The sequence below is a fragment of the Acomys minous genome, assembly GCF_964271855.1.
Source record: "Acomys minous genome assembly, chromosome: 12".
Classification (NCBI taxonomy): Eukaryota; Metazoa; Chordata; class Mammalia; order Rodentia; family Muridae; genus Acomys; species Acomys minous.
This window is the reverse complement of record NC_140493.1, coordinates 15277085-15421263: the sequence shown is the minus strand read 5'-3', so window position 1 is coordinate 15421263 and position 144179 is coordinate 15277085.

Below are 144179 nucleotides of genomic sequence, written 5' to 3'. Positions count from 1 at the left end.
TGATTTTTCTCTCATCTTCTCTGTCCAATCTGCAGATTACACAGACCTTTAGCCATGCTATTTTAATCCCAGCCATTGAAAAAAAACTCATTGAGTGCTTCCCTGGCCCCTCTAAATCCCTCTCATTTTGGTTCTGTAGGCTTAGTCGAGGGGCCTGCTCTTAGCCTTGTAACTGCCTCTGTTCAGAACTGTACATGGCCATGGGTTTGCCTTAGCACCTTGGAGAGATGAAGAGCGGGATGAGGACCAGGGGAGGCTCACATCAGAACTCTTCGAGGGACAGACTGTCAATCTCTGTGCTTCCTGCTCCCATTGGGATAAATGAAATTGCCACTGCAAGAACTGAACATCCCAGCATTGTGCCCTCTATAGAGCAGACTTCAACCCACCCCATCTTACATGACTGATCCAGTGTAAAGCCTTCTAGTGCAAAGCTTGCAGAAAACTACATGTGGGGAAACTACTGGGATCTAGTGTGAAACAGAGATCATTTTAGACTCAATGGCAAAAAGCACAAGTAAATGGTAAGATGAATTGGACCAATATTATATTAATCTCAACACAAACATACGTACACACACACACACACACGTCTGGTTTGCTCTGTGAAGTATTGCCATACTGATGGCTCTCTGTTCATAAGGAATGTCATACTCATTTTTTGTACTGCCTAAGATGTCCCAGGACTGTAGATCTTATTGGCCATGGAGAATCTCTTCTCTATTTTCTGTAAAATGTTCTTTCAAGAATTTCAGAGAAAGCTGAGGACCTGTGGAAGGTGAGGGCTTTGGGAACTTCCCAGAGTCTCCACAGCTAATCCTCAAAGACATATGCTGGTAGAGACTCTTCCACTGACACACTTTCATGTGGGTGAATAGGTTGGTGGATGGAGACCATCCCTTATCTCTGACGGGGATCTTGTAGAGCCCTCTGTCTGAAAATGGAGTGTGCAAATGAAACAAGAGTAACCTTGTTTTCTAAATGGGGATAACAATTTGAACAGGAACATAAGAACTGGAGGACTTTGGAAGTGTCAGGATGTGAATCGAGAGAGCTGGGGCGCATTCCAGCCCCGATCATCAGCAGGCTTCACAGTGTCTAGCCAAGAGGTTGCAGGTGTTAGAGCCCTATGCTCTTGGAAGGCTTTGGGTGCCAAGGATGGCACTGCAAATGTTACAGCTAGAAAGCTCTCGGAGGGCTTTGAAGTGCTAGCTGTGTGCTGTCCCCTGCAGAGTAAGCCTGTTGGTCTCTTGTCTCCCACAGGTCTCAGTGGCTGAGTTGCAGGTTGCTGGTGGCTGAGGCAGGAACAAGCACCCTCGCTTGTAATCATCAGTTATGCCCTGGAGTCAAGTGTCTGGGGCAGAAACCTCAGAGGAGGAGAGCTTTTGGGACACTTATCTCCAGGGAATGTCCTGGCAGGGCAGAAACCAGAATGTCACTGAGTCCTTCTCTAGCAGTGGCTTTCTTCCTTCTCCATGGAACTATTGCCCTGTCTTCCATTCTTGTAGACCTGGAATAGTTGAATTTATGGGGTGTCATTTTGACATTGATTGAATGGATATGAGTATGCAAATAAGGTCAGAAGTGAAATCAATCAAGGAAAAAAATTGTCAAAAGTTTCTATTGGCTTCAATTCTATGGTGGTCCATAAGACCTTTGCCTCCTGCATTCTTGGCCTGGTCTAACTCATCTGGGGCTGATCTTAGTAACATTTTTATTGCTGTGATAAGACACCATGACCAAGGAAACTTATTAAGAAATGCATTTTATTGGGGCTTATGGTTCCACAGGGTTAGAGTACATGACCATCATGGTGGGAAGCATGGCAGCAGGCAGGCAGGCAGGGTGCTGGAAAGTAGTTGAGAGTTTACATTTAGAGAAGCAATTATGAGAGAGAGAGAGAGAGAGAGAGAGAGAGAGAGAGAGAGAGAGGGAGAGAGGGAGAGAGAGAGAGCTCTAACTGAAACTTCAAAGCCTACCTCCAGTAACATACCCTCTCTAATAAGGCCACACCTCTAATCCTTCCCAAATAGTTCCACCAACTGGGACCCAAACATTCAAATACATGAGCCTGTGGGTACTGTTCACATTCTTATCATCACAGGGCCTTGAGTTTTTGTGTCGCTGGAGTCTTTGTCCCCTCTACAGATCCTTTCCCCACAGTCCTTGAGTTTCCTGCTCAGCTGAGCCTCACATAAGTTCCACGTTGAGTGGGGAAAATCTGTATCCAGTCAGAAGCTCTTGGGCTGGGAGGCTGTATGGTACCTTTATCATGGATGCACTTTCCAAAGGAGCTTACGTGATGATGGTACAGCTGCTGGGAAAGTCCCAGCTCCATCCTCTTTGTTTTACAGTGGTCATGTTTTGGTAGTTTATAGCATTCCAAGGGATGGTACTCTCTCTCTCTCTCTCTCTCTCTCTCTCTCTCTCTCTCTCTCTCTCTCTCTCTCTCTCTCTCTCTGTGTGTGTGTGTGTGTGTGTGTGTGTGTGTGTGTGTGTGTGTATGTATGTGTATATCTCTGTTTGTGTATTTCTCTGTGTGTGTATGCATGTGTGTGTGTGTCTCTGTGTATTCATGTGTGTGTATGTGTGTGTGTGTGTGTGTGTGTGTGTGTGCGTGTGCCAAGTCCTTTGCTCTGTGTTCTTCATTCTAGATTTCATACCTCATATCCTATTTCTTACTTATTTTCTTGTCTAGGTTTAGGGTTATCAATTTCATTATCCTTTTCAAATAACAAAGGCTGCTTCACTGCTTTTATCTGTGGGTTTGTGGTTTGGGTTTCATTAATTTCTGCCCATCTTTGTGACTGCCTCTTCTCTTCACTTGGGGTTCTGTTTGCAGGTTTCCCCTGTTAACATGGGAGAGAGTGGGATGACAGACGTCAGGCCTCGTTTTTCTTTAGCGTGAGCTCTGAGGCTAAGCTCTCCACTCGGAGCATGGCTGCAGCTGCTCCCACAAGACTGCCTCACTTCCATTTCACTCATAGTGTTTTGAATGGCTGCTAGTCTTTGCAACCATAGCTTCCGTAGTGGGGTGTGGCTTTGTGGCCAGGCCTCTGAGGAATCTCTCTACCTACCTTCCTGGTTTCCTCTTCCAGTCTAATTCCATTATGGTGACAAAACACACTGTGTGGCATTGTGATCCATTTCCATTTGTTTTGCTCCACCACCCGGGAGACCACTGCACCACACTGCGTGGTGTCCATGCTCTGCACAGCCTGGCTGCATTCCATTGTCGGCTGCACTTTTCTGTTCCCAGAGATGCTGGCTTGTGGTGTTTCCTAGCCCTGTCTATTCTAGAAGACAAGTGTGACCACCTCCAGCTGCAGGTGTGAGTCGGTCGGAGTCTTCAGCTTCTCCCGGAAGTCACTCACTCCTGCCAGGTACATTTCCATCTACGCCACAGCTTCCTGTTGTGTTGACCTTGGGTCGCTACGTTGTGTCCTCCATTGTGTGGTACCGTCTGATCTCTGTGCAATTAAGCCAGTCACGAAGTGGAGTGGGAACCATCCCTGTGGCTCTGTCCCTCTGCTATGGCCCCTTTGTGTTGTAATCTTCTCATTATCTCTGTGCTTACACTGAGAGCCCCGTGGCTGGTGGTATCTTTTCACTTTCCGTTGTCAAGCCTGGTATGAAGCACTCAATAGGAGAACAACACTTACACCATCCCCATCGTTTACCTGCACATTCTTGTTTCTTCACTCATTTCCCTTCTGTGTGAAGAAACGCCTCATGTGTTATTTTGGATGAGACCTGCTAGAATAATGTCCCAGCTTCTTTCCTTCATCTGGGAAGAGCTGTGTTTTTACCAAAGATATCTTCACTGTATTTAAATTGTGGTCCTGAAGTTACTTCCTCCTCTCCTTCTCTCTCTCTCTCTCTCTCTCTCTCTCTCTCTCTCTCTCTCTCTCTCTCTGCAATTTGATGTCGCCTTCCTTCATCTGGGCATTCATAGCTGTTCATAAGAAATCCACAGTGAGACCCTAGGATGCTCTGAGCAATGCAGGCACTTTGTCTATGAGCTGTCGGATTCTTTCTTGCCCTTCAGCATGCTGCTGCAGTACATTCGCTCATGTGATTTTTTGCTTTAGGAAATTTTTTCCTCTTTTTTTTTTTTTGTTCACATTGGATGGCTTCTATTACTAGTCCCAAGGCCACAGTTGAACTTATGTGGTGGCTGCCAGATTTAAGTCTTCTACTTGTTGGCTGAGGGTGTTTGTCTTCCCGCTTGCTTCAAGAATGTTTGTCCTTGCTCGATGGGGCACATTCACAGCAGCTGATCCACTGTCTTGTTACTATGCAAGATTCCTGCCTCTGTCACCTTTGGTCATTGTTCCCATGTCAATGACAACCCTTTTCTTGTGTTGCCATTGATCCTTGGTGACTTTTTTTATATGTTGGATCAGGTTCTTGTATGTTCCATTGTGATAGCCTGGCTCTTGCTTAAGCCCTTCGAAGAATATTGGTTTGCTTGTTTCTGTTAGGGATTGGCCATCTGAGCTGGGCCCTGCAGTTCCAAACAGTTCCTTGGTGAGTATGGCTCTAGAATCAGTTAAAAGGGTATGGTGTAGCTCAGTGCCTGATTAGCAGGCACAAGCCTCTCCGTCAAATCCCTACCACCTAAAATAACAGTCTCATTCTTGAAACATTCTGCAGAGCTGTCAGGTGCACCCCACATGTAGAATGTCAGGGTGAGTTTGTGTTTAGAGGGTCATTATTGTATACATCAGCTCTAAATGTGTTTGTTACTACCTAAGGACAGCATTCATGTGTTGCACGTGGTCTTGGGGTGAATCCCAGAGTTCTCCCATAGCTCTTTGAGGTCACCCTCCCAAGATTGGTTAGTCATGCTTCCTCCCTGGCTTGTTGTCTCTTTCTGCCATGCATCACAGTAATAATACCCATCCCTAAAGGCAAGTGTGAGAGCCACACAGATGGGACCAGACCACAAGGATCTCCCATACTCAGGAAGCTGCCCATCCTCCATTAAGAAAGGAAGGTTTCAGGCAGCCCTTGATTATCGATTGTAATTTAGGCCTGTGTGCGCTCCCGAAGATGCTGCTGAGCTGCCTTTATGAATAGCTTTGGTTTGCTCTTGAAGCCTGAGAAGAGAGAAAGTGGTAGATGAGACAATTCTACCATGCTCTGAAGAGCAGTGGGTGCTGGGGCCATTTCTGTTTGTCTCCGGAAAGCTTATCCTGGAGCCTGGCTCTGGGTACCACGGAATGCAGGCTGCTGAATCCCTGACAATGACTGACTCTGCTGGCCTGTCAGTAATTCCTCCATCAATCTCTCCACCGCAGTCTGCCCACTGTATGCATTTCTAGTTTGATGTATTCTTCCAAAACATTGACCTCCCAAGTAAGGGAAAGATGTATTGACTCCATTCTAGCTGGGCCTGAAGCTACCAAATTTGCTTCTATGATTATGAAACATGGTACAAATGCCCAAATATACATCTGCACAGGTGATACATGTGTACCCAAGACATGCACATGCACTTATGTGCACATACACACACACACACACACACACACACACACACACACACACACACAGGCACACACACACACACACACACACACACACACACACACACACACACACACACACGCATTCACACTGAAGCCAAAGCTTAATCTGAGTCCATGATCACTCTCCCACAGCAGGAACACATGAACTTGGAATAAATGGCTACAGTAGTACCTTGCAGGCTACTGAGAATGCAGTGTTGAGGGCTCTTAAGAGAAAGCTTTCCTCCTGGTCAAAACTAAGGACTCTACCTCCAGTGCTGGGTGGAAACATGACAATTCAATCTGCTCCAAAGATTTGAATATTTGAATATTACATACTGTTGTCTCCTCATTTACAAGTTAATCCTGCCAGACCTGTCAATCACCTGACCGGAATACCACCCCTTATGAAGGCTGCTTCACTTAAAAATCACTCCAAGGAGATGGGAGGAGTAATTGTCCTCTTTAAAAGGTGACGTACTTTTCTTACACCATTGAACCAGCCTACCTTCTCAAAGATGTGGCCTTCTCTCTTCCTCATCTCATCGCCCTCTTTCTGGATGCATCTAAGATTTGCAATTTGCCTGCCCTTCTGTTTTCCTCTTATATTCTGGTAAAGTTGTCTTTGAACTTCCTTCTGAGTCCGCTTTCAAATTGTTTTGATTATACCAAGATTTCTGTAGTAACAATGTCTAGAACAGGGGTTCTCAACCTTTGGGTCACAACCTTTTGGGGGTTAGAATAATTTTTTCACTGGGGTCACATATCAAATATCCTGCATACCAAATATTTACATTATGATTAACAACAGTAGCAAAATTACAGTTATGAAGTAGCAATGAAAATAAGTTTATGGTTGGGGGTCACCACAACATGAAGGATTGTTTTAAGGGGTTGTAGCATTACGAAGTTTGAGAAACAGTGGTCTAGAACAATCTCTCATTATTTCCTTTTAACACTACATCAATTCACTAGAACTCTGAGTCTAAGACACTGTTACCAGGCACACCTTCACTGGATATATTCCACCGGCTGGCTGAGGAATGCCACCTCTCCTTGCAATGGGGTGACTCTGAGGCAAGTAATGACCCAACACCTAGTGTTCAACCATGAGGACAGATGGAAGGTCTGAGGGCAGAGCTTCAGTGGCAGAGTGTTCACAGTGGCTCTGTCCCCTGCAAAGGTTCTTTGGGTTTGGCTGTCTTCTCCCCGAAGTGCCAGCAACTCCTTTAGACAGAGAAGCTTCTAGAGCCCAGCAGGCCAACACCATGCTGTCTCCTCAGGTTACCTTGTAGTGCATGGGTTCCAGCACAAGCTTTGTAATTAAATCCCAATGGCTCCCACCAGGTCATGTGTAGCCCAGGCACTTGGCAGACAGTGTTTTCACACATGGCAAGTACAGTGTAGCTATGAGGCTGACACTTCTTGGTACAAGAAGGTGATGTTTACAAAGTGATCTGAAATTCTGGTTTGTCAGCGAACAGGGAGGAAGGCATTGGATAATGTGTATGAGTTCTTTCATTTGAGGTTGTGTCAAGCATTCACCTATCATTGCAGTGTTCCCAGGTCTTGGGCCCCTGTTCATTACATTCTCACCAGCTGTGGCATAATTGGGCACAGCACAGCTGCCATATCTTAACCCAAATTAGCTTAACATATGCATTGTTTTAGGCTGACTCCTCACCACGTGCATAGATACCATAGTCCTTCCAATTTAACGTATCTGTCAAATTAGTATTCCTCCATAATTTCAACAGGAAATCACTCCTCTCTCCTCCTTGGCAAACTATCCCCCCCCAAAGAGGCAGGCACTCATTGGTAGAATAGTTTGATGGGTGGGGAGGGTCACCCTAGCCCTAGTTTCCTTCTTTCCCTGCTGACAGTCATGAGTGGAGGTCAGTCAGTTGCCCCTTCCCCTTGGTGAAGGCTGCTGATAACAACTGTCCTCCAGACCAGCAGCTAACAGGCATCTTGCCATCCTGTCCTGACACACTGACACTGCAATGGACTCTGCCAGGATTTTTTCCCCAAGAGAAACGCCACTGAATCCACTTGGCCTGAGTACCACCATCCACAGTTTATACCTGCAGCCACGAGCATGTTCTTCAGACCCTCTGCGCTGCAGTTCTCACTGCAGGTAGACCTCACCTACAACACAAGGTGACAGCTCTGTCACTCCACATTCCACCCTGGGGCTGCTCTTACTGATCCACCAGCCCATGACTTCTGTTCCTGGGGTCTGTCTTGGGGTCCCACATCAGGGACCAGACCCTGTTGTTAAAGTACTCCACCTAGAAAGAAGCTGATCACCATCCACCCTCTAGAGCAGCCACTCATGTGCAGCTGTTGAGTTCAGTCACCATGCATTCAGGCTATGAGACTTGTGGGACCCTAGATACCTTTCTGCAATTTTAAAATGAACTTTTTTCTTGCTGGCAGCATGACATTCAAGATTGGTGTGTCTATTCTGTATTTCAAGAATATTTTTCTGGCATAGAAAAAAGTCAGAATGAGACTTCTGTTTCTATAAACAACCAACTTCTGATGCAAAAAATAATCATGGGAGAAAGGCTACTGGAGTAAGGTTAGAGATGCTGCAAAGTTCTGTTAACGAACACTTCAAGACAAGATGGATGCCTGAGCCATGGTCCACTGATGGCTAACTGGCTAGACTGAGCTGTGAACAGTGGACCCCAGTAGGTTCAGCAGCTTAGAGCTTAGATGATAGCAGAGGTAAGACCACTGTCAGTTCTGAGCCTCTGTGCTGTCCCACAGGAGGGTCCCTTAGTGACCCTGGATGACACAGTCCAGCTTGTATAGTGTCATTAGTCATAAAAGAAGAAAAGAGTGTTGCGCCTATAGAGAGACTGTTCTAGCCAGGGCTGCTCTCCTGGCTGCTGGCCAGTCATGCAGCCATCTCTGACTGGACAGGGAGTTGGGGACACAGGATTGCTGTGCACCCAAGAGAAGGCAGGAATAGAACTGGGTGAATAACCCTGCCATAGTTAGACTTTCCAGTCACCAAAGATTCTCTTACTGCTACTGTGTGGATGCAATGTGCCAAGGAAGCCACCAAAGTATCAAGTGGCCACTGTCCCTGAGATGGTGCAGAGAGGGTGGGGGCACTGGGTAAAGGAGAGAAAGAGAGAGGGGGAGAGCATTTCCTAGGTGATTCCAAATTGACCACCAATATGAAACATAACATGAGGTGTGGGTAGCAAGGTGCCTAAGGACCACAGTGACTCTTCATGCACTTTTTCTGGAGTTCTCAGACTTAGGCACCAAGGATCCTCTGAATGTTCATCCAGCAATAAGTTCACAGCCAGGTTTGGCTTTGTGAGCAAGTCACATTTGATAGACTTAGTGAAACTGCGGAGTATAATTTCCATGAGCCAGTGACCAGACCAGCTGCTGTCAGTTTCTCTCTATATATAGCTTACAAACATCCACGGTGTCTTTGTTTCTCCGTCCTTGTTCGCTGTGTCATATTTTAAAGACAGCTCCCTTGATATTCAACATGAGTGGGCAGTCTGGGAAGTAGGCAGTGTCCCAAGTTCACCCTTTGCATCCTGGTCAGTTTCCTTTCCTCAGGGAAGAATCTGTGAAAGATTTAGAGATTCACCCACCTTCTCACTCTTACCTTCTACTCAGGCTCTACAATCTACTTTAAAACCCAATATTTGAATTCTCTGTGTTGCTTTTAATGTCCATTTGCAGCCTATGAAATTTTTGGCTTAGCTTGACTTTTTCTTGTCAGTTCTCCTCTTAGTGACAGGAGAGGAGGTCCTCACTGGAGTTGGCACCTCTCTGGTACCACACACTCTAGGTGACAATGGCATCAGATCTCAACACACCAATTTTTATAAATGTAAAGGGTGGCATTTGCCAGAAGAGGTATGGGACAGAACCCAGTTCTCAGTGGCTTAAAAATAATTAAGACACTGGGACTTTGTCAGCTAGGACTTACCAGTATCAGGGTAGCTAGAGAGTCAGCTCTGTAGTCTCTGGGAACCTGAAAACACATTCCTCTCCCTTTCACCCTGTGGTCTTCCATGGCTCCTCGTAACCCATGAGGATGAGGATGCCAAGAAGGGCACATGCAGGTGTTTGCTGGTCAGGGAAGGACGTCAGTGTTTCTACACAAAGGGTAAGAGCAAGAAATGTGAACACGATCACATGAAAAGGACTCTACCCTGAGGAAATATAAGAGTAGAGGAGGCATTGGCAGGGCCACGGGAGTGACAAGAGTCAAAGAGATCGGAACTTCTCAGACAGCAGATATCAGAGGGTAAAAGTGAATGAATGATAAGGGCTGATTCTGAGGCCAGGGTGGTGGTACTCATAAGGAAAAGGGTGAAGCAGACCTGGGATGGATAGGAATAGACCTACAGAGGCTGATGGTGTGACTTGCAGGGGGTAATAGTAGGTCTGAAGAAGATGAGGTTGGTTCTAGAGAGAACAGGCATTGACCTGAAGAGGTTAAGGGTGGGGTAGAGCTGCAGAGGATGAGGTGGGACCTGCAGAGGAGAGGGGCAGACCTGTGGAGAACAGGGTTGGACATGGAGAGGGTGTGGGTGTGGTACATAGAGCTACAGAGTATGAAGATGTGAGCAGATGTCCTGATTTGAGTGAGAAATGTCCTTCATAGGCTCAGGTATTTGAACACTTGGTCCCCAGTTGGTTACAGTCTGTAGGAGGTTATGAAAGCTTCAGGAGGTGGAGCCTTGCTGGAGGAAGTGCATTGTTGAGTATGACTTCTGAGTATTTATCACCTTGCCCCATTTCCTGTTCAGTTTTCTCTGGTCCCTGTGTGTGGGGATGAAAAGCAATCAGCGAGCTTCCTTCTGCTGATGTGTGCTGCCATGCCCTCCGCATCATGATGGACTCTATCTCTCTGGAACAATAAACTAAAATAAACAGTTTGCTTCACATGTTGCTTTGGTCAGTGTATTCTGTCACAGCGATGGGAAAGTAACTGGTACAGCAGTGTGGGTAGGCATGCAGAGGATGGGGGCCAGGTATCCCTGGGGAACATAGTGAAGTTGGGCCCAGGAAAATCTTCATGGAAGCAGATAATGTAGATTGTCTCAGATTAGCAATCACCCATCCTCCAACTATACAGAATACGACCTCCATCAGACTGTGTGTGGCCATGTCTAGAGGACACTCTCTTGATTAATAATTGATGTGGGATGGCCACACTGTGATCACTAGCATCCTTAGTGTGGCGGTTGGATTAGGTATGGCCGCCACAGGACTCATGTGTTTGAGTGCTTGGCTTTGTTGGTATAGGGGTGGCCTTGTTGGAGTAGGTGTGGCCTTGTTGGAAGAAGTGAGTCACTGTAGGCAGGCTTTGAGGTTTCATATATATCCTCCCAAGCTGTGCTCGGTGTGGAACAGTTTTCTCCTGGCTGCTTGCAAGTCAAGATGTAGAACTCTCAGCTCCTCCTCCAGCACCATGTCTGCCTGGACACTGCCATGCTCCCCACGATGATGATAATGGACTAAACCTCTGAGACTGTAAGCCAGCCCCAAGTAAATGTTTTCCTTTATAAGAATGGCCTTAGTCATGGTGTCTCTTCACAGCAACAAAACCCTGACTAAGACGCCTAGGAAAGTGGTCCTGGGTTATTCAAGAAATGAAGCAGAGCAAGCCATTGGGGAAGAAGCAGGTAAAGAGTAATCCCAAAGGGCCTCTTCTTTAATTCTTGCCTCCAGGTCCCTGCCCTGACTTCTCTCATTGACCAACTGTGTTCTGTAGCATGAAATAGATACTTTCTTCCCCAAGTTGCTTTTGGTTAGTATTTTATCACACCAACAGATAGACAAAAATCAAATACCCATGGGGCTGCTCCTCTCTGTTCCAGTTTAAGCCAGTTCTCCCAAGAGAACATTATGCTGCACTGTTAAGAGGCTTCTTGTTCAGGTGGGGATGCCTGTTCTCTCTGCCCCCGGAGTCCCACTGAATGGTCAGATGTTGTCTTTGTTGGAATACAAAGTCTCCACAGGCCCACATATTGAAAACTCGACTCCCAGTTAGTAGCACTGACTTTGGAAGGTTCTAGTAACTTTAGGAGGTATGGCCTAGCTTGAGGATATTGGTCACCGTTCCTTTAATGGATAAGCCTGTGCTCCAGCCCTGTGCCTGTTCTCTGCTTCCTGTTCACTAGGAGGTGACCAGCCTCATCCGTCACATTCTCGCTGCCATGACAGTCTGCCCAAGTGCAGGGAGACTGGACCGAACCCTCTCAGTCAGTGACCCAACAGCAGTCCTTCCCTAAGTTATTCAATCAGGTGTTTGGTCCCAGTGAGGAGAAGAACAGGTGCTAGAGAGATGATTCAGCAAAGAGGGGCAATGATGCTCCCAGTTTCCTACATCACTGTGACTAGAAAACTCCATTGCAGCCAAGGGTATCACAAGTCCACAGATTACCCATGATTGGCAAAGCGGACAGCATGGAAAGCTGTAGCCACTCAAACTTCAGAACTTATCTACCAAATGTGACAGAGTCACTTTTGAGCCGCTGGTAACGTGACAAAAATGACCACATGCCAGGGACCCTTTTTATTATCAGTTAAGGTATTATCATTAAAAAGTGATTTGGGGCTGGGGGAGGCAATAGAACATACACGATAAGAAAGTGGAAAGAGCAGTAGAAGGAGTTACAACAGAGATATGGAGGACAGGGCACGGATGTAGGCAGTGAGAGGGTACCACTTCATCAAGAATGTGTGGGAAATGCCAGACTGCCTGGGGAGATGGCTCAGTCCGTAAAATGCTTGCCTGCAAGTGTGGGGATTCGAGTTTGATTCCTTGAACCTATGTGGTAGCAGCAGGATAGGGGAACATGCTTGCAACCCCAGATTTGGGCAACAGGGACAGGTGAGTCGCAGGATCTGTATGCCCATCTAGCCAAAAAGCTAGATAAAAGCTGTAGACTCTTCCTTACAAAGCGAGCTGGAGAGTGATGCAGACAGATCCCCCCACTCTGACCTCCACATGCATCCACATATGGATGTGTACCATCAGCCACACACATACATGTTCACACAGAACACAAATCATATAAAGAAATCTGTTACTTAATGGGTTGATTTTTAAAAAAAAAAGAATGTTGAAACAGTTTTAAAACTGACTTTGAAAAATATGATTTCTTAAAACAATAACAGGGTTTACTGAACTAAACCTGTGGTTGCCATGGAAGCCAGATGATAAAATGGGCACTTGCTGCAGGCAAAGGTGTTCTCTACTTACTGCCCAAGGCCCCGTTACCCTTGACAGTGACTTGACTCTCTTGGTCAGACCTGACTTACTCCCATGTGCTACATATGGCTCGTTCCTTGGCATCTTGGATAGCTCAGAGCTCAGGATTGTAGAGCATCCAAGAGCTTTCCAGAAGAGACACCGACACTTGGAAATGTCTTTTTCTATAACAGCCTGTGGGTTTTAGAGGAAAGAAATGGCCAAGAGACAAGTAAAAGACACAGAGAGGGCATGCCTCCCGAGAAAAACTCCCTTAGAGGACTAAAGGGGATTCTCTGATTCAGTGAAGACCGTGGTATGTGACAAAGACATCAAGGAGAACCAGATCTCTCCTGTTAAAAAAAATTACACACAGTGAAGCAAAACTCCTGAAGACACATTATGAGACAAGAGAAAACAATGGAAAACAAATAAAACCTTCCAGAAATAAAAGCTTCATCAGAAGCAGTAAAATTCAAGGATGAGGGAGGGCTGGCAGCAGTCAAAGGAAGGAGAGTTCCATAATGTGGAGAAAAGACAAAGGATGAGAAAGCCTAACTGAGCTTTTAAAATAACCAAACAGAAAACAATGCATAAGCACATAGAAGGGAGCCTTCTTGGGGTGAGGGATTCTTTGAATCAGAAAATCAAAACTGCGGCTTAGCCCATTGGGAAAAACAACACCAAACCTTCTTCTAAGGCTACATGCAGGCAGGAAAATCCCAGGACAGTCTTTAAAAGAGGTAGGGGGAATACTGAGGGTGCCTCATATTTTCCCATAGCCACAGTTGAGAAAAACAGTCACCCAACCACAGTAGGGCAATATCTATAAAGGAAGAGGACTTTTCCTTCCAGTATAGAGATAAGACACACATCACCATGAACAAAAAGCCAGGGATAATGGCACCCTAAGCCCTTCTTGGAAAACAAATATCTGTCTCAGAAAGACAAAGAATCTAACAAAGAAAACCTCAGATAAATAGAAATGGATGCACCAGAGCCAAAGAACTTGGCACGAACAGTGAAACTATCCAAGGCTGAATTGAAACAACAACACAAGCTGTGGGCTGCTGCGATCCCAAACAGGAGAAACAGCCACCAGTGGAAACCAAATGCAAACAAAAGCTGGGAAGAAATGGGCGGCGTGAGTGTTCCTCTTCTTATTGTTTCAGGGAAAACAAGACAAAACAACAAAATAAAATAACAACAACAATAAAACACCAGCCAAAAGCAACTTTACAGTGGCAGGGTTGGTTTGGACTCACAGCTTGAGGGTACAGTCTGTCGCAGTTGGGATGTCATGATGCAGTAGCTTGAGGCTGCTGGTCATATCGCATCCATGGCCAATAGCTAGAAAGACAAATGATGGTGTTTAGTTCACTTTCTCCCTTATATGCAGTCTAAGACACCAGCCTATGAATGGCGCTGTCCACAGTCACAATAAGTCCCCACTTCAATTGGCCCAATCTAGAAAATTCCTCACAGACACCCACAGACATCTGGTCAACCCCGACTGTTCACATTGCATTGTGGGAGACATAGTTACTGTTTGTTGCAAGCATGTATTTAAAGTCCACAAGGTAAGTGTTTTCAGCAGGAATCCCAAAGAATGCTTTCCTAAACTTGTTCTAAGGGCTAGCTATGGAAACAGATGGAGCTGAAGTCTGAGGTGAATTCATAAGAAAAAAAAACATTGTGGGTCTTAGATCAAAATGAAAGACTAAGGTCTGCACAGTTCCTGGAAGAAGCTATAGGAATAAGTCTTTGTGGCCTTGGCTTTTGTAGTGGCTCTCTGCATAGGACACCAAAGAACAAGCAAGGAAAGAAAAAGATGTTGAGCCTAATCAAAATCAAAAGGTTATGCTTTTGTGCTTCAGAAGACACCATCAAGAAAGTGAAGGGCCCACTGGAGGAGAGGAAGTACTTGCAAGCTGCTGGAAGAGAGGCTGCAAGTGTAGACATATAAGGAAGTGCTATGCTGGGGATTTTAAACAGTAACCATTTGACAATAGCCAATGGATTTGACAAACTTCTCCAAAAGAGATGTTACCATATACCATAAAGACAAAAAAAAAAAAAAAAAAAAAAAGACAACAGGTTCAAAATTCAGAGAAATGCAAGCCCGAACCCCAAGATGGCAGTTTATCTGTACTAAGACAGCTGCCCTCAGAAGGACCAAAAAAAAAAAAAAAAAAAAAAGGTTTGTGTGAATGCAGAGGAATTAAATGCCTTATACAGGGCAGGGGAGAGTGCACAGAGGTAAATAACATTCTTTGGAAGGCACATTGGCGAGGAGTAAGCCAAATCTCCTGTGGCCCAGCATCTCATGCACCCACTGAAAGCGTATAGACAGCATCCATCACGGAAACCAAAACACGGGGACCACGGGAATCTTGCTCTGACACATAGATAAATGGAATGTGGTTTATCCACAACATGACATCTTATCGCGCCATTAAAGGGATTAAAAGGAAAGCGCTGATAGAAGCTGCTTGTGAGAACCTAGACTAAGGATGGCGAACTGTGCTCTTACTCCTTTCACAGGAAGAGCTCAGAGTAGACAGAGGCATATACACAGGAAGTAGAACTGTCACCACGCCTTGGAGTTAGAGGAACTGGAGAAATGATGGAAATAGGATATTCCTTTCAAGGAGAAAAAAAATAATCCAGAATTGGGTTGCAGTGATGGCTCCAGTATTTTGTGACTCCACTAAAATCTCCAGATTGTCAGTTTTAAGTGAACGCTTTTACAGGATACCAATTACATCTCGATGGAATTGTCATAAACTCCTCAATAACCGAACATTTCCATGCTTTTCAGAACCATTTAACACTAAATATGTATTCAGCTTAAACTGGTTGCTCTTTAGGAAGAAAGCTTTACTAGAGGTACCTTTGTTTTGCCTGTGACGCTGCCTTTTCTTCAGTTCATTAATCTGCCGCTGGCTGCTCCTCCCTGGCACTAACGGGGCCATCCTGAGTGTCCTTGCTCTTCTACCACCACAAGTGTGAGGAATTTATGATGTTGATGAGTCTATGTACAGAGTTGGAAAGTCAGGGTGGGTAGATTCACCTGCTGGCTGAGGAAACACCATTGGTGAGTAGTAAGTTGGGGTTTGGTGTTGCAGTCCTACTCCAGGAAAGTGCCCTTGGCACCCTCTGTGCTTTGATTCTCCAAGGAAAGCTATGTGGAACTCTTTCATAGAAATAGGGCTAGGCCTGAATCCATTTCTGTTGTCTGAGTGCAGTTTATTTGTTACATGGGGTATCTGCTAGCAGTCAGTGTGTAAGTACACACACCCAGAATGACCTCACAATGTTCTCTGTCACTATTTTTGTGTTTTAAGAACTGGGAGCTCTTCACTTGTCCTCTGTGCCCACTGTGACTCACTGGTCGTCCTATAAAAGGCATGTCAGTATCATGGAAAGCCAAGTCATTACCCTCTTAAAATGTGAGGCCAGTGGGAGACAGTTAAAAGGATGGGCGAAAATTTGTAAAAATTAAAGATAGATGAATACATAGATAGGGTTACAGACAGATGACAGCAATAGAGTTTATAATAAAAGATAAGTGGTGGACAAATAGATGATAGATGATTAGATAGATAAATGATAGATATAGAAAGCGAGAGATAGGTGATAAATAGATGGTAGGTGTTAAATAGAGAAATATAGAGAAATATAGGTTGAGTGTTAAAGATAGATGATTTATAGAAAGAGGAAGATGAGCAGATCATAGAAAGTTGATAGATAAAGATAGATGAATGCTTAGAAATGAATTAGAGATAGCAGAATTATAGGTTGATAATAAAAGATGACAAATTATAACAATATATGATAGATGAATATGAAGCTGTAGGTTATAGACATACATGAAAGAAATAAGTAGATAAAAGCTAGATTATAGAAAGATGATAAGTAATCAGGTGGATAAATAGATGGATAGCTAGGTAATAGATAAATGGATAGATATAGATAGGTAGATAGATAGATAGATAGATAGATAGAGATACATAGATAATGATAGACAGATGATAGATGTATACATAGCTGGCAGAGATAGACAATAGATTATTAGATAGAAGATAATGGAAGTTAGATAGATAGATAGATAGAGACAGACAGACAGACAGACAGACAGAGGCAAATACAGTCATATAAGGCAGGAGAGACGCATGGTGGCTTAGTACAATCCCCATCTCTTGACTCAGAATCTGGCCTGAGCCAGATTCTTCTTACAGCCTAGTCACCATCCACTGAGATCACACACCATCCTGGGGCTGGCTATCTGGAGCCAGTTATAGGCGTCCACCTGAGATGAGACCCTGCTGGGCACAGAAGGGTGTTCTGTCACACCTTGGTACCTAGTCCCCAGCTGGCATGGTTCCCTGCATATTTGAAACAACTCCTTTTCAAGTCGTGTCTTCTCTGCCACAGAGGGCAGCGTGGCTCTCAGAGTTGTGTGTGCCAGCTGTTCTGATTTGCTAATCAGCATCCTTTTCTTCAGCTTCATTACTAATGACTCCATAATTAGTGCTTTCTTTCTGAGCTGCCCCACATGCTTGGTTCCCCTCACCCCACTCATGACTTCACAGTCTGTTGCTCTTTCCTTTCCTTAAATAATAATAATAATAATAATAATAATGATAATAATAATAATAATAATAATAATAATAATAATAATAATAATAATTGTTCTGGTGTCAGGTCCTTGTAAGGGGAGAGGTGTTCCAATGTATTGGGTGGGCCACCATACCCAGAGATCAGACCTCTGGCTTTCTGAGGCATGTACCAGGTGCCCACAGGGCACTTGGGGACAAAGACTTGGCTGATGACCCTGGGCAGGGGGTGGAGGGAGGATGGTGTGAGCAGGGCACATGGTGAACGGCAATCCACCCGCCATTCAGATCACTGAGGGACCTATGTCTAAAGCACAGATGAACACTACATTGCAAGGTGCACAACACAACTGAGCGCTGCAGCAGGAAAAGACATTTGCATCTCCCGTTACGCTCTTGCATTCACTGGACCACACCTCTGTGTGTGACCACCCAGTAGAACCTGCCATCGGCACCTGCCAAGTCATGTGTAGGACAGTTCTGAGCCTAGTGCTCTATTTTTTTTTTAATTATTCTTATCATTATCATTGACTGCTTTGTCACCAGAAACAAACATAACAACCCTTGCCTGCTCCTTTCCCTTTTAAGCTCCCTACTAAAATTAAATGCGAGGACAGCAGTTCAGAAAGAACCACAGAGACAGGATGTACGTGTCACCACTGCTCCCAGCCCACTGGCCTGCGGCTGACCGTGGAGGTTATGCATTTCTGTGGAGTAACCCGGACCTCTGTAGACATCCAGTGGAGTCTGAGCAGAACTGAGCCAGGCTGTCACAGCCCACACTCCATCACAGCCTCTCTGAGTCCTGACTCCAATCCCCCAACATATTATCCCCGAGGCTGCCGTGTAGTGGCAGAAATAGCCATATCCTTGAGAAAGCACCATGTCCTGCCATAAAGCCAGATAAATATGAGATTAAATTAAAAGCTGAGCACCCAGTTTGGTCTTTGTGGCTGATTTGTGAGCCTGGCCTCCGTGGCCCTTTATGATACGTGAGATGTGATTCATGTCTGTGTTCCCAAAGGTGCCTCTTCACTTGCAACTCCTCCGCGCAGTCACTGGCAGAGCCCCCCTCTCCAGCACTGTGACTTATCGGAAGACTGTAACACTGTCCCTCACGCACAGCTGCGCCCTATAACTTAGTCCCAAATGATAGCTTTCTCTCAGGTCCGAGTCCAGCCACTTGGCAGATTGTGCACCTTCAAGAAAGAGGTATCCGATGATTGGGAACTTCCAATGGTTGTGGTTCTGTCCTGACCTCCCTCCATCCCAGGCAGAAGCCAGGAGTCAACAGAGGGGTGTCATTGGGTATCAGCCCCACTTCCATGGGGCCCTGCCTCCCAAAATGAAGGGGCTCTGCCTCCATAAGTCACAGGGTCCGGCTTTCTTCTGAGAGGGATCTGTCTATTATACCAAGCTGCAGAGCCTCCTGAGATTCTGTGAGGATTTTGAGGAAGGCCCCCAGGCCATTGCCTCGTTGCCATTTCCAAATGTGGCTCCTATGTATAATGACCATAGCTGGCCTGGCTCATTGGCAAGTGTAGGCAGCCTCATCAAGGCTTTGGTGTAACCCTGGGTATCAAGCCAGAACACCGGCCAGGAAACTGCCTATGTTGGATGCTATGGCTGCACCCAGGTTCCAGTCCATTCTCCTTGTTGTGATTTCAAATTGGTGTGTTGCATCTACATAGATAGGGATGTTAGCACAAGCCCACTGCTGAACTTGAACTCCACCTGCTCACTACAGCACCATACAGTTATACATCCCATCGCCCATGAGAATTTGTTGTTTCTAGATTTTTCTATGCACTTGTGAAGGTTGACACTAAGAACCTTTAGGTCATGGATCATAGAATGTGCTCCTCTTTCTGATGAGTGGGTTCAAAGTCCTTGTGGAGGTGGGGGAGGGGTGTGCAGTCTTTATCAGTAGGTCGTGCAAGTTTTCACAAGATGCTAGTGGTCTTACCACCTGTTCTCTACCACTGTGCTTAACCTAAGCTATGGGATTCCACCCTGTCTGGGGGAGTGTGGCTGCTCTGACCAGTCTTCCCAGTATTCGCTCACTTCTCCTGCAGATAAACACATCTCGGTAGGAGCAAGGATGTTGCAAATCAGGTGCCGTGGATGTCATCCCTGCTTCAGAATCATCCACCCCCTGAAGCCTCTTCCCTCTCTGTGAATGAATCCCACACTTAGATATGTGCCCTTTTCAAGTGAAGACAAAAATGTCCAATGGTCCAGATGTGGGGGCAGAGCTCTGCCATGCCAACTCAGGTCCACTAAATGGTTGACCACTTTAAGATTTCAGCAGAGCCCCCAAACACAATGGCTAATGGGCCATGAATGGCCCATCACTCACTCGCTGACATAGGTATGGCTTGTTTTACTCCTTTCCTGACCCTTCCTTCCTAGGGTCAAACCCAGTAAGACTTGTGGGTCCAGGTGAATCCCAGATGTGATGATATGGCTGAGTTGGTGGAAGGATTCCTTCTGTACAGGGGAAAGAGGATGGCATGCAGAGGGCAGGATCTGGACCTGTTTCGCCATTTGTGACAACCTTAAACCAAGGTGGGGGGTGAGGGCATATTACTGCTACCCCTGTCCCTTCACTAAAGTATGTCAAGAGGGAGCTATTGTCTGGGGATATAAATTAGACACAGCAGTTGACACACAAGCATGAGGACTGGAGTTCAAATCCCTAGAGCACAGATCAAGGCCAGATGAGTGTGGGAGTGTGCCTGTGATTTCAGCCTTGGAAGGGAGAAATGGGAGTCTCAGAGTAAGCTGATTGTAGCATCCTGAATCCAGCTGAGAGACTATGTCTCAATAAATAAGGTGGAGTGAGATTGATGAAGACTCCTGTCTGCCTCTACCTTCATATATGTGCACTTACACACATACATACATACTACAGAGGGAGGGAGGAGAGAGAGAACGGCAAGTGTGGAGTGGTAGAACGTAGAGGATTCTTTCATCACCGGAAGCCTGAAGGAGCAGGGGCATTCCTGGCTGTGTGAGCAGCCTTCCCCACCACCCTATATGGCTGAGGGTTAGCTCCATAGGCACTGTGCTCACCTAAGAGATGCCAACCCACATCACAAAACAATGACAGTCTTCTCTATAGGGGAAGGTATTCAGAAGAGACAGGACTGAGGGGTCACACATAGGAAGAATATGCTGCCCCAAGTGCCTGGTTGTAGAAGGCCAAGCAGGCTGAGGGAATGCACCTGTTAGGAATCACACACCTCCCTAGGTTTGAATTTCTGCAATGCATTTTCATCCCAGACATCAAAGTTCCTGGCTCACCAGGACTCCCATGGGCCTCAAATGGAAAGTGTCACAGCACAGTTTTCTTTTTTTAACCTAATTAGGAAACCAAATGCAAGAGTTGCCTAGCCTCCGTCTCCCTCTGCCTGCTCCTGAGGGGCACAGCTCCGGGATGCCTAAAGCAGACTGAAGCAAATGCAAGTTCCTGCGTGCTGTTGGTAGAACACCAGAGTGCACATAACCACCAACCCCTTAGACTTCAGGAAAGTTTCTTGGAGAGGTTGTGTGATGCTGTGGCTTGAGGTTGAAGAAGTGAGTGATGACTTGCCCTGAAATGTTGTGGATTCTACAACCTGGTAGACAAGTTTGGATGCCAACCCAAGAAAGATATTCTAACACCAATCTCTGGGCACCACACGTATCCTAATGTATGAAAGCATTCCCACACCCATACACACACACACACACACACACACACACACACACACACACACAGGCACAGAAGCTGAGCTTGGTGGTATGTGTTTATGGTTCCAGTGCTGGGGAGAAAGAGCTAGGAGGGACCCTGTGGTACAATAGGCAAACTCTAGGTTCTATACTAGTGAAAGACTCTGTTTTACAAACAAGATAGATGCCTGAAAAACAACAGCTGAGGTTGACTCCTGACTTCAGTAACACACACACACACACACACACACACACACACACACACACACACACACACCATGCACGCACACCTAAATACAAACAAACAAAACCAGCCCATATATACTGTTTGGCAGCCAGTAGACGTGCTGTAATGGAGCATCTTAAAGGTTGTTGAGTAGGGGGAGACCATCTCTATCTGAACAGAAATACAAACTGAGGTAGAATGACACATGAAGTAAAGTTCTGGGCAAAAAGCAGGATCAGGATATGTGAACCTGGTTAGAACAGCCAGAGGTCTCAGAACAACACAACAACACTGAGTGGACACACACTTCATAATATCAGGCAATTTAAGGTTTCACATCAGGGACCCCAGGTATCTGAAGCAAGCTAAACTCACACCTATAGCGGTGGGGGTGGGGTGGGGTGGGATGGGGTGGGAGCTTCGGTGTCTTTCATTTGTCACTCAGAAACACACAGGTCAAGGTGAATGAAAATTCACATGTCAAAGAGCAGAAATAGGATTAAGAAGCATCCATTTTTTCCTTTCAAAAATGTTTATTGATTTAGATATTTTGTACAGCATAAAGCATTACTGTATGAGTTGAGCATGCCTTCACTCTAGAATAGTCACGCTTCTTTTTTTCTTTTTTATTATGTTTTTTAATGTATACGTTTACATTATGACACATGAATAAAATAAACTGCATACAGCAGGAGAACCACAAGACAATCAGGAACTATATAGCTGTTACATTCATAGTGATTTGGCTCCTCATGTTTGGCAAACTTGAAGTAAACATCTTCCCTGTCTTGTTGAGTCTAAATTTCTGAATGAAAATCAACATCTATCATATCTCATATTTATTAACTTAAAGCATCTGTCTTGATCTAAAAACATCTTAACCCCTAACCAACTAAGCTTAATTGTAAGACTAAACTATCTGGTCTTCAACCCAGTTAGAGACTTGAGAAGGAATAAAACTTAAATATCTGAGTGAACTTGAAGCACAGATTGGCAGCTTCCAAAATGAACAAAATGACTGAGATAGTTTACGGCCTGAGCAGACACCCAATACTCTCTATAACGTTGGAGCATCATCTTCGGCCTTCTAACCTAATATATCTGACAGACATATTTGCGAGGCAGGGAACTATTGAGGACTTGCTTACCCTCTTTTGGCAGGGATCAGCCGCTGACTCTGCCTGCATCTAAGCTTGCCCATTTTTAGGCAGAATTCTGTCTGTGACAGAATGAGGACATTTTGCCAAGTGGCTGGTTTGCCATATTTGAAGTCAACTCCATAAGGAGGTTCTTTGATGGTCATCATCTTTGAGGTAGGCTGGGTGCTGCCAGGAGTTAACTTGTCAAATAATACTTAGAATAATAAAAACATCTTTAAATACCATATTCTGTAGGTCTCTGAGGCTTTTGAAGATGTTATTTATCTATTTTACCCTATATATCTATAGAATTATATCAATCTGTTAGACTTAGGATATATGTTCTTCTGATAAAGTTAGACTAACATTTGACATGACCGTGATTTGATCAACTAACAATTAGCTTATATTACTTAATTATCCTAAATGTGTTGCAGCACCATTTACAAGGTAGTGAAAGTAGACCTTGTATTATAATTGAGTTGGATTGGTATGATGTCTCATATTAGAGTGTGTATATATATATATATATATATATATATATACATATATATATATATATATAGTGTGTGTGTGTGTGTGAACAGTAATCTTAGATTTGAATTCTATACCAATGTATCAGAATTACACTTATTTTGTATCAATATACAAAATTCTATACCAATGAATTAAAAATAACCTTATTTGTGAGTAACAATTAAGGCCTTGAGTTGAGGAGTATATTCAATAATCTACCTTTTGTTCTATCCTCCTTCTATATTTCTATATCCTCCTTTCTTTCTTTTCAGTTCCTATCTCCTTACATACTAAAGAAAGATAAAGGAAAAGAGAGATGTCCCTGAGTCCAACCTAGTTTTTTCTCTGTCTAAGACCAATAATAACTTATAGCCACCTCCCAATGAAAATAAGCATCTGTAGACCAAGAGAGCAATTAGAAACCTACCCAACCCCCTTAGAGGAAATCAGACATCATTCTCTTAAGGTTTCTTCAGGTTGATTTAGGGTAAATAATACCTTTGAAGGGGCCCCCAAAATTTGGGGGAAATGGTTAATCAAGCCAGGGATAGCATTTGTGGTCCATTTCCTAAATGTTGAGAAATTCCAGCCTTAATTTGAGTCCTGTGTGGGACAGTCTGAAATGCTGGACCAATTGGGATCAGAAGTTTTCTACAACGAAGAAGCACCCATTTTAAGAATCAAACTTTACTGAAATAGAGCTATGGTTGTTACTTTATTTGTTCATTTCCTGGGGCTATGGAGAATAGATTTATCCTTACAGAGACCCTATGGCCTGAAAAACAAATGAATCTGCACTCAGACCCTTTTCAGGAGTCAGCTAAGCCCCACATAGAAGGCTGGAGGGCAATGAGGAAGAGTGTGGTTGGACTCACAAACTAGAATCACAAACTGGCCCCACCAGTAGGCAAAGAGCCCCTCCTCAAGGGAACAGAGGAACAAGTGTGAACCTTGACCATGTTCCAAGCCCCTGTGAAGTCGATAGCATACACATCATGTTCTCTGACTGCAATTCAATAAAAATTCATTTCTAAATGATTTGTGGGCAAAAGGAGATATGCGGATGGCAAAGAGAACATATTTGAAACTGAAAAAGTAATGAAAACGCTACTTATCAAAACGCATGCGATGCGGTTAAAGTGGTACTTGGAAGAAAATTTATACCCTCAGAGTGACTGCATTTGACAAGCGAAAAATGATAAAATTAATAACTGAAATGTCCTACTCAGAAAAATTAGAGAAAGAACAAGATAAAGCCAAAGAAAGTAGGAGGAGAAATGATTTTAATAAATAAATGGATGTGGGTAGAGATGGGTGCTGGGAGCAGCTGGGGTGAGCAGAGCTACAGGATGGAGGGGGAGCCCCGGACTGTAATCTCTGCAGACTCAATGGAGAGTGGGTCTGGGCCTTTGCCAACCTTTGGGATTTTAGGATGGAAACTGCCTGTCTCTGGATTTTTGCAGCAGTCTTTGGACTTGAGAAAAGCTGAGTCTACAAGTCCTACCTACTATAAAGGGGTCAAATTCTCTTCTCCCCCACCAGAACTGTGTTAAAGTCTCAACCTCCAATACTGCAGATTGCAACTTTATTTGGAAATACTGTCGTTTAGAAAATACATCAAGCTAAAAATAGCATTTTAGCAGTGGTCCTAAAAAATGTTAAGGCTGGTTGGAATCAGAACATGACTCAGTTGGCAGAGTGCTTGTCTAGGTGAATGAGGCCGAGGGTTTAACTCCTAGCACCACATAAACCAGGATAGCACTCAAGAGGCAAAGGCAGGAAGGTCAAGAGTTCAAGGCCAGCCTCTTGACCTTGAATCCAAGGCATCTGTGGCATTCCTGAGACCCTGGATCAGAAAAATTTTTTAAAAAGGGAAAGTGAAATTGGGACACATGACAGACATGAACAGAAAAAAGATATCTGTGATAGTGAGTTTCATGTCATCTTGACATAAGCTAGAGTCATCAGCTAGGGAGCCTGAACTGAGAAAATGCCTCTGCAAGACTGGGTTATGGAAAACCTGTAGCTTTTTTCCCTTTCTTTCCATTTCTTCATTTCTTCATGATGTGGGAGTGGATAGACCATAATGTGTGGTATTACTCCAGACTGGTGGTCCTGAGTTCTGTAAGAAAACAGACTGAGCAAGCCATGAGGAAAAAACCAGCAAACAGCACTCCCTTCTCTCTTTATCATCCACTGTTCGAGATTCCTGTCCTGTTTAAGTTCCTGTCCTGACTTCCTTTGAAGATGAACACTGGTGTGAAAACATAAGGTAAGTAAACCCTTTCGTTTCCATGTTGCTTTGGTCATGATGTTTGCTCGCAGCAATAGTAACCCTAAGAAATATGGAGTCCATGTAGAGACAGGACCAGCACAGTTAATGCATCTACATTGCTGAGGAACAGGGTCCCTATCATAGACACTCTGAGGCCATGGAAGGTGAGGCCATTCCTGCCCCACAGGTCCTGGAGCAGAGTCAGTTAAAGCCTGCAGAATTGAGGCCTCAGGCACCTGGGTTCCCAGCAGTTTGTTTTTTCAGCTCCCCCCAGCAAACAGGTAAACCTAATAAGGACCTAAGCACATCCTGTTAGAGTCAGGAAGACAGTGGGAAGGGCTTCCATCCCGACTTGAGATGCTATGATTCCACATACCTTTGGACTGGCTTACAGATTGGACCCTATAGGGATGAGCAGCCCATCACTTCACTCCATGAGTCTCTCTAAGTACATCTGTTACCCTGAGATCTCACCCTCTGGCCCCCTGCTACCTCTTCTGCAGTGTAAATCCCTGGAATCAGGATTGGCACCCCACCCCCTCCTCATCCCCATTGTCTCCAGCCATGCCTGAAAGCTAGAGAAAGCTTCAGAAATAAGTGTTGAAAGAAAAATGAAATAAGTGGATCCTTCTTTGTAAACTTTCACGCTTTACAAAAAGATTGCAAAAGAATAGTCATGAAGATATATGTTACGACAAATGTCCAAAAATTGCTAAAATTATTTATCACAAAATGAGAAAGTACTCAATATTCCAGACACTTTCCACAAAGCCATTGTCATTATTAAAATCTGAAATGGCTTAAAAATAGACACACAGAGAAATGAGTCGACTGGAAGAGGCTCAGAAACAGAACTCAATATACTGAGGAATTTAATATAAAGTCAGGGAGCTCCTTTAATCTAGTGTGAAGACAGTGGTTTAGTGCTCAGATGAAAAGAAACCAAGCTGAACCCCATGCCACATGACACACAAAAGTAAATTAAAATGAGAAAAAGATGCTTCTTAAGAAAAAATTAAAACTATGTGTATCCACTCAGATACATTTATAAATTAATTCCAAATAATTTTTCCATCAGCAAACAGAAAATGATCACAATAAAGCTAATTTTCAAAGAGAAGAGAAAGAGAGAGGGGAGAGGAGGAAGTAGGAGAGATGGGAAAGAGAAAAGAATGGAAGGAGGAGGCAAAGGAAGGAAGGAAGCAAGGGGGAAAGGAACAGAGATGCAAGCTTCTCTACCTGCTATGTTGATGAGATATGAACTGATGTCAATGTGTGGGAGAAGATGCAAGGTGCAGGGCTCTGGTGACTGGGGTTATATCCTCCCCACCAGGATCCACTCTCTAGAAGATTCACCCTAGGAGCAGAGCAGGATTGCTCAACACCCCTGGCTCTGTCCATCTGGTCTACCACTTGCTCTTGGTTGAGAGGTGAGATTAGAGCTCTGCACAGGTCTCATGCAATGCCCACAGCTGACCACCATACACCCACCCCACCTCTCTCTCTCTCTCTCTCTCTCTCTCTCTCTCTCTCTCTCTCTCTCTCTCTCTCTCTCTCATCATACACACACACACACACACACACACACACACACATGACACGTCTCACTCTTCCCTGTCTTGTCCCTCTTCATAAGAGAGACAGAGGTGATGTGTTGGTCTGGCGGCTATTTGAGAACTGTGAGAATTTATTTATAATTAGGAACTCTCTTCCTTTTGAGTGGACAAAAAATATTGGCAGTTGTGCTAACTGATGTAATTTTCTTTTCTTAGATTGCATCAAATGGTCTCTGCTTTTATGGAAGGCATAGCACACAGACCCCAGCACATCAACACAACCTCAACTTTGATTTTCTCTATGTAAGCGAACCTGCAATATTCTGCAGAACAAATTGAGCATGTCCAGTCCCAGGAATCCCATTTGCCATGCTCATCTTTCATGGGGCTGTTTAACCATGAACAGAAATTTTAAATTAACACAATTAAATAAGCTATTTCTTAATGTACCTTTAATCTTTTCTTTTCACAGTTAAGTCCTCAAAAACCACTCTAATTTAAAACAGCGTGAAAAAACAAGTCCCTCCATAGAAAAATCATAAACAATTGAACTCAAACTATAGAGCTCTCCTCTCAGGCTCATTTTTTTTTGTTCTGGCTTTATTACAATTCCTTCACATTGAAGAGGATTCATTTCTCTCCATTCAAGTTGTGAGCCCAGTTAGCAAGATTCATGATTCAGACAGCTGTGACATGTGGCAGGAGGTGGGGCTTGTTCAAAGGTTTGCTAGTGTGGCCAGGACTTACTGTGGTACACCCACAAAATGAAATCTGCTTTGGCCACAAAAATCCATGGAGTTCTGACACTTGTCATCAAGAAGGGGACTCTTCAACAGGACCTAGACTGAAAGGGCTTGGCCTTCCGTCTGGGGATCGTGACTGGTAGGACAGTATCCATCAAGCACACACTGAGTTCTGGCTTTCCAGCCCCAGGGCTGCCAAGTAAGTAAGTGAGCAAATTAAAGCTTGTATTTTCTTCATGTGAGATGTTCCTCTATAAAGCCTACATAGTTAGAAATATGGGTGAGTTGTGACCAGGGGTTGGATGTCAGAGTGCAGATAGTGACTATGATTAGGTTTAGGGGTTTTTTGTTGTTGTTGTTTGTTTGTTTGTTTACTGTTTGGAAAATTATTTCAGGCTAGAATGTGGGAATGAATAGACAGTGCTATGAAGCTCAAACTCTACTGGGTTGTACATAGGCAAGGGGTAAATCTTTGGCTGTGGTTAGGTGACTTGAATCTCAATAAACCTTTAAAAAGTGTAACTGGGTGGGGCAACTGGAGAGATGAGTCAAAGGTTAGGATCTCCTGATGCTCTTGTAGGGAATCTGGGTTCAGTTCCTAGTACCCACACAGCAGCTCAAAACTGCCCATAACTTTAGTCCCAGGTGTCCTCCTCTGGCTTCCTCAGTCATTGTGCATGAACACAATAGACTTACATAATGCACACGAGAGACTTACACACCTGCAGGCAAAACACTTGCCCACATAAAGTAAACAACAACAACAACAACAACAAATATTAGATTATTCAAGCTGGATTGTGTATCTCCCCAAAGTGGAAATGTAAATGTGCATAGAAATTAAAAGTTGTATCCTTATGCATACTGATATCTAAAGGCAATTCATACTAAAATAGAAACAGGTGATATGGCTTTGGGATTCTGAAGATAGCAAAGTTCCAGCTGAACTTATTTTTCCTGTGAGTGGAATCATAAACTCCAGCTAAGCCGTGAAGCGGCCAGTTGTCTGAAGGCCCTGTAATGCTGAGATCTTGACCTATGCTGATAAGTGTTACATTAACCAACAATAAGTGGCAGAAGTCGGCATATCTGATACTGGACAAGAAGAGAAAACACATACCATGATGCATGGTGACACAGTGACACAGGGTGACAGGGTGATTTCAGCATTTACTGGTGTAGGTGGGAGAATATATGATACTTTCATTCCTTTTATAAATTCTTTAAGTGGATGTCATGTAAAACAAGCATGACCCATTTTGACCCTTATACCGCAGATGAAGAAAACCACACAAGAGTGCATCAGGCAGGCCTGGTACCATCTAGTGGATTGGTTCCTTTTTCATTGCTTCAACAATAGATCTGACTAAAGTAACTGGGGGAGGGAGGGAGATTTTGACTTACAGCTTGAGGAGATGCAGTCCTTTTTGACAACATGGTAGGAAGATTGATAATAATTGGCCACATTGTCTACACAGCCAGGAACCAGAAAGGTGAATGTTGGTGCACAGCCCCCTTTATCTTTACTTTCCTTTTTATGAAGCCCAGGACCCCAACCCATGGGATGATGACATCTGCATTCAGGTTAAAACTCTCTGAAAACTCCTTCCTATAAATTCCCAGGTATGTGTACCTCTTAAGTGATTCCAAATTTAGTCAAATTGACAAAGAGTAGCCACCATGCAGGGACAGTGAAAGACATGGTGTTCATTCAGAGTGGGTATGATAAACCAAGGGGGTCTTATGAAAATCTCTCCAGAAAGAAATAGAAGACTAGAAATAGGATTCCTGGAAAGCCAGTAAGAGCATAGAATGGGATTTGAGAAATATTTGAGGTGAAACCAAAGAGAAAATAGGGAGATAGAAGATTAAATGTAACATATCAATAACTACATTGGACCAAACGCACTAAATATAAACCAACATTTGCCAGACTAGATCAAAACCAAAGATACAGCTACAAGTTGCCTGTGAGAGGAACGTTTCATCAAATGGGGCAACAGAGATAGGGTGAAATGGGGAGACAGAAGCTGCGTGAAAGCAAGAGGCAAGAATGAGGGTACTCTAACCGCATGGAGTCCAGAGAACGAGGCCATTTCACAGTGAAGACCCAGAGATACCTGGAAGGAGCAAATACCTCAAACCAAGATGTGTGCATGCATAGCTCACTAAAGGCATATGCAATCAAATGAGATCTGACAGGATGGAAGTGGGAGGAGCGATGCCCTCATGATGGTTAGGAAGCAGAATGCCCCTCTTTCAGCAGTTACTAAATAAGACAAAGGACACGGACTCAGAGGAGGTGAAGACATTGTGGACCACATTCCGGGGTCAGCCACTGTGACCTACCCCGCAATAACTACACAGAGGATGTACGTTCATGACTCTGCCATCACTATGACTCCATTCCTCACAGAAACAACCTAAGGGATGGAAAGATCCAGCTTTGTTCATGATTTCAGAGTCTAGCTCTCAGTGGAAAGTGTCTAACAGAGGAGAGCAACTCACACCATGGTGGCCAGAAAGAAGAGAGAAGAAATGCAAGAAGTGAACAAGACAATGTAGAAATTTAAGAATATCCCTACCACTGACCTACTTGCTTTAAAGTGGCCCTATCTTCCACCTCTCAGTGTACATTAATAACACCCATCAAGAGATGAATACATTTAGTAAATTTGAGTCTGTGGGATATAATGGTTTCTGAGAATTCATGTGCCCTGTTAATGATATTGATTGATTTATTGGTTGTCTTTTAATCATGGTCACATGTATCTGAGGCTTTTTGAACTTATAATGTAGCTGAAGAGAACTTTGAACTGGTTTTCTTGTCCACACATCCCATGTGTGTCCAACATACCAAGTTTATGGGGTACTGTGGATGGAATGTAACCCTTCGTGTCTGGTAGGCAAGCACTCTATCAACTGAGTGACATGGGTGGCCTTCTTCTAGGCATCTACTAATCGAATGAAGCCAACAGTCAAATTTAACCACACAGAGCTCACTCTCAGTGCATTTCCCCGGGGTAGGCCCCACTCAGCAGCTGAGAATGATTCACCCAAACCTCAACACATTCAAATCACATCACGTTCTCCTCTGATGAAACAGAATTATAGTAAAATCTGCAATGATTAAGCAACCAAAAAAGTTAGTGGATATTGTTGAGGCAACAAATCTCTCTAATTGATTATATACTGAAAACAATCCCAATCAAAATCTCAGTTTTATTAAGTGAAATTGATAGGTTGGAAAAAAAAACTCATGCAGAAAGTTAAGGGCCTTTCCTGGTTAGCCTTGATTGTCAACTTAACACATACAGACTCAGCTGAGAAGAAAAGCCACAATTCAAGGACTACCTAGATCAGATTGGCCTGCAGACATATCTGTGGGGCACTGTCTTAATTATCAATTGAAGTAGCTGTGTCCAGCTACTGTGAGCAGCAGGTGGTCCTGGCCCCGAACAAGGAAACTAGCTAAGTTTGAGCTGGGGATTGGGTCAGTGAGCTAGTCACTGAACAGACAGCATCCTTTGTGATTCTTTCTATGGGAAATGTTGGGTGGAATAGTAAACAGGCCTGCCTTAAGGGTTCTATCTTGAGTTCCTGCTCTGACTTCCCTGCACGACGGACTGTGGCCTGGAACAACAAACTGAAATGAACACTTTCCTCCTTGAGCTACTTTTGGTCAGAGTATTTCATTATAGCAGCAGAAAGCAAACTAGGGCAGGCCCCTGTATAGCTGACACAACTTTAAGAAGACACAAATTTCCAGTGTCTATTCTTCCATTATGTCAAAATCATGATGACTCTGTCATAATCAAGGCTATCTGAGGCAGCCTCCAGTGGAGACCACAGGCCAAGAAAGCAGAACAAAAAAACAGAAATAGATTACAGGTCCGATATGGGGGAAGGCTTGGGGGCAAAGGTGCTATTTTAAACATTCATTCTCCTAATTAATTCCAGCATTTCTGGGATTAATTATGATGTTTATTGAAAGGTAGGATCATAACTATTTTCCCCTAGTACATTAGCCAATTTTCACAGAGAACCTCATCACAAAATGCAACCTTTCACAAAACTGTAGGCATTTAATTACGATGCACTACATTTTCTCATTAAAGACAAAGTACTCGAATTTAAATTATAAGGCATCTGATGATTAACGATGGTAAAATCATCCATATGGGTGGAATTATGTTCGATGTGGTGGTAAGGCAGACATGCCATCATCTTGCCTTTGATTCTGTGTGATGGTAGAGTAGATGAGAAATTGCTGCTATGCAACTCTCACGGGTCCGGGGCACTTCCGGTGATCTGCCACGCAGTTAGATTATCTTTCCTTGACTGGAAAAAGAAACCTGAGATCCCTGCAGAGTTTCCTGGGGTCCAGCCGAAAACCAGCATCTACCGTTCTGTTCTCTTTCTATTGGCAGATTATATAGTGACATGGCCCAGTCACGGCTAAGGAGGCTGAGAAACCCAAGGTCACCATCTCAGTCCCAGGAATCACAGAGTGAGATAGCTTTGCAGAGGGACTCATTCACGTTGTCCTCATGAGACACTACAAAGCTACCAGGACCAAGAGTACTGGGTTTGGAGGAGGATTGGTAAACGGGGGGTAGAAATGAAGGGGCACCAGGAGGAAGAAGTTCCCAGGGATGTATGGCTTTTACATCTGGAAGCCTGGTGGGATCTCTTTAGAGCCACAGCAGCTGGGAGGGGCTTGTCTATCTCCCTTGACTACGCTCTACAACTCTCCCACTGCCTCCTCCCACCAGACAACTCCAGAAATGAGTAGGTTCTGAAGCCTGTCGCCTGGGCCTGCATCCCCATTGCACTCTTCAGAGCAGGGGACAGTGTGATGCGGGGCTCACCACTTGCACCAGGCTTCAGGTTCCTGTCCGGCACAGTGGGACAGGAATTGTGCCTCATGCTGACTTGAAGGGTACGATCATTACATCGCAGCTATAGCCGTCGCCCATGGTAACCCACCACCTCTATGCCAGATTTCGGTGCCCTCACTTCCGGGGCCGTCTACCCTGTGTCCTCTACCACTCCTCCCCTCCTCTTGCCAGGGTATCTTCCAGCACACAGCCAGTCACAGCAAGCTCTAGGCTGGCTCCTCAGCAGCCTGCCCTGCCTCCCACTTTGGAATCTCCAAATACCATGACTTTGATGTAGACTTGCATGAAGAGACACTAGTTAGATCTAGAGGAAGAAAGCAGGGCTGAGGAGAACTCCCTAGACAGGAGCCTCACCCGCGAACCCAATACCTGACAAGCCTGGCCCTCACGATCGCCTTCTCCTGGCAAGAAGGCAGAGTGGAGAAGTACCAAGGCGCTCAGCCTCTGATGTGTCAAGTAGTATTTGCAAGTGTTCCTGAGAACACCGCATTGCTTTTCCCTGTGAGGCTTCAGTATTCCGAGACAGAACGTGTTGTCCTAAAAGATGGATCTCAAATCTACTCACATGTAAAAATAGCTGGACATTAATGGTTTCTCCCTTGACTCTTTCTCATCTAGTGGGAAATAAAGCTGCAGTTTTAAAAACATGTTTTTTTCATTAGCGACTTTCTTATGCATTAGCAACACTGTGAACAGTGTTTCTCTGAGACAAATCAAAAGATAAATCAAAAGGGTAGCTAAGCTATCTCTAAGGCCTTGAGTTAAATCATGGCAGATCTTGTTTCAAGGCCTTGCTTCAAGGCTTCACGTAATGATTGACACCTGGGCTGGTCCAGTGGATTTAAAGGGGAGCAGGGGGTTAAAACACGAAGCCCAACTCCGGTAATGACAGTCCTCCACCTGAGTGCAAGGGTGGCTCCTCTGGGTGCCTGAAGAGGCACACTGACTGCCTGTGGTTAAAGCTGGTTGCTTTTCTCAGGCCGTGTCACCAATGTGCAGCAGCATCCATCAAAGAAACTGAGAAACCACGCAGGTCAAGTGTAAGAGCCAGTCATGCTCGGCACTGTCACTTTTTATCATCTTTTATATCAGTAAGAATTGCACCAGAGTTTTTTAAAGAAAGGAAGACCTTCACCTAAGACTTGGGAACTGTCACCCACTCAGAAAGTTTTGTGTGGGTCACCACTCGTCAGTGGACTCCCATCACATCCCTGTGGTTGGTTTCCTTTGTAGGGACTTCATTTTATAACAGTCATATCATGGTGTATTTATGTGTGCAAATTTTAAAGGGGCCGTTTAACTTGATTTAATTTTTTCCTCCTTGAATATTAAGGATAGACTCCAATGCCTCAATCAAAACAGGCGCTCCTCCACTCGGCTACATCTGGCAACCAATTTTTATTTGTTTATTACTAATTTGTGTAGACACAAACATAAGCCAGGGCTTGAGTGGGTGCTAGATTCACTACTGGCCGCAGCCATGGCTCGTCGGTGTGGAGTAAGACCAGAAAAATCCAAGTAGTACATCCCATGAGTGTTAGCTGGGATTCACAGCAAGGACCACACAGTGTTTTTTGCCATTGTTACAGCTTGTCTTCCCCCATCCTTTATACCAGCAAGTTGTAGAAATATGTGAGCCCTGGAGGCTGATCTGAACCCTGGTGGCCCAAAGAATAGGAAGACTAGAAGCTTAACATCTCCCTTTGTTCAGTGGATTGTGTCGCCGAGAATCTGAAAAGATGAAATGGGAAAGTGGTTCTGGGGTGACTCTCTCTCTGGGCAGTCCTACAGTGGCCCCAGTGTCTTGACTCATCTCTTGCTAGCCACAGAGAGAATGGACTCAGGAGCTCTTAGCACCACTGCTCTGCCAATCAGACAATGAGCATCCCGACCACTATCAGTGGCCACATGGAAAGGAGACAAGAATACAGTGGGAGAGATAGCTCACTGGTTAAAAGCACTTACTGCTCTTCCAGAGGACTCAAGTTCGGTTCCTGGCGCCCATGTGACAAGTCACATTCACCTGTCACTATATTCCCAAGGGATCTGATTCCTCTTCTATCCTCCACAGGCACTGCATACCTGTGTCACACATACATGCACTCAGTCTCATAAACATATATCTTAAACAAACAGTTAAAAAATAATATGTGGCCGGGCTGTGGTGGCGCACGCCTTTAATCCCAGCACTCGGGAGGCAGAGGCAGGTGGATCACTGTGAGTTCAAGGTCAGCCTGGTCTACAAAATGAGTCCAGGACAGCCAAGGCTACACAGAGAAACCCTGTCTTGAAACACCAAAAAAATTAATAATAATATGTGAAGTTTAAAGACCTTCTGTGGTCCTACTTGGGACTCACTCAGGAGCACCATAGATAGCCTCTGGGTATGGGGTAGGGGCAGTTAGGCTCAGGTACTCCTTACATCTGCTTTAAGGTGGTGCAGAGTTCTTGACTCTGTAACTCAGCCCCAGGTCCCCACTAGAGGCTGTCAGTGTGAAGGCCACACCCAGTGCCAAAGGCTGCACGTGCCTCATGTCGATGCATTTGCTCTGCACAACGGACTGAGCAGTTGCTGCTAGAATGTGCGTCTCAGCCGCTGTCCAGCTTATAGCATCTCTCTGCCCTTGCATCTAACATCACTCAGTGTCACTGTGCCCTTCCATATTGTTCCCTCTACCCAGTAGTCTTGTCTGCTCGGACTTTACATACATCGTCATGTTCCTCTTCCTTGGCTTCTGCCAATAGCATTTCTTCAAAGAAGTCTGCATTGCCACGCCCAGCTGAACTTATGTTCCCATAGCACCCCTGAGTACACCGACCCTCACAAGTAAAGGCAGGCTCAGAGCCACCTGCTATACTCTCTCTCCCTAGGACCCCAGCCTCACGTCTCTGCCACCACCATGGCCACCCATGGCAGACACCCGGCCAAGCTTTGTTCAAGTGATATGAACACATTGATCTGTGGAAATAAGCCTTAAAAACAAGGTATTTATGGTTCCAAATGAATTTCAAGAAGATATAAATCAAAGTAAAATGGGCTTCCAGTATGAGAGTTAACCTCGAAGGGCCACAGCTATAATAGGTTTTTATCTGCATTAAATATAGCTGGTCGGAGGAGACTTCACTTCTAGAAAGGAGACTGGGGACAAATTTGTCTCTAATTTTGGTTCCTGAAAAATAAATTAAGGCAATTATTACCTCAAGATTGCTAAACAGCACCCCGCTATCTCCTTTAAATTCCACATTAATGCAACCCACACTGAGGACTTTGGAAAAAGTCAACAGAGGACAGGTTTTCTTTCCTCACAGGGATCCTTATGATTTATTGAACTTGAAATTGGTCATCAGATCTTCTTTGAAGAGTAGGAAGGGAGTCACAGTCCAGGTGATTTGTAATGCCTGTGTGGACAGGTGCCAGATGGGTGGTCCGAAGGGTCAGCAGTGTTGGGCAGTGAGCTTCAACAGCCCCTGTAGGTGGCATTGAGGAAAGTGGGTAAAGAGTGAGAGCCTGGGGGAAGTGGTGGGCACATTCTCTATACATGGAACCTGCATCTTCGGGTCTCCTAGTAGACACTGAGTCTATGGCTATTGGAAACTCTGTTCAACTAGGAACGTTACCCTGGACTCTTGGAAACAAGAAGGTGACTGCCAGTAAGATCGCAATGATCTTCCTTATTCTTAGAAGAATTGTGTGATTACTTTCTTGTTGTGGGGAAAGGATGTTAGAGACACACAGCACTGAAGCTGCAAAGTAAGGGGAAGGGTCACATGTCCACAGTAGAAGTGCTGACCTAGCCTAGGATGTGGAAGGAGGGTCATAGACAGAAGCTCAGTGGCAGTGCTGACACCTGAGCCACTCATTCTGTCACTGTTCCTTTCAAGATGCCCTGGGCATATGTGTTTTCTCAATTATCTCTTGTACTATTCTTATTCAAAGTGGTCATTACCAGACTCATCATAAGATGAAGGCACGGAAAGATGAGAGAAGCTGAAGGCCAGGCTGAAGCCTCTATCATGATCACAGGGGTTACTGACATGTTACACCAAAGTTGGTGAGTCTGTGCTGCCTGGACTCACATCAACAAAGTAAACACAACAACAGCAGCATGCTGCAGGAACTTCTCTGCACATCCCTCTAGAAAAAAAAAATCCCTGACTTTGGGTGAGTTACAGGGTTTAGAGGTTAATGAGAACTTGGATGTTAGGAGAAGGAGACTTAAGACCATGTTTGACCCAGGTCAGTGGTCAGAGTTTGACCCAAGTGACCAAAAAATAAATAGGGAGGAGCTGCATCCTTGTAGGCAAGGGACGGGAATGTGACATCTAACCACACTCCTGCTGATGGCATAACCATGATATTCATCTGCTTCCCAGCCCATCAAGATAGAATAAAACAGTCTCTTAAGTGTTCCATCTTCCACTGCTTCAACAAATCACCCAAGGCTGAAAACATTAAAGAGTTCTATTTGGTTTGTGATAGATAGGTAAAATATTTTATGGATAGATAGATAGATAGATAGATAGATAGATAGATAGACAGATAATAGATAAATGAATGGGTAGGTAGATGAATAAATAGACAGATGGTAGATAGGGAGGTAAATGGATGGATAGGTAGATAGGTGTCCATCACATGCTGAAAGAAAGCTGTGACATGTCCCAGCTAAATGAACACATAAGGAGAGCCATGAACTGAGTTCTAAGCTGTCTGCACACTGTGCAGAAACCATAGGTTTGTAAAAGCAGACATAAAAGGAAGGAGGAATGTACTCTACTATTGTTTCATAGGGTTATAAGGGGTCAGTAAGCACAGAGTCACAAAGAAGAGTCAAGCCAGCTGATAGCTCCACCAGGGCCCATATTAACCTCTAGGGACCACTTGGCCATCAAAGCACACTCAGTATTCACAGAGGCAAGCCTACCTGAGGGCTATGGTACTGTGGCTGTGCACATCCCATAGCGCCATGGTTCTGGACACAAGGGAGGAGGAGCCTTTAGCATGACCTTGGGCTGGCTTCTCCACTGGCTGCTGGGAGCATAGCTTTCTGCTCCTTCTCTTCAGATCTCTAGCAAGTACACGAGCAAAGCCAAATCCACTGTCAAAAGCAGACTAAAAAAGGTCTGGGCTTCTAAGGAGATAAGCTTACAACTTTCCAGAGAAAAGATGCTTACAACCTAGAGACTGTCAGTAATTAGAGAAGGAAATCCCCAGCTCTCCCCAGATTACCTGGAAAAGCTACTGCTATGATACGCAACCCAAAGATGGCTAGCATGGACAGAGGGATGAAAGTAAATCACCTGCATGCATATAAAGCAAAGGAGACCCTGGCATTGCTAGCACACCCCTTTGCTATCTTTCTCCTTTCCTCCCATCCTAGCCACTCTCTCGTCCCCTCCCTGTATCTTCCATTCCCTTCCTCTCCTTTATGAGACCATATAGAGTTTAAGACAATAACTGTTGACACTTTAACTGTTGTCAATATGATTTACCACATCAAGACACTATAGTAGAAAATTTGTAAACCTGCATAAATAAATTCACCTGAATTGAAATAGTCTGATACCAGTCCTGAACAAATGGGACATCAAACAATAACTCCCCCCCCCCCTTTTTGGTGGTGGGGAGTCAAACCTGAGGTGTTGCATTTGGTAGGCAAGTACTCTTCCATTGAGCAACACCCAAGCACTCCAAAAGAAATAAGAACCATTATTCTATCAGCTACAATGAAGACAGGATATGGAAAGCATGTAAGACATTTTAGTCTATTGAAACTTGGTAACAGGTTGGTTACCAGTGTGGGGGCAAGTATAAGGCAATGTCTTTCTTTTAAATGAGGTAGTTCAGACATAATGCACTCCAATAAATGTGGGGAGAGGATGGCCTCACCTGTATAATACATCTGATGGCAAGCCTGAGTATCTGGGTTCAGTCCCAGATGATGGAAGGAGAAAACCAATTCCTTCAAGTTGTCCACTGACTTACACATGTCCACATGTAGACACCCCTGCACAACAAATAAGTTAATTCCAAAAATCACCCAATGGCAGTTACGCCAATTGGGTTGAAATAGGCCGAACATTAAGGAAGCAGAGATTAAGTCAGATCTAACAGTGCAGAGGAGAAACAATGGAGTTACCAGAACCAGAGACGTATACATGCGTGCACTCTTATGCATATTCAGGTATACACAGGTACACCTACACTCACAAGAACTGGGTCTCCAGGCATGTGGTAGCCATGTATCCGATACTAATCAATGCCTGCAACTCCAGGAAACAGAGTGGCTGGCCTGGGAGTTCAGGAAATGCCTCTGAACTCTCCAGCTTTGCTGTGTAACCAGTTAGGTGCTGGCCAGAGCTGGGTAGAGAAAGGCAGTCTCTCCCAGTCCCAATGTACCTTCTATTCCCTCATCAGATTCCCCTATGAGCAGAATCTAATTTGAAGCCAGCTGGCAAAGGAGCCTAGAAAATTCAATCTACAGACGCTCAACTATAGCCTCTCAAAGCCAGGTGAGGAGCTGTGGGCTCATATGAAAGAGGGGTTACCACTCAGCCTGCTGATCTACCTGAAGCCTGTGAGATTGCTGTAAACACTTTCTTTGCAGTCACGAGTAGGAAGCCATAGTTTTTATGTGCTGTTTAGACACCATGATAAAATAGGGTAAAAATCATAAGAGCATTGGAAAAAATGGTGTTGTCATTATTGGGAGATATGCTGCTGTTGTCTAAACAGTCTGTGGTACACTTCAGAAACCATTATTAAAATTAGTATGCACTTAGAAAGGCTCTGATATTAGTACAATAAAGGTAAAAGCATGCCCTGTTCTTTTTCTATAAATAAGCAATACTCAAAATCTATATTTTAAAGGTATTTATAAAGACAATCTGAAGTAGCTAGGAAGAAATCCAAGTGTACATGCAAAGAAAAGGAGATGTTGTTGACACAAAGCAGGGCACACCAATCGCAAGAGCAACTCAGACTTTCATGATGTCAAAGCTCCCTGAGCTAAGTGTATGGAAATCCTGGCTCTGAGAATGGGGGCCATAGTTCTGACACTGTCAACGCGGAGAGTCAGGAATGGCCACCAGGTTCCTGAAGACATACTCACAACAGGATTTGATACTGTTATGAAGATAGGAAAGGGGTGGATGAAACAGCATGAAGCAGACAACAGAACTCGGGAGTCATGTAGAACCCAGCTCAAGGGAGAGAGGCAGGTATAGAAACCATCACTGTGTGGCTCGGGACAGCTGCTTAACCATGGAAGATGCAAAAGGAAGGAGACCTAAACCCTGCTTCATGATGCAGAAAACATCCTTTTCAGACTACTAAAGAATACGCAGAGGCAAAGCTGTAAGTATTTTAAAGGTTTTTGTTTCTACGTCTATGTGTGTCATTGTTCAGTGTACGTGCATGCAGTATCTGTGGAGGCCAGAAGAGGGAGCTAGAGTTAGAACTGTGAACTGACTGATGTGGATATGGGTGCTTGGAACTGGAATTGGGTCTTTTGGAAGAGCAGCAAGTGCTCTATAAGCATTTTTAAATAAAACATTATGGAAGCCCTTGGACTGCTTAAAGACGGGACAGTAGTAACCATAAAACACTTTAGGAGTAAAACCCTTTGTTTATAAAATGATGCCATTAAAGGTAGGAGAAAAGCCATAAAATGCATACTATATTTACAATGTGCCTGTCCCAAGAAGAAGTACACAGAGTGAACGTGCCTCTAAATCTCCCGAAACCAGTGTGCCAACCAATGGGAAATGGAGCAGCTATCTGAAAACACAGGCAGAAAACAGGAAGCGTTGATAAGTAATGCACATTTACAGTGATGGTCAAATCCATTGTTCACCAGGGAATGCATATTAAAATGTCTGGTTTTTATATTCACCAGACAGATAAAACTTAAGACAGCAGACTTTGGCTAGAGTTCATGGAGCCTGTTATTCCGTGGAGTCATTGCCCCTGTGGGGGGGACACCCAATCACTCTGGTAAGACAAAGAAATCCCAGCGAGTGTGGTGATCAGTATTTGCACACCGGAAGAGCTCCTTGTAGATGCGAGACATGAATGTCCATCAACACTGTAGACTATGTGTTAGTACAACCTGTCACTGTAAAATTCTTATCCCTCCTACCCAAGGCAAAGCCAGTGAGGCCACAGCTCCAGGTCCACTTGAGAAGGGGTCCATATGGGAGGTGACCCAGTCGTTAAAGCACTTAACTCAAAGTGTGAGGACCTGAACTCAGATACTCAGAACAGAGGGCAGGGTGGTCTGTGTGCTGCACCTGGAGGCCGGTCTCCCAGATTTCTATCTGCTCCTCTTTCCTCTTGGGATGGCAGCTGGAGAGCACTCAAGCTGCTTCCCAGAGCACATCTTTCCGAGGCTGCCCCTGGGATGGTGGCTAAGGGCTCATTCTGCCTCCTGCTGTGTGGAATGAGCTTCCCAAGGGGCCTTTGCATTTTTGCTATTGGTGCTGTGGTGTGTGGCCCAGCGTGGATCTCTGGACTCCAGGCAGATCTGCAGGGATTTCACAGCCCTGTTCCAAGCATCATGGATGTTAAGGTGGCTGGTCAGGTCTATATTCTCTTTCTCTCTCTCTCTCTCTCTCTCTCTCTCTCTCTCTCTCTCTCTGTCTCTGTCTCTCTCTCTCTCTCTGTCTCTCTCTCTCTCTCTCTCTCTCTCTCTCTCTCTCTCTCTCTCTCTCTGCTATTACTATGAACTGCTGAGAGCAGAGGGGCTCTTTTCACAAGGGACTCTGCTTCCTCCATTGGGAACAAGGATGGCAAGCCCATATCTAGTGGATGGGTGGAGGAGGGGCTAGGGATAGACAACTATGGAGCCAAGTAGTCCTGACATACGTACCAGTTGGCTGTGGTCATGCTGGGAAGAGGCTGTGCCAGTTCCAGTGTGAGACCCCTGCAAGAGTCGGCAAACCCAGTGTCTCTGCCAAAAGCTCTCAGGAAATACGTGCCATGTGTGGTCCCCTTCCCTCATTATTCCCCCTATGCAAGGAGAGGGGTGCCTTTGTCCCCTAGTCCTTTAATCTGTCAGGCACAGTGCTCAAAACCTGGCTTTCTTTTTTTTCTTTTTTTTTTTTCTTTTTTTTTTTTCTTTTTTTTTTTTGTGCCTTGCCCAAATCCTGTGGCTAGTCAGATCCAATCGGTTCTTTGAACTGGAATATTCTTTCAGTCCTTGGGGCCATATTTGCAGTTCAGCAGTTTCAGAGACAAGTGCAGTGGTGCCTATCTGTAATCTAGACTTGGGCCTTCAGGGTAAAAAAAAAAAAAAGTCACACTTCCAAATCGCATTAATTGAAAACTCTGAAATTCCACACTGTACAAGGAAGAGGTGCCTGGCCTGTAGGAAGGGAGCAGACCTTGGGAAGAACTGAGAGGGAATGGTTTGATGCTGGGGAAGCCCGTCACACAGTCCCGTTGTAGAACAAAGGACAACAGGAACTATTACAGCAGATTCTTATCTATTCGGAGCAGCAGGCCCCGCAGGGCCGCCTGATAAAGAGCAGTGGCTTTTCACGCATTGTGGAGTGTATGCTCAGAGGGGCCGAGCCTGTGTTTCTGCAATAATAGTCTATAATTGAGCACTCCCATTGAGGCAGGCAGCCTCTCCCTCATAATCCAGTTGCACAGTTTCCTTAAACCGTGTGGACAGCAAAGCTGCGAGGCCCCCAAAGACCTGAAGCCACTGGGCTGCTGTGATGTGTTCAGCCTCGTCCATCACACTGTATCTCTACACATCAGTCTGGGGAGCTTGTTGTCAGTGCAGCCCTTTTCAAGGGAAGGGGGTATGACAGTGTCCTCTATACAGACCCAAAAAATGGGTTTTCTTAGAAAAATCATTCTCCATTGGCCAGGAGATATGCCTTCAGAGGCCATGATCAGCTAGCTGTTGATCAGGTCTTATTATTTGGGTACCTCATCCATGAATGGTCATACCACTCATCAAGGTCACAGGGGAACAGTGAGGACCACCAGCAAGCAGAAACTTGGAGTGTCGACTCAACTGTCTTTGGCATAGACTACCGCAGCCATCATCAGAAGCTACCACTAAGACCTTCCCAATAGCCCACTATATCCATTAAGCTTGTGGTGACCCTAGAAGGTCAAAGTTGTCTGCTGTGACTCACCCAAACACACCATGATGCTACGTTGTATGGCCCAGGTAGAACAGCTAAGGTGGCCCCCATTTTTTCTCTGACAGGTAAGGGAGTCAGGCTGTAAAGTGCCCATTGTGCTGGATAGGTGGTGGGTAAGGTCAAAGGTGAAAGGGTAGGGTCCATCCAGTTAATTCCATTCAGGAGGAGAAGCTGAAAGTGTGAGAGTGTGGGTAGCACACGGACACTTTTCCTAGGACACGATCTCAGGTCAGAGAGCAAGCGACAGCCCTGTCACCAGGCCAGGCTAGGAGAAGCAGGCTCCCTCCATGTTGACTTCCCTCCCTTTTCTTTACATTCTACGCGGTCAGTCTCATTGACCCACAGAGGTTATCAGGACATGTGTGCGCCAGCTGAGTAAAGACTCACAACTGAGCCAGCCCAGAGCATTTGAGGGTGGATGGACGAAGGCTCCTCCTGGGGACAGAGAAGTGATGCTGGGTTCTAAGGTTGCAGGAAATCAGGCCCTCCGTCTGGGAGCATCACCAAATAGATGGCCCCTCCTTGGTGGGACCCTTTTTATTTGTGGAAACTTCCCTCTCAGTGAGAGACAACAGGGTGGATCTTAAGAGGAGAAATCTCCATTGGCCACCACTGGGGCCATCTAGCTGTGTGTAGTCCCTAATTACCTCTAGGGCCTCTGTAGGTCAGTTAACCCCTTGCCACCCAGATGTCTGCTCTTCAGCACTGAGACCAGCTCCTTGTTTCTTTCCTAAGCGAGACCAGTTAATGCCCAGGGATCCATCAGCACAGCTAGGATGCAAACTGCATCTTCTAGTAGGTCCTCCAGGACCATTCTGGAGGACCAACATCGAAAACCAATGTTAATTATCATATCTGTCGATTGTCAGAACACAAGTGAAGCAGATGCCATGAGAAGAAAATAGAACCCTTGTGTGTGTAGGACTCTGAGCTCAGCCTTTACTCCAGGAGTTGGCCTATACTGGCCAACAGCCATGGAGATCTGGATATATTCCTGACTATATGCAATAGACCTCCCTAACTCTGGGCTTTATATCTAAGGACTCAACCAACCTCAAGTTGAAAATATACTTTCCTGTTTGTGTGTATGTGTGCGCCTGCATGAGCATATGTGTACCATATGTATGCAGGGTCTCTCGGCCCAGGAAAGGGCTTTGGATCCCATGGAACCAGAGTTGTGAGTCACCATGTGGATGTTAGAAACCAAACCTGGGTCTTCTGAAAGAGCTATAAGAGTCCGTTTCTGCTGAGTCATCTCTCTAGGCCCTGTGCTAGTTAGTTTAAGTCACACTGAGGTGACTCAAAGACTGTGTGAAGAGCCATAAGCTAGGTTCAGACACTGGAGCAGTCACAGCAAAGGTGTGAGGCATCTCATATGTGGAATCTCTGGGTGTCCTGGTGCCTGGGAGGCCATATGCTTCTTACAGACAATCAGCAGTTGCCAAGGGGTAGTACATCATGTGGCTATGGGCATAAAGGGGGAGGGTTGGCTACACTCTACATTTCCAAAACTGTACTCCTGAGCTGCAAAGATCACATAGCAAGAAGTATACAGAAGACAAACTCAAAACCCATTACAGCTGACCTCATCTGGCCTCTCTGGGTGTAGAGCTCCACTCAGCCTCATGCCAAACTTCAGACCTGCCTAAGACCTCACAATGGCCTGGGGCCAGTCTTTGCACTGTTTACCTTTGTTGTTGTTGTTGTTGTTGTTGTTGTATGTTACATGTAGGCTGGTACCTGAGGAGGTCAGAAGGGGGCATCAGAGTTTCTAGAGCTGGACTTAAAGGTGTTTATGAGCCACACCGTGTTAGTGCTGGGGACCAAATTCTGGTTCTCAGAAAAAGGAGTATGTACTCTTAATTGCTATGTCATCTCTTCAACCTTTTTTCCACACATTTATTTGGATGTGTGTGTGTTTGTGTGTGTGTGTGTGTGTGGTGTTTAGGCACTCATACACACATGTGGAGAAGATCGGAGGGCCACTTGCTGGAGTCAATTTTTATCTTCTACCATTTGGAGCCTGTAGATTGAACGCTTCTAGCTAGGGATCAATTGTCTTTGCCTTCTGAGCCATCTCGCTAGATCTACTGTATTGTTTCCTGTGTCCTGCTAGCTTCAGACTTCTGGTCTGCCACAGACCCCTCAGTTTTCCAAGGCTGATCTTTACAACTGTTTCTCTTACCTAGTGTGTATCACTCACCCTACTCCAGCCCACCTACTGTTTCTCTGCTTCCATACAAACTAGCAAGTTTCCCTCTTTGCCGCCATTGTGATCTAGTGAGGGGACCATAGTAGAGAAGGTTCTCCCAGAAAGACTATAAGGAAAGATGGAGTAGGCAGAGGAGAACCAGAGATAAAGAAAAAGAGCTTGTGAGGGAGGCCACACAAGGAGACCTCTCTGCCCAGGAACTTTCAAGGGTGTCTTGCTCATGGTTCCTGGCTTCTTCCATTAAAACTAGTGCTGGGCAATCTTGGGTAATGGTATACCAGTGTTCTGGAAACTTTACCTCATTGTGAAGCCCCAGGATCCTCCAGAAGACCTGGACAGTGTCACAATCAACCAAGAGAAAGAAAGCATCTTATTCCCATTGGTGCAGGAGCTGGGAAAAGATCTGAAAAGGATTGGCACCTTTGCTGCCAATGCAGCCTCTGCATTTTCATCCTATCTCAACAGCAGCTAGGTAATTACACATGCGCGAGTCAGTGCCCTAAAGTCCATGTGAGCCAGACCAGTTTCCAGCTGTGCCTTAGTTGGGAGGCTCACCAAGTGTACACACAATTTCATTAGGACGTTCAGCAATTCAAAGTAAACTAGACCCCAGTCCCTAAGGCCCGATGTAGGGCAAATTCTGCTCCTCCGATGGCAGAAAGCCTGGAGACTGCTTAGAAGTTAAGCATGGCATTTTCAGGTGAATTGTAAGAAGATGTTTTTATTTTTCTATTTAAAACACGAGGAAAGCAGTTTCCCTGCAGGGTGTTTGCATTTCCGAGCCAAAGAACACAAGCAAACCCTGCAAAATATCACTGCAAGTTTCTTCCAGGATGTTCATTAAGACTCATGTTTGTATTATTACAGCCCTATTATGTGTCAGCTCTGGGAGTAAGAAAGCCATGGTCCTAAGTGACAACAAATGTGTGCTTTAGTCTTTCGGTGAGGAGAGAGAAGTATCTTCCAGATCCAAGGTCTCTGGGTCCACGGCTCACACTACTTAGCTTTGTGTGACTTCTGGAGCTTCCAGCTGGTCTTCTTGTCCATCATGTGGGGAAGATTCTAGAATCCTATGCCCCTGGGTAGGATCCTGTGACATTTCCGCAGCCTGGTTAGCACAACTAGCTCTCACCAGTGGGCACATCTTTCATCCTCACCAGGCCAGGGAAGACAGACTTCCCAGTCCCCATGGGACAGATGAATTTAGCCAGCTTCTGGCAGAGGTAGATATTCATTTTCCTGGCTATGTCATTCATTCATTCATTCATTCATTCATTCATCATTCATCATTCATATATTCATTCATTCATTTGAGTTTTTCAAAGTAGCAGTAGCAGGCTTCCTCCTTGTATTTCCTGTTTCTTTCTTTCTCACATCCCCACTTTGTCTAGTTTAACCCAGGGGTTCCTTTTGCCTTACATAACTGTACACAGCATGTATTCTGTTACATTTCTCCTCTCCCCTCAAAGCCTCATCTTGCCATCTCTCAATAGTCTGCTTTCTGGTTCCCTGACCTACACATACTCACTCCCATACCGACACAGCTTCTAAAGGGCAATATGTACCTCATGCTGAGAAACAGGGAGACAGTGTGGATGTGGCCCAAAGGCCTATCCATATGACGTTGGGGATGCCCTAGTTATTTTTAACTCTCAGCTTGACACAACCTAGCATCACTTGAGAGAGGCCTTAGTTTAAGTGTTGTCTCTACCAGTTTGGCCTGTGGCCATGTCTGTAAGTGATTATCTTGACTGACATTGTTGTAGGAGGGCCCAGACCACTGTAGGTGTCACCATCCCTAGGCTTGTGGCCCTGGGCTCTTAAAAAAATTTAGTTAAACATGAACCAGAGAGCAAGTGAGCAAGCAGCCTTCTTCTCTGGTTTTCTGCTTCAGGTACCTGCCTTGAGTTCCTACTATGACTTCCCTCAATTAGGGACTGTGACCTGGCAGTGTAAACCAAACCTTTGCCCTCTCACTACATCCTGAGAGAGAGAGAGGGATGCTCTCCAGCTCATTACATACAGGCAGGTCTGAACCCCAGAGTGGGTATCGGGGGCAGGGGTGGACCAGCGCAGGTATACATTCAGTTAGATGTCAATGGCAGGACCACACAGAGAAGCTGAGGGATGCTCTAGGACATAAGCAATGGAAAAGAGAGTGCATCCCCACTGGACCCTGGGTTGAGTTCCCAGCCAGTATGTGATGGGATAATGAATAGCTTGTGGGTGATACCCTGAAAAACTGCCAGTCTGCAAGGGTGTGTGTGTGTGTGTGTGTGTGTGTGTGTGTGTGTGTATGTGTGTGAGAGAGAGGGGGGGAGAGGGAGGGAGAGAGAGACAGAGATAGAGAGAGACAGAGAGACAGAGACAGAGAGACAGAGACAGAGAGAGACAGAGACAGAGAAGATGCCCCCCCCATGATAGCCCACCTACCCAGAGGAAGGCAGCCACGGCAAGTCTCCTGACTGCTGGGCTCCTCAGACCAAAGGCAGGCTCAGCCAGGTCCCCTTGGCTCAGAACTCATGAAAACCCTCACTGAATGTTACCCCAGTCCCTGGACATCTTTGAAGCACCCTCTTTGACTAATCAAGGAAGACATTGAAACTAGATTAGGTTTCAGAAAGCCTTTCGTGTGTATGGAAGGTCAAGGACAGCTGTGAGAGTGTCAGACCCAAAGTGAGGTCCTCCTCCTGTCCTCTCCCTCCTTCCATCTGTCCTTCCATCTCTCGGTCCCCACCTCCCTTCATCTTCTTCTCAGGCCTCCCTTCTTCCCTTCTTCCCTCCCTTCTCTTTGCCTTTCTTCCTCATAACTCCCTTCCCTGGCTTCCCACCTTCCTCCTTCCTCCCTCCTTATTTTCCTCTTTCTTGCTCCTTCCTAACTGTCCTCATCTCTCTTAACTTTCCTTCTCCCCTGCTTTCTTCCTCCCCTCCCTCCTTCCTCATCCTTCCATCTGTCTCTCCTTCCCTTCCTCCTTTTCTCCCAACCTTCTTCCATCCTGTCCTTTCTACTTATTTTTTTCTTTCTCTTCTTTTTACCTTTGTTTTGCTCATAGGGAAGCCACACAGAAGAATATAGAAACAACACACACAGGCATCTTGTTTGGGAGTCAGGCTCTCTCGACACTTCTCAAGCTGAGGCCTTTAATTATCTGAACTCCAGTTCCTATTCAGGACCAACATGCCCCAAGAGGTCGGGTATATAAGTGAGCCAAGATACAAAATCCACCCTGGGTTTCAGTGACTGTTGTTTCCTGAAGCCCGGATATTGTAGGCAGGATGCCTGTAGAGTGGGGGCCCACTCTCCTATGAAGCAGACAACAATGCAGGCAGGAGTTGAAGCAAACCTTCTGGGCAGAGACAGGACTAGGTTTTCCTGAGACCATGGCTTTCCGCAAGATGAGCTTCCTTCTCAGGGAGCTGTGTCTCTACCCTCTACCGCAGCTGAACAAGCTTGACTCCAAAGCTTCCTTCCGACTTAAGCAAATGGATTTCCGTTTGGCGGCTTGCAAATTCCTCCCTGGATTTAAACTTGGGAGTCACTTGGCACAGTCCTTCTCTTAGAATAGTTTTCAAAGAGAGAAAATGCCTAAAGCAAGAAGTCTCAATTCCACGGTGTCTTCCTTTGCTTGCTTTCCCCTGGCAGGGAAGAACTGAACTTTCTTCCCGGGGCCTGCAGCTTTCTCCTTTAATGGAAAAAAGCCCCACTTCCCACCACTCTTCCCTCCCGTGTCTTCATTTGTCCTACCCAGTAGATGAAAGCGAGTTATTTCCCCAAGGTGTGGACACTAAAGAGGGGAGGCTCATGCCCTGCTCTGTGACTGTAACTGTGGAAGCAGAAGAAGGTGGGGTGAGAAGCTACAGATCCTCCTGGATCTGCCGGAAGTTCTGGGAGGAGCCTCCCAGGCATGTGATGGCTTCTGAGGATGTGTGCCACAGTGGTCGTACACCTGCATGTGGCCGGGTTTTGGCTCAGTCTGAGAAAATTCCTTTATTACACTTAGTGCTGATGTTTAACTCTGGCAAACTGCTGGCATGCTGTGTCACCGTGATCTCTGTCCTAGTCAACAAAGAAAGGGTGTGATGGCCCTGTGCCTCTTCATGTCCTCCCAGTCAGGGACATTTCCAGCCTAAGGACAATGAATAGGAGCAGAGGGAAAAAAAAACATAACAAAAACCAGGGCTCCATCAGCCTCCAGCCCTGGGAGCTGACATCTGCAGAACTCACAAGATCCTTCTCCATCTCTCCACATCACAGGCCTATAACCATGGCCCTTACTCTGACCAGCCTCCTCCTGCTCCAACTACCTAGGGCAGCTTGGTTGGTTGCCATCTTAGCACTGGTGAGACTGAGAGGGGCTGGGCTTGGGACCAAGGGTCTCCAGAAGGAGGTGAGGTCAGGGCAGTCCTCTAGACTACACAGAGAGTAACAGGTTGGCTCCTCCTTGGCTGCTACCGGCTTCTCTGTCTCAGCCAATACCAAGATGGAGTCCTAGACACCCATAATGCTCCCCTTCTATTCTCCACCCTTCTTCGTCCCTTCTTGCTCCTTCTGGGTCGCATCTAGTCATTCCAGCTTGGAAAACAGCCCAAGGTTCAGACCTCTCCTCTTCTCCATATGACAGTTCACATCCCCCCCACCCCAGTGGTTTCCAGGAACATCACCAATCCCTTGCATCCTACCCCACATCCAGATACCAAGATCCAAGGATGCTTTTATCTATACTGAAGAAACAGTCTTCTCACGGAATCTGCATCTGCCCTCCCTCAGACTTTAGACCCTTATCACCTGACATGATGTCACTGCCCTGTAAGCAGGACCTGTGTTGTTTCTGGGAATAATGAAGAGGAAGATAACAAAGTCTGTCCATGCTTAACAGAGGATGCTCTGTTGAAATATTTGGATGTGCGATCAGTTGCCTCCAGAGATGTAGAATGAGAAGGAAGACAGAACTGGACCACTGAACTCAGTTACATGACCGGAACTATTGCCTATCTGCAGAGATTTCCAAATTTGACTATCCCAACCACAGGTCTTTCTTCCCCTCTCCATCTTGTCTCCTTCCTCCCTTCTACCATTATCTCTTTCTTCCTACTCGTTCCCTTCCTTATTCTCTTCCATTCTCCCATCCATCTTCTTTTCTCTTGTCTCTTCTTCCATTCTTCTCTCCATTACCCCCCCCCTCCCTCTCGGGTGTTTTTGAGACAGGGTTTCTCTGTGTAGCCTTGGCTGTCCTGGACTCACTTTGTAGACCAGGCTGGCCTCGAACTCACAGCAATCCACCAGCCTCTGCCTCCCAAGTGCTGGGATTAAAGATGTGCGCCACCATGCCCGGCTTCTTCTCTCTTTCTTGAGAGAAAGTCTTTGGTGGTGTGCGCCTCACCCTCACTTCATTCCTCATTCCCATGGCACTGGTGGTGCCTGCATGGAGTGTGCTCAGTGATGTGGGATATAAGCCCTGTTGGCATGGCCACCCCAAGACACCTCTTCAGAAATCTGCCATATATGGTGGGGGAGGGAACATCTCAGTCTGCAGCATTAAGTGGAAGGAAAGCCTTTGTCCAGAAAGTGTGGTACAAAGGAGGAGAGTACAGAAGGTCCCTGAGGAGTGGGGGGGCGGGCGGCTTCTGTTTTCATCAAATCCTAACCACATACTAACCCACATGCATGCACACACATGTGCACTTATGTACCCTCACTCACATACCTGCATGTATTCACAGTCACATACATGCACACACTCACATACTCATGCAGATACACATGCTCACACATATTCACACATACCCACTCCCTGCTGTACACACACATACACACACACGCTGTCACACATGCACAGATACATACACTCACACATACACAGGCACATATTCACACATGGATACACATCTCAGATATGAATTAACTGGGAAAAGAACTACCCAGGTGGGTGTCCCATGTAGTAATTGCAATCTGGTATTTTTCAACTTTGGTCCCTTAGGGAAACAGGTTGACACCTCAGCTGGCATTCTGTGATTTCTGAGCACTGCCCCAACGTGACCTTGTTCAACACCCACTGTGCTGTGAGTTGCTGCAATTTCCTTCCTTGTTAAAGTGCAATGCAAACCACAGGGTTAGCCAGGGACAAGCCTCTGAAGCATCAGACCCATGGCTCAGGTTGGGATTTACACTGTTGGGGTCAGGGATTGACAGAGCATCTGGCCATAGCCTGAGATATGGTGCCCAGACACAGTCCCTGAGGAAGACTCTCACTCTCAGGGATGTGATGAGTCCATCTTAGGACGACCAAGAGAAGGATAAATGCTACATGAAGTAAATGAGTATATACAAGGCAACATTAAGTGTCAGAATAGCAAAACAAATAAAAGGTAGAGATGTAAATATGTGTACATATATACATGCATACATATATATGCAGATATGTACATATACATACACATATCTATATCTGTATGTATTAAAATCTATATATCTATCTATAGCTATCTATATAGCTATCTCTCATCTGTCTATATCTATATTTATATTCCTTTCCCAGTTAATTCATTTTGGAGATGTGTGTGCATGTGTGAGTATCTGAATGTGGATCTAGAGCTAGATTAAATATAGATATAGATGTAGATGATATAGATATAGAAATATAATCTTATTGAGTATTCCCACCTCCCAGAGTTGCCCAGGGGATCTGGTTTTTCTGACACAGTGGAGTGGCCCTCTGGTTGGTGGCAGTGGTGGTGGAAACTTGTCTGAGCACAGATGGTTATAACATGAAGTTAGTGGAGACTGGGAAGAGTTGGTATCCATTAGAGAAAATCCCATTGAATGTATTACAACATGCTCTACACATGCATACTGGGTTGCTAGACCTGTGACTGGGGACCCTGTAATACTATCATAGCAGGGTACCCCTGCTGCTCCCACAGGGACAATCCACCAGCCTGTGCTAGCCTGCATTGGCATCATAACACACAGAATGAAGATCTGAGGGTGCTGGGATTTGATTTGGCTCTGATGCTTTCCTCTCCCATCATGCTTTGCTTCACTGTCAATGCTTCCCCATTGATGCTACTTGCAGACTGATTTGCTGAAGGCAAGGCATTCCAAGTAAACAATCAAGGTGAATTTACAAACAAGCTTTGGTATGGATTGAGCTTCATGGATCTGCAGGGTTTCTGGTCTGGCTGCAAAACCTTAGAATCTTGCCAGTTGTGTATAGACACACGACGTCTTTGCTGGTGGAGTAATAAAATGGTAGAACCATTTTCTTCCTGTACAATATCTTTGTAACACAGGCCTGCTTTTGTGTTTCTATTCTTTGCCTTCAGACAACAGCTAGTGGCTGGAATTCCAAAAACAAATGCCCCCAAGGACATGACACGGATCTGTCATAGCAGCTCCTCATTTTCAGTAGCATTTTCCTTGCCCCAGCTCCCTTCTGATTTAAGAGACACAGCCTTTGACCAGGGAGGCTTTGGTCTTCCTCATTTTCTCCCACCAGGGAACTTTGCCGTTGTTCTCTGTGGAGCCAAAAAGACAGGAACACTATCAAAAACCACAAGCCTTCCTCTGAGTGGCTATAGCAAGGCAGAACCTGCGTGAGGTTCTGTATACAGGGGTTGAACATGAACCAGGATTTGTGAAGCCACATTTGAAACACCTCGGCAAGTAGTTGTGACCTTGAACCTTCTAGATACTTGAGTTCTGAGAATGAAAGTGAATATACTTGTCCCACCCAGTGGATAAGCCCTTTGCTTCTGTGACAAATATCCAAGGGACATTCCTGGGAGAAGTCCTCAGTCCTGGGGCCAGACAAATCCCAGAGTGCTTCCCCAGTTGATGATAGGAGACCCAGTGAGGGACATGGATACCTCTAATAGCTCAGATCTGAGAACCCAGCAGCAAGGACTGTGTTCTACCATGTGTGCTTGCTTCTGATCCTACAGGTGAATGCTCTGGTCTGGGTGGCCTGCAGAAAGCAAACATGTCTAAGGAAAGAGATACTGGGATCAAAGAGTGGAAGGGTGCATTTGTGGGATGCACTAAAACCATAAAGCAAGTAGCTGCTGCTGCTCAGCAAACTCAGCAGCTTTTTCACAGTGCCCCTGCCGCATGCATGCAGTCCGAACTGACCCAGAGGAGATAATTACCCATAACACCTAGCACCAGCTCTTTTCTCTTACAGTACATGGGAGTCTTCAAACCACGATAATATTAAACATGGAGTAACCCAGATGGGCGTCTGTTGGTGACTAGGGTTCTCCCAGTACCATTAATACCCACCTATTCCAAAGTCAAGCGGGAGCACAGCTGACTCTCCTTTGAGATGTTGTGTGCTGTTGCCCTGGAGACGCTCCTCCGCCCCGCCCCCACCACCACTCCTTGGTTTTAAGCTTAATTCTGCAAAAACATGCAATTCAGCTGGCAGGAGCTTTCAGATTTAAATATAGAGATTAGATTAAATTGGCATTGAAGTGGTGTTTGAATCGAAAGAGCAAAAAATGAATAAACTCTGGGCATGTTAAGGAACGGTGCTGGGGAGTGAGGCTAAGCTGGGCACTTTCTTCAATATCAAGTGCAGCTCTGTTGGGCATTAGTTTTTATAGTTTTCCTAGCATGGGTACTAAGACCCATTTAGGCAAAGAACTGGTTTGGGTTGACTCTGAGCTCAGCTTGTAAAGCATGAGTTTTCTTTTCAGCTGGTATTTGGGGCACAGAAAACTAATTCTTCTCTCCTTGCCTGCATCCTTGAACTTGGGACTGGCTTAGGACATGTTTTGGCCAATAACTGAAGCAGAAATAATGTGTGAATCCTCACCCAGATCTCATATGATCATAAACACTTCAGCAGACATCTGCCAGCCCCAGGAGGAAAAGGGTTGTAGGGGCCCACCGTCCTCCAACCTCAAGGCTACAGTCATCTGAATAGGGCTACCAAATGCCACTATGGCATGCATTTGGTAGCCAGGCCTCTGAGAACTGCCTAGCTGACTGTAGCCTTTCAGTTTTTGGGGTGTCTTTCACATCAGGAGCTGACTGCTTTGTGGGCCACCGAAAGAGATTTAGATCATCTTGGCTGGCTAGAAGTAGTTGGAGGGAGCTCTTACTTTGAATCTTGATTTAGGACATAGAATGGTTTCTTAATCAGTGAGACCTGCCTCCTGTGGGCATCTGTGGATTTCACACCAGTTCATCCTCCGAGTTCTGCCCGCTCTGGTCTCTCTCAGCATTTCAGAGGGCAGAGGGCTCCTGAAAGTCAAGACCTCAGAGTCTATGATCCAAGGAACTGGGAGATTCTATCCAGCCCTGGCTTTCCTGAACTGGGGTGGGGATTGGACCATGGGTCAGGTGCAAGACTTCAATATTCCTTAATGAGCAACCTAGGTGTTCTGGTCTAGGTCATGGTCACTCGTGTGATGTTGGCAATGATGTTTAGGAGAAGACACAGTGACAAGCACAAGCCATATGCTAGTGACTTATGCTGCTCCTCTGGCTATGGTCACAGGTTACAAGTAGAAAGAAGGCCAGCTGAGAACAGTTGGAGAGATGGTTACTTACTCTAACTGTAGATGTATTTGGACCGTCTTTGGTTGTAAAACACCTACAAAAGGGGATCACTGTCCTGAGCCCCACTGTTCTCTGTCAATTATTCAGCTCCAAGTGGCAGCCATTTTTCTATGACACTGATGGTGGTATGTCCTATATATGGGAAAATCTCCATGCATAGACCTGGGTACATATTGAGATAATACACATCCCAATACCTGGAAGACATAGGCAATGACCGTCATCTTTCATTCATGAGGCAGCTTCCATGCACAGGGCTAGGTGACATCACAGAACGATTCAAGTTCCATGGTTCAGTTGGCTTCCCCAAAGGCTTAAATTAAACACAATGCCTGCACTCTTCCATTCTACACCAGGTTCTGTCTCTTTCTATGGAAACAAGCCACTTCATAATGAGAATGCAGGCAGTGAGCCAGTGTCTGAGATTGCTCTTGGAGTCTCAGAGAAGCACCTGAAAGCTCAGAAGGGTGCTTTGGCTCATGTACTAGTGAACTTCACACTTATGGGGTGCTCAGGGCATCAGGCATTGCCTATTTGTAATCTCATCCAATCACTCAACAGCTCTTCAAGGCAGATGGTGCCCTCCTGCCTAAAGATGACAGCACAGGGACTCTGAAGGAACAGAGCCCTGCTGAGGTCAAGAGCAGAAGTGAAGGACCCAGGTTTCAACCCCAATAAAGAGAAGAGAAGCCCTCGTTAGCATTAGACTGTCATTGTGAATTAATTCACAACATAGTTCCTTTCCTGAAAGAAAAAAAAACCTGCTCTGACGTCTTTCCCAGAGTATGACGGGGCTGTCACCAACAGACAGCACATCCCATTGGCACAGTTCTTGGCAAACAACCAACCAGGCATGCATGGGGTTTTTAGAATAAAAAAAAAAAAAAAAAAAAAAAAAAAGAGGCATCTCAAAATGATATGGTAAAGCACATTTTTTGAAGATTGAGTGTGCTTTATGAGGGTGAATGAGCTGAGCTAATGTTCGGGGACAGCCACCTACCATCTGCCATAGGGGAGTCCGTGCCAGCCAGTAGACTGACATGAATGTCAGTGACATGCAAGGAAGCAGCTCAGAATAATCCTATGGTTACATCCAAGCACCGTGCATTTCCTCATTGGCCACCAGGATGCCTGAATGTGCTTATCACAACTTCCTGGGGGAGTCCTCAGAGGCCCAGAGAGGTTTGAGCATGTGTGGTTCACACGGAGCACTCCTACTTTGCAGTTATATTTATATTATTGGCGAGTGGCAGAACAGCCAGCCCTAATTACTGCTTGGATGAGCGGCTTGCTGTTGTCATTACAGCAAAAGTAGCCTACTGCTAATTCTATGATTAATTACAAAAAGCCCCCTCTCACACTGCACCTGCTACTCAGGATGCCTGGGATGAGTGACCATGTCCCCCATCTCAGTTCCCAAGAACTGAGAACCTGCTGCCTGCCGATAGTTGCAGTGATGGGATGGCATTACTTGGCATGAGCTTTCTGACCCAGCAAAAGCACCTGGCAACTTGCAGATTCCCTGCCCAGAGCCTGAAGAGTGTTTCCTACCCAGCAAGGTAACAAACAGGGCATGCTTGGGCTCAGGCAATATGCTGTGCTTTAGTTTTGCTGTGATTTTGCTGTTCTGTGTTGAGTCAGTGCTGTGTGCAAGACCATGTGCTTTGTGCTGAGGGCAAGCACGGAGAACCAACAGAAATGCTGGTCTCATGGTGGTGGGGTGAGGGTGGATGGAGTTAAACAGGGTGATGTGTGATGTGCACAGAACAGCACTTCACCAGGCCTCAGCAAAGTCTACCTGACACATGGATAATACCTCTCTGAGACTCACTTGTTCTTTTTCTTTTTCTTTTTTTTTCTGCCAGTGCTGACCAGCTGTTCTTTGCATGGGGGGTGGGGTGCAGGTTGGGGGTGGGACAGTGTCTAACTCTCCTCTCCTTGCAGGTGGGCTGGCATCAGTGATTTAGAGGACCAGCAAGATGTGGAGGAAGTAACCTACCAAGCATCCCAAGGTTACTCAAACTCCAATCTACAAGCCTGACTCCCTTGCCTTGAGCTCTAAGGGTCACTTTCCCCCAGATGTCAAACAGGGAAACTATAGCTGTCACAGTCTCCACCTGGCAGGGGGTTGGGGGAAGACAAGACATGGCAGACATGTGGTCTCAGGGAGGAACTGGCAAAGGAGAGAAGAACAGAAAAGAGGAGAGAAGGTAGCTTAAAGAGAGAGAAGGCCCCCTGCCTGCCCAGACCATAAGATACAGGTAATTGCAGCTATAATTAAAGCACTTTCAGTAATAACTGACTTCTACATTTGTCAAACACTGCATGAAGTGGGTTTGAGTATTGTCACAAAGTGAGGGAAAATAAAGAAATGCTCAACTGTTTATTAAACTCTAGAATGTTCTATTACCAAGGTAAGTAATTTCAAGACAAATAAAATCAACTATTGGATGAGCAAACATTTCCTATGCACAGAGGAAGAAAAGTGGGCAATTGAGTAAATTCAACCCAATACAAGGGCTATGTCCAAAGAAAAGGTAAGAGGGACCCCATGCCTGCTGGTATGAAGTTTTATTAACCACTTGTTAAATGGTTGATGAGGTAAGGGCCAGTGTGGAATATATTAGATTCTGCACGCTGATCCAGTAAGTAGAATACAGGATGAGTGACTCAACAGAACACCAATCCTGGAAACGGGACACAGGACAAATGTCCAGACAGGATGACTGTGTGAGTGAAGGTACAAAATGCTCCAGAGGCAACAACAGGGACCAAACTGTAAAAGATTACAGCGCTTAGGAGTAGACCAGGTTCCAGGACTGAATTTAACAGCAGCTGTTAACACCCGCCCACTTGACAGTCTTCACTGCCTGCCAGCTCCAGATAGCATGGGACAGAGGCTAGCTGACATCATGTTCCTATAAGCCAACAGTCTTACTGCAATATTAGACATTGTGTGTGTGTGTGTGTGTGTGTGTGTGTGTGTGCGTGCGCGTGTGCGCACACCACACCATTCATATGACACATATAGACAACACACACACACACCACAGATCCTACATCAACATGACATATACAGATCACATCACATATGCACACCACCTTACACACATAGAACCTCTCAGTGAGCCCCATGGTGAGCATTCATGTGGCTCATCTCTGCACTCAAATGAGGTACACAACAGAGGTGACCACAGACAGAGTCCTGCTGCAGACACGTGCTCACCGCTATCCTCTCTTTGGCTCTTAGAACCCAGGGTTTTTCAATGTATACCTGGATCAGAGCAGAGGGAGGAAAACCCATGGCTCAGCTCCAATCCCTCTGAAGGGACGCATACGAAGAACAATATGCCTAGGGCTTTCACTAGGGAGGCATCTCTGCAATTCTTTAAACTTCAGCCCTAGCCTGGCATCAGCATGTGAGCTGGTCTAGTTCCTCCTCCACACTCTGGACCCTTGGAAGGAAACTCCTCCAGAGTCAAGCCAGCAACCCAAGTGTCACTGTTAAAGGCTCAAGTTCAACCAGGAGGTACCCATTGTATTCCAGGTTTCCATGGCCACCTGAAGAGGTGGCACCACAATTTCTATTAAGCACACAAAAAAGCCCTGGCCCTAAAGTCAGATGATTGAGCTAAATCCTTAAAGCTGTGAAGCTGAACCATATGATCTTGCCAACTATTCAACTATTTTTGGACCTACCTAAATAACAACTTCATGCAATTCAAGCCAGGAAGAAAGGGACAGAGCCAAGATTCAGGCTCAGATTTTCTGAATATTGAAGTTAACCCTTAATGAGTATATAACTAATGTTCCTCCGGTGGAGATCTCCAATTCCACACTCAGCCCCTACATCACTGGAGTGTCTCAAAGCCCCTCAAGTGCAGACTGAGGACGGTGCAGACCCTGGCATGGCAGGTAAGCCAGCACAGCTCTTCAGACCACACTTTGCTGAGGTAGGGATGAGTGAAGGAATAGGAGACCCAGTTCCCAACAGTTGTGATTCCTCATGGATTAAGACCGATTGTCTCCTAATATTTACCAAATTGCCACTTACAAGTCTGCAACTGGGGCCAGGATCACACACTGTGAGAGAAGGAGCTGGGGTTGGGGATACCCATGTCAGTCTTTGAGTTTTTATTCTTGATCCCATTTCCACAGGATCCTATCAGCTTCTTAACTCACAGCCCAGGCTCTTTGATGGCCAAGAGACTTTTTTTTTCTAAGAAGGGAGTGACCATTCTTCACCAGGATCAGCTCCCGGAGGTGCTCAGGACCCCAGCTATGCCACTGACATTGGCTTTCTCTGCTCCTCAGCTCCAGAAGCATCTATTATGCACACTTCACTCTATCTTCCTCAAATGTGGCCCTGCTTCTAAAAGACTCAATGGCAAATGCTTCCTGCAATCAACATTGACCTTATCACATCTCAGGAATGATGTGCATGAAAGCCAGTCTAGTCCTGTGCCTATAGAAATGGCCTGCTCAACACAGAGAAGTGATAGTCCCAAACCTGACAAGCAACTTTGAATGTAATATCTGTGAATACTGTGATAATTGTTTGTTTATGCCACCTTGGGAGATGACATCTGCAGCCCAGGCATATCCAAACACTGGATATGTGTGATGAGGTTCCTGCAGGTTACTTATAAATTATTGATAAGGATGCAGACCCGGAAGCTGAAAAGGTGAATGGGAAAAATTTCCGGCAGACTTCCTTGTCTGAAAGTCTTCAGTTTCAGGGAAGATGTGTGGCATCCTCAATCAGGATTATATGGAGATAGCTCCCCCACAAATCTTATCATTGTTGAACCAAGACCACTGGATATATACCTGTCAATGTGCAGTTCCCTCATCTTAAGGAAGAAGCTGTTGCCAAGTACAAATGAGAATAAAGTACATTTGTCATCACTATTTTCTTCATTATCATCATCACCTTTACCACCCTAATCATAGCAATCACCATCCTGTATTCATCCTCCTCATCACCACCATCATCATCACCACCCCTCAAACATCATCACCATCGTCATCTACATCAGCATTGTTATCATCATCATCATCATGACCATCAACATCACACCACCACAATCATCAATGCCACTATAGTTACCAAGATCATCACAATTACCAGCATCAGCATCACCAGCATCACCAGCATTAACCTGCAGGGGTAGGTGACATATCTGCTGTTATTGTCCCTTCAGTTAATATTTGCTGAAAGAAAGGAAGGATGTCCCATCATTACCTCAGACACGAGACACTTTTTTTTCCTATTGGAAATGCTCTTGCAGCTGTGTCAAGATGCATCACTTAACTTAGCATTAGGGCATCAGGGCACCCATTGAGGCTTTCTTTATCTGTGTCTATACAGAAGTGTCAGCATAGAGCCTTCTCCGGACATCACAGCAGGGTCCAGTCTGAATTTACTGCCTCAGTGGGGAGCACCACAGTGTTCCTGGACACAACCACTCTTTTGCTCTCCCCAGTACCCTAGGCCGAGACCCAACACACTGACACAGCTAGGAGTTTTCTCAAATTAACAAGGAAAGTGATGCATAGCACTTAGAGTGGATAGCATTTAGGCTGCTGAAGCAAAAAAGCAAGAGTTCAGGCTGCCTCAGCTACACAAGCTATCTCAAAAAAAAAAAAAATAGAAAATGGGGTCATGCAAAGGTTGTCTCTTTCTGGTTATTTCCTGGGAGCATGCGTTGGAAGGATGGACAGGTGTAAAAGACACAGAGATCCAAGGGGAAGTGCCTGAAAGAGCAACAGTGGGCACCCTTTCCCTAGGACCTGAGGAACTAAGGAGCCTGTGAGTTCTGCTGGAAGTCTCTCAGACACATTATAGACGGCCAGGTTAGCCCGTGGCAGCATTTGTGCTCTGGAGACCCTATGCTCCCACATAACTTTCTTCCAGTGTGCCTGTGCAACCCTTCTCTCATCCTTATACCTGAGGAAGGGAGACCAGATAATGGGAGATAGGGGATCTGGACACAGTGTTGACCATGACTTCTAGGTTCTAATGATGACTAACCACCTGACATCACCAGGCATATAGCCTCAGCTCCACATGGAAGATTCCAGAAACTCACCCTTAGTCATTCCACAACTAGCCTAAAATTCAGTAAGAGATAGAGGCAGGATCCAAGGGGACTTATGAATGGAACAGAACCCCAAGAAACTACCAAGAGCACCCACATGAGGGCCCTAAGAGCCACTTACGGGTGCTGGAATGACCATAATGAAAGACGCATTCCTGCCAGATAGATGGGAGTTCATGGGGACACACCACCATCTTCATGGACTATATAGGCAGCTTCACACACATGCAGAGAGAGTCACACTGAAGTCTCAAAGTCACCAGGAGACTGTAGCCAGTCCTGAGGTGATAGTTGCCTTGCAGACTCTGTTCAATAGAGCAGAGGAGACAAGCTTTGCTGAGTGCCAGGGCCATGGCAGGGAGGAGCCCCTACCTGCCAGAAAGCATATCTCTATGAAGCTGGAGGAAGCAAGTGCTGAGCCTCTGATGGACAGCGATGATGAGAGGGAGAGATCCCATATTCTCCATCCTGCAAGACACAGAACAAAGGACCTTTCAGATGCAGGTGACAAATGCTAGAAGCTCAGCCATCCCAGAGCATGAGGAACAATGGAGACATATCTCATGGGACAGGGACAAGGCATGACAGCAAGGAAGGGTGCTGCTGCCACCACCAAGGCCTGATTTACTGAAGAGGAGGACAGGCAGCCTCCAGGAGGGGCTCGCTGCAGACCAGCAGCTCGCGATGCGAACTTCAGCACTGGAGGCAGAGCCCTTAGCAAAGGGGGGGGGGGGAGTGCATTAGGAACTTTGGCAATGCCATGCAAGAGCAGCAGCCAACAGCCCCTGACAGGGCAACCCCTGGAAGCTCAGAGAGGGAGGAGAGCAGAAGCCTGGACAGGCTCAGCATGAGGGGACATGGGAACTTCCCACCACTTCAGCAGGGGAGGTGTCTCCATTAGGGTTTCCATTGCTATAACACCATGACCATGGCGACTCTTATAAAGGCTAACATTTAGTTAGGGCTGGCTTACCATTTCAGAGGTCTAGTTCATTATCGTCATGGTGGGGAGTGTGGGGCATGCAGACAGACGTGGTGCTGGAGAGGTAGGTGAGAGTTCTACATCTGGATCCACAGGCAGCAGAAGACTGAGTGACACTGGGTTGAGCTTCTAAAACCTCAAAGTCTACCTACCACCGGTGACTTCCTTCCTCCAACAAGGCCACACCTATGCCAACAAAGCCACTTTTTCTAATTCTTTGAAATGATGCCACTCCCTAGGAGCCTATGGGGGGGGGGCATTTTTATTCAAACCACCACAGGAGGGGAGCAGAGATCCTCCAGCAAGAAGTGGCAACTCAGAAGACCACAATTCAGATTTTAACTCAAATAGAGTCTGCCCTCTCCACAGACAGGGTGATAACCATGACAGTTATGTCCTATGGAAAGATTTATGCCAGGGGCCATAGAGACCGGCATCTGGCACCTGGCCATGAGAATTTGAGTTGGCCACAAATTTTCTGTTGACTTCCAGTACAACAATTCATGGTGGGAGGCGTTCCGAAGGTTGCCCTCTGACCTCCACAAATGCACATCGAGTGCCTGCATGAGTGCGCGAGCGTGCGCACACACACACACACACACACACACACACACACACACACACACCAATAAATACAAAATTTTAAGTGAAACTTTTGAACAGAAAGCTCACCACAGAAGTTACATAAATAGTTAATAAAAATAGCCAATATTTGCAGCCACCAGAAAATGAAACAAACAAACAAACAAACAAACAAAAAACAAAAAACAAAACAAAACAAAAAACAAAAAACCAACCTTAGGACATGTAACTTAGAATTCCTACAAAAGTAAACAAAGGCAGGAAATAACATTGCCACATAAAACGAACGGGGCAGACAACAATAGAAAACCATTTGGCCACTTTTCTAAAAGTTAAGTACACACTTTGTACCTGGCCCAGTGCTTTCCAAGAGAAATGAAAATCTGCCCCAAACAAGGTTCATTCAAGGTGCTGACACCATTACTCTCAAGTCATGAGTCAAAACAATTCAGCTGTGAGCTGATAAAGGAGGTAAGCAAACCATGCAGCCCGTACAATGGAATACTATTTGGCTGTGAAAAGAGATGCCTACTGATGTTGTGGTGCCACAGACAATACCTAATGCATTATTGAATGTGGAAGAATCAGGAATCTGGAGGCTGTAGATCGTGACTCCTTCGCGTGGCACTTGGGAAAGGGCTGAACTATAGACATAAGATACATCCGTAGTTGTCATGGGCTGGGCATAGACTAGGCTGCCTGACACCCAGGACCCTGTGGTAATGACTGTTTAGTAGCTTGGTTGCTCTGTAATTATACTAATCATATAATAATCATATATAATATAATAATAATTATAATCATATAATAATCATATAATAATCATATACTAATCATGGTTCCCCAAATCCATAGAACTGGTGGGCCTTAGCTGGTGACTTCTATGGAAGTAAAGCCTATCTGTGTTCATGACCCTGGGGGATGAGTGAACCTCCATAAGCCACCTTACTTGGTCATTCGAGGGCCGTGGTGTTACTCCATGAGGCCCCTCCTCCACATAGCCTACCTAAAGGATGGTTATCTCAGGTGATGCGAATCCTACTGTCCCCTGCTGAGCCCTCAGCTACTTTGGAGATGCTGGATTCTGAGCATCTTTAGAGATCACCACCTCCCCTGTGGGGCCTGGATAGCCTGTCCTCTGAGGCTGCTGGGCAGCCCAGTGTACTCACCCTGAGCAGAGTAGTGCCTTGCTGTTGTGCTCCAAGGCTCTGCACACTCTTCCTACAGCTATCCACAGAGTCCCACTGTCAGAACGGATGACACAGCAGAGGAGTCAATCAGGAGGCAAGAGCCTGAGATCTGGGAGACAGCTCTTTCTGAGGCTGGATAGAGGGGACCCTGCCAGACCCTGCCCTGCTTCTGTGGGCACTGTTCTCCTAGCTGACCTCCAGCTGAAACGTGCATCACCCTATGATCTCTGATGTCACCTGCACATGGCCCTCTCTCTGTAGACTGGTCTGTCTTGGCATTCCAATTCTTTCCTTTTACTTCCGGGGCTTTACATAGGAACCGACTCCAGTATAAATATAGACTCCCTAGCAGTGATGCAGTTCCCAAACCAGATTGTATCTGAGGTTCGAGGCTGAGGCTCTTGCATACAAATCAGGGGATTCTAGGTAGCCCTTAACAAAGACTTTGCCCAAAGCAATGTTAGGGGCACTCAGCATTGTGAAGAGATAAAGATACCAAGATGCCTATACAAAGTGTTGAATCTGTGTGCCTGGAGATCATCTCATGTCATTGGTCCAGAAGTCACAACCTCACCCCTGCAGCTCCCATACAAACCTGCATTACTACAACCCCCAAAAGAAGTTAAAGGTTGGTATCAGGTAAGAGGCCTACGTGCCCAGACTCAGCAAACCTCATTTGACTCTTTGTTTACAAAACATAAATGAAGCAGGCCCACCAGAAAACCATCACCAATTAATGGCAGCCTAAGGCCTCCATCATGCTCAGCTGAGCTTGGCAACTTGGCCCAGCACTTGCAAATCAGGCCCATGGGGTCCAGAGTGCAGTGGAGTACGGCTGTGGGGCCCTGCTAAGGCTGACTTCCTGGCACAGCCCGAAGGACAGCCTTGGGGGCAGCTGTGCTAACCCCAGCCTCTGGAAGGCTGCTCCCTTGGTTTTAATTGAATGTTTTTGAATTTTGTACATGAGCCCAGAGGCAAAGTGCTCTCAGAGGGCACAGTTTAGCAAATTGGAGAAAAAAATAAAATAAAGTAAATGAAAGGGTTTTTCATCCTCTCTCTCTCTTCTCATTACACCTTCTGCTGAGGCCAGGATAAAGTGCAGATTACATTGGGTTAGGCCAAGGACCCAGCACTGGCTGGCTGGCTGGCTGGCTGGCTGGACAAGTGGGTGTATATGTTTGTCAGTGGATGGATAAGTGGGTGAATGGGTTGGTGGATGAATAGGAAGATACATAGGTGAATATATAGGATGGATGGATGAAATAGCATGTGTGTTAGTGGGGTGGTAGAGGGATAAATGAGTATGAAGGTATATGGATGTCTGCATAGGTGCATGGATGGATAGATGGATGAATAGATGGGTCAATAGACGGGGATATAGATTTATAGGTGATTGCATAGGTGTATGAATGGGTGGTGGATGGATGGATCCATGAGGGCATGCATGGATGAGTGAATTCTTGGTAAGTCAATGAATGAGTGGGTGGGGAGGTGAAAGAATGGCTGAGCTGGTAAGGAAATGAGTAGGTGGGGGGGTGGGCAGGTTAGTGAGTAGTAGATATGAGGCAAAAATAAGTAGAAAGGAAGGAGACTTCTCTGTCTTGGGTAAGGAGGGGACCTGTGCTCAGGGCCAAGACACTCACTGTGCTCTCACAGAAATGGGAAGATAGTTATTTCCAGAAAGGCTCTGATTAGAGCAATGGTTCTCAACCTGTGGGGTCAGGAACCCTTTTGAGGGTTGAATGACCTTTTCATAGGGGTCATATATCAGATATCCTGCAGATCAGAGATTCGCGTTACAATTCTTAACAGAGGCAAAATTACACTTATGAAATAGCAACAAAAATAATTCTATGGTTGGGGGTCGCCACAGCATGAGGAACTGTATTAAAAGGTCCCTGCATTAGGAAGGAAGGCTGGGACCCCTGGGCTGGTGATTGTTGGCATGAGCTGCTCACAGCTTGTGCATTGAAAGCATAAGGAAGATGAACATGGTCTTGACTTATCCAGACCCTGGATCTTTGTGTTGTGCCCTGTGCACCATGCAGTGCTTATGCCTTACACATTTGGCCATGCTGTTCTGCTCCAGGCCTTGGGAGCAGCATGTACGTCTGTCCATGGAGGTGACATCATATGAATGCTTGATCAAGTCAGGTCTACAGGAAAGGAGCTTGGGGCTTCAGGCTTTAGGAGACTGGACCTGTGTGACACATGACTCCACTGTTCTCCCTGTGTACCTGGTCACTTTAGTGGCGTTCAAGGAACTTATTCACTTCTTTCACAAACAATGGACATAGAGATACATAGAGCCACACATGCATGGATATAGTCACATATGTACATCCACATGTATGCATACACATACACATGCAAACTTGCATTCATATATACTGGCATACAAATAAGCACACCCACACACTCCTACGAATACATGCATGTCATACTCATGAGCACATACCCATATGCATATCCTAAATCCCAAGGCAGGCCAGTGTGGGACATAAAGCAGGCTGGCCAAGAGTCAGGAGCCACTGAGCCTGACGTCATCTGTTCTGTGGCTCCTAAGAGGAGGCCTGAGCTATAAGGAGGCAGACAGGGAACAGCCTATGGCAGCTACGGGCTTTTGTGCTGCACCTGACCATCAGGGCACACACTACCACATGTGTGATCAGCTGCCAGGCAGCAAGGAGGCAGAAGGTGGGCAGAAAGGCAGCCAGTGACATCTTGGGAAGCAAAAATGGAGTGGGATGTGGTACTGAAAGACACTTTTTTTTCTTCTTTTTTTAATTTTTTTAAATTTTTTTCCTTTATTAATTTATTCTTGTTACATCTCAATGGTTATCCCATCCCTTGTATCCTCCCATTCTTCCCTCCCTCCTCTTTTCCCCTTATTCCCCTCCCCTATGACTGTTCCTGAGGGGGATTACCTCCCCCTGTATATGCTCATAGGGTATCAAGTCTTTATATCTGCATATTAGCCCAAGGGGCATGTCCTATGAAAGCCTTCACTTACCAGGAAACTGAGACAGAGGGGAGGACATCCTATTGGGACTCTAGATGAGAGAAGCATGGGAGAATGGCAAAGTAGAAGGATCCAGAGGGTCCTAGAAACCTACAAGTAGAACATTATGATAGGCAGATTTGGGCCCAGGGGTCCCGCTCAAACTGAGAGACACTTTTTAAACATGTGCTCCATTTTCATGGTGAGCCTGAGTCAGGACAGAGGAAACAGAAAGCTTTCTGGCTGCAGATGCCTCAAGTCAGGGAAGTCTCTCCTCAGGTTTGGGACCCTCCCAAGGGCCCTCCAGCTGCTGAAGCTGGCCCCATTGCCTCCCTGTGCAGGCAGCTCTAAGCCTGTTCCTCAGCCCAATCTCCTGTGTCCAGGCACAGACGGGCACTGCCAGAATTTCTGAACTTCCAGGGGATCAGGCCTCCAGCACAGCCTCTGCCAACAAGTAACTCACTTCCTCTCAAGATGGATAAAAGGACAGAAACCAATTTCTTCCATCTAGGTTCCTACAGCCCTTCTTGCGGGTGGCGGCTGTTTCGTCTATCCCAGTGAGCCTAGCCACCCAGTCCTCTCTCTCTCTCCTTTCAGACACAAGCATGGAGCCAGAGCGGAAGGGGTCATCCGCTTCCCACAGCCAAAGGGCAACAGAACCACTGAATCCAGAATCCGCAATGAGGCATGAGGTCATTTTGGATCCACCCCCAGACCGCACACCAGGGAAAGGGAAAGTTCTGGAATGACCAATGTAATTATACTCCTGCCACTGGAGGTTGCTGTGGGCCAGGCATGGAGCTGCTGGTAACCTGGCCTCACTGTGGTCCATGATAGGCAGAAACCTGATTCCCAGGCAAGCGCACACACCGCCCTCCTTCTCCTCTGGCCTCCCACCCACCCACTCTCCTGGGGCTAGGCGCCTGGGGATTATCTCGCTTGCAAAGGGCCTCAACGGGTGTTGGGGCTTTGGCAATTACTGAAAAGAAGGCCTGGTTATTATTCTTGTCATGTGTTGAGAAATCTCTATAAAGTTTTTACAGCCCCAAATGTAAAAGGGGTTTTATTGGGTCTGCATTTCTCTCTGCTCTACCCCACCCCCACGCAGGACCTCAGCCTTTGTCTCCTGCCGCCTAGAGCAGGGGTTCTAAGGACAGCTGCACGGTGCCTATGGAGGTAAAGCTCTCTGTCGGAATAGGCATGGCTGGCTCGGGATTGTCCAAACCCTCCAGCCTCATCCACCTCTAATTCCCACACCCAGCTCTCTCCTGCGCTAGTACAACATCTGCAGTCTGCTTGGTGAGACAGGACTCTGCCAATGGGAGGTGAGCAGTGCCAACACTTACTCCCTGGAGGAAAGGCAAGAGAGAGAGAGACAGGCAGCACAGAGGATGAGGAGAAGTGGAGAGTAAGCTAGGTAGGGCAAGCTAGGCCCTCAGAGCCCTGACTGCATGCTCACCAAAGCCCCCCTACCACCACCTCCTCCTACGTCCCTACTGATTGAACTATGCTGCCCTCCTGGTCCTTCCTTCTTGGAGCTACACAGGGAGCACAGATTAGGATAGGATGTGGCATGGAGCTACTACAAGTGACAGGACAAAGGCGGAGAGGCCCTGGGTTGGTGGGGATGGTGACTCTGTAGGGTGGTGGAAAGGAAAGAGGCTCCTCCTAAGGCCCTTTGAGGGAGAAGCATCCCACAGAACACCCCCGTGGCTCAGCACGCTTGTGAGGTTGAAGAAACCTGAGGCTTACTGGTTAGAACAGGATCTCTGGTGGTATCAGCTGTTAATGTAGCCTCGCAGGTGCTTCCCTGCAGCTGGCTGGCAGCAGAAGGACCTTTTCCCTAAAGATCAGACCTGTCAAAGGCAGGACAGAGACTCTGGGAAGAGTCACACCGAGGCTGTGGCCACAGCTCTGGCCAGGATGTGGCAGAGTCGGGAGGATGAACAGACAGGCCAAGCTAACAGACTGAAGCTGCCCAGCAGAGGTTAACAGTTGAGCCTCAAGTCACTGCATGCCACACTGTTTCTTCCTTCCCTAGCTGTTCATATCCAGCTCACCCGTTCTACAATCTGGTTGAACTTGGGGAGACTCCTCAAGGGGGCGGGGGGACTGGGAAAAGAGGAGGGAGGGGGAAACTGCAGTCAGAATATATGACAGAGGGAAAAAATAATCAATCAATCAATCAATGAAAAGGACTAGGTTTCTCCCAAGCAGAGGCTGGGGAACAGTGGTCCCTGGAGAACGATGTAGAGGTGACACTGTGAGCTAGCACTCACTGCAGTCTGTTCTATTCTCCCACAGTCCAGACAGGAGGGAGGGTGGAAGGCATGTCACCAGCCTGGAAGGTCACCAGCATCCTAGCCACAGGGAAGAGCCTGCTGGGGATTGTACCATTCTGTGCCTTTAGATTGTATTGAGATTTCTGGCTTCATCTTGAACACAGAAGTAGCTTCATTCCATCTCACAACAAGGATTAGCGCTGAGCAAAAGTGGACTCTGAACTTTCCCTAGGAGATCCCACTGGAAAGATGCCTAGAGGGGTGGGAAAGGCTCCAGACCATAGGAAAGACTGGCACCTGGGGAGGAGACTGCTAAAGCCAGGAACCTGCAGGGACACTGAGGAGTGATGAGGCCATGCTAGAGGCTGAGCATGGGCAGCTGGAGGGGTAGAATTTCCTGTGCCCAGGCGATTGTAGGGTCTAAGGATGAAGGTCTGAAGCTATGGCAGGAGTGTGCTTTGCTTATTGGGTAGGAACACAGGGCAGAGAAGTTATTTTATAATATGAGGGAGGCTATGTATCTGGAGGAAGAAGAAGAAGAAGAAGAAGAAGAAGAAGAAGAAGAAGAAGAAGAAGAAGAAGAAGAAGAAGAAGAAGAAGAAAAGAAAGCCTCTCTGTCTCTATTTTACTACAGCCTCACCCAGCCTTGCTGACCCACTAAGGGACCAATAAGGACATACAGAAGGGGCAGGGTGATGGCTCAACAGTTAAGAGCATGCACTGCTCTGGCAGAAGACCCCAGGTCATTTACTAGAGTCCATAGTGGCCAGCTCACAGCTGCCTTTAACTCCAGCACCAGGGAATCTGAGGCCCTCTTCTCACCTCCTCAGGCATTGCACTCATGTGCATATCTCCACACAGAGACAAGCACATGGTCACATAACCCAAAATTAAAACAAAACAAAACAACCAAATCTTTAGGAACAGAAGAGCCTTGATTATAACTGTCTGGATTTAGACACTACAAATGTAAATTTTAACTTTATAGTAGTGAGTTAAAGAGTACCTGTACAACAATCTGTTTTCCACTCTTTGGGTCCTCAGTATACCACACAAGATGGGCAACACTATAAAATCAGTTTTGTGTTAGATACATTGCTTTCACTGGGGTTCCGAGCACCACACTAAAACATACTGAACTGACCTATGACTGAACATGTCCTCTGTATCACATGTTTACAGAAGGCAGCCCAACCGTTAGTCAGGGAACATGTCTCCTCACTCCTTCTATCATAGGTCAAAACTGAGGCCCACTAAAATGTTGCAGTTGAATCATGCTGCACTGGACTGTGTCCCTTGCCTAGCAACAGGGCCCTGGAATGGCAGCAGAGACGGGAGCTGATCGAGCTGCAGAAGGCAGACAAGCAGAGGAGCTATGGTTCACAGGAGGAGCTCAACAGAGCACTGCAGGCATGAGGATCTGTGCTCACATGCCAGGATCCATGTGAAAACCTAGGCATTGCTGTGGGTCTGCACCTGCCACCCGAGTGCTGTGAAGAGTAAGGACTGAGGATTTCTGGCCGCCCGCTTCATTGCAGAGTCAGAGAGAGACCTTATCTCAAGGAAATACGGTAGAGATGGATAGACCGATGTCCTCCTCGGACTATGCACACATAGACATGTGTACCTGAATAGACAAAAAGGCACACACATAGACAGACAGACAGACAGACACACACACACACACACATACACACATATACAAAGAGAGACAGACAGACAGACAGACAGAGACACAGACAGAGGAAGAACGCAAAGAATTACTTAGCTGACCTCAGAGATAATAGAGGGAGTATGGATACTTAAGTACTTAGATTGTGGGCAATTTTTACCCACAGCCCAGCTTCTACATTGAGACAGGAAAAAAAAAAAAAAAAAGAACTAGAATACTTCAGTTGGCAACACTTGACACATTGTTTACTGTTTTCAACATAAAAGAAAATATTAAGGCAGGCTAAGTGGCAAGGAAAAACAAAGCTCACACTCAAACCAGACTGTGATGTGGCTCCGGCGCATAATTACCAGGCACGGATGTAAGGTAGTTATGATCTATATGCTAAGAACACTAACGGATGACACGAAGGAACAGGCAAGTGATGCCCATAGGGAAACGGAAACAGGAAGAACTAAGAGGGCTCGGAAGGAATTGAAAGCACATTGCTACACGTGCCTGTGGTGGTCACCTGACTAGACTGCTTATGGCCAGGGGAAGAGTGTGTGAGCTTGAAGATGAGCCCATAAAAAAAAAATCTCAGGAACTAAAGAACATAAGAGAATATGCTAGAAAAGTGGTGGGACATCCACGCATGGCACCACTATCACAGAAAGAGTTTCTGGAATTCCAGAGAGGCAAAAAAAGAGAGCAGCTTAAAAATAAGAGGTGCCTGGGCATTTTCTAAAAGTAACGGCAGATACCAAATGCACCTTGGAGAACAGCCATCAGAACGAACACAAACACGCACCGAGGCAAAACCACTAAGCCTGAAGAAATTAAGAGGCAGAGAGGGGCTTGAGAGAAGGAGGTGTGTGTGGACAGCCAAGGAAGCAAGCAGAAGCCAGACCCATGCAGCGCAAAGAACCAAAATGGAGGCCAACCCCTCCATACACAGAGGGTGGCCCTTCAAGTACTGAAAGCAGAACCCTTCGCCCCAGATCTTTGTATTTTACACCCAGTACCCTTGAAAGGTGATGAAGAAATAATAGCTCAGAGATACAAACTCAGAGAGAACTTGTCAACAGTAGAAATATCCTTCAATAAACGCTAAAGTGTGTTCTTCAGAGGCAAGGAAAAGGCCACATACGCCTACTGAGGAGCAAAGCACCATGGAGAGGGAGTAAGGCTAGGCTAAGTCTTTTGCCTTCCTTACACTTTTCTTTCTTTCTTTTTTTTAAAAATAATTTGTATTTTTATTTTATTTTAGTTTTTTTATTTTTTTATTTATTTTTATTAATTTGTTCATATTACATCTTGATTGTTAGCCCTTCCCCTGTTTCCTCCCATTCTTCCCTTCCTCCCACTTCCCCCCTTCTCCCCTCCCCTATGTCTGTGATTGAGGGAGACCTCCTCCCCCTATATATGCTCTAAGAATATCAAGTCTCTTCTTGGTAATTTGCTATCCTTCCTCTGAGTGCCACCAGGCCTCCCCATTCAGGGGACGTGGTCAGAAAAGGAGGACCAGAGTTTGTGTGAGAGTCAGATCTCACTCTCCACTCAATAGTGGAGAATATCATGTTCGTCGGCTAGGTCTTGGTAGGGGTTCGAAGTTTACTGCCTATTTCTCCTTGGCTGGTGCCTGAGTTTGAGGAGGACCCCAGGACCCAGATCTGCCTGTCATAAAGTTCTTCTTGTAGGTTTCCAGGATCCTGTGGGTCCTACTATTTCCCCATTCTTCCATGCTACTCTCGCCTAAAGTCTTAATAGGATGTCCTCTCCTCTGACCCACTTTCTTGGTAACACTTTTCATGTTTAACAGTCACCTGGTCCGAGCGAGTCACAGTGGCTGCAGTGAGTAGCTGCTACACACGGATGGATGGATGAGTGGCAGAGAACGATGGAGGATGCTCCATTCTGATAACCCCAGTGGCTGGTGAAGCCAAGCCATGTGCTTTATCTTGGGTTTGTTGTAACTATGTGTTGGAAACTACGGTCTACAAAAAGGAAAACAGAATTGATCCTTTTGTTCTGTGCTAACAAAGGGCAAAAGAAAGTCCTATAAAATTCTCCATTAACCCCATAAAGGGCAGAAAAAGTCAAGGCCAAGAGTAAGTGTTTATACAATTCCAATAATCACTTTAAATAAGAATATTCTGGCTATATTTTTGAACTATAATGGTTGAAAATCAGTAAGTGTATCACAGGGACCTACTTTAAGTATAAATATATATTATATATGATAAATTATAAATGAATATATAAGTAAATATGTATATAGTTACTAAATTCAAAGAGATGATTTTGTGACATATTTATGCCATACTTACACAGACCACAAGAAAGTGTGGGTGTCCTAGTTAATTTCATCATCAACTAGACACTAGAGACACCTAGGAAAAGGGAACCTCAGCTGATGAACTGTCTTGATAAGATTGGTCTGTGGCCATATCGCTGAGAAAGGGTTTTCACTGATGACTGATGTTGGAGGCCCAGGCCTTTCGTGAGTGGCAGTATCCCTAAGTAGGTGGGCCTGGGTTGTATATGAAAACTAGATGAACATAAGCCTGGTAGTGAGCCGGGAAACAGCATCTCTCCCTGGCTTCTGCTCCAGTTCTTACATGTCAGCCTGCCCTGAGTTCCCTCAGTGATGGAATGCCAGCTGTAAGCTGGAATAAGCCATTTCCTCCCCTAAGTTGTTTTTGGTCATGGTGTTTATCTCAGCAACAGGAAAGCAAACCAAGGGAGTGAATAGCTACAATCATTTCAGGCAAAAAAAAAAAAAAAAAAAAAAAAAAAAAAGGAGCCTGGAATAGGAAAAATTATCACTGACAAAAGGGGACATCACAGAAATGAAGAAGGGAATTCTCCACAAATGCATAAGGACCGATAAAGCATAAAGTGTTATGGAAAAAAAAAACAGAGGGTGAAAACACAAACTGATGGCACTCCAAGGAGAAATGGACAAATCTACTATTAGAGCTGGAGACTTCAACACCCTCCATCAGTAATTGACAGTTCCAGCAGGCAGAAGATCATAAGGACAGAGTTGAACCCAACAGCACTATCAATCAGCTGAATCTAATTGACATTTATAGACGACTTCACCCGACAATAGCCAAATACACACGCTCTCCTCCAGCTCACATGGGACATTAACCAAGATAGACACTGGGCCCCATAAAACACACCTTAACATAGCTGCGACAATACAAATCACAAACAGCAGGCCTCAAAACACAGTGGCATGAATCTAAAGCTCAGGAACAGTGGAGTAGCTGGAGAATCCCAAAAGTTGGGAGATTAGACAACACACTGTGAAACAACCCAAGACTTAAAAAAAAAATTTAAAAAGAGAGAAAAAGAAAGAAAGAAAACCGTCAAGAGAAAATGTCAAATATTCTTTTTTTTCCCTTAATTATTCTTTTTTTTCTCCTTTATTAATTTATTCTTGTTACATCTCAATGGTTATCCCATCCCTTGTATCCTCCCATTCTTCCCTCCCTCCCAATTTCCCCTTATTCCCCTCCCCTATGACTGTTCCTGAGGGGGATTACCTCCCCCTGTATATGCTCATAGGGTATCAAGTCTCTTCTTGGTAACCTGCTGTCCTTCCTCTGATTGCCACCAGGTCTCCCCGTCCAGGGGACATGGTCAAAGGTGAGGCACCAGAGTACATGAGAAAGTCATATCCCACTCTCCACTCTACTGTGGAGAGTGTTCTGTCCATTGGCTAGATCTGGGCAAGATGTCTAAGGGACAGCATAAAAGCATTCGAGAAAATGTCAAATATTCTTAAGGAAATGAAAATACAGCCTATCAAACTCTGTGGATAGAATAAAAGTAACGTTTAGAGAGAAATTTAAAGCACTGGATATACATGCAGTAAGAAGGGCATTTTAAAATATTAAACATTGTGGGGGAAGCTATAAAAACAAATCAATGAACAAACCCCAAAGCTAGCGGGAGAAAAGATTAATACAATCAAGGGAAAAGATGAATAGAAACAAAATACAACAGCTAGAAGCCAATGTTATAAAACATTTGTTTTTCAAAAATATCATTAATAGTCACAAACTCTAGAAGACTCATCAAGAAATAAAGAACTAATTACTAGCATTCATAAGAGAAGGCACACTAATATGACCCACCTATGATTATTAAAAAGCTAACTAAGGAATACTATGAGCAACTCCACTCACCACCAATTACCAGATCTAGTTTTTTTTTTTGCTACTCCCCTTTAATACAATGAGTGTAGCCTTATACAGTGTAATAAGGCAAGAAAAAAAAAAAGAATGAAAACAGATTACGAACCTATTACAACAAATAAATGATAAAGCAGACACACAAGATTCAAAGCTGAAACATGCAGGCCAGTCATCATCCAACAGATACGGCGCATGAGCCATGAACAGTTGAAATTCTTACCTAAAACAGCATCATTCATGCTGCCAGGAAAACCATGAGTTTCTTAGGTATGATTTTTAACAAAAATACTCATATATATATATATATATATATATATATATATATATATATATATATATATATATTTGAAAGATTTCCAGTCTTCCTGGACAGGATGAACCCTTGTGGAGAAGGTGTAAATTCTTCTCAAATTGATACACACACCCATTGTGATCCCCATCAAAACCCTGGCATGTTGCTTTATTTTTAAAAACTGATTCCAAATTGTATGCACATGAAAGGGTAAAATGTCCTAGGGCCCCACCCTTTAACCAAGAGCTACAGGCAACTAAGGAACGATGAGGGTGAAGAGATAGTCTTCTCTGGGGATGAGCAGACTGAAAAAATGCTTGTCCAATAACATGAATTCATCCCTGAACTCATATACATACAAGTGACGCTAACCCATCAGAACAAGTTGTATATGTGAAATGTGCGTATGTGCACAAGCTCATGTGCATGCATGCATGTGTGTGTATGTGTTTGTGTGTGTGTGTGTGTGTGTGTGTGTGTGTGTGTGTGTGTAATAATTACAACTGAAAAAGAGATAAGTTAAGAGGCAGCTAGAAGAGTAGTAGGGCATGGGGGGGGGAGAGAGAGAGACAGAAACAGAGACACACAGAAAGAGACAGAGAGAGACAGACAGAGAGAGGCAGACAGACAGACAGACAGAGAGGCAGACAGACAGACAGAGACAGACAAAAAGAAATAGAGAAATAGATATGGGAAAATCCACCATGGAGAGGTGTCAATCTTGACAGTATGATATCAGATAGGAACAAGTAGACCAGTGGAACAGAACCAAGGTCTTGGCAACAGATGCACACCAACACAGGTAACCACCTTCTGCAAAGGAGTGAACACAAATAAGTGAAGAGTGGTCTTTGCAATAAATAGTGTCCAACAAAAATTGGGCATCTGCATGCAAAATATTCTAATGAATTCCTAGAAGAGAGAGAGAAGGGGTTGCTCAGAAAAACAACCCAAATGGATTACAGATGGAGGCTAGTTGCAAAGCTATGGACCTTCTAAAATAAAGCACAGAGACAAAGCAAGGGACTCTGAGACTGGAATTGGAATGACTTTCCAGCACAACACTCAAAGTAGAATCCTTAAAAGAAAAGTTGGTAAGCTGTATCTTATTGAAGTGTAAAAGCTCTACCCTGAAAACGGCACCATAAAAATTTGTTGCAAATCCACATTAGTGAATAACAATTTAAAATGAATGAAATATTAAAGAGACAGGGCATCAAAGGAGATAGATAGATAGATAGATATCAAATGGGAGGTGTTTCATATCCTATGTCATTCAGGAACTTAAAACTAGATAATGAAATGCCCTTTGCAACTACTAGATGCTGAAGTCCAAAAGCACTGACAATACAAAATATGGATGAGGATATGACGTAAGAAGGGCCTGTCACTCATTGTTCTGAGACATGAGTTGGCATGGCCATGGAAAAGGACAGTTTGGCAATTCCTTACAAAGTCACTAATTGTGTCTTTAGAAAGATCTAACTTCCAAGGGACCACCTACAGCAGTTCTATTCACACTACTCCCAAGCTGGAATCAACTGAAATATTCTCCAACGTAAATATGTACACACAGGCTATAGTTCAGCCATCCATTGCACCATTATCCTCTGAATAAAAATAAATGGATGTGTAAAGCCAGGGAGAGATATATTGGGAACATCCGCGCTGGTTGCTAAATAAAATCACTTTGTAAAGACAAACTGGTGGGTGGCCCTGATCATATGACATGGCAGGGAAAGCGGAAGCCACGGGGAGTAAAATGTCACAGTAGCCAGTGGTTTGAGGCAGGGAGAACGTGACGGACAGGTGAATCTGGGACTTTTTGGATATTAAAACTGAACTGAATGGAGCTGTAAGGGTTCGCCGGTCACTGTGCATTCATTAAGACCCAGCGAACTTTCCCACTCCAAGGGGAGGCTTAATGGAAACTATGGATTTTTGTTGATAACAGTGTATGGATTTCTAAATGTGTTTTCTCAGCTTTGGTTTATGTTTTCATTTTTTAACATGGCCATTTTTAGGATAGAAGTTTTACATTTCAATAAAATGCAGTGTGACAGCCTTTCTTTCATAGACCCTACTTTTGGTGCTGTATTGAAGAAACATCCCAGCTCCACCTAGACCTACTCCTGTGCTTCCTCTCAGAAGGTTTATAGCTGTGCATCCAACTTATGTCTACCATCCACTTCAGCTAGTTTTCCTAAATGCTTTAATAACATTGTAATAACAATGTCTATCAACTGTAACCATGTCCAGCATGTGCAACATGCCAGCAACAGGGAAATGTATGCTTGGAAAAGCAATGTGAAGAAACCAACCTTGCCATCTGCCTATCTTCCTGCAAATCTAAAATAGTGTGTTCATTGGGGGGGGGGGCAAGGGGAAAGGCTGTTGGTACGCCAGAGAAATGGTGTCAGGATGACCTAGACAGAACAGTTCTTAGACACGCCCACAGAGGTTGCCTCAGCACTGATGGAGGAGAGAAGGATCAGCAGGATGGAAGGGACCTATGGCATAGTGAAAGTCTGGTGTGGAACAAAGCCACAGTTCCCCCAGAAAAGGAGACCAGGGAAGGACTTCTGTGGCTCTGAATTCGACACAAATATAATCCGGTTCTCACTTCCTGGTCTTTGCTGCTTTGTGACATTGTGCTCACTCACATATTTAAAGCAGGTGTGTGTGTGTGTGTGTGTGTGTGTGTGTGAGAGAGAGAGAGAGAGAGAGAGAGAGAGAGAGAGAGAGAGAGAGAGAGAGAGAGAAGAATGTAATAAGGCATGCATGTGCAGGAAACAGGACAACGTCCAGGATTTGGTTCTCTCCTTCCACTGTGGATTTCAGAGATATAACTCAGGTCATCATGCTTGTTGGCAAGTACCTTTACTCACTGGGGCCATCTCCTTGGCCCTGACCCACATTTTAACATTTATGTTACTCAGCATTGGAGCTTTGTCATCAACCTACCAGAATCTCGGACCAGCAGAAAATGCAGATTTTACTCTAAGTGTGTGGGAAGCCATTAGATAGCTATTATTAGGGATGTTCAGATGTTATTCTGAAGCTGTGGATGTAGTGCACTGGTAAAGTTTGCCTACCATATGCAAAGCCTAGATTTAATCTCCAGTATCACAAATAAAAATAAAATATATAGTGAAATAAAGTATTCCAGCTACTCTAAATAGTCAGAGAATTGAAAAATGCCCATGTGCCTTCACTAGGATTTTATTGCTGTGAAGAGACACCATGACCATGGTTATAAAGGAAAGCATTTAATTGGGGCTGGCTTACAGTTTCAGAGATGCAGTCCATTATCATCATGGCGGGAACCATGGGAGCCTATACAGGTGGACATGGTGCTGGAGGAACCGAGAGTTCTACATCTTGACCCACAAACTGCTGAAGGAGACAGTATATTACACTGGACATAGCTTGAGCATCTGAGACCTCAAAAAACTACCCCCACAGTGACACACTTCCTCCAACAAGGCCACGCCTCCTAATACTGCCACTCCCTATGATCCAAATATCAAACACATGAGACTATGGGGACCATACCTATTTAAACTACCACGCCATGAAAGCATCTTTAAAAATACAAGCTGATGGGAAGTGAAAAGATGGATACTTCCACTAAGGTTACAGCAAGGAAGACAAAGGAAGGCAAAACAATGCTTAACTTTGGAAAAGTCAGGTCTCCTGAGAAACAGTGATATCTGTGAAAGTGTCCAGAGGAGAGACTTGAATAATTAGAAAATTTGAACGTTGACTAATATGAGGGAAAATTGCATAGGTTAAAAAAAATTTTTTTTTTTGCTTTCATACATATGTGGAGATGTTGACTCAGGTGCTTGGCCCGAGGCTAGAGAGTCAAAGGCAGGACTTGATCTTTAAAATAACACTTGAAAGATGACCCAGAAAAAGGCATGAAACAGAGGCAAAAGCCTAAAGGGATTCATGGAGTTGTGACACAAAATCCAGGAACAAAGTCTAAACAGAAAAGCTCACCCTGTGATAGCAGGTGATATCAGACAAGTGTCTGATACATCTGACCATAAGAAATTGGTGATTTTTTTCCCACAAGATCTGCATTGATGTGTATCTCAAGTAGATAGATTACTGGAGGAGAAGAATGTTGGGAATTGACCAATAGACTCCCCCCACCCCCAGTTGGAAGATGAACGAAAGGGACCCAAATACAGAAGGGACAATGGAAGCATATGGCATGGGATGGACACGGTGGATGAGTGGCGGGATGGGTAGATGGATATGTGGGTAGATGAATTGGTAGATAGATGGATGGATACATTAGTAGAAGGCTATATGGGGATGTGGGAAAAACAGTGAGTGGAGGGATGGTTTGAGGGCAGGGTAGAGAGGCAGAATGACAAGGGAAATGATAGAAGGGTGGCTGAACGAATGGAGGGAAGGCAGTGTCACTTTCTTCTATTGTTGTGATGAAGACTATGGCCAAATGGAAACTGGGGAGGAAGGGGTTCATTTGTCTTACACATTACTAATCACAGTTCATCATTAAGGGGCACCAAGACAGAAACTTAAGGCAGGGACCTGGAGGAAGGAACTGAAGCAGAGGCCATGGAAGAACACGACTTACTGCCTTGCTCCCCATGGCTTGCTCAACCTTCTTTCTTAGACATCCATGGTACACCTGCCCAGGGAATCACAATGCTTATAGTGGGCTGGGTCCTCCCACATCAATCATCAATCAAGAAAATATTTTCTACGGGCAAATCTGACGGAGGTATTTTCTCAGTTAAGATACCTTCTTCCCAAATGACTGTGGTTTGTGTCACGTTGACCAAAAAAAAAAAAAAAAAAAAAAAAAAGCATAGAGGGATAGATATGTAGGCAGATGAGTAGATGGAGAAGATAGAGGGAAGAAAGAAGATGTAGGATCAGGAAAGGCAGGTGGCTTAATAAATAGAGCGATGGTTGCAGGGATGGAAGATAGATGAACATCCGACTGCTTTCTTATAAAATCTAGGACTACCTTCCCAAGGTGGTAACTGCCCACGTTACGTGACTGACTGAGCCATGGTCTTACAATGGGGGACTGCCTCTATGGTGGCATCAAAGGTATGGTACAAAAGAACTGACGGAACTGATGCTGTGCGTACGTGGGATGTCACCCAGTCACATGGAAACGTGGTTGCGAGAGCCCAAAGCTGGGTTGGTGGAGGTCATTTGCGAGGACTCTTTCTGTTTAACAGACACAAATCCCCTCACGCACATGAAGCAAAAGCTTAGAATTTACTGTTTTCAATAACCAAGGTCCCTTCAGGCTGTATCGACGTTCTAGCTCTGCTGCACCCAAGGGCTCCACGGCACCCTCCGGGTCTCCCAGCTCTGCTTCGCACTGACTTCATTTACACAGCAGATTTTTTTTTACTATGTTGTCTTTTTTATTTTTATTTTTTATGGTTCTGGGAATTGAACCCACAGCCTTGCTCATGCTAAGCAAGCACTCTCCCTCTGAGCTACACTCCAGCCCCGCAGCAAATTTTTAACAGTGGCGATTTCCCCCAAGAAGACGAAATTGGTTCTTAGTGTCTGAAAACAAACCAACAACTTTCCAAAGCCTTTTCTATTGTAATTATTTGTGGCTCTCTCAGGAAATGTAGTGTACAGACAGATACAAAATTACATTAGCTATATTCACATTTAATGAGGTGTGTGGGAGTGATTAGGGTAGAAAATCTCTACAAAAATACTTCCCGGGGCCAATAATAATAAGGACGACACACAACGAATTATATACAGTGACAGACAGATTTCTTGTATGATGACAAGACTCAATCCCTCCAGGGTCCAAGCCCTGGTAGAAAAGATGGCCCTTCCCTAGCTCTTCCCCCAGTGGTCCTCAGCTTACGCTCCTTGACTAGGTTTGACCTGTGCCATCACTGAGTCTCTGAGGAGCCAGGATTCAGACATATGGCCACTCAGTGGCTCTAGACGCAGAGCCAATCTTACCTAAGCAAAATGAGGATGCTCAGTGGAGAATGGAAGGGGAAAGGCATGGGCCAGGGAAAGACCTTTCAAAAGACACATGTGTCAGAATGCTCATGTGCTGATGATGTCAGGTGGGACATCTGCCTGAGGTGGTAGCATGGAAGGTGAGTCTGTAAGTTGTGGTGTTTTGTTTTCTTTTGTTTTTCAATTTTTGGCCAGCGAAGTGGGAGTAGAGTTGTCATATATCATTTGGGACAAAAGCTTGTGGACAACCATGTCCTCTGTCACAGCCCTATGGAGTGAATACACAGAAGGTGACTGATCTACGAACCTAGGTCTCTGAAGAACACAGGGTGCCACATGTTGAGCGGGGGCCAAATGTATCAACAACCATTGGCAAGTGAGTGTGTTTGCTACTGCAGCCTACGGGGGCCTATCCTGACGGATAGGCTCAGCATCGAGTTGAGATAAGACGGGCAAAGGACATTGCTTCTTGGTTCATAAACTAAATCAAGGACTGGTAAAACACAAAACAAAACAAAACAAAACAACAAGGAAAAAAACTACCAAAGACTGTAGGAAAAACAGAGGAATAACAGTCAATAGGGAGTTTCATTTCAGTATAAATGGCTCAAATCGCTCTGCCATTCGTAACTGCTTTTCTTCAGTACTTTCTTCGTAATATATCCATGGTATATAGTGATAAGTTTTGAAAAGATACTTTAATACAAATTTATCAGGATCTCTGACAACACTCACCCCCTATATTAATTACTTTCTTTTTCACTGCTGTGACGAAATACCTGACAAAAAGCGACTAGAGGAAAGGAGGGTTTTCTGGACCAGCTTGAAGGATGACATGGTGGCCCATCCTGAAGAGGCAGAGAGACAAGCGGATGTGGCTGGTCCACTCACTTGCCTGCTCTTCAATGGCTCAGGACCTCAGCCCAACAGATGGTGCTGCTCACTTTCAAGCCAGGCTTTTCCTTCTCAGTTACACCTGCCTGGAGACACCTTGATGGACACAGCTAGAGGTGTCTCCTAAGTGACACTATCTATACCTGAAGTGACAATGCAGATGGAGCCCGAGAAGTCCTGCAAACAAACACGCCATATTTTTTAAAAGTTACTTCAAGATTTTTTTTGAGACTTTCATATCTGAGTACCATATTTTCCTCATTACCTCCCCTTGCTCTCCCCACTGACACTCTCTGCGTGCCCTCCAACTCCCCCTCAAATTCATAACCTCTTCTTAAATTACTATCTGTAATTACTGCATATATTATTTATATTGCATATGTAAATACATCCTGCTGAGCCCATTTGGTGTTGTTCATATGTATACATGTTTAAGGCAGACTACTAGCGTTGGATAACCTACTGGGGCCATCTCCCTGAAGAAAGACTGACTTCTCTCTCTCAGCAGCAAGCAGCCTGTAGCTCTTTATCTAGGGGTGGGGCCTTGTGAGACTTTCCTCACTCAAGTTCAGCCATTGTTACTGTGCAGCTTGCTTAGATGACCATATTAAGAACTTTGAGATTAATTTTCTTTGACTATGTGTTTGTGCCTAAGGGCAGAGAGTGCATGTGAATGCAGTGTCCGCAGAGGCCAGAAGAGGGCGTTGGATTCCCCTGGAACACTTGTTACCTGTGGTTGTGAACTGCTCGGTGTGTTGGTACCATCTCTCCAGCCTCAAATACATCACTCTTCAACTGTAGTCCACCTTGTCCTTACAGGATCATGGCCAATTCATACTGCAAAGTGCCTTTTGTTTCTCTGTGAGAGGCCCACCATCTTCTGGGCTGACTGGATGCTTCGTGTTAGCTGCTGCTGTTCAAGGAACCCAGTGGTTATACTTCAATTTACAAAGTCTGAGCCAGCAGGTAAAGGCTGGCAAGTCTTATGAGCTGAGTTCCTTGCCTGGTACCCATAGGGTGGAAGAAAAAAAATGAAATCTCACAGGCCGCTTTCTGACCTCTGTGTGAGCACAGTGGCAAGAATGTGTGAGCACACGCGTGGGCATGCAAAAAAAAAAAAAATTTAAATTCACTTACAAAGTTCCTAACTGAGATTTCTTCCATTTCATAGGGAATTCAAGAAACTTTTCGCCCTCAGCCTCTTAACTTTTGACCTTGGTGAAGTGTTTGCATTGCACTCAGACTGTAACACACACAATGTGTATAGGCACGTAATTACAACCATGCATGCATTAGTGTAATTTACCTATTATCCATAGTACATGCACATAATCTTTATATATACACAAATTTCATAAAACTTTACTTTATTTCTTGCATATAGGCAGTATTCTACAGTGACATTAATATATGAGTTTATGTAAATGTTCAGTGGATGATTTCACTCACATGTTAATATTCATCTTTTTTCGTATTTATTACTCTTCCCTTTTGAAACTCTACTTTATGTTGTTATTTTTCTTGAAGATCCCTAAAATTGTATTGTAATAATCAAATCTATTCATTGTGATTCTCATTTCATCAGTTTTTACGTGAAATATATTTATTTTACCTCCAGTTTTTAAAGTTTACCTGTCAGACTAGAAACTAAAATTAGCGATTACTTTCTTTGCCTAGATTAGAAACATCTCATTGTCTTTTTAACTTCCATAGTTGGTGCCAAGATATCAACTGTCAATATATATTTTTCCCTGAAGCCTTTTCCTCTTGTTTCCTGAAGTTTTGTTGCAAAATTCCCAAAGAACAGATAAACAGTGATAAAAATAGACATAGTTAGATAATAGGTAGATCGATAGATGATTGATAGATAGATAGATAGATAGATAGATAGATAGATAGATAGACTGATGGAGAGATGGACAGACAGACACAGAGAGAGAGAGACAGACTAACAGACCCACAGATTGATGATGAATGGGAATTATTTGGGTGCTGTATTGACTCTGCTGCATTTTCTGGACTTCTGGAGTCTGGATGCATCAGCATTTGAGATATTTTATTACAGTAGATCATCCACACAAGCTACTTCATCTTTCATATTATTTATTATCTTCTTTTATTTTTTGTTTTTTAATTATTTTCACTTTGTGTGTAAGGGTATTTTGCCTACATGTCTATCTATAAACCATGTGCATGCAGTACCCGTAGAGGCCAGAAGATGGCGTTGGGTTGGAGTTGTATACAGCTGTGAACACCATGTAGGTGCTAAGGATCAATCCTAGTAAGAGGTGCCTGTGCTCTTAACTGCTGAGCCAGCTATCCAGCCCCAGATAAGAGCCTTTTTGACTGTCCTATTCTTCCTATATATCTCTTAAAACACAGCTTCTATGTTTTCCACCATCTGCACCTCCTGGCTGGCGTTCCTGGGTGATCTACCTGCCAGCCCCTTGAGCACCGCCCCCCTTCACTTTGGTACAAGCTGCCGGCCAACACCTCAATTGAGTTTCTAGCTCCATGTTGCATTTGTATGCTTTGGGGTTTCTTTTTTTGCTGCCTTAGAGGATTCCTTGCCTCATATCTACTGCTTCAAGTTCCTTGTGGAAAGTTCAAGTGTGGCCTCTCCATCTTCAAATGTGGAACATATAATCAAAAGATTTAAATTTACGAAGCCCCTTGTCTGGCATTCCAGTGCGTCCTCTTTTGTGTCAGTTTCCCCTTGGAGTTTTCACTCATGTCCTCTTGTCTCTTCGTGTACCTACTTATCTTTGATTATGTACTGAAAATTGCTCTTGAAGAATTGTCACTTAGCGTCTATGTTAGAGAGATGGAGTAAGGAGGGGGCTGGGGTGGCAAGGAAGACCCAGGGGTCACTCTGAGCTCTGAGAGCCCCTCAGAGAAGCATGCTTCAGAGAAAGCTGCATGTTCCAAGGCCCTGATACTACACAGAGGAATGGTTCTAACACAAAAGTTGGCCAGAAAAGCCACAGGACTGAGTATGAGAGACAGCATCACCCTGGCTAAGCATGAGAGGTGGGTGAGGCACAGGAGGAAGGCTCCTGTGCCTGGTAGACTGTGTTAGCACTCCTGGGCTTTCTCCTACCAATGAGAATCTGCTGGGTATTAGGCAGAAGGTGAATTGGTAAGGCTGACCTCTGCAGGAGCCAGAGGAAATGGTGGTGGGCTGGGCTGGAGGCAGAGGGTTAGGAGTTGAGGGTGTAGATATTCTGAGGGGAGTCACATGACCTGGAGGCTAACTGACACTAGGGGTAGGCGGAGAGACAGACATATCAGTAGAGATTCTAAGACCTCTACTGGGTTGCTGAAACTCAATAGACCCTTGAAAGGATGCAGGTATAAGGGACATATAGGGAAGATCAAGGACTGTGTGGCTCTGAGTTAAGGGGTTCCTATACTCCCGGTCACATCTGTTCTGAGGAACTGCCAGGACAAAAAGTCACTGTGGTCTTGTGAACAATACAATACTTCATCTTGAGCATGACCATCTAGACCTGCCTAGCCATCAGGAAAAGATGCCAGGATGAGAAGATGCCACATACAATCTCTCTGGACCATGGAAAACACAAGGTATAGCCACAGAGCCCACACTTAAAAATGATGACCAGTCTGGATGGGCATTGGGAAGACCCTGAAGCATACTGATGACAGCCTGGCCCCCGCCTATAAGCCTCCTCCTGGCCTGTGCATGGAAGGGACAAAGGAGAAGAGGAACACCTGTGGGAGGGGGGTCTCAGGAAGCATCTCCCATAGTCACAGCTATAAGTACCTATCTGCACATCTCCATCCATCCATCTCCAACAGACCACAGGAGCTAAGGGATTCACAAGTGGCCAGTTTCTGAAAATCAGTGATTTCTGCTGTTCACAGAAAGCCCGTGTAAGGGACCCATGAGTTTGTGAGCAGTCAGTTTTCCAAGGGGCAGTTCCAAAAGCAGGAGCTGAGAGACCTGAGTGCTCCCAGACAATCTGTCTTCTGGGCTGCCCCTGTGGCCCGATTACATGTGTTCTTCAGTGTCTGGGCAACGCTGTGTCATGGCTAACATGAGCCAGGACCCCTCGTGCACGCTACCCAACTGGCTCCCACCTGCCAACCTTCATTTGGAGTGTGCTGGCAGCCACAGCCACCTTGCTGTGGGCTGGCTGCCATCAGCAGATGGGCATCCAGCAGAATGCCAGCATCCCTAGGAATCAGCCTCCGTGGGTGGCATGGGAGAAACTAGTTCCTCTGTGTCCTGAGCTAGCTGCTGGAGTTGAGGCATCTTAGACCTTTTAGGTACTGACACCAATGTGACACTTGTCTGATGCCCCCTTTCCTCTCTAAGAGGCCCCCCCACAGTCATAACAATGGACTATGTGATCACTGGGTTTAGACTGGAAACTATGGGCAACGTCACTCCTCCACCCATTTTTTTTTTGCAGAAAAAAAAATGGAACTGGGAATAATGTCATTGTGGTCCCGTTAAAGTGATGTCTGTCATAGACCCTGCTTCGGCAGGTGGGCAGCCCCATGGCCTTGAAGCTTCCATGCTGTTAGAATTGCTGTGAGTTTAAAGTTAAACTTTGTTTGACTTCAGGGGTCTCTGGAAGGTATTTGGTCATGGTAAGGATAAGAAAAAGCAACACAGTTGCACCCCAGGCACTACGGTGAATGAAGAGGAGATGACAGGTGTGGCTCTCGGTGTATGTTGGTGTTTGGTGGTGTATCCGAGGCTAGTTCATGCTAGACTCTGGACCTTCATTAACTAATACATACTCATTTGTAAATTGTGCCCATATTATGACAGATGAGAAGGCAGAAAGCAAGTCTCCAAGATGCCCTAGCCATCACAGACCATGTATTTACAGCTTGGGAGAGTACCTGGCTCAAGCCACATAGTGTGACTGTTTAACAAATTCCTCTGGAGCCAGGGCCTCTTTCCTCAGTGCCATGGTTCACATCCTATGGCTTTGACCATGCAGGTACTTTCTCAGACCTCTGTCTTGTCTTCAGGCGTCAGCAGTCACTGCCTATTGGGGCTATTGGTGAGAACAAGGAAGTGTCTACACAAGCTTGCAGGTGCTGCTTGGCCTGTGCAGGGCCAGCTCTTTCTAGTTTTTCATAGGAAAGAAAAGGTGTAGAAGGAACCATTCAGAAAGCTATATTCTGATGGTTTTTTTGGCTGAGTGACTCAAGTATTGTTTAATTTCAAATTTTTTCTCCATTTTCTATGATGTGCACGTGCTGGTCTTACAGTTAGAGACAGAATGCTCTGAAGTACGAAAAGAAGCTATCCCAGGTCCAGCTTGTTGCAGCCCTCCAGAGAGCAGCCTTGGCCCCTGAGGAAGATCCACTCAGTACACACGACCTCTCTCCTTCCTCCTTACATTGACGCCTGCAGGCCTGTGGTCATCTGGAGGAGTGAGCATCCCTCTCCTTCAGTTAAACCCACTCCAAGCCACTCCAACCTTGTCCTTGAGAACTGATTGCCGGCTAGATGGAGCTCTGAGCGCTCGCCAACTCCTCTAACGCCTTTCAGAACAAATACACCATGGTTTGGATCCAGGAGCTGCTTGACTGACGGGCTCTCCCTCTTACTGACTGTGGCTCTTTTTCTTTTTTATTAAACCTAACAAGATTGCTTTCTGTAGCGTGTGCTCTCATCACTACTCTCCGGAGTTATTGTGGCTTCGCCTTGTTAAGCAGGTGATCTCCTTCTTAGAGCACACCTAGAGCTCCACTCTTCCTTCCCACGGTCCCTGGTCATCACAGTCTTGCTGACAGGAGCCTGACAATCAGATACAATTATCCTTCAGTGTCCCCCAGGGACTGGCTTCAGAGCCTCTGAGACTTTGAAAACACTATAACAATGAAGTCTTTCCTGCAGAGTTGTGTGGGGTTCACAGAGAACACAGAGTTCTCCCCCCTCCCCCAGCCTCAATCTTTTTAAAAAATGTTTTGTTCATTATTATTACTGTCTGTTTGGCTTGCGGGGAGGGGGCACACTAATGCCACAGATGAGGCATGGGCTCTGACAAATAATCCTGATATCTGGTTGGAGTCAGCCACATCTGACCCCAAAGACTGAACAAATAAATCTGGGACGAAAAATGGGATGGGGTTGGAGATTGTTACTTTTTTCCTGCTGGGCTGAAATACCCACCAAAACCAGTCTAAGACAAATTGTATTGTGGCCCACAATTTGAGGGTACAGTCGGTCACAGCATGGAAGGCATAGTGGTAGAAGCACAAGGCAGCCTGTCACTTCCTGTCATGGTCAGAAAGCAGAGAAAGATGAATTCTGGTATGAAGCCCAGTTTCTCCCCTTTTATTAGTTCGGGGACCCCAAGCCATGGGATGGTTCCATTCAATGTTTTGGTGCATTTTTCCTTTCTCAATTAACCAAACCTAGGAGTTCCCAGAGATGCGTCTCCTAGGTGATGTAATTCTAGAACCTGCCACTCTGACAGTATTGACTTCACAAGGCGTTCCAAAATGAAACAGGCAAGAACTGCTTCTCCTTACACGTCTCCAACACGTGGAGGACTCAGTTCCAGGCTCGCCCTTGTGATCCTCCCTCTTGTATTCTGAGAAAGACAATGCAGTACCAGTCTCAGGCAACAGCCCCCTGATGAGAAGAGCTGTTTCACGTTGCCTTCCCCGGCTTGCTAGGTGTGGGGGGTCCCACCTCAGATATCACACTGTGGGTGTGTTTCTGACTGCTTCGTCTCCAGGTATAGGCCAGTCCATCTTGGGCACCATCCACTACACTCTAGGCACATGCCAGTTCCCTCTGCATCACTTGCCCCCATCTGGCAAAGGCTGAAAGGTGGTGGAAGGACTTTGCTCAGACTCATAGTGAGTGGGGGGGGATTTATCCACTGGGATCGTTTATCTTACTGAATGCTGTATCACCTGTGGGTGCCTTGGGGCATCCATGACTATCTGATGTGTCATTCAAATAAGAGATGCCATCCAAAAGGAAGCCACAGAGAGATTGGACCACCTTGAGGGAGACATACCTTTGGTGAGTCATTCCAGGTGCACGTAACCTCCATGACACTTGGTTTTGGAGCCAGCATCCCTCCATGTTCTCCAAGTGCTAGGATGGCTACGCGTGACATGGACACTAGAAACTGTTGTCGGTGGTGATGACTCTTCAGACAGATGCCATTAACTCTGGAGGATACAGGCTACTTGGGTGAGGGGGTCACGGGAGCAGACTCAGAAGCAGGCGAATGAGGGAGTCTCACCTCTACCCTACCCTGTGGCGATTTAATCTTCTCCGAGAGAGGCTCTGAGAAATTTTCTGACAAGACGCCATGGTGCTCGTTGTCTGTGGTTTAAAAGAACTCCATCTTTTATGTAGAAAATGCCCTCCCAGGGGACATTGTGACCTCCAGGGCTTGGGTAGCCCTTTTGTGGATAATGGTTAAGAACTATTTCCATAAGCTAACAAGAGACTCTTTATCAGCATGCCTCAGAACGGTGCTCTTTGCAAACGGCTCCCACTGGAGCCCTCTCAAAGGCCGTGCTGTCTCAGTGCTGTGAGCACAGGCTCCCAGTCTCTCGGGCACAGCCACAAAGGAGGAAGGTCAGACGCTGAGAGCCTCACCAGGGTCACCAGGGCCATTACTGCCTCCCTGCCCTGATAAGAAAATTAAAATAATCAGGCAGATTACCATGTCCTCAAGTACTAGCGAGTTAACACGGAGAGGGAAACTGAGGCCCAGGGAGGCTGGGAAACTCCACCCAGGACCCATGCCTTAACAACCTGTTCCCCTACAGAGGGCACTGCAACAGTCTGTGGGAATCACAACCGCCATTACCCTGAGCATAGCCTCTCCATTCAGATGAACTACAGATCAAAGTGCGCAGCCCCAGGAAGGTCAAGGCTCTGTCTCTCTGCCCACACCGACACAGACTGGGGAAATAGCAGGGATGGACAGTACCCTGAGAGCTTCTTATTGCTACCTTGTCACAAGTAGGTGACACAAACCCATATTAAGAATGGGTAAATGGAGACACAGAGGGTCCCCGACTGGTGTTGGTTGACAACTGTCAGTCTCACAGAGGCCTGATTCCCAGGGTTTAAAGAAAAAATCTGAAGCTGAACAGCTCAATCATTGCTGGAGCTAAGGTGTAGAGGCTGAGAGAGGTTGCAACACATGCCCAGGATCACACAGAAGGCATTCACTTCCCGCAAAGCCACTAACGGCTACCCAAGTTGCACTACACAGACACCCCGCTTCACTATGGAGCCATGTGTCCCTACCACACAGGGGACCAGCTTCTCGTTGATGGATAAGAAAGTAGATAGACCAAAAGAACATGGGTCAAGAGGAAGGAAACTCTGTAGGGTGCTGTCTGTGTTCCTGAGCACAGGGGCCTGACCAAGGACTATGATGTCCTAGTTCCCCATCCCGGGTTTGGCCTAAATGGTCCTAATGTCTCTCACCACCATCACCGAAGGGAAGAGGTAGAAAAAAAAAAAGGAAAGGACTCCTTGTGAGGGTGCCATCCCACAGATCCAGTCCTTGGTATTACTTCTAGGGTCTGCTGTCAGCCCCATGGCAGTGCAGAGCGGATGACATGTCCCAGTCACTCTACTGGCATCTCTCCCTCCTCTATGTCCTTGTCACTCAAACATCCTGTAGCTTAAGGACTGACAATGGTGGGGACAGGCACAGGGAGTCAGTGGACTGCAGCTGGGCAGATCATGAGCCTCACAGCACCTCCAAATCTCCTCCGCTCACAGGCAACTCGGGGGGGGGGGCAACCCTCATCAATATCCTTGCCTTGGTCTCTTTGCCTGGGAGTATCCCATGGCCACTTGGCTCCCTCGAGGTCCCTGAGTGAAGAGGGAAGGCTGAAAAGTATGAGGCAGGTGGATTTCCCCAAGGACCACGTGGGCACCTGAAGGCCGAGGACGTCTGCAGGAGGAATGAGCAGTCCTGGATTAAAACCCGACAATGGAATTGGCAACGATGTATCCCTGCAAACAGGATTCTAAAATAAACACTCTCAGAGCTGGCACGCATTTGCTGTGCCCTGCTTCTCAACACAGCCGAGATTCACTTACGATCGTGTTGGTTATAAATTGCAGCCTGCATTTCTCATATCAAAATGCACAGCCAGTGATATTTAACGCTAAAGAAATATATCCTCCAGCAATGAATACAGTCAGAAATTACTCACCGAATTTAACCAAGGAGAGAGCGATGCCATGGAGATGTACTGCATAAATTCGGGCATGTGGGACAATGGCCACCATTTATTAACATTTTATCTCCTCCTGGAACTGTTTGACCTTGCTTCAGCAGTTTTATTGGGAGCAAGATCTCGGGACGCTCCCATTTTTCCCCCTTCCCAAAGCAGCCTGAGTTGCTCTGAGCAGTAAATACGATTGAAGGTGTTCATTTACTGACATCTCCTTTAACCTAGGAGAAGTAAAATGTAGAGAAAGTCCCCCTGCCATGCCCATGCCCCTCCCCCAAAAGAAAAAAAATCAACCCTACCTCTAAATATACAGCAATTCAGGCCACTTAACCATGCTGCAGTTCATAAAGGAGAAATGAAAGCAAATTACCTGTGAGGAGCCATGGTTTCTGACAAGTGCACGGGGCTCAGGGGTATTGCATACAGGAGAGGGGACTTTAGGCGGGGTGGTCCTTATTGATGAATGTCACCAAATTAAATTCCTTCACACATGCCAGGATCATGTACTCAGCTCCAAAGCTTCCTCTGCCCTTGGGCCACTGGGAAGCTATCAAAGATAACAGAGTGACAAAAGCCCACTGACCTCTAGGAACAGGAGTTGAGGGATCCTGATGGACAGTTGGCAGGTGGGAGGAGACAGGAGAGATGCTGCCTAGCAAGGGACACCTGTTTCTCCTTGGCCGTACCTCCCTGGACACTGCACAGCTCTCCCTCTCTCTCTCTCTCTCTCTCTCTCTCTCTCTCTCTCTCTCTCTCTCTCTCCCTCTCTCTCTCTCTTTCTCTCCTCTCTCCCGACTGGTCACACTCAGAAAAATTAGGGACCCTTCAGAAGAGGACTGTGATGTGCACAGGTGCACACTAACGATAGAGAGGCCCTCCGACTTCGTATTCAAGACCGGGTACCACATGTCACCTTTAAGACTCTGGCAGGTGAAGAAAGGGAGGGCATTTTACCAGTCACCTGTTGCTGTGTTTAAAGCCTCCTTGACCTCTGTCACCAAGATTTATGGACACTGTCCACGTGGTCAGCGGAAGTGAAGGCATAGGTTTCCTTGACACACCAGACCTAAAAGGAAAAGCCACTTTGTATGTGTTCTCTCACTGTAGCCACAACATGCAAGTTACACAGGAGCAAGGCTATCCCAGGATACAAAGAAAAGAGTGACAGACAGCACAACCCTTCGCTCAGAAGCATGACTGCACAAAGCATCCCTCATACTCTCGAAAGATCTATAGGAGTGAAAAGGGAGAGAGGCAGAGTTTACTAGACAGAGAAACAGTTGTAATAACCACATAAAAGAGAGTGCTGCATGTGGCGTTTAGTTTCATTCTTATCTCCAAGAGCCTTTAAAAGGGAGATGATGTGAAATTTCAGAACCTGTTATGCTTTGTATGGTTTTTTAAAAAATGCTTAGGGTGTATGTATGTGTGCATGCCTGCATGTTTGTCTGTGTATACAAGATGCATGCAGTACCTGTGGGAACCTAAAGAGGGCATCAGATCCTCTGGCAAGAGATTTGCAAGTGGTTGTGAGGAGCCATGTGGTTGCTGAGAAGGGAACCGAGGTCCTCTGGGTCATCAGCCAGTGCTCTTAACCAGTGAGCTACCTCTCCAGCCCCATTAACCTATTTTTGACCACCAGCAATAGCATTCAAAAAGTTCTTTCTGACAATAATTGTATTAAAATTTTCTTGGAGCTGTTATTTCTTTTTCTTGATGTAGCTTGTATTATACATTGTGTCTGATGATCAACCTAGTGGAAGATGAGGAGACCTCTCTTCCTGTGGCCTGCCTCTACCTCTCTGAGTCTCTAAACCTTCCAGTTAGAGACATATGACCCTTCATGATGGGGTAATACTATCTGAGTAGAGCATTGTTGGTTGATTTTTGTGGGGGTGGTTTGTTGAGTATGCTCCCATATGTCTACATGGCGGAGTCTGTTGTATTCCCAGTCTGTGTAGGGTACATGAGACTCAGACCATTGCTCCCAGAGCTGTAATGAGCAAAGTAATAGAAGACTGAGTCAACATAAGAGGAATGGATGCAATCCAGAGATGTCGTGGACTTAGATGGCACGAGGCTGCAGCCAGGGTAATGGGACGAGCTCAGCAAGTGCACCCAATAAGTCAAAGGAGCACATTAAAAACTGGTGACAATGAGGCACCAGAGATGAAATTTCCAGGTGAGTATCCACTTGGTTTTTTTCATATTCCATGACTAAAGTTTGTGCAGATTTTGACTGTTTGTGTAGATACTGACAAAGAGACCCACAACTGGTCAAGGTACAGAGAATAAGAGACTTAGAGATGCTCAGCCCTAAATAGGGCACCTTTGCCACACACATCCTACCAAAGGCTCAGGGATCATTGCAGAAGAGAGAAGAAAGATTTTAAGAGCAGGGATGATAGAAGACTAAAGAAAACAGTGTGTGTGTGTGTGTGTGTGTGTGTGTGTGTTGCACACAACAGGGTAGCAGCATATATAAACTCACAGTAGTTGTGACAACAAGCAAAAGACTCATGGAAGCTCACGCCATACAAAATCCCAGCATGGAGGATGTTGGGCATACAGTCCCACCCCTGCCTGGTGAGCTATTGGCATATGATAGCTGTTGGGAGAAGGAGGAATCAGTTTTCTTTAAGGGTGTGGTTCCTGGTAGGTTAACTATGCCCCATCTTTCCAAGAGAATATGATCAGGGCAAACTGGACTTGAGGGGTTGAAAATCAAAACCAGGCCACAAAGTTGGGTGTGTAAAGAACCAAGGCCAGATCCGGGCTAAGTTGGGGGCTATGAGTGAATATGATAGAAATACACTACATGAAATTCTAAAAGAACAAGTGAAAAAGGACGAGAGGTCAACATAGTCACAGCACAAGCCAGGAACACACATTCTCATTGCTATTGTGCTTACCTATGAGTGCAGCCGTGTGTACCACTGGCCGCGAGATTCCGTGTTTAGTTTCATCCGTCAACATGGCACACTCTAGAATGATCTGGGAAAAGAGTTACAGTAAGGGATTGTCTAGATTAACTGGCCTGTGGGCATATCTATGGGTGATGTCATGATTACACTAACTGGGGTGGAAAGACCACCCACTGTGAATGGCAGCATTTCCTGGGTCTGCACTGCCAACTATAAAAGTCTCTTCTTTGTTCCCTATTCTCACAAGACCTGTCTTCTTTGCATCACCCACTGAGGCCAGAGTGAAGTCCCCAGATGTGCAGTGGTCCTCCCTTTGCTTTCTAGCACTTGATGGACAAAGTATACTACATTGAATGGATCACCACAGCTCCCTCCTTGCCTAACCTCCTGCCATGATACCTGTCCCCCCCCCCCATTATTTCTTCCTTGACAGTGGGGGATCAACCAAGGGTCCATGCTCAACAGGGACAACCACTGGACAGTTGGTCATCCAGAAAAGAGAAGTTGGGACCAGCTTTGTTCTGAAGGAGGGTTTCCAGGGTGGGAAGCTATGGAAGCACGTGGGAGGTGAAACAGGAAGTAGGATTGAACTCCCATAAAACATTGCTGACTCATGGCCACCTCAGGGTAACTCGGTGTTGGAATGGACAAAAAAAACACTCAGGCCCCATCCTGCAGGAATTGCTTTGGGCTGGTTGATAAAGATGTTTCTCAAAGGTTGGGGTGCATCCTGAAGTGTGAACCCTAAGCTGACGCTTCCTTCCCATGAGGCTACACGGTGGCTGCTTTCCGGGTAGGAGCTCTGGGCTGTGTGTCATTTGCTTCACTGCCTCACCAGGTGGATGCTATCCTTGTCCATTATTCTCCTCACTGGCCCGTGCACTGGTTCACACAGCCAGGCCAGGAGCCACTGCACCAGCTCAGAGGCCTCAGCCTTCATGTTTCAGCTCACCTACAGCCTGGGCTTTGAACACCCAGGGAACTTAAAGAGGCCGTGTGCTTACAGGTCGCCGCAGACAGACAACCTGTGCCTGGCTACTGTGTCCTTCAGAGTTTGGCACACCAAGGTCAGCATGGCCCCATCCCAGCATGTTGAATGTGCACATGTGACCCCACTCTCTGCCCTCCAAGAGGCCTCTTACCAGTCTGAGGATCTAAATGCATGAGCATTGGTGAAGCTGGCAGATCTTTTACCAGAATACAAAATCTTTGTCCTAAAGACCGTGAAGCATTTGTAGCTCTCACCTTAAACCCTCACAGGCCTGGCCTGTACCACATCTGATGTTGGGCTACTCCAACATCCTCTTTCCCTGTCATCCACAGTCTTCCTAAGTGAAGAGACCCTCTTTTCCAAGGGAGCCACTCCAGAGATGGTGCCAGCCAGAGCCCCACAGGGCTCAGGTTCATCTTAGATAAGACCGTGTAATAAACCAATTTTCTTATCATGCTTGAGGCAGTGAATCACTTTTGAAAGAGCAAAGGCTTTGAAACCAGACAGACACAGAGGGGGGGGGCGGACACAGCAGAGCAGCAGCTAGTCCCCAGGAGCAGAGGTCTCCACAGGATCCTACCTCTCTTGACCCAACAAAATATTCACACCCAGGGCCATGACCTAGGAAAAAACAGGCCAGAGGGAGAAAATCCAGAACATGGCAGGCCCTTCCACCTGAACCAAGTGAAGGACGAGTTGAGATGATCCCATCAGTGCCCTCCCCACAACCTCTACAACTCTTTACCTCAGATATCTGGTGGGATGGGGGGGGGGGGATGGGCATATTGGTCAAGCTCAAAGTGGCCCTTGAAGGGCTTAGACAGCAATGGCATGCTGTATCTGCTCATGAATAGATGTGACAAACATTTCTCTCATCCTCTGGCAGCCTCTTACCCAGATCTGACAGATTTGATAGATAGGCTGGTTTGTGAGAAAGGGCTTCTCCTCCAGTGTCCAGAGCCAGAGCTCATTTCTCCAGTGAACTATGTTCTAACCTTAACCCTCTGTGATGGCCTTGTACGTTACCTTGTCTGCACAGCTTGGGTACCAAAACCTGGCTAAGGGTTGCCAGGGCGTAAAAAAGGGCAAACAGAGACACATGTGTAAGAAAGGATGGTCAGGTGGGCTGTGCACACTCTGATGGAGAGGCACCCACTACCACAACAACTTTGGCATGTTTATTACACACGGCACAGGAAGGAGGAGTTGGCTAGGCTCTGGGAGAGGTCTCTGGTGGCAGCCCCAGGCTGTAACCATCCAGGAGGAAGCTGCAGTTGCTAGGTTTTGCCCATACTGGTCAATTGTGTGTAAAGACTTGGACTTCCACATACTTTCAAAATTCATTCATGTTCTGAACAGAAGAAAGTGTTGCCATTCTCATGTGTCTGTGGCATTGGAACCTTGGTATGTCTTCATCTGGTCTTTACATACTCACTGGGGGCTTCTTGGGACCCCTACAACACATCAACTGAGTCATAGCTGTCCCCTAGCCTGTGGTCCTAAGAGGCTGATGGTGGAGCTCCCAGATCTTCCAGCAGGGCCAACAGTGGTGGCCCAGGCTAAGTCTCCACACCAGGCAGGAGGTGTCCCAAGGAGTCAGACAGGTGGAGGTCTGAATGTGTGAGTCTTGTTCTGGAACGTAACCAAACCTATGCTGGGTGTTGTATGTGTGTGTTGGGGGTGAGGACATCAAAGAAGAATCCCAAGGTGTGTTGCCTCTCCAGCAGGGCCACACTGACTCTAACCACTTTCCGGAAAAAGAAAAAAAAAATGAATCGCCAAGCCAGCCAGTGCAAAGAGGGTGCTTTGTGTGGGGTCCTCTGAGTCTCAGCCTAGTCGTAGACCTTCACCCTGACTAGCCCAGAATATTCCCAGTAATCACATGGAGACAGACTCAAAGGAGAATGGCCTCCTGTTCCGCCCATGCTCTCCTCCTTCTCCTCTCTTCTATGAGCACCCATCATGCACGTGGGCCCCTGTTCCTCATGTGCTTAAGCTTAGATGCCTTCACAATATCCAGCCCTCCCCCTGGAGCCTTGCTGTGTCACATCTTCCCCTTGAGAACCGCCCTTCAGTGATGACCTCTGTGGCAGTTTCCTCCAGTCTAGCCTCTGTGTGGAAGAGAAAAGCATCCTGGACAGCGGCCCCCTCATAGAGCTGGTTACAGGTCGTGGGTCTGCCCCTTAAGATCTGAGAAACCTAAACAGATCACTCCCCTGCCCTGAGTCTAGGGGTCCAATCCTGAGACGTCCCAGCTTTGTGAATGAATCATGCCAAGCTCTCCCCACCCCCACCCAAGGAGCCCGGTTTACTCTGGGTGCATGTTGCGCCCCCTTGCTTTGAAGAGCAGCACCCTCTGAGAGTGCCGTAGTTCTTAATATACTTTGGGCTCCTGATGTGAAGCCGCACATGTTGTGGGTACTGACCATTTTAGACTGTCACAGGAAAAAGAGGTCCAGTTTGTAAGCTTGCCATCTGAGAAAGCCCTGCACTTTCATAGTTTGTGGACTGAGTTGTTGGGTCAAGAACTGTCCTACACACAGGATAGAAGACTTTGAAAAAGATGAATTAATGGATGGATGGATGGATGGATGGATGGATGGATGGATGAACTATTTCCCTGGCAGACCAAACAAGGAAGAACAGCTCCTTCAGTAGCCAGGATTAATCTGTGCTAGAAGAAATGCTCTCCAGTGTACCCCAAGTAGAACCTCTCCTGTTATCAGGGGAAGGAGGCCAGAGGTACAGGCAGCAAAGTATCTACAGCAGTGCAGACAGGGTACCCCAAGCCTAGGCTTACCGAAGTGAAAGAATAGAGGCTGCATGGTCCCTACAGCTGATATGGGTGCCCCTGACTTGGTAGTACAGCAGACACCCTGCCTGCCATAGGACAAGCCATTCATAGAATGCCAGGTAATGGCTCAGGAAATAGACTGAGCAACTCAACATGCTAATGATAGAGTCTGGAGGAGGCTTATCTTCCTGGTGGTGATCCAGCTTGGCAGATAACGTCGGGAACTACACGTGGAAGAAGGAGGTATTTTCAGATTCTGAAACTGCCTCTGGTCACAATTCTGGCCCATCAAATTGTGTCCAATCCCTTCTTTCCAGCCTCAATGGAGATTACTGTTTATCCCCTTTCAGTGTTTCTGGGTTTCATGTGGGGCCCTCAGAGACATCTACCTCGTATCTCCAATGACATATAATTCACCCATTGTCCTCCCCAATGTACTCCTGAGTTCTAGCTAAGCCACACTGGCCAGTTTGGAGGGGGAGATTAATGGTCCCCACCTTCTGCTGATGGCCCAGCAGCCTTGAGGGAGGTGTCTGGAGTGATTGCTCACTATTGGTCGTCATTTGTCACATTTAACTGCAGACTTCCAAAGGACTCTCAATTCAATGCTAGACTTAACGGGGCTTTTACAGAATCAATCCCTGTCTTTTTATTTTAAATTTTATTGGGTGGGAAAGGACAAATTAGATCTCATTTAAAGATACCTGCCTCTGAGATGGCAGCCTGGCCAATGGCATGACTTTTTTTCTGGCTTTGAGTCACTATTTTCACAGCAGGGGGCTCACTCCCCAAAGGAAGCTCATGTATGGGGGGGTGGCGCGAAGGCTATGAGCCAAGCCATCTGTTAAAAGTCATAAACACAGGGCTCCCATGAGCAAGGAAAGGGAATGTGTTATTTTTAAGAAAACTAAGTGTTAAAAAAATAAACACTTCCCCCTCTAATTGTAGATGAAAACATAATTTGGACAGTGAGGATCGCACCTGTAAAATATCTCTCCAGTGCATAATTTTACTAATAGGTGTGTTGTTTAGCTGTGTCACTGACTGCCTTTGACACTGTATGAGGATCTCCATGTCTTGGAAGTGAATATGTACTGAACTGGCTCTGCATTGTGAAAGGGCCCTGGAACCAATCGTGTCACGGGATGCATGGTGCTATTATACTCACTGTAGTAAAATATATGCACACACACTAGATAACTTTAAGCATTTTAAGCCTGTAGCTCAGTAGCACCACTGGGCAGTGTCACATTTTTTTTTCCACACAAACCAACCACTACCATGTTAGTGGCTATCTGTGGTGCTATGACAAAATACCAGAGAGAAGCAACATAAGGGGAGAAAGGTTTCTTTTTGGCTCATCATGGACTCACTACGGTGTGTCTGCATGTTCTGTTGACAGGCACCTGAATAACATTGGTATGGACCAGGTGAACAAGTATTAGGTGGGTTTCTGCTTTCAACTCTGACTTCAGAATTTCTACTCCGTGTTGAAGAGAAGACACGGCACTATTGGGGGCTCCATCCATGGCGAGGGGAGCCTGAAGCCAAGCCTCCGCACATCTCGGTAGGCCAAGTAGAGGTCACGGTCAGAGCTAGAAGTGTATAATCTTCAAAGACCTGGTCCCAGTCACCAGTTTTTGCCAGTCAGGACCTGCCTCCTTAAAGGATCCACAGCCATCAAAATAGTGCCAAACATGGGGACCAAACGCTCAAAACATGGGAACGCATGTCATGACAGCTACTATCCATCTGCAGAAAAATGTTGACCCTGAAGAACAGAAACTCCATCTTCATTAAATTCCCCATCCTCCCTCCCCTAGGCCCTGGAAACTTCCATCCAATTTTACACTTCTATGGATTTGACTACTCTAGGGAAATCCTGCTGTCCTTGTGCAACTGACTATGTCATCAAGCATAAGTCCTCAGGGTCCACCTCTGTGTTAGCAGGCTTCCGAATCCCCTGCCCTTGTAAGGGTGGCTGATATTCCATGGCACAGACTCACCGTAGTGTCTGTCTATTCTTCTGTTGGTAATCTGGATAGTTCTTACTTTTTAGCTGATAATGTCAGTGTGAACATAGGTAAATAAGTACCAGCATCATATACCCCACAGGAAGACTGTTGAACATGTAAGTGTTCATACCTGTATATGCCTGGGAGGTTCACACATGTTAGGAGACTGAGTATATGTGTGTGGAGGCCAGACGACAATCTTGGGTGACTTCTTCAGTCACATTCCACCTTGATTTTTCAGGGTGGTGATGATGGCACACACACGCCATCGCTTGAGTGTGGCAGGAGTAATTTTCTCCTTCTACCATGTGGGTCTCTGGGGTCAGACTTAGGTCTTCAGGCTTGGCATCAAGTGCCTTGATCTGTTAAGCCATCTTGTCCACCCCTCCCCTCCCCTTTTTTGGAGCTAGGGTCTTCCATTGGTCAGCAAACATCATGAATCAATCTCTCCCTTCCCCATTCAGACCCCCACCTCTAGACTTACAGATACCAGACACGTGGCCTCTTTCATGTGGGTGCTAGTTATCAAGTTCAGGTTTTTACACCTTCACAGCAGGCTTTTTCTCAGCTTAACATTCCCCCCCCCGCAGTTTCCTGTGTTGAACTTCTGGAGGGTCCCCCAAGCGATGCTCTTCAGAGAGTGATCCCCTCTGCCATCCTAGCAAGGCTGCGTTGTCTCTGATTTTTCCACAGTACATTATCGTATGGCTGAGTTAAAGTCCTGGCACCAAAGCCACATTCAGTGCAGAGCACCAGAGAGGGCCCCACATAGAGACTCCCACAAAGTCACTCAGAGCACCAAACATCTGGGCAGATAAGAATGCTGAGCTGTCTTCCATATCACCAGAGTGTGCCAGCTGTGGGAATAGTACTAGGCGGCAAGTTGAGCCCCACATTGCCCAAACTCACTTCCTGGAACCACACCATAAGCCCTCCTGACCTACTCACCTACTCACTGCTGGGACCGCCTACAGGGAGATCTCTCTTTACAACGCAACTCATCCTTCCTAACTCCTGTCCTGGGTTCCCCTTTATATTGGTTGAGCCCACTTCACAACCTGACCCCTTTCCTTCACACAGGGACTGTAGAACATGGGCACCACTACTCACCCCAGCTGACCCCAGCCAAGTGGGTGCAGCAAATGCAAGCTTTGCAGGCTACCTGGCCTCACATGGTCATCTGGAGCTGCTGTCATGAGGATTGGTATGCAGAACAGGCTACTTGGTCTCCAAATGGCCTGCTGGGTGAGCAGGCACACAGCCCTCCAAACTGGCAGAGATTCCCTTCCCTTATCCAGTACATCCCTCCATGTGCCCACAGCCCGAGGCATCCCACATTCCGTGGGCTGTAGTTCATTGACTAATTGGCAAGAACAGACGGGGCTGGGGTAACGGGGCCCTGAAGTGAGAATCTGGCTCAGTTCCTGCTAACACCACCTTTTGCTATTTCTGCCAAGCCCTGCAGAGCCCATTTTTCAGGCAGATTCCATATTGTCTGTGCTCAGTCCACATGGTCGAACAGACAGCTTTCCTCTCTGCGTATTCTAGAACAAGCGGTGGACATGCTCTTCTTGGAAGACAACATGGAACAGGTGGCTCGGACAGTGGGGGCAGGCTGCTGAAGGGACAGGGAGAGGTGGTCCTGGTGAGTCCTTGGCAAGCCTATGTCCTTTGTCCATCAATGCACCAGGATGACCGGTACGTAACTAGTCAGTGAGACCAAAGTGGACACAGGTCTGTGAGGCCTGAGGTCAGGCTGGTCTATAGGATGCTGGCTGCATCAAGCATCAGTCAAAAGTCACAAAGGCCAAGGTGGACTTCTGCTACTTCTTATGCATGCGGAAAGGACTACAGAAGCCCAGCCTTTACATAGCAACTGATAAGCCATAACATGTGAGCCTCTGAGATCTAGATACATGGTGCCTTTGCAACATTGGCAGCTACAGGATGGCTGAGAGTCCCTAACTCAGATCAGCCTCAGGAAGGCACATGTTCTTCCTCGGCCAGGCCCTGAGGATGAGAACAGAGGCAGGACAAGGCTGAGAGTTGGATGGAAGAGGTGGAGTCTGAAGGAGATATAGCCACCCTACAGGAACTATGGGAAGCTCCAGTGGTCTAGGGTAGTGGGAGGGGGAGCCACAGTAGTGCAGGGGCCAGGGATCAGGCACTTCCTGGAGTGCAGTGGTACACAACTTTTGGAAATAGACTCTGTGGATGGAAAATAAAGACACACAGGCATCACCCTCCTCATGTATCCACAGCCCTCTATGGCAAGCAATATTGCACTTGCAGAGTTTGCCTGTTGCTCTGGCACCTATCAGGACACTTTGCAGGAACTAAAGTGGCAACAAGGCTGTGTTTTGGGGGGAGACATAAGATGGGGCTAAAGGCCTGAGAAGAGAGAGCATTATGGCCAGGCCAATGATAAGGACTCCTCTAAGGAGTCTGAGGCTTTATCTCACTTCAGAGGGCAGGTAAGACCCTGAGAGTGTGCAGTAGTAATCCCTGCCTGCATCCTGTCCATTCCCAGCACCAGACACAGGCCAGAGATCACCCACAAACTATCTTGGATGAAGCAACATGTCCCCCTGAAACAAGACAAGCCCACCTCTCTCTGTAAGACTTCTTAGGGAAAGATAGCCATACAAGCCGTGCAGTGGCCGCCACAAATTCTGGGCCCTTCTCTAAGGCATGACTCCTGAGTGAGCTCTTGGCCTCTCATTTTTATTTCCTCCTCCACCGAGCAAGGATGCTCTTCAGCAAGAGTGTCACTAGGCTTAGAAGTAGACACGTGAAGAGCTTTGGAAATGTTGAACTGCCCTCTCTGAATGTCAGACAATATTATTTTAGAATAAGCTTTAAGGCATTACTTGAAGAAGAAGTATTGGGAAATTGATTTTTTCCCCCAAAGTGCTCTTGCACCTTAATGTGTTCTTGTACCTTGATGTGCCTGTATATGTGTGTGTGTGTGTGTGTGTGTGTGTGTGTGTGTGTGTGTGTGTGTGTGTGTGCTGTCATTTGCTAACTGGGGAATTTTGAGCCACACCAACCTCTATAAGAGGACTTTGTAGATGATCAGTGGGCTTACAATGAATTGATAATGGTTAGCATGTGCCTTAGGCTCTTCTCCAGCCTGCCTTCCCCCCTCAGTTCTGTGAGCCTTATAGCTCCTCAATGGAGCTACCTACATATGGTGTCATAGTGGATTCTATGTCTGGAGGGCACCTGAGGGGATATTTGAGCCACCATTTTCCTAGAGAAGCTCCAATCTGAATAAATCAGATGGCCTGGCCAAGGACAGAGCCTCAGAAACTTTATGGCCCTTTCATGCTAGATATCCGTAGTGCACACCACCCACCTGGGGGCCCTGCCTGTGTTCATCTTTTTATAGGCTGTTGTGTATCATTATTCCCAAATAGGAAACCAACACCGGACCAAAGTAAGGATACAACCAAAGCTAAACGTGGTGAACCAATGGGTTTATACTGGTATTTATTGTGGTTATACTAGTACTATAGACAAGAGGTTACATCGATGACTCAAAGGCATCTGCATCACTAAACTTCCTCTCAAGCTTGAGTGATCCTTCATGGAAGCCAGAGCTCTCTGCATGATTTCAAGCTCAGGAAATCAGAGAAACTCTTCTTGTGTAACCTTGGGAAGGAAGGGGCCTTGTAAAAATCTCACAAGTTTCAGGGACTTATGGGACTTGTGTGTTGTTAACTTCCTAAGGCTTAAGGAGCCTCATGTTATAGTGGATTTTCAGTTTTGAGGAAATTGCTATGTGACATGTACATGCTCGATCTCATCATAGGGTAGAGTCCCATGTCTTCCATAGCTTTCCTAGGCTTGTTTTCCATTTATTAAATTCAATCCAGCCTCAGATTCCTGGTCCTCTCTGGCCCTTCTTCCCAGGGCATGGCAAAAGTTACTCTCCATGCTTCTTTGAAAATGAATATGATACACAGCACATAAACTGTGCATTGTGGCCAGTTCAAGTGTCCCCCTTAGTGGCATTTAGCATGTAGCCAATGCTGTGTAGCCATCATCACTCACAGAGCCCTGCTCATAACAGAAACTCTATCGCCTTGAAATAGCATCCCCGCCTTGGCCCCTGGCGACTCCATTCTTTCCATCTCTATGGGTCTCACTCCTGTTTCCTCTGGGAGACTCTTATTGGCCTCAAGGAGGACAGTCTTTCTGCTACTGGCCGTTCTACTCAGCTTTATATCCACAAGACTCGGCCACATTGTGGCAAGCACCAGAATCTCTTTCTTCATCTGTGCTAGATGCACCATATTTTGTCCATCCACCCACCCACGGATGGACATGTGAATGGATCGCACCTCTGGATGTTGGTAACAGTGCTGTTCTGAACTCAGGTACAGAAGCATCTCCTTAGAACCCTATCCAGAAGGAAGTTCCTGACCCTATTGGTCTCTTAGTTCATGTTTCAACACCCTCTCCTAAGACCTGTAAGAAAACCACTCTGGTCCCAGGCTAGTGTAAACTCCCTCTGTAGCTCTGGTCATTTTCTGTGCCCTTTCTCTTTCACAATGCACTTTAAGCATTCTCTCCATCCCTTTCTCCATCCCTTCTTCCCCCTTCTTTCTTCTCCCTTCTTTCTTCAAGCCTCTATGGAGACTGTCTTAGTTAAGGTTTCATTTCTATGAAGAGACACCATGACCATGGCAACTCTTATAAAGAAAAACATCTCATTGGGGCTGGCTCACAGTTTCAGAGGTTTAGTCCATTATCATCATGGCGGAAGTTATAGTAGCAGGCAGGCAGACAAGGGGCTGGAAAAGGAGCTGAGAGTTCTACACTTTGATTCACAGGCAGCAGGGAGAGACTGTGTGCCACACTGGGCAGAGCTTGAGCATAAGAGACCTCAAGGCCTGCCCTGACAGTGACACACTTCCTCCATCAAGGCCACACCTACTCCAACAAGGCCACGCCTCCAAATAGTGTCACTCCCCATGGGCCAAGTATTCAAATACATGAGTCTATGGGGGGGGGCATACCTCTTCAAACTACCACAAAGTCTATACCCCCAAACAGTGCAGAGCCCAAGGTAACCATGCACCCACTACTGACCAGCCAAACCATGCAGTGTTTCCTGAGCTGCCCCCCAGCATTTGTGTTTGGCCGCATGCTAATGCTGGATCATCTTAGCAACAAAGGTTCTTAAGCCAAACCATTCAGTTCCCAGTTAACAGTCAAGTCTCACTTTGAGTCTGTGAGACGCTCAGAGCCCCCAGGCAGTGTCCAGACTCTAAGTCAAACCCACTGTCCCACACACAGTTATGTGTATTGGCTTGCACAACAGTCCAATAAAAAGTTATACAATAATCTAGAAAGCCTACCTGTCCAGCTATGGTACCTCCCCATCCGCCTTCGCCTGCCAGTCAGCCCTCTAGCAGCTGGGTCAGGATGTAATATGACCACCCTGCTGAGTAGTTGGCCTCTGTGAAGCAGGTATCCCCAAAAGCCACTTTTACATATAGCCCTGGCAAGGAGAACACCTAAGCCACTGACCTGGATGGCCAACTACAAAGCTGGAGCCCCTCTCAGCCTCGCATCCTTCATGCCGGAATCATGAATCTTCAGAATTTTCCACATGTAAACACTTCATCTGGGAACAAGATGGGACAAGTTTTCCTTCTAAATCTGATGAAGTGGAGGGCCACTGTGTCCTCTCAGTTTTCCCCTAGGATAGAGATGTCCTTAGGTGCGGTCAGGGGTCAGAGCCTGAGTGGAAAGCAGGGCTTAGCCTAAACCATACCCTTCACCCTGCATCCCTGACCAATCTACCTTGCTTCCTCTAGCTGTGATAACTGGTTTGGGCTTGGTAGACGTTTTCAGGGTAGCCAGACCATAGTGCTCAGGTAAGGACAGCCAATGGTAGCCTCAAGGCACGTCGTTACTATGCTGGACAGAGGCACACATAAGCTCTGTCCTATCCGTGGTACTAGGTTGGTGTGAGCTCATTCTGAGGGGAACTGTCCTGGGCCTGGAGGAGCACATGACCATCCATCCATCAGGTACTCATGCCTCAAGCACATCCAGGAGGATCCAGGTGTGGTTAACCAGCTTCAGGCAAAGATGTGAACCAGCGTGTGAGACGGGGGGCCCCAAAGCTCAGCTACAATGGCTGCGGGAGGTCTCACCCACACGGTGATGTGAATATGCTCTTCCCACAAAGTGTGAGGATGTGTCCTGCCCACCCCAGCTGAGTCTTTTTTGTACTTTCCCTGTTCCTGCTCCCCAGGGGCTCAGGCTGCCAACAGCATGACGCGCTGGGCCACACTCCACATTAAACAAACATAATTTCTCACAGTGGCTTCTCTCAGCTGGGCCACTTCAGGCCATGCAGGGGAAAACTCGGTCTGCAGGTCCTAGAAAGAATGCAGAGCAAAGAACGGTTCTCTTCCTGGACCCCACACAGCAAGGCGCCCATAAATACTGAGTGCCAGTTTCATGAATTCTTTATGCTATTTACTTAGAGCTGTGTTTATTAAACTGGTCTCCTTCCAAAACCTCATGGTAGATTTCCCTGTCTCTCAAAAAAAAAAAAAGTAAGTTTTATTTCTCCAGCCCACTCTGGATTAAAAATGGGTCTTTGGTGCATCTAGTGCATTTTACCCCCTCGAAAGCTTCCCTGGACTTACATAAGGAATGTGAGGAGGATTCAGGTGTGGTTGAATCCAGCTGTGGGTCACACTCTGCATTTGTAACAGTAAAAGCCAGAGGCATCCTCAGATGGACCATCTCCGGGCTGGGTCTTTTTCTATCTTTGTGAGGGTATTTGAGATCCGCATGCTTGAAAACGGCTTCATGTCCTTCAAGCCCACTCACAGGGAGCCCACACAGCTCCGAAGAGCAACTGAAGATGAAGTAAAGCACACGAAGCCAGGAGTTTTTCCAGGACACGGATGGAGGTCCCAATCCTTGTTTTAAAGGGTGGGGAGGCATCCTGAAGACACTCAGGTGCCTGGGTCTTCAGGGTCATAAACAAAGTATCCAGATTATGAAAGCCATGCACTATTATATTTGTATCATTTTTTAAAATTTTAAACTCTGTGTGTGTGTGTGTGTGTGTGTGTGTGTGTGTGTGTGTGTGTTTGAGTGAAGATAACAACAGGGGCAAGAAGAGAGCATTGGTGTTGCAGGTGAAAGTGCATCTCCTAACATGGGTGCTGGAGACCCCATTCAGACCCCTTTGTAACATCAGCTGAACCATCTCTGCACCCACTCCACGCCTGCCAAATGCCTTCTTACTGTATCTCTGTTTTTAAAATGTTGCTTCTCTGCTCCTGTTCTGAGCATCCAGGAATCTTATTTTCAAGGAACCTCATAATCAGGCCCAATACGCATTTTACCAGCTTGCAAAAAGGGGCAGATGAGGGGCCCTTCATTCAAACAGCGGGGAGTGATTAACAATTCTCAGCACAAAGCCCCCCCTGGAAGTGTTTCCTTCTATGTAATGGGAACTAGAGTGACACGGAGTTGGCAGCAGGAACTTGCACGTTACAAACTTGTGTGTATGGAGTGGTATTTATTTCCTGTAAGGTAATAATGAGCAAGGCCCTATTAATAGCGTCCTGGCTGTTGTAACAGTTTCTGACTGCAAATTTATCATTAAGTCAATACATTCCATAGTTTCAGCATCCCCACTTCAATTGAAAATGATGCCAGTTGCTCCTGGAAGACTCGAGTGTTTTTTCTCCTTGCCCGCTTCTGCTGTGAAGATCGTCCAGCTGATGTGACGTCACCAAGTGCTCCTGCTCTTGAATGGGACATATCTCTGGTCCCCAGTCTGAGCACATCAACACTTGTGGATATGTAATGTTTAAAAAACACTTTTGTATCAGTGTATAATTATTATTCAAAAATGATGGGCTCCAGCTATCCAAATGCATAGTGGACTTTGGCCAGTCTTTCCCACCTCTGTCTCCTGCCCAGCCCCCTCTCCTGTTAGTCACCTGCTATGGGACTCCTTCCTGTTCCCAAACAGTTCCCCTTCCACTGTATGCCATATGTGTGCATATGTACACATATGCTTATGCTCATGTGCCTGTGTGTGCATCTGTGTATAATGCATCTGCAGATCCTGTGTGTGTGTGTGTGTGTCTGCATGCAACTATATGTGCATATGCATGCATCTATGTATGTGCATGGATCTATGTGTGTGCACATGTGTCTATGTGTGTGGCTGGCGCTCTCTCTCTCTCTCTCTCTCTCTCTCTCTCTCTCTCTCTCTCTTTCTCTCTCTCTCTCTCATGTGTGTGTGTGAGGATGTATGTGGACATGTGTGTGTATGTGTAGAATATAGGTTCTAACTATGAGAGAAATGTTCATCTTTGTTCTCCTGAGATTGGCTTGTTTAGAGCAATGTGATGACCTTGTGAAATCACATATTCACTTCAAATATAAATCTTATAAGGGTGGCTTGCTGCCTCCCCTGGCTTCTCATATAACTGGTGGAATTTCACAAGAACTCCATCCTGGCTTTGTGGCTTTTCTACAATTCCAGCGCCTATGTCTACATCCCAGAGCAGTACCTTGATCTGGGAGAATAAATGTAATTTACAAATGGTCCTAATCTTGAGATCACCTGAAGCTTCATATGAATGCTTTTTCATCAAATGGGATGGTTTTTAAATTTAATTTCTATCTCTAAGCCTCTGGATATTTTCTGTGTTGTGGCAGCTTTCAAAGCTGCTGATTCTAAATTCTATGCTGAACACATGTAACTCCAATCTATTTTGCTACAATAAATGAATGCTTTTTCACTGTAGTAATTTACTGGAAAAATAACAACTGAGCCCTGAAATTCTAGATGTACATACACATAAATGTATGTATACCCACATATATACATAGATATGCTTGCATACATACATAGATATACACACAGATGTGCATACACACATATATACACATAGTAACATACACAAATGCATGGATAGTATAAACACATACACACATAGATACATAGACAAACACATGCATATGTACATGTAAACATACACACAAATGACACAGATGCATGCATATACATATATATACATGAAGGCATGAACTAAATACATAAACACATATGTACATAGATACACACATAAATGTGTGCATACACATATATACACACACAAATTCATGTACACATATGAACATAGAGATATACACACATAAATGAACGTAAATATATAGATATACACAAACAAATGCATGCATAGACACATATACACAAGGATACATAGACAAAAACATGCACAATGTGTTAATTACTCTTCTGTTACTGTGATGAGGCTATGACCAAGGCGACTTATAAAAGAGAGCACTTACTTGGGGCGTTGGTTAACATTTCTGAGGGTTAGTTTATGAGTTTTATGGTCTGGAGTATGCAGCTGGTGGGCAGGCATGGCACTGGAGCAGGAGTTGAGAGCTTATATTGATCCTCAGCAAGAAGAGAGAGAGGAGAGACAGGGAGAGGGAGAGGGAGAAGGAGAGGGAGAGGGAGAGGGAGAGAGAGAGAGACAGACAGACAGACACACAGACACACAGACACACAGACACACAGACACACAGACACACAGACACACAGACACAGACACAGACAGACAGACAGAGAGACAGACAGACTGGTATGAGCTTTTGAAACCTAAAAGCCTGCCCTCATTGACAGACCCCCTCCAACAAAGCCATACCTTCTAATCCTTCTCAATTTCCAGAGACGCATGTATACACATAGACACCTGCACAAATTCACGCATAAACCATATATACATAGATGCATACACAAATGTATGCATGCACACATATATACAGGTAAATGCAAGCACACACAAATACACATACAGATGTGCGTATGCACAGAGATACATAGATCCACATACATACACGCATGGGTCGCTTCAGTGGGAGTTTGCGTTTGTGTGAGAAAGGCTCTGGTAATAGCCTGATAACAGGCACACACCTGCGTGAAACGCAGAGAGAAACAGATGAAAATAAAGTATAGGCAAATCACTTAAAGACAAGTAACGAAGAGAGTGAGGGGGCCTGCGGTGGTCTGAATGAGAGTGGCTCCATAGGATCATGCCTGTCCCATGATTACTAGAACTGTTTGGGAAGGATAGGGAGGCGTGGCCTTGTTGGAGGAGGCGTGTCACTGGGAATGGGCTTTGAGGTTTAAAAAGTCCATGTCGTGGTTGTTGTTGTAACATGTACCATGTAACACATCTCAACTGCTACTCCAGCTCCATGCCTGCCTACCTGCTGCTCACCATGATGGCTAGGAACTCACCCTCTGAAAGTGTATGCAAGGCCCCTATTAAATGCTTTCTTCTACAAGATGCCTTGTTCATGGTGTCTGCTCACAGCAACAGAAAAGCAGCGGAAAGAGTTGCTCAAGCCCTGAGCAGGGAAATTTGGGGAGGAGCTTCCCCTGGAATGGGTCCCAGAGGGAGCACGGTCTTGCTGACAGCATGGTCTCAGACTTGTGTCTTCTAGCTGGATGAGAACACCTTCATTTGGAAGCTCCAGTGATCTGTGGACTTTGGCCCCGATCTTGCTATACCCAGTAGCCATATTTAATCCACAAATGCTCTCCCTTTGGAAGAGAAGAAAGTAAAGGGCCTTGGAGAAGGCTGCAGTAACTCAACACTCTGAAGGGAAGAAAACCCCTCTGGCAACACACTTTCTCCAGAGTGGAGAATTGTCCATAAACAGCCTCCACCTGGCCCAGCATCGAAGGCACACCAGGCAGTGACCTGACTCTCCCCAGGTCCTTGTCAGGATATAGGTGGCCCTAGCCCCCTCTTGGGTAACTTGTCTCTTTCTTCCTTGCTGGAGATGAAACCGTTTGAGTTTCTTGTTTGGAACTTCAGATCTAGCTCCCTTTATGCAACTTTTTCTGTTGTTGTTGTTTTTGTTTTTGTTTTGTTTTGTTTTAATCCTTTGGGGTTAAACAATCAGCTTCAACTTGATGCTGTGGTCACATCTGCCATAAAAAATGTAGGTTTTCCTTTGAGTACAAGTCCAAGCAGGTTGGGGGTTAAGTGTGGCTAGGGAGTTCCCCAGGGATAGTTCATTAAAGGGAAACTACACTCACTCTTTCAAGGTCAAAGGCTCTTAGCTGGCAATGCTGGAAGAGAGGCTCGGAGTCTGCGTATCTGCATCCCTCAAAAGCCAAACAGAGGGGCCGCTGTGGAGAGGAGGTCTGCCTTAGGAGCATGCCCTTTGACACCCCTCGCCCATAAAGAAGATAACGGCATCCTGGCTTTTCCATTTGCCTGGCTACGATTTTATATTTGCACTTGGATTTACATGAAGAAACTTGACCCTGTGTGTAGGTGGTGCAGAACCAGTTAAGAAACCTGGCCTCTAAGGTCAAAGGCAGCATTTTCTTTCTGCTATCCCCCTTAATAAGAGAAAGTTCCCACGTTTCCCACGTCCTCAGCCACGTCGAGCCTAGGCATCTACAACGCTCAGATTTTGGTCATGATGGCCATTGTCATTCACGCACATTTGGGAGAACACCCAGACTGGAAAGACATGGCCCCAGTACAGGCGGTTGCTTGCTCTCCACAGATCATTCTTTCTCCCATCTTTGTTGGGTGTGTCCCGGCACTGTACAATCAGTGCATATGGCTGCGTTGGGTTCAGAGACATCAGAGACTTCTAAAGGCACAAAGCATTGCCTGTCATGATCTCCACAAGTAGTCTTGGGTCTCTAGGACTATGGCCTTGAGGCACCCTGTGTGGCGGTCACTCTCACCAGGTTCCATCAACATCCTGCTTTCTCTGCACCTCCCCCTCTTTTATATTCAGAATCCACACAGTGTTCTCAGAGCTCGTGAAGTCGGTAACGTCACTGAGCACAGGGGTGGCCACAGCCCCAAACCACTTTTTCCAACCAGTATCTTTGTCCAGCGCCCAGCTCCTAGCGTCCAGCCCTATCCAGTTTTCAGTGCTGTTGAGACTTCCTGTCTGATGCCCAAGTAATGCTCTAGAAGTCCTTGAGACATTCCTTACATGGCAGGACAAGATAGTGTAATAACCTTCCAGCCTCAGGCCAGGCATCAGATACAGCAGCTCCTAGTGACACCTGATGCCATCTCCCCTGGGGGACTGCAGGACAGGCTTACTCAGCCCAGACTTCCCAAAGCCCTGGGCATCAAGAAGCATGGAAGAGAACAGATGTTGGCTTTTTATGCTGAATAGTAAGAAAGCGAGCGCTAAATTTTATTTTTCAATTTGATTGAAACACCTAGGACACTTGTGAAGTGTGTGTGTGTGTGTGTGTGTGTGTGTGTGTGTGTGTGTGTGTGTGTGTGTGTGTGTAGAAAAAAAAGAATTAACTAAGGAGGGAAGGCTATCTCTGAAAACATAGGAGTACCATACAAACAGCTACTGCACCAAGCTAAAAAAGATAAAGAAGAGAAAACCAGACAAACACCTTTAGCTCTGTTTCCTGGTTTTTCTGAGATGCAACTAGGTTCCTGCCACCACAATTTCAAGATATTTCTGCCATCATTATTGGCCATATCCTCAAGTCATCACCCCAACCCAACACTTCCTCCTTCGGCTGCTTTGTGTCAGGTGTTGGGTGTTAGGGACGAGTGGTTTTCTGCACTGGTGACTGAGAGTGTACTCCTATGGTTTCCTTCCAAATCTCCCCCGAGTAGGAGAAGCAAGTGGAAGCCTGGAGGCAACAGATAGGAATTCAGAATGGCAGCATCCCAGTTCCTCTCCGTCTTGAGATGGCAGTCAGTCTTCTACCAGCAGAGTGGCCCTTGAGACTCTCCTACCGTTACTGTCACTCATGCACACAGCATATAACATCATGTCTGGCTATGGCAAAGGATTCTAGTAAGTGGTGTGGGCTTTGCCCCTGTAAAGCCTGAAATGGCCACGAAGGGATCAATCAGTGCACCCAGTGGGTTTCCAGTGGTTGCTGGGTAGATAGTTAATACATTAGATAAATAAACCCCGCTTTATGGTGTTTTGTTGTCCCATAATATCCTCCAACAAGAGTGAGTTGGACAAAGTAGTTTTCTCCTAACCACTGTCATACTGTGAAAGTGACAGGAGGATGATCCTCCTGAACTCAGACTTCAAAGACACTATGTATTCCATCTTGGAGTGATGTGTTGACCTCCTGTTTGTTCGTTAAGGATCCACACTCAAAGCCTGCAAAAGGGCAAGTGTGTAGTAGAGCTAAGGGGCATGTCTGCAAGCACCCAATGAGGAACTTAGGCCCTCCACTGACCAGTCCTGAAGAAACCATCCCCATGTTAGCCACATGAGTGAGCTGAATGCCTGGACATTTCCCAGTCCAGTCTTCACATGAGGCTGCCATCTATAGCAGACTATCAGTAGCAGCTTCCATGGGGACCTTGAGCCAGAGGGTCCTTATGAGTCACCTGCTTCCAACACTCTGATATTATAAGGCCATGAAGTTCCATGTGGACTAAGTCTCTATGCTGCCAAGTGGTACCTGCCTGCCATTCTCAGTCATCCTGTTGAGTTATTCATTACTGCCCATCCCTGACTCCATAAAGAAAGCACAGAGGATGTGCAGATATTTCCATAGCAGAATGTGACAGAGGTTCACTGGGAATTCCATAATAGAATGCTACAAGCCTACGGAGCCACGGTGCAGGAATGCAAACCCTCCGCAATTACAAACATGCCAGGGAGAAACTCATTCTAGAGATGAGATCTCCTTGCAAGGAAAAGTTCAAAGGCATTAAAGCCCCAAGGGATCTGAGTCCTCTCGCTCATGTTAATAAACATTCAAAGACTCCTGCTCTCTGCGCTCTTTTTACTAATCCCCAGCCAGGCCGCCCTTGATGCCAAGGTAGAGTCCAGGCTCTGTCCATCACCAACTCATGCCCGGGGCTGATTCTCACTCAGAAGTGGTATTAGCTCAGCCAAGTGTCTCATTAGCTTAATGTCTGAAGACTCCCAAGTGTTAATGGGCCGCGTTGCTGTAAAACCCTCCAGGCTCTGAAGGAGAGCCACACTTGGTTCCCCTGAGCGACTGTCTGACAAAATGAACTTGACAGAGGCCAGGATTTAGTGTTGATGAAGTCTCCCTTGATGTTTTAGATATGAAAGAAGGAAGGTCAAAGGGGAGCCCTCTTCTGTTTTGTTTTTTGGGTTCTAGCCAGGTGACAGGTGCTGTGTGTCCACTCTCCATGGCCAGGATTACAGACTGGATGGGCACCCAACCTGAGAATGGAGCTCTCCTAAGCACCAACCTCTCAGTGGGGATAGGCACAGTTCCTATATTGTGGCTCAGGCCCCACACTGTATAAAGTGGCCCAAGTCCTGTTAGCCTACTGATTGCCTTCAGTGGCAGACTTTCTCCAAGGTGAAGAAACTGCCTTCTAAGGGGGGGTTCTCTCACAGTGACATTACTCCGACTGGAGACTGGGGCTGTGAAAAACTCTGAGTCTGGAAAAAGTCTCTGTATGTAGCAGAGAGAACGGAGGCCCAAGGCGACAGAGTATGGGGTACCTTAGTTTACTTCCACACTCCACCCTCTTGTCCTTTTCATCTTAGCCTAAGACCAGGTGAGACCACTGGAATGCTCCCCTGCTGACTATAGGCCTCCCTAAGCCATTCCTGGGAGGAATCTTCCAGGCCAGGCCAGCTACAGATAGGAACAAGGATAAATCACACAGGGCACACTGCTTACTGCCCCTGTACCAAGTGGGTGTGGCAGAGTGAGTTATGCCTCACACACCAGGCAAGCAAGCATCCTCGCTCTTGAGACTGATGCCTCGCCATCCTACACCACAGCATATGCTCTGAGGCCAAGACACCCGGCCGACCCATGAGATGCCATGCATTCTTCTTCATTAAGATATTTACTCTTCAATGGTTTGATGACCAAGCACCTGATGTGCCTCTTGCAGCTACCCTTTCAGTGGAAAAGGGTGCCTTGAACTAAAAATCTCAGGAATGTAGTAGTGTTGAGGGAAGCAGGACCAGAAGGATTAAGGAGAGGAAGCAACTTCTGGAACCCTGGCCTGGAGACTGTCCACACCGCTCTTCTTAGGAAGTCAGGAGAAATTATGTGTGGCCTCAAAGCAGGTGGCTGAGGCCTTCTCCCTTCTGCCCACCTACATATCTGATGACAGCTCACATCTGTTCCATGACTTCCCTTTGCTGCCCAGGGAGGCTGTGCCAACACAGGGATATGGTCTGGCTAGGACTTAGCAAGCTTCAAACACCAGCGCAGAAGCTATGAGCTTACAGATGTCCCCGCCTTTCCCCACTCCCACATGTCAAGGGGTGTCTTTGCCCTACCTTGTAATCCCACCCAGCCCTCTGCCTTTGAGTGACTCTTCTGTCCCTCAGTCACCTGCCTCCTTTGCCTTCCACACACTCTGCATTCTACCTCCAGGTATCCTGGGGACACCTAGGCCTGCTCAGGGTGGCAGATATGACAAACTGGTTGTCACACACCATAGCTCAGCTTTGTTTCCTCCACCTCCAGTGCCCTGGCTAGAAACTCATGGCACGTATTACCTCCGGCCTGCATCTCCAGGAGGGACTTTCATCCTGTTCCTCTGAGGCTGATACACCTTGGCTTCTCGGGGGAGGGGGGGCATTTCAGGTAGATCAGCAAGTGCAGATGATGTAGGCATGCTGCAATGGGGAAAGAGACTGGGTGGAGTGCACATTAGGGTCTCTTCTTGGTATCTCATAAGACTGGTGAGAGGGGCTATCCACTAGTTAGGGGAGAGATGGGCTTTGTCAGACCCTCTCTACAGAGATATCTGCAAGAGATGTGGCCAGCGGCAGACTTGCTAGATAGTACAAGAGTAGAAGGGGCCTTAGGGACATTAGGACCTGGCCATGGTGCAGTCTGCAGACATGTAGCAATGTGAACAACCAATGAGAAGATCATGAGCTCCGCTCTGGGAACATTGAATCAAAGTGCGGGTGGGCCTCAGGTTGTAGTCACACTTGGCAGCTGGGCACATCTGCTAAGCCTTTCCTACCACATCTGGCTCCCAAGCCTCAGGCATAGCATGCTGCCTTGGCTCAGGCTACACACTGAATAGCCAGGATAGAACACTCTGAGAATTGTGGAGAGGTGAACCAGTGATAATTGTAGAGTAGGGGATGATGAGGAAAAGAAAAGGATCCATGACAAATCAGTTCTGACCTCCCACAGAAGTAACTGGATCTCTCATCATGGTGATGCTCCTTGTCGCTCTGCAGAATAATCCTCAAGGAGAGAGGACGGGGCCCTCAGGCACTTCTTCCCTATTATTATGGCTTCTTGTCAAAGTGTTCCATGGGATAACTCTGCCTCGGTCCTCAGGGACCCCATCCCAGGGAGCTGATGCTCACACCACACAATGTGCTCCATCACTGAGGCAGGAGCAGCTGTTCGTTGTGTGCACACACCTGCAGGGCTTGGACCTGACCATCATTAAGGAAGGGGGCTGGGGCCTATCAAAGGTGAGTATCACCATGGAAGAGGCTCAGGTGGCCAGAGGCTTGAGGAAGTAGGGGATGTGCTATCAGCCAGAGCCCACGCCCCCCACAGGCTCAGTCAGTACGATTGTAGAGAATCCTACCCTTCAGATGGTTGTTCTTCTCATAATATGGCCTCGGGACCCTGTGGTCTCTCTGAAACTGTTGGCTTGTCACATAGCTCTTTGGCACTTGACCCCACAAGCAGCAGGTGGTGGAATGCAATCTGCACTCAGCCTGCATTCACAGGAAGAATGAGTCTGATAGTGTCCCCACTTTGAACACCACTTGCTGTTTCTCACAGAGGTGAACGGGTTAGAAGATGTCCACAGAGTTGTGGGCTCTGAAGTTGTGTAGGTCTTTCACAGTGTGTAGGTCTGACACCAGCACAGGTGGTGCCATCCATGGCCTCCAGTGGAAATGTGCTTTCGGAGCTCACTGCCCAGAGCAGGCCTTGTCCAAGGTCAGGATTGTCAATCATGTCCTTCTGACTAGTACCTGCTGCTCAGGACTGCCAATCATGCCCTTCACCAGTACCTGCTGCTCACCTCCATGGCTAGCTCCAGGCCCTGATAAGCCTGCTCTAAGGACTCAAGTATGGGGCGTGGCTAGGGTAGAATCAGGGGACCAATCAATTCCATTCTATCATCAGTGCTTTAGTGCAGGGCCCTGACAACACGCTCACTCTCTCAGAAGTCACCCTTGCCAAGCAAAGATGTCCCCAAAATATCCTGGTTGCCCTTGGTAACCAGCCTTGCAGCTGTCACCCATTCACTTATTTAAACCTTTACTGAGGGTGCTTGCTGCTGTCTTCTCAGCCAGACTCACCTTCTGGGTCTATGCTTTGCATGCCTAGGTTCTGTGTAAGGGAAAGAGCTTCCACTTGGCCCTCTTAGCTGCTGGCCAGGTATAGAGGAGCTCAGAAGTCCCAGAGGGACCCTGTTATCCTTTGCCACTTGGAATGGAAGAATTGAACAGAGAAAAATCTAGGCTTTCTTTTACCTGGGTAGAAAGAGGCAGCTGTGCTGTGTCCCCCCGGAGCTGGCCTCGTTTATGAAGGTTCCTCAGGAAAACTGAAGTACAGCTAAAGCCCCAACCTCTGCCTTTACTTCTCAGTGGAACTGGCTTTAGCCAAGACTTTTTCCTTGTGCTGGCATGGGATTCAGGAAGCCCTCAGGGAAGGTCCTGGAAAGTTTGAAGGCTCCAGTAGGTTGCCTTTCTCTCTTCATCCCCAATCCCTTGCTCTTGCATTGTGCTGCAAAGCCTGAGAAAGGCCACCCTGTGAGTGTGGTACCACAGGAGGGACCATGCCTGTATCCTGAGGTCTCAACTGACTGACCTCAGATGGCAGGAGGCCTTAATGACGCTTTGGGTCTTCTAGAGTTCGTGTCAGTTTAGAGCCTGTATCAAGCATCCCCCATTACTCCATCCTACAATAGCTGTTTTGTTCCTATGTGTGTGATGACACCATGCCCAGTGCATGATAGGCCCAGAAAGGAGAGCATAGGATCCAGAAAGATCTGGGAGGGGCTTCTGACAACAGAGGAGTGGGTCTGAGACCACTGTGCAAACTGCATGCATACCCTTCAACATAGCCCTATGTGTTGGGCTTAACTACAGAGGATTCTGAGCTCCAAAGGCTCCAGGGCCAAACTAGGAGGCCACAGAGCAATATCATTGAATGTTGCAGCCCTGGCCTGGAATTCAGTTCTGTATAGCAGCAAGTATGTTTCTGCATCTCTCAGTACAGACAAGTACACATGTACATGTATCACATGTGTGTGTACACATATGGATGCACACACACACACACACACACACACACACACACACACACTTTTCATGGGCATTGCTATAGTTCCTGCCACTTTCTTGCTGCCCTGTCCTAAGCCCCACCATCCTCTGTCTATGCCATGGGCTGAGCAGGCACCTGGAGTCTTTAAAGTACCCCCAGACATCTAACAGTGAGGCTGAATTGCTCTTTGCTGAGATTTTTTTTCTCTCTCACAGAAGCGGCAAGCATAAAATAATAAAATGCATTGGCCTGCAGCCTTGAAGAAGCAGGGTGCAAAGGATGTCACCACACAGGCCTGCTCAGGAACCATTTTTACAGCCTCATGTTTTGGCCTAGACAAATCCATCAGAGAAGCCAAGGCAGATGACAGGTTTATTAATTGGCCTCTTTCAGTTCAGACTAATGACACTCAGTTTGGGTGGGAGATAGAAGCATAGACTGAGCCAGTAGGCCCAGAAGGGTATGGCTCCATTTTTTCAGACTTGGGGGTCTCATTGGATCGTCAGTGTGGCAGGCTCTGTCCTGACTGGGGTCTCCTCCAATCCAGTGCCATTCTCTGTGCATCTTGGCAGCCAGCCCCTGGGCAGCCCGAATGAACTTTAGCTGCCACAAAGCTTTGATTCTCCTCTAGTGCTGGGCAGGAGAGTAATAACCATCTCCCATTTGAGTTCTGTCTCCTCAAAGCCTGCAAACATGTCAGTCAGGAAAACAGAACTTGTATTCTTCACATTCTATGGGTAAATGAAGTGACTGGGACACCAAGGGAGAGACAGACAGGACTCAGTTGCCAGAGTACAGGCAGCCAAGTGGTCCCACCTATCAAACACAAATGTCCTCAGAGTCTTCATGGGTCTCTGACACCCCTTTGCAGCACACCTGGGCCACTTTCTCATCACTTAGTTTTCTAGCACCTCAATTCCTTGCATCGGGCATCTTGACCTTTCTCTTGCCTGGAGGTCAAGCTGCTGAGCTGTGGAAAGGGGTGCTGTGAGTGTGGATGCAGAAGGAATGGGTGCGAGCCATGCAGTTAGAGAGATATACCTCAAAACATCTTTTTTGTTCCTGTCACTTAGTTAAGCCTAAGGGCAGCTTCAAGTCACCACAGGGGCCATGTCAAATGAGGATGACTACAAGAATGTGTGTACATCTGCACATGTGTTTATGTGTGCATGCTATGTGGGGAGAGACAGAAAGGCAGAGATGTAGAGGGAGGGTGGAGGGAAGGGAGAGGAGGAGGAGCAGAAAGAGGAGGAGAAGAGGAAAGAGAAGAAGAAAGACAAGAAGACGAAGAGGAGGAGGAGGAGGAAGAAGAAAATGAGGAGGAAGAAAAAGAAGAGGAAGAGGATAAAGAAGAGGAGGAGGATGAAGAAGAAGAGAAGAAGAGGAGGAGGAGCAGGAAGATAAGATGGAGTAGGAGGGAAATGACAACAAGAACAAGAAGAAGAATGAGAAGGAGAAGAAGAGGAAGAAGAAGAAGAAGAAGAAGAAGAAGAAGAAGAAGAAGAAGAAGAAGAAGAAGAAGAAAAAGAAGAAGAAGAAGAAGAAGAAGAAGAAGAAGAAGAAGAAGAAGAAGAAGAAGAAGAAGGAGAAAGGAGTAAAAGGGAGAAGAGAACATTCTGGAAGATCAGTATTCTCAACAGCAACAGAGCATAGGGCAAAGGCATATTCCTCCATTAGAATAACATTGCCTCTGGCCCCAGTCATCCAGGACCCCACTATCATGGACTGCACTTTCATTCTTTCAATGTTGTAGACCCCATCCTTATTACCCAGGACCCCGCCCCTGCCACACTGGATTGCATCTTCATGTCCACACCATTGTGGATCGCACACCCCCATCATTCAGTCCCCCACTTCCAGACATCTATCATCTAGAACTTCACTGGCATTGTGCAGAAAAAAATAATGGAGGTGTGAGCCTAGGACCAGACAAAGGCTGCCCTTGGCTTGGGAAAAACCACAGCAGCTCCAACTCTTCTCTACCAAGTCAACTCTGGTTGGGGGTAAAGAAGGGGTCCAGAGGAACTCTGGTGCAGAGGACCACAAGAACTGCCCCTTTAAAAAGAATAAGCAGGCTACCAAGATGAGATTTGATAGCCTATGACCATATAGTGTGAAAGGAGGTCCCCCTCGGTCATAGACCTAGGGGAGGGGAATAGGGTAAAAGAGGGAGGGCCAGAGGGAGGAATGGGAGGATACAAGTGATGGGATATGAATTATAATCTGAATAAATTAGTTAAATAAAAATTAAAAATAAAAACAAAACAAACAAACAAACAAAACAAAAGTTCCTGCCAGAACACAGGCTGGGAGGAGCTTCATGTGCAGTCAGCCTGCCCCAGAAATCTCCATAGCTCCCTGGCAATCTACAGGCTCCAGTAGGAAGCAGGTGGCAGCCCAGGTAGATCAGCATGTCCCCTAGGATAGGATATGGAAACTTCTTCCTGTCAAAGAAAAAGGGACCTTGTTCTCTTTCCTTAGTGGAAGGGAAAATCGCTGCCCACAAGCTGTTTCTACTTGCTCAGCCTGGATAAGGAGTATTGCACCCATCGATGCTGGACATGCCTGGACCATCCTCCCAACAGCAGGGCTACTGTTCTGCCTGGCCTCCAAAGTGAAGCAGGGGGATGCTGGAACAGAGCCCCAGGCCTGACCCCCATGTAGGCAAACCTCCAGGAGATCTCTACCTGCCTCTCTCAGACGCAGCCAGGCTGACTCTTGAAAGAGGTTGCCGTGGAGATGGTACAGGGAGAACTGGTGGTGGGTGGGTTAAAAAGGAGATGCTGAGGATTGGAATATTCCAGAACAGGAATCATAAGACAGTGCCTAGAATGGGGCCAGGGATCCTGGGTCTTTAGGCTAGAAGGGAGAGCTAAAGAGGTTTGTTAAATCTAGAAATTTGAGAGGAGAAAGACCAAATCCACGATTGTCCAATTAAAGAAAATTCCATTAAATAATGGCCAGGAAGATGGACACTAGCCATGTCCATACCTAAGTTTTCCAAAGAACGCCACTGAATTATGTTAGTCATGTGCTCATAGAGACAATCTACAAGGCTCTGTTACTTCCCACTGCTGTCCAATCAGGGGTAAGTCACACATATCCTGTGCGGTTGGAGCAGTCAACCTTGTTTACTGACATGAAAATATGTCACTTGTTATCTTACATGACCAAAAGCCCTCAGCATTCCAGAAAGTTATTTGTCTTTGGACAAGTGGGGCTCACAGGGTAACTAGCCCTTACCATTTCCCCATCAGTGAATGAATTGATGAACTTGGTGTGGACCAGGGATGGTGTTGCCTACATAAACTGTCTTGGAAATTACTCCTGGCATCTGGCACAGACCCTGCTTTCCTATACCTATCATTATTTCTTAGGCCTCATGGCAATGTACTGGCTACTACCAGTCTCCATGTTCCATAGATGACCAGGAAGCCCAGGCCTGGATGACTTATGGGGGCTGGCAGAGAAGCTAATCCATTGTCCCAGAGGTGGAACCCAGCCACAGACATCTAATCCTACCTCCACTTCAGGAAGATCATCAAGAACGAGCAGTACAGTCAAGGCAGCTCAGCCAGGAAGGGTGAAGCCTGTTTTCCAGGTCACAGCACTCTCCAGGGGAGAGTGAACCCCCCAGGGTCAAGTGTCTACTGGGCTCCTATGTCCTCAGCCTTGCACAAACCTGTGCCCAAGAATCCCCCCTGTGTTCTTTCATGGTGTACCATCTCTCCCAGGCTCTCTTCTAATTGGTCCATTGACAAATTGTCCTAATCCTTATTCCCTAAGGATGCAAATCCATGCTTTCCAAGGATCCTTGCAGCAATGAGACAGTTGAGAGGGTAGGAACAATACTACTGATGCATCTCAGGACAGGCCCTGCAGCCCACAGTTCTGACATAAGCAAAGACAGAACAATTTCAGTCCCGGGCCTCAAGGGCATCTTTTAGCAGCCACTGGCTCTCTACAGAGTCCGGCAAATTTTAAATAAGACAAAGCCTCAGTGTGAGATCTCAGCCATCCTTTACCAGCGTGATTGCCACCAGTCAACTAGCCTGACCTTCATGTTCTCACAGGGATGGCCACCCACACCAGGTCACGGTCCCACGGCTCACTAGACCCTCAGAGTCCTGAATACTAATTGCCATGGGGTCCATACTGTCCAAAGGACTCCCACAGGAACACCCCACTCCAGAGAACTGAGGCCCCAAATGCTGACTTTCCTTCTTCCATTCAGACTTCCCCTGTCCCAACAGCCTGGTATTTGACAGGAAGAAAGTTCCATGTGACCTGCCTGGCAACTGCTATCTCCTCTTCCTCACCTATCAAATAATATGCCAGAGAACCCTTGAGAGGTGACAGGTGGCTGCCAGTGGCCTTGTCATACAAGCTGGTTGAGCGGTCAAGTTTTTCTAACTTGTCATGTGAGTCCTTTTGGAGCAGATAGACTACCAGGTCCTTGAGTGCTCTGGGGCTCCTGCACATGGATTCAACCACACATAGCAGACCTGTGGGCCAGTTTGCTATGGGTAGAGTACAGTGAAGCAACAGGCTTCAGTAGTTTTTTGTCTCTGCCTTAGTAAATCCTGGTACCATGCCCTGGGGAGGCACCATGGGAGCTGTGTGACTCTGGGCCAGTTTAGGGGATTGGGAGTGAAGATTGTCCAGTGTACAGTTGACTCTTCTCAAACTTACTTAGAGGGGGCAGGGGCAGGTGGAGAAAGGGCTGCATCAATAAAGTACTTGCCTTGCCAGTTCGACTGCCAGAACCACTTAAATGAAAAAGCAGCTATGGTGGCATGCACTTGCAATCCTAGCACGGACGGCTTGAAGACAGGTGGTTCCTGGAGCTCACTGGCCATCCTACTTAACCAACTTGGTGAGCCCAGGCCAATGAGAGATCCTGTCTCAGAAATAAATACATAGAATTAAAGAAAGACAGTGGCTGGGAATTGATAGCTGCCTTCAGATTCACCTTTGGGCCTGTGCTCCTGTTGGCTCTTCCCACTTGCAGAGCCCAGGTCCCTTTCTTCTCTCCCATCCAACTGGCACCAAGGATCCTACACGCTCATGTGTGCTGAACCACTTTGCAGATTCTAGGGAACACAGCCTGAATGAACACGTGCATGCATGAGTAAATGACCGAATCAGACAGAATTGGAGAATGGATAGAGTTGGCAAGGAAAGGCTTGTCACCATTTGACTAAATGGAATAAAAATGAGACTGGGAAAAGATAACTCATTTGATCAAAGAATCACCTCAACAATTAAAGGAAGTCATTAGAGGATGTCCTCCTAATTACAGGATGACTCCAGCACACACAATGAAAAATTGGCCAAGATTGGGGACTGGAAGGTGGTGGTGCTGAGGCAAAGCTGGGCTTTCCAAGAGACATTACCTGACTTCCCAACAAGTTTGCCTGAACTGGGTTTACCCTCCCTCACACAGAGAGAGCCTCAGTGTTGCCTTGAGAACGTTGCAATAAGAATCACTAGCCCCCCACCCCCCACCCCGCCATGTACATCTTTTATCCTTCGAACCCTCGAACCCTTCACCAAAACCATCAGAGTTGACAAGCTGGAAGTGTTCTATGCCTTCCCAAGACACAGGCAGCCTCTTCCCTGACAGCAACTCCCACGGACAGACAGATGTCTCTTTGGAACTTTTCTTCTCCAAGAGAGTGCCGCAGGTCCCTCGTTCGCCTTGCTTCCTCCTTCCTGTATTGAATGCACAGTTCATTAACATCCTTGGTAGTGGCGGAAATGTTACAGGGGAAGAAAAAGCCGTTGACAACTTTATTTTTAAAAGTAACTAAGAATAGGATGAACTTGGTAAAAATAGCAAGCCTGCAAACAGGATTGTGTTCAAGGCCAAGTTTTCTTTCTAAAAACCTGAATGTGGTATGGGGAAAATAAATGGGAAGATGGCTTATTCTCAAATCCATCTGCACAGCCATGGAGGTTGGGGATGTGAATGAAAGCAGCAGGGGGTCCTGGATGGACGCTCTGATTGCTATAATGTGATGGTCAGACTGCCCCAACCCCACACAACACAGGGCCTCCATCAGACAGACAGACAGACAGACAGACACACACACACACACACACACCTACTAGACACATAGATCACTGTGATATTCCCTGGAAATGTCACATCACCTGGCAAAATGGGGAACTTGCCACTGAGGTCATTTCCTGTGGCCCAGAGCATAGGAAAAACTTCCAAATGCTTCTGAAGGCTCCCACATGTGGCTGAAAACATTTGGGTACTCCCATGAGAAAGAAGAAGCAGGGATTATTGTTCTCAAGTGTTGACCAGAGGGATGGTAGCTACGGGCCAGAGACCTATGAGTAAAACAAGAGACCAATGAAGAATAGAGAATCGGGCTCTAGAAGCAAGAGGATGAGGGTTGGAAAGTGTCCAAAGGACTATGAGTCACACTGACCCAGGTTGTCAGGGCCTCTGAGAAGCTCGGCAGTTCTTGGTCTCATGAGCATCATGTTTTCTGTGGTTTCTAGTCCTCAAAGTTTCTCTGCAGGTGCTCCATCCATGTGGAACTAGCCTAGGTCAGCTTCCTACTAGAGGAGGGGACAACCCTGGCTCACCCCTGACTCTGCAGCCCTTCAAAACAGCAGCCAACACTGAGAGTCCTGAATGAGCCACAAGTCCTTAGAAACTGCCAAGGCCAGGGCCAGGGATACAGGCATGCCCTTGCTATGGTGCCAGCCCCCCACCCCTGCAAGTTGGTATAGCATAGAGAGAGACAGGCTTATCGTTTTGGGCACACAGCTGTTGAGCCATGAGGGCTGGGTGAGGAAAGAAGCCTTGGCTCACACACTGGAGTTCTAAAGGACTTGAATCTCAGGAGCTGAGAACAGGGAGATACCTCAGCAGCTGCATGCCAAGTAAGAGAGTTTGGAAGGAGATAGGGGTGAGAGGCTTTGGAAGAGGCAACTTACTTGGTGCTAGCATTAGCCAAGGGCCTGAGCCCACCCCCCAAGTTCTGACCCTAGGACTAGAGCCCCAAACAGAGTTTTGAGCCCAGACCCAAGGCTCTTAGCCCCAATCTATGGCTCTGAGCCTCAAGCTTGGACTATGAGCCCCCAGAGGCTTGTATGCAGCTTGTCTTGAGGGAGAATGCCATCTAGGTGTGGTTCATACACGCATGCAGTGGCTTCAGAAAGAGGGAAGGCCCAGGTTTTGCCAGGAAGCACATTCATAACATTCCCTTGCTGGGTATCTACTGAGCGCCTATTGTATACCAGGATTCTGAGGTCACAGAAACTGACCTGGAGAAAGATCAGGAAAGGTGTACAACCAACCACAGAAAAGCCTGCACTTCGGGCTAGAAACCAGGCTGACCTCATGCCTGTGAGCTCCAGAACAGAGACACCTCTGTCATCCCAGAACTCCAGAGCCCCACCCAGACCCCTCAGTATGCATCTCTGGTCTTGGCCATGATGAGTCAGCCCTGGTAGATGCTAACAAGACACAGATAATGATCTTGAGGGATATGGCTTCCAGAACTGTCTAGGATGGCAGCAGGCCTCCGGGCTATGCTTCTGACTAGGATGAGGAGTCTGTGGTACTAATGGAACTGTCTTCCAGGAGGCCCAGACATGTCTGCATTTTCCCGTTCTGTCCTCCAATTCAGAGTCCGTGCCCAGATGTCCTCTGTCTCTCAACCTTCCCCTGCCTGTTCACCTCTGCAGAACTAGCCTGTGGTCCCCCTGCTCACCTCTGAAGAGCTATCCTGAGGTCTCCCTGCTGACATGCATAGTGAATTGCATTCACTGGTTGGTTTCCAGTAGATAGCACGCACTTTCTGTGAGGCCGTGTGTGCAGAACCACCTCTACCTCTGGTCTGGCCAGAAGTTCCACCAGCTGCCATTCCGGCAGATAGCTAAGCCAATGGAGCTTCAGGGCAGGCCCCTGCCCCCTTGCTCTTCCTGGGAACAGTCTCATGGGTTTCCTCTCAGCCCAGGGGTGACTGAGGCATCTGACTAGTCACTCATTCCTTCCAGATGCTCCAACATCCCTTGCCCCATCCGTACCCTCTCTGCTCTGTGCACTCCGACTCCTTGCTCTTCAGTCACCGTCATTCCAATGTGTGGCTGTGTCTTAATATCCTATAGCAGGTGGTGTGTGATAAGCAAGTGTGTACTCTTCCAGACTCCTTAGGACTCCATACCTCATTAATATACAAAGTTTCTTCACACCCGACTATAGACACGTCAGAAAGACTATGCACTCAAGCTTTGCCATATATTATTCATGTAACCCCAGGCATACCTGAGGACCAAATAATTAAGATAGGAGAGACTCCACCAGCATCTACCTGCAGTGGACAGGAAGGCAGGACAATGTCTGTACAATTTACCAACCATAAAGGAGCATAATAAATAAACTGTGGCATCTTCCCTGCTAATTCATTCCAGTGATATGTGTGTGTGTATGAACGTGCATGCATGTGTGTGTGCATGCGTGTGTGTGTGTGTGTGTGTGTGTGTGTGTGTGTGTGTGTGTGTGTATGTGTGTGTGTGTGTAGGGGAGGAGTGACTAGACTTCCTCCAAGCAGTTAACATAACCATGCAGAAACACAGAAATCTCCAGTCACAGAGCTGATCACACTTAACACCTGAACACAAGCACTGTACATACTAGCTTTGTTTTAGATGCTAGACAAATGGCTCCTCTGGCAGCTATGGAGTCAGCTTTGTGTTACACATGAAGAGGATCTCAAAAAATCGACTGGAGAATGCTCATATAGCCCCCTAACCCTATTCTGTGGGTACTCCCAACAGAAATGATGTCAGCCTCTAGTGGACACACCCCCTTTTCTCTTTCACTGCAGCCCTTGCATGCAAGAACAAAGGCACATAGACCCCAAGATGTCCATTTGCAGACGAGTAGATAAAGGAAATATGACCTGGGTGTTTTTAATTCAGCTCTTAAACAAGATCCTGCTATCCATGACAACATGGGTCGACTCAGAGAACATCATGTTAAGTGAGAGATGCCAGATGTAAAAAGAAAAGCACTGTGTGAGCCGTCTTTACACAGTGTTTGAGAAAAGACCAAATACAGAGAAACAACTTAGAAATGAGGAGTGGGACAGGGTAGATGGGGACATGTGTCCACCATTACAAAGGCACTCTTAAGCAGGGTGCATGAGTGTAAAGATTTAGTGTACAATATGGGACTATGGTGACTAGTATCTCTTTGTATCCTTACATTTCCTAAGAGAGGGATGTTCGAGCCAGACAGGGCCATACACTCGCATGCACAAAAGGTGGCTCAGGACGTTGGCTTGCATGGTAAATATGCAAATAAGAAAAATCAGAGTCACCCACACACCTGCAGTTCAGGCAACAACAAGAGAAAAGACTAAGATACCAAGAGCTTTCAGAGCCTGCCTGAGATCACAAAGCTGAATATCAAGACCCAGGGCTTGAACCCAGATACTTTGTCAGTTTGGCTCAGAGTCTTAGATGCCCTGCTATGTGTCCTCAGAGTCCAGTTGTGTGCTTGCTAATTTAAAGAACACTGGAAAGCCCAGCAACCAAGGGAAAGCAACTTGATGGCAAGCGAGCTAATTCCTCTATTTATTGAGAGCACGTCTCAACCAGGGTATTTTTAGGCAGTCTGGCATCCCAACGTGCTAACATAGAGAACGTATTAAACCCAGTCCTACTTTCCAAAAATAACCCTTCTGTCCATATGGCCTCTCACACTGCAGCAGGGGATTATCAGGAGCAACAGGGCGAGATGCTGGCTTTTTAGGTAAGGAGCCAGATATGCAGAGACCCTCCGGTCTATAACCCTAGAAAGGAGATGTCCTGGATACCCCTCTTGCACCATAGGTCCAGGCAATTTTCCAAGCCCAGATTTCAGGAACAATCCTGTCTTCTGGCATCCAGGAGGAGACTCCCACACAGGTCAGAGAAAAATGGAAATGGACACAGATTAAGGAAGCAAAGGAGAAAATGAAAGTTCCTGTTATCTTGAAGAAAATGAGAAAGTAGCAGATGCGAACATTGTCTCTATTCTGGACACAGACATCAAATCAGGATGCAGTGTGATAACCCAATGACTGACAGTGACCCACAAGTTCAAGGTCTAGGGAAGACACAATCAAGGGTGCAAGAGTGTCCACACTTGTACCCATAGCTTTTCTTGTGTTTGACATTACTCTTCTTCCACCACCTCTGTCCTGCTGGAGAAAGCGCAACTGGAACTCCACTGAGCAAAGGAAGCACATGTCTCTGAAAGATTGGAAGACTCCCAACCCTGTGCTGGGGCCACCACACCATACGATGTCCCCAACTAGTTCTATGCTTGGGTGTCTCCTTACTAGGATTCCCTGCAGGACAAAGACTTCAGGGGGAGTTGTGATCCAGTAGGGGACAATGCCACCACAGAGATTCCATAATGTGAATGCATAAACACAGCATAGAGCAAGACAAGAATACCTGGTTGGATTGCTGGTCAGCCTTGGGTGCTGGACACCTTTGAAGCTCAGGCCTTAGGGCTCCTCATACAAAGGACATCCAGCTTGTAAGGCCTCCTGGTACTGTCCATGGTGCTGGAGATTTGATCACCACTTCCAGGCAGGGAAGCCTTGCCAGGCCACAGGGGAAGAGTATGTGCACAGTCCTAATGTGACTTGATGTTCTGGGGTGGGTTGGTGTGTATGGGGTCTTCTCTTTTCTGAGAAGTAGGGGAAAGGGAAGGGGAAGAGGGGGAAAGGAGGGTATGACTGGGAGGAGAGAAAGGAGGGGGATATGATCAGATGTAAAGTTAATTGATTAATTAAAATAAAATATTTTTTAAAAAAAGAAATTGAACAAAGAAAATTAATGAATTCCAGGCTGCAGGCTGGAGTGAAAAGTGAATGTCTTGTGCCTGGGAAGTCATAAGAGGCTCATCCAAGAATAGACCATGAAGGTCTGCCATGGACAGCCACTAAAAAGCAGAGCATAGATATCTCGTAGGCATAGCAATCTTGTCCCCCCTCTTGGGCACAACACTGCCACTATTGCAATGCATTTCCAAACTTGGTATCAAAACAGGCAATGTCCCTTCTTCATAGTGGGGCTCAGGTAAGCAGGCAAACTCAGGAGAAACAAATAGCTGCCCAGCCCGAGGTCTCACATACCCTTATTCCTGAAGGGGATATTCCAGATCGCTCAGCATCAGGGGGGAAAGTGAATGCTAAAGACTGCCAGTCGGATGAAGAGAGAAGACAGAGAGAATGAAAGTCAGCAGCCTGTGGTCCCTTCACAAGCAAAATTATGTCACAAATTCAGTAGACTTCACAGGCACCACCATCAGTTGTGCATCTTTCTGTGGCAATGTAGGATAGATTCCAGTCCTTAAAGTTTCAAGTTAATCAGAAATTGCATAGTTCTAATAGCATCACCTCTGATATTGGGATCATGTATCTGCGACAGGCAATGACCCAGCCTGACAGTGTCATTCATGTTAGTATGCTACACATCCCACGAGTTTGGCCAATCACATAACATGTATCCACCCTGGCAGGGTCACAGAGCGGACTTCCCTATCCTCAGTCTTTCCGTTGTCCTCAGAGTTTGTTCTTTGCCAGACAGAATGTCATTCAACCTATTGATTTCAGATGGGCTTCGAGATGTAAGTTTATGATTCTCCTACATGTTTCCTGGTCTGATAACATTTTCTTCGTGTGCGTGTGTGTGTGTGTGTGTGTGTGTGTGTGTGTGTGTGTGTGTGTGTGTATGTGTGTGTGTGTGTGTGCAGGTGCATCTACACATGTGTGTTTTCATGATGTAGCAACATTGGGCATAGTCCTTAATCACCCCACCTTGCTCTTGGGACAAGGCCTTTCATCTACTCTAATGCTCACCAACTCATTGAGGCTGGCTAGCCAGCAAGCTCTGCGTGTCTCTACCACCTCAGTGCTGATGCTACAGATCTGTGCCACTACACCAGCCTTTTCAGGTGAGTTCTGGGAATCCAAAGTCAACTCCTTGTGTTTGCACGGTAAGCGGTTTACTCATTGTGCCATCCTGCTGACCCTGTTCCTTTCCATTGTTGGATTTGTAGTCTACCATCTGGGTGGGCCATGCTTCTCATGTCCACTCACTGGCTGTAGGACATCTTGTCCGTTCCTGGGTTTTGGCAATTAGGTGTAAAGATTCTGTAAGCCTTCACAGACTGGCCGTTATGTAGAGTGAAGATTCCTTTCATTTGCATTAAGAGGAATATGATTGCTGAGTCTCCTTTTTAGGAAGTACCTCCCGCCCCTGCACACAAGCCATTTTCCACGATGGTCACACAACCCTATAATCCATACAGCAACGGTCATGAGCTCATCCACACCTTCGCTGGACTGCATGGTCATTATTTGAGGTTCATACACTCTAATAACTGTTTGACATTAGTTCAGTCTTATTAACTGCAAGTGTCTTGTGTCATCACGCCTCTGCATCTACATGTCCACAAACATGCCTGCTTCTTTTTTAAACAATAGTCTATCAATTCATTGAGTATTTTAAGCAATGTACTTTGATCATATTTACCCTTCTAACTTCTTCCATATTCACTCTCCCCACCCAACTTAGAGTTTTCTTTTTTCTTTTCTTTTTATCTCCTTCTCAAATCTGGCTTGTGTTTCCAACTAGTCTTGGGTCAACTCTGGCATGAAATCTACTATCTCTCTCTCTCTCTCTCTCTCTCTCTCTCTCTCTCTCTCTCTCTCTCTCTCTCTCACACACACACACACACACACACACACACACACACACACACACGCACATGCACACACACGCGCACACACACACACACACACACACACACACACACACACACATTTCCTCACTTCCTTCCTTCCTCCATCCTTTCCTCTCTTTCAGTGTCTATCAAATATCAATAGCTCCTCATCTAGAGGCAAGGTTTTGGTCCTCCCTCCACCCTCCACTTCTTCATACTGGGGTTTTGTCTGGCTGGATCTTTAGCAGGTCTTGTGCACAGTGTTACAATCATTGTGAGTTCATGTGCAACTGCTCTGCTGCATCCAGAGCAACTGTTTCCTTGTAGTCATCTACCACCTCTTATTTCTACAGTTTTTCTGTCCCTTCTTCCTTGAAAATCTCTCAGCCCTGGAGAGGTAGGTGGAGTACATAAGCCCCATTTAGCATGTGCCTACTTCTTAACTAAGTTGGTTTTTTACTGTTGCTTCCAAAGGTTCTGGTTATGAGCCGATTGTCAGGTGTATGTCTTGGAAGCATTTCTCAAGTCTCTATCTTGTCTTTTTTGTCCTCTGAACACGATCTCACAGAGTGACTTTTAATTTTAATGAAGCCTAGCTTATCACTTTCCTGTTCTCTTTCTTCTTTCATGAACCATGCTTTTTGTAGTCTCTCTAAATCCTTGAGGCTAAGTCCGAGGTCACTTATATCTTCTGTGTCACCTGCTAGGAGGTTCATGATTCTGCATGGTACATTCAGGTCTGTGATCCACTTTGAGTTAATTTTTGTGGAAGGTGTAAGGTTGGCATCTAACATTCACATTTTTGCATGTTGGTGGCCTTGTGAATACTTTTGCAACCATTAAATGTTAATTATGAGGGACTACAAAGAGCCTGGAAGATATTAGGATCAATGTTAAGTAGAAGGCAGTGGATAATGGATTCTGATGAAGGAGTTATATCTGAGTTGATGGGGGAGGCGGAGTATGACAGAGAAAGGGAAGGAGAGAGAATGTTTTGTACTGGCCTTAGAGCAATGTGGCAAGAGAACCCTTACAGGGCTGTGAAACCATCATGAGCAGATGTGACGGCATCCTAACCTGGATGGATACCAGAAGGGTGAACCACCTGCTAATATATGCAGAGCTCTTAAAATCATGCAGTCTAGAGAGAGACTAGGCCCTCACATATGCCTCTGCTTAGAAAGGACTCTCTCTCCTATCACAGGATGACCCACAGGTAGTGATGAGGACTTTCCATAAACTTTGAGATTGGGTGACACCAATTCATTCTGTAGTTAAACTTCAGCCAGGGTCCTTGGGCCCTGGTCTCTGTCCTTGCGTACATTGCTTTCAGCAAGGCTCCTACTAGGATCAACCTCTGATGATCCTCACTTTATGGCTCATCTTCTTCTCCTACCACCTGTAGGTGGCTCTGAGCCTTTGACAAGCGTACTGCTGGGTTGGCTTGGAAAGAATTACACATCCCTGGTCATTACTGCCCACAGAGCCCATGCTGATCCTTAGCCCCAACTTCCCATACACTAACAGTGATCTGACTCTAGCCTGCTATTTCCTTTCTGTTGTCAAACCTTAAATGATTGGCGGGAACAAGGGCTGCCTAGTCAGCTTGACAGTCTTTTTTTTTTTTTTAAAGTTTGTAAAGTTAACGCAAGAGGCACAGCCACCCAGGTTCCAATCTTTGTCCTGAGGCCACAGTTGGTTCCAGCCCTCTGAGCATCATTTTCTCCTTCTGCTTGGAGGATGAAGCATCATGGAACCCCAGGACAGTAACACTGACCTTTGATTATGTGGTGAGCCAATACCATGACGTCACACAACCTTGCTCATTATATCCCCTTGGGTGTTCAGCATTGCTCCAAGGGGTTAAGTCCTAGCTTTCCTTTCCTCTAAACCTAGATGAATCTTAAAAATCACAGTAAAACATACTATTCAAGACTGAAGACTTAGCTGCAGACTCCTATCTGTCATGTTGTCTCTGGAGCTGCAGGTTACCCTCATGATACCAATCTTCATTCATGGGCATCCAGCAGACAAGACAGGTGACCCACCCAGCCTTTCTTATAGAATCAGCCACTTGTGTCTGAAATCCAAAGGCAGACACCAGCTGATTTTCTTTGGCTAGCTCTTTGATCCTCCTTCCCTCCCCAACTGTGGCTTTGTCCTCAGACTCTAATAGGAAGGTCCACAGCAGCAAGAATGAGCATATAACCACAGACCCCACCCTTCCATCACCCACAGCTCACAATTCCCTCAGAAAACCTCCAAATCCATGGAGAGGCAGAAGTTTTCCCAAGACTGGTGATACCCTGAATATCTTACCTCTATGAAACCTAAGTGAACTGTTAAAAGTAAGAAGACACCAAGATCACATGCTGTAGGTTCAATGCAGCTAAACATCCTCCTTAAAACAAAACCCCAAAGGGGCAGGGGACAGAACTCAGTTTCTTATTTTCAGGCTCCCTAAATCCCTATTCCTTGGTCCTGACAGATCCCAAGCCCAGGCATCCAGGTGGGTCCAGGACATCTGCCCACAATTCAGAGCAAAGGCAAGGGTCCTATCTACCGCTACCATGTCTCAACACAGCCCCTGGAACATAGAAGAGGAGGAACAAGGTCTAGATTCCAGCTTCACCCACAGCATGTCCAAGGATAGCAGTGAGGTGTAGTGTTAGTTGATAGTCCCAGCTCTAGGTATTCTCAGTCTCCGAGTTGAAAACACCATCAAGTCACCAAGGCAACACTACCCAGCCAAGAACATACAAAGCAACACCTACCATCAAAGCTTTCCATAGTCCCATGAAATTCCAACCCTTACTCCAAGACTCTTCTTGAAGCCACTTCAAAGCCTCTCATGAACCCCCAACCCCACCACCCACTCCCAAAGCCTCCCACAAATCTAAGGATTCCCAGCCTCCTTGGGACTCACAGCTCGTTGCCTGTGAGCTTCTCCCACAGTGACAGCACTCTGTCTTAAACACTTAGAACCTGTTGTCCTCACGATCCATCTGCCATCTCTGTGTCTGTCCCCTTCAGACAGTCACACAGAACAAATCTGCTCCTTCATCAGGAAAGGAGACCTATCCTTGGCTTTTAAAAATAGCTCTCCGCTCCCTTCTGGCTGTCTACCATGCCTTAAGCACAGGAGGGGAGAGCTGCTGTCTGGGCAGGGACCAGGGGGCAAGGGTATAAGGGGGCATGGAGGCAAAGGGGCAAAGAGGCAAGGATAAAATGGGGCAAGGGATCAGGGGCAGGGGTCATTGTTGTCAAGACCTGAGGTGGCCATTTGAAGGTAAAGGCTTCAATGACCCTCAGTGTCCTCCACCCTCAACCCAGTTTTACATGACCATGCCATTAGCCACAGGCTCAAAGTCACTTCTCACATCTGCCTCGGGCGAGTCTTCCCACTCCCACTCTGTATTCACTAGGAATGTGTCACATGACAAAGATCCTATAAGCAGGGTTATTCTATATCCATGATGATTGGTCCAGGATACCACCATCCAGAACCCAGACTCTTTTTTTCCCCCTATCCTACTATCTGAAGCCAGAGAGTCTTCTGTCTACACCATGGCTGACTCACTCCAAGCATAGTGACCTTCAGGAAGAGTGGAGAAAGGCAGAGACTTTGCCAAAGACTTCTGAGTCTTCCTTCTGAGGCCACAAGAAATCCACTGGTGTGTGTTCCTTCCACCCCTCAGCAGGACCACTCAACATACCCCTGCAGACCTGCTGCCACTCGGAACTTAAGAAATGAATGTGGTTGGCTGAGAGCAACTGTGTCTCTGAGCGAGAGTGACAGGAGCCTACCTGGACTGCACAACCTAATGGCTACCTTGGGATTCCCAAGTGGCAAAGTAGGCATGTATATACCAACCATTTGGAACCAAGGAGCTGTAGGCTCTCTCTTAAATGTAATCACTCTGAAATAAGAGTCCACCAATCTGTTGGAAGAACTTTATTGTAAGAAGGATCAGAAGTTGTAGTAAATGTTAGATGGGGGAGGTCTCTCATTAGGTTAGTGCTTTCTGTGAAAAATATGAGTATCTGAGTTGAGATCACTACAACCCACTAAAAGCCAAGCAAAGGAGCACATATCTACAACCTCAATTATGGGGGTCCAGACTGAACCCTAAGTCTTATTGGACAGCCACTGGAGCTAAAATGGTGAGCTCTGAGCCCAATAAGAAGCCTTATTTAAAATATATAACAGAGAAATAGATAAAATATCTGATATTAACCTTTAGGCTCTAAATATGCATATTGGGAGGGCTCATTCATGCACATACGTGCATCTCTCTCTCTCTCTCTCTCTCTCTCTCTCTCTCTCTCTCTCTCACACACACACTCTCTCTCTCTCTCTCTCTCTCTCTCTCTCTCTCTCTCTCTCTCTCTCTCACTCTCTCTCTTAACAAATATAACAACAAAACAGTGAAGTGTCAGGTGTCACATAACAAGAGGACATGGTGCCCCATAAGCATGGTAGGTCAGGACATACCACCCAAAAAGGAACCCAATAAATAGGAGGAACGGTTGAATAGATGGGTAAAACAGAAGACAGGGTTCATAAAGGCGTGGATAATGAGTAGACAGATTTGTGGGTGGGTGGGTGGGTGGATGGACGGATGGATGGAGGGATAGAGGGATAGACAGATGGATAGATTTAAAGATGTATTGAGTTATGATGGGTGCATGGGTGGACAGATGATGAGTAGGTGACTGTATACATGGATATATGGACAGATGGATGGGTGGGTGGGTAGATGAACAAGCAGGTGAATAGGTGGGTGGGTGGAAGGATGGACAGCTGAGTAAATGAGTGAGGAGATGGGTGGGTAGATGGATGTATAAATGAATGAGTGAATGATGGAGGGATGGATAGATGGACAAGTAGGTGTGTAGGTGGACAGATGGGTAAATGGGTGAGCCAGTAGGTGGATGGAAGGGATGGGTAGATGGATAAGTGGATAGGCAGGTGGGTGGGTGAATAAAAGTCAAGCTATTTTAGGACAATCCATTATAAAATGCTTGCAGTTTTCCTGAATTCCAGTGCAACTGAATGGGTTTAAAAGCCACCCCCAGCAGAGTGCCAAGACTCAGTGCCCACAGTCTGGCTTGATCTGATCTGGGGTTATCTGTGCACAGCTCCCAGCAGGGGAGTGCAGGCTGGCAGAGTGATTGTTCCTTTGTCATGCTAATCAGGTGGGTGGACAGCAGTGATCTCTGGAGTGGCCCTTTCTGCCCACTTGAACTTCCTTTGACTCAACCAATGAGGACCCTTTACTTGTCATAGAGTTTCAATCTACCCTTTATCATCTCCTTGGCAGGTGTCAGACTAGATGGCTCACAGAGAAGGCCTGAAGGGCTAAAGCATCCAGAATGAGGCTGCCTGTTCAGGGGTCACAAACCCCCCCATGCACTCAGAAGAGAACTAGTACCCTATATTTCCCATGCAAGTGTCCTGGGCTCGCAGCTTAGCAACCTTCACAGGCCTGAGAAGGAGCCTGGAGGTCTTTGCTCATGAAAGATGGAGACATCTGGAAAAGTCAAAACATGGAATGAAATATGAGAAACAGTGGCCAGAGCAAGCCTTTTACAGGAATGGAAGAGAAATATACTATCGCATAAAGGGGCTTGAGCCCCTTTTCCTTAAAAGTGGGTGTCATCACCCTACCCAAAGCCAGGCTCTGGAGCAGGAAAACAGGCAGCCAAGTAGAGTGGGGGCAGGGATGTGGCAGATCAGCACACAGAGGCTCTCCAAGGTCGCCCTGTGCCCTCCCTGGCAGGCTGAGAGCAGAATCTGCCTATTGGGAGTGGGTCTATTTCTGGGCTGTGCACTGCCGTGCCTCTGTGGTTTTTCCTTTCTTAATCTCCCTCAGATCTCAGCGATGCTCTTTTGGAAAATTCCAGCATGGCTCAGCCATACTGACAGGAGGGAAGGATGGGCTCCCACTAAAAGGCACCTGGGTTTCAGAGCACCAGGAGTGAGGGGGAGGCAGCCAGGAAAAAGAATTCCTTTGGGGAAGGGATCCAAACGTCCCAGACGGGGGGAAGAATTGCTTGTATCCCTTCCCCTAAGGTCTCTGAACACAAACTTTAGAAAGGCAGCAGGACCACTGGCCTGTGGGGTTGTGCAGAGACCCACTCTATAAGAAGTTGAGAGGGACCAGAGATTCCATGGGAAGCCAGAGCTGACCGACTGAGCACATTGTAGCCAGCACAATGCCAGCCTGGTGGGAAATCATGAGCCAGCTTGGAAGGCAGAGTGACTACATTTTGCCCTAGCTAAGGCATGCACATTGATGCATACCTGTGCACACATAGACAAGACTTGACTGATGCCAGAATTCTCACTGCCCACCACAGGCTGCAATGATCAGGATGGAAATTTCCAAAATAAACCAATAAACTGAGAATAGTCTGAGGTGGAAGTCAAGGTCTGGGAGCAGGATATGGGGAAGGAACTTTTGATGTTCTGGGTATCTGAGCAACAAGAGAATGTCCTTCCCCATCACAGTCAGAGAGACACCAAGGACTTCACATCCCCTGCCTACTAGATAGACTCAGCCCTGTGAAGGGACACATTAGACAGGTATGGGCGAAAGCTAGACTCTTCTCCATACACTAATGGCGTCACATTCTCAAACAAAGTCAGACAAAAACTCTGCTGATCGAGACAACACAGAAGAAAGGAATTCCTTCCTTCACCTTTTTTGGAAAGGAGGGGATCTCGCAGTCCTTGTGCTTTCCCAGTTGGACCGTCCATCACTGAGAGCTGGCAGAGCACACCTGATGGTGTACAACTGGATGACTTGTATGTGCCGAGCACCTGAACCCCGGCCAGCTCTAACACCAGCCTTGCAGTAGGCTGCAGATCGAGCCTGTGTCTCACCTCTAGCAAGGAGCTGCTGGCAGAGCGCTGTTCCACTCTCTGCCCATCTATTCAGTCACTCTGGCCACACGGTGTTCCCTCCAAATTACAGACACAGAAACTCCTAGACGTGACAGGATGGAATCCATGGATAAAGTGGGATATTTCAAGACCCCCCTCATGTGTCTTTCTCTGTAGTTGGTTCTAACCTGTGCCTGTTGGCAACTAAAACCTAAGACAACTAAAACCTAAGGGTAGAGCTTAAGGCCTTGAGGGTTATATTGAGTGTTGTGAACCAAGAGAGTCTATGTCCACCTCCCCAAATGTGTATTCAGTGGTGAAAACAGGGTTGCATGGAAACCCCTGAAGGAGTATTTGGTATCTGACATTAGCAGAGGATTGCATCCCTAAGCCCTGAAGTATGGCCCCACACTGGTATTTGGAATTAAAGCTATAAGTAACAAACACAAAATAATGCACAAATGTTAGAACTAAAATGTTCAGCAAGAATGAATTAACTGTCTTAGCTGTTTCCCAACCAGTGACCTGAGAGGAAGGTGTCACAGCAAGGGACTAGTGTCTTAACTCCAACCACACATAGTCCCACAAGTCTAAGCAGAATATAGTGTTACTGGAAAGTCCGAGAGAGCAAGAAAGAAGTGAGGTAGGTGTTATGAAATTCCTACAGCATTTCCTGAATCTTCCTCAACCTTTAATGAGAATCCAAGAGCAGGGCACAATGGGAGTCCATTAGAATCATACAATCACGAAGCAAAACATATCAGAGATGAAGAGAAAGATTTCGCATCATCTTTAATAAGTTCTGAACTTATTACACAAAAATGTTTATTCCTATATGGCATATAAATCCCTACATGTTCTCAGGAGCAAAAGTAAGCCTGCATAGAACCCACTCCCTGCAGCAGAAGTGGGCTAATGTAGAACTCACCCCACCAAGAGTAGAATTTGTAACAAGAACAAACAAGATACGCTTTTCTGTCCAGCACTAGGCCAGAGTCTGCCCTGTGCCCACGGAGGCATGTTCTTAGTTCCTTCATGAAGAAGGAAGAAAAGGGGGAGAGAAGACAGGAGAAAGAAGGGACATAAAGAAGAGGGGGAGAAAGGAGAGGAAGAAGAAAAAAGAAAGAGAGAATGAAAGGAAAGAGGGAAAGAGAAAAGAGAGTGAGGGAGAGGGGAAAGAAAGAAGGGACAACTAAAGAAGGGAGGGAGGTAAGACGACAGGGAGGGAGGGAGGGAGGGAAGGAGGGAAGGAGGGAGGGAAGGAGGGAAGGAGGGAGGGAGGGGGAAAAGAGGAAAGACAATGGAAAGGAGAGAGAAGTGCTCTGTCCCTGCCTCAGGCCCTCTGTGAATAGAAGACGGCTGGAGGTGTGGTCACCATGAGGCCCATTTCCAGGTTGAACCTCTTTTTGACAGTTTATCCATTCTGTACCTCTGCCCTGCTTCCTCAAAGTTTCACGTGCCCCTTCACATATATGCAGGTTGTACTTTTTACTGGTCCTTTGGTGCCAGCATCTCTGCAGACCCATGAGCCTTCTAAGATGCACACACTTGATGCCTTTGGGGCACAATTAGTGTCCTAACTGATACCATCTATAGTTCTTGCTAGAGTGTACCGTGCAGCCTAGTGTGGCCACCAGCCTGCCTTGAAGCCTGAATGACCACTGGGAGCCTATTCCTGCTTTATTCATGATTGTCACCCCACATAGATCCTGGCTACCTGTACAGGTCAAATTCTCAAAGGATTATGTCTAGTAAATTAAGGGTCTAACCACACAAACTAATTAATTAGAATCATTAAAAATGGGAGATCAATAAATCATTGAAGATTTGTTTCCTGGAAGATTTTTTTTAATCTACTTTATAGTAGACAAACGTGTCTGTTCTAAGATACAAAAGGCTAAGCACAACAAAAATGAAACAGCTAAGAGGAAGAGGAGGGACTGTGCCCACAAACACTTTGAACTATAGGAGAAATAGCATTTTGATGCATGGGTGTAACCATGTTCTTGACGCAGAGCCCAGTGGAAGTACCAGTCAACCCCCATGGCTTTAGGAAGGAAGGTATCGGAAGAAGCCAGTTACACTTTGAGCAGGAAGTGTCCCCAAATGCCTCTCATGTCAAGGGTGTGGTTCACAGCTGCTAGTATTGTTTTAGTTGGTTCTGTGAGCTTCAGGAGATTATACCTGGTCCCAGGTCCCTTGCTCTCTAGTTCCTGTCTGGCATGAAGTGAGTAGCTGTAGTCATATGCTCTCCTCACCAACAAGGTTCTGCCTCGGTGGACCCAAGCATAATGATCTATTTTAATCTCTGAAACAATAAGACAGTCTTTCCCCTTTGAAGCATTTCATCAGATATTTGGTCACAACAACAATAAAACTAAGTGACCAGTGGTTGATGGAGGTGGGTCACTGGAAAAAAATATTTCCAGGAGCCTTGTAAGATTGAGGACCTGAGTGTGAACCCCAGAACCCAGGCATGATGGACTGTGCTTGGATTCCCAGAAGTAGGGATATTCAGACAAGAAGCCCCAGGGAATCCTGGCTAGCCAGTCCAGCTGACTCAGTGAGCCCCAAGCCAATGGGAGACCCAGTCTCCAAAAGTAAGGCTAATGACCTTGAAAACACATGGAGGTCAACCTCTGTGTTCCACATACAGATGTGCACAGGCATGTGCACCTGCATATAGAAACACATGTACACATAGGAACGCAAACATTCACACCACACGCATACACAAAAATGTAGAAGAAACATTTGAGAGACACTTCTAGAGTTCTGGCGATTGTAGAAGGAGGTTTTCTCAGGTAAAGGGTCCCTGGATTCCTGTGACATGCAGGCACTTTAGAATCTGGGGAACACAAACCTCTTCACACTTTTCCCAAGAGAAATGGTTCTATACTTTCTTGTTTGGTTTGTTTTGATTTTGAAATGAAGTCTCACGACATGGCCCAACCTGACTTCAAACTCCCTATTCTCCTGCCTCAGCTTCCTGAGTGGTAGGGTTACAGGTGTGCTCCAAACCTCTGAGAAAGCCCTTGGACTTCTTTTTTTTTTTTTTTTTTTTTTTAAATCCCAGGGTGACCTTGGTCTTGATACCTGGTGGGGAGGGTGGAACAGAGCACATTCAAACCCGTCTCAGTTACAGAATCGATACCACTGAAGCTCACAGTGACAGAGACAACGGCACGAACTGGACCTGGAAATAACTCTGCCCTTGGAAATTAAACCATAAAATCGGCCCCTGATTAAATGACAATTTAATTTCAGAGGAGAGATAATGAAGGAGACAGGGAAATTGGGCCCTTTAACTGGTGGGAAGGTGGGAGGTCATCCATGGGCAGAGGAGAGAAACATTATGGGGTGGGGACGGTGCTGTAGGGAGCAAGGTGCCACTGTAGGCGGGAGGCACGGTGTGTGGGACATGGGATGTCATGAAACTAGTTGAGATTCAACTTCAGCTGCACTTGCAGGGAGGGAGACTGCCTGCTGCGTGACCTCAGATGTACACTCCTCTTGGACTTAAGGGTTATTATTAGGTCCCCACCACAGTTTATCCTCCTGCCTTTCATCCCAGCTCCTCCCCGTAGCTGCCCTCTGGCCACGCCCATCCATTCCTCCTTCTCTGTTTCCCTTCAAAAAAGGGCAGGCATCCATCCCATGGATATCAAGCAAACATGGCATACTAAGTGGCAGTAAAACTAGGCGCCTCCTCTGCTATTAGGCAAGGCTAGGCAACCCAATGTGAGTAAAAGAGACAAAAATCCAACCAAGGAGTCAGTGATAGCCCTGCTCTTTCTGTTAGGAGTTTTCATCCATAGCTCTGGTTCTTAATCTTCCTAATGCTGTGGTCCTTTTATTCAGTTCCTAATGTTGTGGCGACTTGCCCCTCCCCTGCAACCATAAAATTATTTCACTGATACTTCATAACTGCAATTTTTGCTACTGTTATGAACTGTGATATAAGTATATGACATGCAGGATATCTGATATTTGTCCGTGTGTGGTTTGGAGACACAGGCATCTGGTACCCAGCCTGGCACCATCACTATGTCTTCCTAGGTCTTAATTTTACACACTGCTCCACTAAACAAGACTATCATTTGTCTAGCTGACCATGGACATTGCAAAGGAGCAAGTGCTCTTGCCATACTGGTACAGAGGTTGGGAACCTTTTGTCTTGGTACTAACAACTGGCTGGTCCCGCAGGCTGGCAGAAGCCACACACCCCACCTACTGACTGTACCTGCTCCTCTGTCCACAGCATCTTATCAGTCTCCACAAGGAGGGTGTGTGCTCCCCACAGGTGTGCCCTCCACACACCTCCAGGTGTGTCACCATCACACTGTGTTTGGTAATAGGGGGCAGCTGTGCTATCCTGCTCTCTCTTTGTTGGATTCCCTGAACTTCCAAGGCCCGAAGCCCCTCCCTCTGTACTACAAGGGAAGGCTGTGCCTCCTGACTACCACAGGGAGCTGAGCACAATGCTGGGGGGGGGGGGGATGCACTCCTTAGGGGGATCATAATCAGGGATGGAAAGACTCCATAATAAGTTCAAGCTGACTCAAAGGCTCCTGGTGTGAGGAAGCCCCACAGTATAGGTTGAGAACACTGTCCAGGCACCCAGTGAGAACACCTTGGCATTCCAGGGCCTGTCATGTCTATTGTATTAGGGTGATATGTTGATCTGCAATGAGATGAAGCTTTCAAAGAACAGCAGTATGTATCTGACGCAGACAAAATACTCCCAGGTGCATTGGGGAAGGGGCGGGGGTGGGGAGATAAAGAGAAAATTTGAAAGCCAATGCGAGGAAGGCTACTACACAGGTTACCATGCCACAATAACCCTGGGCCACACCTTCCACAACAAGGGTGTCTCTGTCCAAGGAAGTTTCAGAGTGGCTAGCTTTGAGCAGGTAGGTCTTTTCTGTGGGATGTCTCTGTGTCCTTTGCGAAAGGCTGTGGTTCTGACAGAGTTTGCTCTGAAGGCTCTTATTACCAGGCACGTGTGTGAGGCGCCTGGCTTCATCCATCCCCCCTAGTCTTTGGATTTTTGACACATGTGTGGCTCCACCTGGAATCTGACAAGTTTCTCACCAGTTCTGCAGCAGCAGACTGCCCAGGGTCCCTGCCAGGCTCTTTTCCTACCCCCGACTCTCCTCTTTGGGGATCGGGGGAAGTGAGGCACCCCTTGGGCATCAGGAAGAATATTTTATGAAACTGTGGTGTCCAGCCAATCCTGCAGTGCTCCTTGGGTGGGTCTTCACCATCCCTGATGCTCTCTCCTTCAAACCCTCACCTCATGCGCATACCCAGCTTCGACGAGAAAAATAATATAATTGTTCTTACCCTCATTTTTCTAATGCTTGACAACTTAAGAAGCACTTTCAGATATAATAATTCATTAAATAAAGCAACCTTTGAGGCGGAGATCCTTAGTCTATTCTTTTAGAAATGCCAGGGCTCAAGGAGACACTGTAATTTCATCAAAGCGACTTAATATTAAAGGAGAAATCAAACTAGCAAAAGGCAGCCTTGGCCCCAGGCTGTCCCCCTATGCCTGTTTCCCTGTGCTTACCGCATATATCCCAGATGCTTTCTCAAGCAATGTTCAGACACCCAGCAGAGCTGGCCCAAATAAACTTCCTCCTCTGTTCTTCAGTGGCATCACATTCCTCTGGGGAACCAGTGAGGGCAAGAATAGAAACAGAATTAGGCTCAGTGTTTCTGATGATAAGGACAGCCTGCCATGTCTCATCTTGTTTCTTCTTTTACTTAGATGGCCAGGGAGCTCCCTTTAATATCGATGCAGGAGTCTAGGCTCTGCCACCTTAATGCCACTTTTCCTGCAGTTTGACTTTCCAGCCCATATTTCCTCCTGTCCTACTCCCCTTTGCATGGAGGTGATGGATTCTGTCCTATAGAGGGACTTCTAGATCCCAGCTTCCAGTGAGGTGACCTCCAGCTCCCTCTGGTCCTGTGGATGCCCTCATCCAAGGGAACATGCCCAAACCTTGGCCTCAGTAGCCTCAGGTCAGAGACTGTCTTTATATTCCACACAGGCAGTGGGTCAGCTCTCACAGGGTGAAACAAAGAGAAAGTTTCTATGCCATGCCAGGCAGACAGATGAAAGTTGCAGATCTGATATGTCAGACAAGAAGTGGGATGGTCACCACTTGAGAAAGTGAGGTTGGGCCTGCCTCAAAACTTTGGGAGCCACGACCATGAGGGAGGGTGTAGCTTAGAAAACACCAACACCTCTGATGCACAGCTTTCTCATATAGGAATTATGAAAAGTCTCTCCCAGGAAGAGCTCACTTCGGTTTCCTGCTGTGCTGCCTTCAGCTAGAACAGCTATGGAGCCCAAGGCCTCAACAGGAATATAAGAATCCAGCCACGGAGGCAGAGTATGAAGGGGTCCAAGTCACTTGGCTCTGCAGCCAGCCATCCCAATCTGCTCCTGGAAAGCTCTGTGGCCTGGGGCTAAGCAGTTAGCCTCCCTGTGCTTCCAAAGCCCTCTTCTGTTTTGTGAGTAACTTCTCATTACAGCAGGGCCCAAGATTCAATCAGACCCAAATGCTCAGAACACTGCCCAGCCCTGGCAATTGCTTTAGCATTGGCCAAAGGGGAGAAAGCCACAATCCTCTGGGGAACCACGTGATCGTGCCCTGGAGACCGGCTGCTGACCTGGAGATGCCTGCAAGCTTATGTGGTTGTTTCCCTAATGGAACACATGGCCCAGAATCCTTTTTAAACTTG